This window comes from Dendrobates tinctorius, unplaced genomic scaffold (assembly GCF_039654945.1).
Source record: "Dendrobates tinctorius isolate UK_male_01 unplaced genomic scaffold, ASM3965494v1 ptg000129l, whole genome shotgun sequence".
Taxonomy (NCBI): domain Eukaryota; kingdom Metazoa; phylum Chordata; class Amphibia; order Anura; family Dendrobatidae; genus Dendrobates; species Dendrobates tinctorius.
Window position 1 is genome coordinate 50,718,897 of NW_027361797.1, and position 117,899 is coordinate 50,836,795.

Below are 117,899 nucleotides of genomic sequence, written 5' to 3' on the forward strand. Positions count from 1 at the left end.
ATTGATCACCACAAAGGTCCTAACTATGACATCATAAGACGATGACAGCCATTCCACTAAAAATAATGAATATTTCCCTATTTCAAAGCTGTAGCTTTAGGTTACAGAAGAGTTTGCATTTTGCATAAAATATATTTTCATATAACAATTTTTATACTAACTACATGGACAGGCGAGGTCATGATGTCATCAATGACGTCATGACATATATGTACATTTCTAGAAATTATAGAATTAATACACATTGCATTTTAAGACCTACTTCATCACTGAATAAGCGTGTCAGGTCAATAGTCAGTATTTTCATCATCAGACACTGCTTCCTCACTCATATTGTCACAATGCCCTTCTTGACATGGTCCGCATACCCGTGAACAGGTAAGTCCGTGTCTTTTGCAAGTGCACCGAAGTGTACTACAACCACGAGAACAATTGCAGTGAATTATTTTCAGAAGTGTTTCTGGCACGGGTGAAGTATCCATCATCACTGGAGCTAGACTGTTGTTCTGCAATTCCCATCCCCATTCAGTAGTGTCCATGGCCTCACCATTGTCCATCCAAAGCATTACTTGGAGGTAACTCCAAAGGGCATGATACTTCGTTGCAGAGGAGGTCGGTGGCAGTCGTTCAGGTGTAACAAAGATTTTGGCTGAACCAACTTTTTTGCAGAGAGTAGAATACCTCATTGCAGACAGATTGTCTCCAGGTTTGCCCCCAACAATGCCGCCATCGCTTTACACCCAGCGTCTTCAATCTCAGCTCTGTTTTTGTTAGGTGTGGAAAAGATTTTAGTACAGCTATTTAAGACCGAGTCTCCCTTCAAAACCTTGTGTAGACCGAGTTTTTTTTCCGATTCCAAAAACCGTGGAAGTGGTATCGCAACCCGTGAATGCATGAAGGAACAGAAGACTGCTGCAGACATGGTTTCCAAGAAACTTCTTCATAACCTTAATGTCGCATACTGTTGCAGGGCTCCCTTTATCCGAGTAGAAATAAAGCTTGTTGCCATCGCTGGTTGACACTTGATGAAGTAACAACACCAAAAGATCTGTATCTTCGCCAATGAGATTAGTACTTTTGTTGGATGACATTGACACTGCTGCCTTAACAATCTCCACATCTGCATCCCCCTCTGATTGTACTACGTGGCAATCTCTGTCATTCATGCGCTGTGAAACGAGATTGATAAGAGACTGTTTGTTCTCCACATTCGAAAGGAAGTCCTCCTTTTTCCCGACAAATTTCGCTCCTTCAGCAATGTTCACTTTGTTACTTGTTCGTTTTTTGCGCCATCGCTGATGGGTAATGTCCTTAGTGTTTGGTCCTACAATGTAACCATCAAACATTATTGTAGCCTTACCATAGTGCTTTAGTGTGAAAGATGCATAGTCTTCAGCGATTGAACAATATGTCTTTCCGAGACATACAACTGCTCAAGTTCTTGGAACAGGTCTGCAAAACCAGGATGGTCGCAAAGTACTTTGTCACTTGCTGAGTAAGACACTGATCAAGGAGGATATGGCCACAAACTGCACGCTGAACTGCCTTTCCAGTCATGATGTGTTGCACAGCATTGTCACCGTAAATTGTTCCCAAGATCTCTTTGATTCCACTCCCATCCATCAACGTTCCTATGGCACCCATAAGATTCATCAATGTGTCGAAGCTCCCAAGGATCAGGACAACATCTCGAACAGGGCTGTCTTCAGGCACCTCGTGTTTGATTTTGGACACTTTCCAGTAGAGTGGCTGATCGAATGTAACAACTGCAGCAGATCGGTGTTTATCAGCAAGGTTGCACAGATACTCAAGAGTAGAGAAGATGCATGAATTGTCCCCGGAAAACATGTCAATGATGGGCAGGAAGATTACCGAAGACGACCCCGGATGATCACAGTCTTTATGTAGCATGTGCATCCATTCCTGCTCGGTGCAGGCTGTTTGAAGCGTAAAGACATCTCCCACAATACATCAACACAATGGTCAATGGCGTCGAGAAATGGCAAGGGCTTCATGTGTCCTGCCTGAATTTGGCAGGGCTCTCAGACTACTAGGCTACACCTGTCACTCATCCACCTGTTACTGATCAATATTTAAGCTAGAAGTGCTAGTCCTAGCCCTGTCCCAAACCCTGTTCCATGCTAAAATGTGGCCTGCTGGCTGGACCACACAATTAGCACAAATGATTTATATACTGAAATGTAGTCTGCTCTCTGGAGCATGTTATTAGTACAAAACAATTTATATTCAGAAATGCGGACTCCTGCCTGGAAAAAAGGTAGTAGCACAAAATATTTATATACTGAAATGTGCCCTTGTTTCTGGACTTTGGTGTTAGAACAAAGAAGTTATATTTTTATATTTTCAAATGTGTACTCCTGTCTAGCCCAAAGTATTACCTTACCAGCCCAAAATATTTTTCTGCAGAAATGTGGCCTTGTTTCAGGACCGCGGTATTAGCACAAAGAATTTATATTTTCAAATGTTGACTCCTGCCTAGTCCACAATATTACCAACACCAAATATTTTTCTGCGGAAATATGGTCTTGTTTATGGTACATGTTAGCACAAAGAATTAATATTTTCAAATGTGCACTCCTGTCTGATCCAAAATATATTACCAGCAGAAAATATTTTTCTGTAGAAATGTGGCATGCTTTCTGGAGCACGGTATTAGAACAAACTTTTTAGATTCTCAAATGTGGACTTCTGGATGGAGAAAAAATATCAGCGCAAAATTATTAGGCACTGAAATTACCCTGCTTTTTGGAGCACGGTATTAGAACAAACAATTTAGATTTTCAAATGTGGACTCCTGGTTGGAGCAAAAATATCAGCACAAAATTATTAGATACTGAAATGTCTCCTGTTTTCTGAAGCATGGTATTACAACAAATAATTTAGATTCTCAAATGTGGACTCCTGGCTCAAGCACAATATTAGCTGTACAAAAAATGTATATGCTGAAATGTGCCCTGGTGGTGTCTATGGACCACACAATGAGCAAAAACGGTTGATCTGCTGGAAAGTTGATTTCACAGTCACACAGGATCCTATGTATCTGAACTAGCTGAGTGACAATCAACCGCATAGATAACTTTCTGATTAACCAGTAGCAGCAGGAGTAGCCCCTCTGCAGTGTGGCACTGACAAAATGACGCCAAAGCAACATTTCTGTTCTTTATATGGAGAGGGACATGTGACTTCAGCAACCAATGACACAAGCCTTTGTCTCTGGAAGTTGTGGATGATTTTTCTGCCCTTATTGGCTGTCGGAATCTCCACACGTAAAGTTAAGATGAAAAAAAAACAGCTCGTGGCTCCTCTAACCCCTCCCCTCATCAAATACATCCCCCCACCCTGCTTATCATACAGCACCCTTAGCCTAGCCAAAGTCATAACAAAAGCATTAGTGGCGAATCATGTAACAAACTTTGGCCGAATTTTGTTGATTTTTAGTAAAAAATGTTCCAAACAAGTTCGCTTATGTCTAGTTAGGAAGTGTTAGGGCAATGATCGTATTTTATCCCCTGTCCGACATCGGGCGTCATAGTATGCCGATGTCGGACTCCCTCCCTTTGATGTGGGTTACGGTGCTGAGTCCACATATTTTCCAGCAAATGGCAGCTGTTTTGAACAGATGACATGTGCCTCTAACAGCTGCGGGTGGAATCATTAAAAATGTCAGCTCAGTGAGCAAAAAATAAGCCCTCACCAAACCCGAAATCACGAAAAATGGAAACGCTATGGGTATCGGAAAACAGTGCAAATTTTTTTTTTTTTTTACAAACTTTGGAATTTTTTTCACCACTTAGATAAAAAAAGAACCTAGACATGATTGGTGTCTATGAACTTATAAATGACCTGGCAAATCATAATGGCAGGTCAGTTTTAGCATTTAGTGAACATGGTAAAAAAAAACAACTGTGGCATTGAATTTTTTTTTGCAATTTCAGCTCACTTGGAATTTTTCTTCCCATTTCCCAGTACACGATATGTTAAAACCAATGGTGTTGTTTAAAAGTACAACTCGTCCCACAAAAAACAAGCAAAAAAACGAAAACGTGAAAACGAAAATGCCTCTGAGGGTTAACGGGTTAACATGACATAGTTAAATCACTAATCCTATTTCTATAGGAATAAGAGCTTGTGCTGGGAAAGCTTTGGCAAGATGGAATTTTTTCTTTTTATTAGTGGACTTCTTCAAACGTTTTTTTTATCCGCCTCCATGAGTTTTCAGAGAAGATCTAAATCTCAAGCCTGGCGTTGGAATCATTTTTGTCCCTTTAACATTTCTAGCAAAATTCTACAAATCTATCACTTAGTTTAGGCCACTGTGGTATATTTTGCTCATATTCTGCCTTGTTTAGTTTCAACTAAGTTTAGGTCGCAAACAGTAATAATTCTGCCCCGATAGACAAATCTTTAAAACAATATACATATTGAAATATTCCCCAATGATAATCTAATCTCATTACTGCTGAGCTTCAAGAGATCAGCTGCAATCCGTGATGGAAGGCAGAAAAAGGTTTTCAATTTCTTTACTGTACGATTGCTGGGAATACAATTTTATTCAGATTCAATTGAAAAAAAAAAACATTCACTACTCAAAACATGCATTAACTTGATTGGTCCTCCTGAATGAAAGACAATACAGCTATTACTGTAGGCGAGGAGGAACTATCTACTAATACTGGGCTTATATTTACCTGCAAACATAGGAAAGCGAATGCCAAGTATATAAAAAAGGTTATTTTCTTTATTAAACATGTAATACACTCAAACTAAAATACTGAGGAAAAAACAACCCTCCAGGAAGAAGCTAATGCGAAACGCGCGTCAGGGCTTCACACTGCATAACCAGGTATACTTTACTTCTTTAAAGCCTTCATTATTTCCTTCATGCTATTTCCTTTATATGCACTAACATTGGGAACAAATACATAGTATTGTGCTTATGTCCAGTGTTGTGGGATCACTTTCAGGTATAATCTTTGCTAAATAACTACTCATGGAAATTTTTATTCTGAGCACAGCACTTTATATCTGCCATAACAAATAAGCTATTGAACTGCTTAAGCACAACTTGTGTTTTTTATAAAATATATGCAAGAAGGGTCTGGTTCCTATGTACATTGATTTTCTTGGAAGCAAATTGTAATGAAAGTATTTTCTAGGCTAATTTAGCCATTTTTTATAACCCTTATGTAAATTCCATTATTAAAATAAGCTACTGTTATAAATTATTTTCTAGACATAATTTTTTTCTACTATTTTCACATGGATTTCTTTACGATAAGCACATAGCACTTTTTGTCTGTAGTAATCGCAGGTACGCGGGATGCAGTGACGAGACGGGATGCAATTAAAATGTAACTTTTATATATATATGTGCCTATGGGGGCTATCTCGAGCAACCAAATAAGCTAACAATAGTTTTCCTCGCAGGGAATCAAACAAGAATACACTCGTAACACGAACACGACCAACCCGGCAAAGACCAGTCACTATAGGGCCACGGTATGGCCGACTACGGGTCCCGAGTATTAACTACAACATGTCACTTATCCTCTCTGTCATTCGGTGGAGTGGTGGTCGGCGATGCTTCTGCGCTTCAGCCGCTGGGCCCAGCCGACGAGGATCTGGCGGAGACTTTGGGCATTCCTACGCCCAGGCGAAGTGGGGGCACAGCAGGCCCCTGAAGAGTTCCTCTGCGTTAAGCCTCACGGCGTAGGCGGTACAGCACTGCCCGTAGACTGGAAGGTGTAGGCCACAGCCACAAGCTGGGGATGGGCAGCGGTGGCCGCAGGTGGCGCAGCGAACAAACCACAGTCGCGGCGATGATGGACAAGCCGCAGCTGCGGGTGATGACAGACAAGCCGCGGGTGGCAATGGACAAGCTGCAGCCATGGGTGATGACGGACAAGCCATGGCCGCGGGTGGCTACGGACAAACCGCAGCCACGGGTGATGACGGACAAGCAGCAGCCATGGGCCAGAGTCGGGTTGTGCCGGCTGCGGGCGGCAGTGGGCAGGCCACAGCCGTGGGCAGGAGTCGGGCTGTGGCAGCTGCAGGCGGCAGTGGGCAGACCGCAGCAGCAGGCTGGAGTCGGATGGTGGCGGCCGCGAGGCTTGCGGTTGGTTGGTCGGTGTCTCCCCGCTGGACGGCTCGGTGCTGTCTGTCGCCTGTCTTCGGTAAGTCTCCCTTCCATCCCTCCAGTTGCTGCTCTCTTTGTCTAGCTCTGGCCCCAGCTCCTGCTATGGCTCTCTGGCGCCCTCTAGCTGTCCTGCTCCTTCTCTCCTGCGTGGCAGACTGACTGCTGCTGGCGTCCCCAGCCCCCTTTATCCTGACTCCACTCCCAGTCTTTCTAGAACTCTCAGTGTTCCGCCCCCTAACTCTGTCCCACGGAAACAGTCCCCCTAGGAACCTTGGTGACAGTCCCCTTGCTTCCGGCCCGCGCACACAGCGGGGACCCCTCCTCCTACATGTCTGTGATAATTTATTAATTTATGAACAACTCCAGTGTAATTAGGTTTTCATTAAAAATATATGGAGGGTAGGATATTTCCTTATGCACAATGACTTCTATGAGCATCATTTATTACCTTGTAGGCCTGTTCTAACCATGATTATCACTTTTATATGAATCTCTATATAATATCTATTTGGTTCCTGTATACTCTAAAACCTATTCATTTATCAATCTATGTATAAAAGAACAATATTTTTTGAAGGGCCATGTTGCTTAATTTAGTAGTATTGTTATACATGAACCAATTACGTTGATACCTGTATTTGCAGTTATTTTTGAATTTTGTGTCTCCTCAGTATTTTAATTTGAGTGTATTATATATTTAATAAAGAATATAACCTTTTTCTATATACTATACATTCGCTTCCTTATGTTTATAAGTAAACATATAATTTTGGAAGTGACACTAATCTAGGCCAATACTTTCCTTGTTTCTTCTAATACTGTGCTTATATTGAGGTCATGTCCTGCGCAGCAGAATCTGGCACAATTTTTGCAATAAGGTCCCCTTTCTTCAATGGAGACCACTGTTGGAGTTGCAATTTCTAGGGTCCCATACATATAATTGTCAGACATCTCTAAAACTGGAAAATCTTTTCAATCTTAGGCCCAAAAATTCAGTTTAGCTGATTACATCGGTAATTTATTAAAACCTTTAATACACCAAATCTAATGCAGAAGAGCATAATAGACGTAGAGTTCATCCTGCTATAACTGCAAATAGATTCATTCGTGTCCCCAAACATTAGTATGTGAACTCTACACCATGGCGCTGGTACAGCTGCAGAACAAATAAGATAAAAAATTACAAATCATGCTCCTTTATCCCATTGTACACATCACGTTATAATACACTTGGCCAGCATTCATTTGGATGAAATACATAATGTTATGTATGTAAAAACAAGATTGTGCAATCTAAGCAAAGATTGTCTGACCAAGGTAAATGGCAATGGGCCAATCAGTTTATTATGGGTTATTTGTGCCCTAGTAAAGATTAACACATGTAGGAAAAAAAAGCCCAAGTGTATAAATATAAGGACATCAGCACAATCAGAACAGACTCCTACCAGTACTTCGTTATGGCTTTTATTGCCTACTTTTTGGCTAGAGCCGATGTGTTGCTATACTTTTCAATTTTCATTGCACTATTCATCTATTGGATAAATGGAATTAAGAAGAGCACAGCAAAGATGCCCCCTGGACCTATGCCTCTGCCTGTCATTGGAAATCTCCACATGGTGGACCTGAATAGACCCCACGAATCTCTGATGCAGGTAGGATACTGAACTTACTGTATAGTCAATGGGGGTGTAACATTATTTAGCTGGGAGCAAATAAATTGGGGATGGATTTCTGAATGAGACAGGTATGAATGGATTCATGGTGGGCATTAAATGTTTGGACGTCTTGCGCTTTACCAAATAGTACACAAATCATTGATGTGAATTGTCACTGTGTAACTCTTCATTTCCTCTGTGGTGGCGAGGGAGAGAGATTGAATACTTACTGTCAGATTTCCCTGAAATAATAGCTGATCACTGGAGTTTCCTGCATCTGGACACTTTGTGATCAAATTATTGTCAAAGAACGATCTAATAAAATAGGAACTGTTCAAATCAAGAACCTCTTGAAGAGCCGTAGACCTGTCACGTTGCTGGAGATCCACGCAACCATGTCCTGCTATCATAGTTTTCACTGTGTTGCTTTACTAAGCTAGTGCCTCTTTCCAAGTAATTTAATGTACTAAATGTCCAACTGGGGGTCTGTATGTGGGGGAGACAGGGCAAAAACTGAGAACAAGGATGAATTCTCATCGTCACACAATAAGAGAAAAAAGAATGGATCTACCTGTGGCAAAACATTTTTGTATCCCTGGTCATAGCATGATGGACATTAAATTACTTGTATTAAAAGGTAACTTCAAGTCTCAGAGAGACAGAAGAGTCTCGGAGTACAAATTTATGACAACTTTTGACACATTCAGTGCAGTAATGAATGTGTCGCATGGATTTAAGTCTTTTTACATCAATTAAGGAATTTGCTCTTCAGACCTTCTGGGGTCATCACAACACAGAACCAGACCCCAATCAGAGGACAATAAAACTTTCACGCTCCTTATCTATGAACTGCTCCAATATTAATGTTTATCCCTCTCCCATAAGGACAATTCTGCTTCACGTCACTTGTCTTATCTATTGCGTTATTTCTGTGCTGTCATGTGTGTATATATGTGGTTATTCAGATGTTGTATCAGTCTAGCCTGATGAAGAGACCTGCGTAGTCTCGAAAGCTTGCAATTTGTTGCCATCTTTTCAGTTAGCCATTAAAAGGTATCAACCACTGTGGACTCTCAATTCTAAATATTCCTCCATCTACTGGCTAACACGGAGCAAAGATATATATCTTTCCTGTATCAAAGCCAGAAAAATCACTAAAGATGTTTCTAATAATAGAATCATAGAATCATAGAATCGTAGAGTTGGAAGGGACCTCCTGGGCCATCTTGTCTCATGCCGCTTACACCTAAAGAACATCTCTAGAATCCGCCCTTTTCTCACCATGGAAACAACAAAAACTCTCACTGTCGCCCTGATCCACTCCCGCCTGGACTACTGTAATGCTCTATTAATTGGCCTCCCTCTCACTCGACTCTCCCCTCTCCAGTCTATCCTTAATGCAGCAGCCAGGGTTGTCCATCTGGCTAATCGTTACTCAGACGCGTCCGCTCTTCGCCAGTCGTTACACTGGCTGCCAATTCATTACAGGGTACAATTCAAAGTACTTGTTCTCACCCACAAAGCTCTCCACAGTGCAGCACCCCCTTACATCTCCTCCCTCATTTCTGTCTATCGGCCTAACCGACCGCTGCGCTCTGCAAATGACTTTCGACTAACCTCTGCCCTAATCCGTACCTCCCACTCCCGACTCCAAGACTTCTCCCGTGCTGCGCCAATCCTCTGGAATGCTCTACCCCAAGATATTAGGATCATCCACAATTTGCATAGTTTTAGGCGCTCGCTCAAAACGCATTTGTTCAGAGCGGCCTATCACATTCAGTAATCAAAGTCATGTTATGTTTGTGTGTGTGTAGCCCATTCACTATCTCCATCTAACCCCCACCCCCTGAAGATGGCTGGACCGTCATTGTAAATACATCATTGTAAATACAAACCTATGCTTTGTATCTCCCCCACCTCATTGTAGATTGTAAGCTCCACAAGCAGGGTCGTCTTATTTCGCTTTAATTATTGTATTGTTAACGTTGTTACTTATGACTGTTGTGTTTGAAACTGTTCAACTGTAAAGCGCTGCGGAATATGTTGGCGCTATATAAATAAAGATTATTATTATTATTATTATCTTGTCCAACCCCCTGCTCAAAGCAGGATTCGCTAAATCATCCCAGTCAGATATCTGTCCAGCCTCTGTTTGAAGACATCCATTGAAGGAGAACTCACCACTTCTCGTGGCAGCTTGTTCCACTCATTGATCACTCTGTCAAAAATGTTTTTCTAATATCTAATCTGTGTCTCCTCCCATTCAGTTTCCTTCCATTGCTTCTAGTCTTTCCTTGTGCAAATGAGAATAAAGTTGATCCTTCTACAATGTGACAGCTCTTTAGATATTTGTAGACAGCTAGTAAGTCTCCTCTCAGTCTTCTCTTTTGCAAGCTAAACATTCCCAAATCCTGCAACCTTTCCTCATAAGACAGGGTTTGCAGACCGGTCACCATTCTGGTTGCTCTTTTCTGAACTTGCTCCAGTTTGTTGATGTCTTTTTTAAAATTTGGTGCCCAAAACTGGACACAATATTCCAGATGAGGTCTGACCAAAGAGGAGTAGAGGGAAATAATGACTTCACGTGATCTAGACTGTATGCTTCTGTTAATACATCCTAGAATTGCATTTGCCTTTTTTGCTGCTGCATCACACTGTTGACTCATATTCAGTCTGTGATATGCCCAAGTCTTTTTCACATGTGCTGTTGCTTAGCCCTATTCCTCCCATTCTGTATATGCTTTTTTCATTTTTATTGCCCAGATGTAGTACTTTGCATTTTTCCCTGTTAAAAACCATTCTGTTAGTTGCTGCCCACTGCTCCAGTTTATTTATATCTTTTTGAATCCTCTCTCTCTCTTCTCTAGTATTAGCTATCCCTCCTAGCTTTGTGTCATCAGCAAATTTAATCAGTTTACCCTCAATTCCTTCATCTAAATCGTTGATAAAGATGTTGAACAATACAGGGCCCAGGACAGAGCCCTGTGGTACCCCACTTGAGACATTCTTCCAACTGGATGTGCAGCCATTTACGACCACTAAGCCAGTTATGAATCCACCTAACCGTTGCCTTGTCCATTCAATACTTAGTCATTTTTTCAATAAGGATTGTATGAGATACTTTGTCAAATGCTTTGCTGAAATCAAGATATACTATATCTACAGCATTTCCTTGATCCACCCAATCAGTGATTCCGTCATAGAAGGAAATTAAGTTAGTCTGACATGACTTATTAGTTACAAACCCATGCTGACTCTGTTTAATCACTTCATTCTTATGCAGGTACTGACATACATGTTGTTTAATAATTTGTTCAAAGATCTTTCCTGGTATAGAAGTCAGACTCACTGGCCTATAGTTGCCTGGGTCCACCTTCTTCCCCTTTTTGAAGATAGGAACAACATTTGCTCTTCTCCAGTCTTCTGGGACTTCTCCTGTTCTCCAAGAATTTTCAAAGATTATGGAGAGGGGTTCAAAAATTTCTTCTGCTATCTCCTACAGTACTCTGGGGTGTAATTCATCTGGACCTGGAGACTTGAATTCATTTAGGTTAGCTAAGTGTTTCCTCACTATCTTTCTGTTTATAGATATCCTGGATTCTTCTATTCCCTTCATAGGACAGTGAAGAACAGTTGATGTTACATTTCATTTCTGAGAGAAAACAGATGCAAAATAGGAATTTAAAAGTTCGGCCTTCTCAACATCCTGTCTTACCATTTCATCATTTACATCCTGTAAAAATCCTATAGCATCTTTGACTTTTCTTTTACTTTTGACATATCCCCAAAATCCTTTATTATTGCTTTTGACATCTCTTGCAAGCCTCAATTCATTGTCAGCTTTAGTAATCTGATTTGTGCCCTGCAGGTTCTGCAGACATCATTATATTCTTCTTTAGTTATACCTCCCTCTTTCCATTTTATAAACATTTCTTTCTTCCTTTTTAGCATGTGCTTAAGTTCTGTGTTCATCCATCCTGGTTTCCTAAAATGCTTCCTATTCTTCCCTCTTTTCGGAATTGTTAACAATTGTGTTTTGAGAATTTCATTTTTCAAGATTTCCCATCCTTCCTGGACATTTTTGTCTTTAAGGATATCCAGCCATTGGATCCCTCCAATTCTCTTTCTGAATCCCTTAAAATCTATAGCAATATATTCTCTAAGTTAGCAGAAACTATTGACTGTAATTTTTTTGGTGATAATAATACCCAGGTATAAGACTTCTTTCTCCTCCCATATAAAATTTGCTACATTTTTTAATGTATTAATGGTGTGATCACTCAGATTAAAATGTGAATTGAAAGGAAAAATACAGGGCGCATCCACTGTGTAAAATCCGTATCAAAAAACACATTAACAGAGAAAAAAGGAAGGTGCTCACCTATTGGGGTTGTGAAGAAGTCACAACACCCATAAACGCATGAGAAGCAGCAGCAAGTCTGCACAGGGTCCTAGGACAAATTTGCAAAAAGCGGCGTGAAAGTGGAATGAGGACTGCGCTTGCTTCTGGTGGAGTACAAAGTTATTTATTTAGCCAACGCGTTTCCTGAGCCTACTGGCTCACTTCATCAGGGCAGATTACATTGAAAGATAGTGAAACATTCTTGTAGAGGAAAGAAAAAAAAAAAAAAAAAGGAAAAAAATTGGCGCCAAAACAAGGTTAAATGACATCAACAAAGGTCAAAGAAAAGAAAAAAAAAAAAAAAAAACTCAAAAACAATGAAATTTTATTACAAACATAAAAACACTACAATAAAAGTGTATTAAAATGAGAAAAAATATATAAAATTATGCAAAAATAAAAATAGAACAGAGTGCTATGGATCACGGGGTAAAAAGTGGCTAAGGTTAATGAAAAAAAGGGGGGGGAGGGGTGAGACCTCAAAGAGTATTAGAACCTGGCTCATGAAGTGCAGATGTATGCTGTAAAGTGCAAGTACCAGGTATTAGTCCACTAAACCATTGGATTTAGCTGAAGTGGTTTAAGAAAAATTTTTAGAAATTATTTGTTTTATAGAAATCGAAATTCAGCAAAATAACTTGAAGTGGTATTAGAACCTGACTAATAAAGTGCAAGTGCAGATTGTAAAGTGCGAGGTATTAGTCCATTGAACCATTTAGAATAAACAGAAGTGGTTTGAAGAATATTAAAGGAATTGTTTGTCAATTTATTATATAGGAATCAAAATTAAAAAAAAAAAAAAAAAAAATAACTTCAAATGGTATTAGAACCTGGCTTATAGCAGGCTATAAGGTGCAATTACAAGGTATTAGTCCACTCAACTATAAGACTGTAATGATGTTTTTTGTATGTATTAGTCCATTATACCATTAGACTTTAATGATGTTTTTTTGTAAGAAAAAAGAAAAAAAAAAAAAGAAAGAAAAGGAGGGGCATAAAATTGGGTAAAATGTAATAAAAATGTATGAAAATCACAATAAAGAAAAAATCAAATAAAAGCATCATTGATAATATTGAGGCCATAGGAGCCAATTGTCTTCAATTTATATATCCAATAGACCTCTTTTCTGTTTAATGCTTGGGTTCTATTGGAAACGTGTTCAGGGATGTGTTCTATAGGAAAAATGATGGCTTTAGAGAAATCTCTTTGGTGAAATGAATCAAAGTGTCGTGACAGACCATGTTGTTGATATCCAATTTTAGTGTTGTGTCTATGTGAGTTCATTCTACAATGAAGGGGTTGTGTGGTTCTCCCAACATACAATTTAGGACAAGGACACAGGATAACATAGATAACAAAGGCAGACACACAGGACAGGTGATTAGTGATGGTGAATTTTTATGAAGTGAATGGATGTGAAAAGATGAAGGTATTATGGGCAATATTACTGCAAAGGCTACACCTGGGCCTCTGGCATCTAAAAATGCCTGGTGTCAAGCCGGTATGATTGTCGGGAGTATATTGGCTCAATCTGCTAGGAGCCAGATGATTTTTTAGTGATCTGGCCTTCCTAAATGTAACCGTAGGTTTGTCAGGAAGAACTTTATTAAGTACAGGATCTTTTTGGATAATGTACCATAGGTCCCCTAGTATATTTTTAATCTCCTTATGTTGGGAGTTGTAGGTAGTGATAAAATTGGCCTGATAGCATGTGTATCTTTTTCTTTAGATCTCCCACTTAAAAGAATTTGCTGGTTAAAATTATTTGAAACATTATTAAAAGTAGAATGAACCAATTGGGAAGGGTATTTTTGAGCCAGGAATCTTCCCTTGAGGACCTCAGCCTGATTATTAAAATCCTCATCTTCTGTACAGTTCTTTCGGATTCTCTGAAATTGATTATGAGGAATGTTAAAAAGCCATTTAGAATAATGGCTGCTCTTAAAATGGACATAACTATTGGAGTCTACCTTCTTAAAAAAGGTTTTGGTATAGATTTTGGAGTTTTTTATATAAAAGGTGATATCAAGGAAGTCCATCTGGGTATTACTAATGTGGGGGGTGAACTCCAAACCCCATATGTTGTTCTGTATGGAAGAAGTAAAGACATCAACTGGAATAAAACTGGTGTCAAAGATTAAGAATAAATCATCAATGTATCTTTTATATAAAACCACACCCTCTAAAAATGAATCAATGGTAATAAAAGTATTCTCAAAGACCCCCATAAAAAGATTAGCATAAGTTGGCGCGACCCGTGATCCCATAGCGGTGCCTCTGATCTGATGATAAAAATCCCCCAGAAAAGTAAAAAAGTTATTATGTAAAATAAAATCCATCCCATTAAAAATAAAATCCTTTTGAGGATCAAACAATCGACTGTCAGTAAGTAGAAATTTTTTAAAACAGCTCAAACCCAGTTGGTGATCAATATTGGAATACAAAGCAGATACATCAAATGAAATAAAAACATATGAATCTTTCCAAGGTATATTGTTAGTTAGGTTGATCAATTGTGTAGAATCCTTTAAAAAACTGGGGAGCTGTAGGACATGAGGCTGCATGATTCTATCTATATAAAATGATAAATTGCTGGTGAGAGAGTCAATACCAGAAATAATAGGTCTTCCTGGTGGATTAATGGTACTCTTGTGTATTTTGGGTAAATGGTACAGGAAGGGAGTAGAGGGGTTCTTAACTGTTAAAAACTTCCTTTCATGGTCATTAAGAACCCCAGAATCATGCGCCTTTTTGATGAAATCATTGTAAAAAACAGTAGCCTAGGGGGATGGGCAGATAAAATTTTTTGTCAGATAAAATTCTAAAAGCCTCATTCACATAATCAGTGTTATCTTGAATCACTATCCCTCCACCTTTATCTGCAGATTTAATAACTAAATTCGTGTTTTTCTCCAATCTTTCCAATGCCACACGTTCTATTGAGGACAAATTCCGTTTTACTGGTATATTTTGTGTAGGTAGTGTATTAAGACGATCCAATAGAAGATCAGAGAATGTTTCTACATGATGTCCTCTACTTTCTAGTGGGTAGAATGAGGATTTCCCTCTGACATCAAGGTGGAAGGAAGAGACCACTGTGGTGTTAGAAGTGTCAGGGTTAGAATGAACTTTTTTGAGTTCAAAATGTCTCAGTAGGGTAAGTTTCCTAATGAATTTTTGGGCATCAAGAAATAATTCAAACCACTGCTTTTATTGGTGGGGCAGAAGGAGAGTCCCCTACTTAATAACCCTTCCTCATCCGGGGACAGGGGGTAAGATGATAAATTAAAAACATTTGATTTTATGGATTGTCGCTTTTCCCTTTTTTTCTTTGCTCCTTGGCCTCTGGCTCCTCTATAGGATTTTTTCTTTTTAGTGTGACCTTCTGAAAAAAAGAAGGGATATCTCTTTTTGCTTGGGGAATGGGATTGCATGCAGCTGGTAAAAAGGACACTGCTGCTGATGAACCAGCAGCTGAGTTGTCAATAATGACCTGGTCATTAATGATCAACCTCTTTTCAGTAGAAACAGCAGGGAGTTTGTCTATACAGGAGGTAGTAGGGTTGTCAATATTAAGAACAATGAGATCAGTGGTGACCGGAGGATCAAAATCAAAGACCTCAGTAGTGTCTAATTTTGCAGGGGTGAGCGGGGGGTCAAAGAAAGGTAGGGGGAAGGAGGAAGACCTCCTTCTATCAATAATTAGTGCTGCCATGTCATTGGCAGAATTAGGAGTGACATTAACAGTGGGTATAGAAGTAGGGCTTTCCCCACTTGACTTGAAGGAATTGATGTTGGAGTCCATCAATTCAGAAAGGGTTCGTGTGGGCATAGTAATGGTGGAAGGAGTAGGTGTAATAGGTACAGCTGGCCCAGGGGAATCCCTCGGTTTGCTTCTAGGTTGCTGGTTTTTCCCTCTATTGCTATTAATAAAGACTCCCTGGGTTGGTATTCATGGAGGATTGAGTCTGAGTGTTAGGAAAAAAAAGGGGGTGTTTTTTAATGTGAGAAAAATTTTTAAGGTGAGAAGAATTATTAGGAACTACAGAGCTTTCTTCTAGAATGGGTGAGTCAGGGGTAGGGGAGAAAGGGGACTCTGTCCCTGCTCAATTTCTTTGACTTTTTTACAATTGTATCATGCTCCAAATTAAGAGCTGCAATAGAAATACTAGAATTGATTTTTCTAAACAGAGGGTGATCAGAGAAATTGGATAACATTGCATTAGTTTCCAGTACCTTTTCTGCTGCAGTCTGAGCAAGAGTAGTCCTTTTCTTATGTAGGCAATGTAAAAGCCTCTGCATACAGTCATACTGAATATCCTCCCATTCATCTGAGAATGCAAGATCTTGCGGAAAAGGTGTCTGTAAAGAAATCCTGAGTCCTTTAGGACAGATGTGTTCGTCCATATATATAGCTAGAAATCTAGCGTGTAGGCTGTTGGAGATTTCTTCTTTGATGGAATCTTCCAAGGTGTGGAAAAGGGTCCTCATGGTCCTGGTGTCGTCCTCCAAAAAGGCTACTTGTGGGGTCTCCTCCTGGTTAACCGGGTGGATTTTGCCAACCACCTGTAATATGAGGCGTTCTCTGGAGAGAAGGCGATGATTGAAATAGTCCATAACGGATCCTGGACAGTGGAGCAGCTCCTGAGAAAATCACCGACCGCTGAGCCCCCGCCAAGGGACACGAGTGAACTGTGAATTGAAAGGAAAAATACAGGACGCATCCACTGTGTAAAATCCGTATCAAAAAACACATTAACAGAGAAAAAAGGAAGGTGCTCACCTATTGGGGTTGTGAAGAAGTCACAACACCCATAAACGCATGAGAAGCAGCAGCAAGTCTGCACAGGGTCCTAGGACAAATTTGCAAAAAGCGGCGTGAAAGTGCAATGAGGACTGCGCTTGCTTCTGGTGGAGTACAAAGTTATTTATTTAGCCAACGCGTTTCCTGAGCCTACTGGCTCACTTCATCAGGGCAGATTACATGGAAAGATAGTGAAACATTCTTATAGAGGAAAGAAAAAAAAAAAAAAAAAGGAAAAAAATTTGCGCCAAAACAAGGTTAACCCCTTCACTACCAAGGGTGGTTTGCACGTTAACTACCGGGCCAATTTTTACAATTCTGACCACTGTACCTTTATGAGGTCATAACTCTGGAACGCTTCTATGGATCCCGGTGATTCTGACATTGTTTTCTCGTGACATATTGTACTTCATGTTAGTGGTAAAATTGCATTCAAATAACTTGCGTTTATTTGTGAAAAAAACAGAAATTTGGCGAAAATTTTGAAAATTTCGCAATTTTCCAACTTTGAATTTTTATGCCCTTAAATCACAGCGATACGGCACACAAAAAACTTAATACATAACATTTCCCACATGTTTACTTTACATCAGCACAGTTTTGGAACCAAAATTTTTTTTTGTTAGGAAGTTATAAGGGTTAAAAATTGACCAGCGATTTCTCATTTTTGCAACACCATTTTATTTTTAGGGACCACTTCACATTTGAGCCCACTTTGAGGGGTCTATATGATAGAAAATACCCAAAAGTGACACCATTCTAAAAACTGCACCCCTTAAGGTGCTTAAAACCACATTCAAGAAGTTTATTAACCCTTTAGGTGCGTCACAGGAATTTTTTGAATATTAAAAAAAAAATGAACATTTAACTTTTTTTCACAAAAAAAATACCTCAGGTCCAATTTTCTTTATTTTACCAAGGGTAACAGGAGAAATTGGACTGCAAGACTTATTGTGCAATTTGTCCTGAGTACGCTGATACCTGATATGTGGGGGGGAACCACTGTTTCGGCGCATGGCAGAGCTCAGAATGGAAGGAGCGCCGTTTGACTTTTTCAATGCAAAATTGGCTGGAATTCAGATCGGACGCCATGTCACGTTTGGCGAGCCCCTGATGTACCTAAACAGTGGAAACCCCCCCAAGTGACCCCATTTTGGAAACTAGACCCCCCAAGGAACTTATCTAGATATGTGGTGAGAACTTTGAACCCACAAGGGCTTCACAGAAGTTTATAACGTACAGCGGTACAATTAAAAAATCATATTTTTTCCACAAAAATGACCTTTTCACCCCCAATTTTTATTTTTCCAAGGGTAACAGGACCCTAAAAGTGATTGTGCAATTTGTCCTGAGTATGCTGATACCCCATATGTGGGTGTAAATGACTATTTGGGCGCATAGCAGAGCTCGGAAGGGAAGCAGCGCCATTTGACGTTTTTGGCTAGAATTGAGATCGGACACCATGTCGCGATTGGAAAACCCCTGATGTACCAAAACAGTGGAAACCCCCCACAAATGACACCATTTTGGAATCTAGACCCCCCAAGGAACTTATCTAGATGTGTGGTGAGAACTTTGAACCCCCAAGGGCTTCACAGAAGTTTATAACATACAGCAGTACAATTAAAAAATCATATTTTTTCCACAAAAATGATCTTTTCACCCTCAATTCTTATTTTTCCAAAAGTAACAGGACCCTAAAAGATATTGTGCAATTTATCCTGAGTACGCTGATACCCCACATGTGGGGGTAAACCACTATTTGGGCGTATGGCAGAGCTCGGAAGGGAAGCAGCGCCATTTGACGTTTTTGGCTGGAATTGAGATCGGACACCATGTCGCGTTAGGAAAGCCCCTGATGTACCAAAACAGTAGAAACCCCCCACAAATGACACCATTTTGGAAACTAGACCCCCCAAGGAACTTATCTAGATGTGTGGTGAGCACTTTGAACCCCCCAGTGCTTCACTGAAGTTTATAACGTCCGGGCGTGAAAATAAAAAAATCATATTTTTTCCACAAACATGATCTTTTAGTCCCCATTTTTTTATTTTCCCAAGGGTAACAGGAGAAATTGGACCCCAAAAGTTGTTGTCCAATTTGTCCTGAGTACGCTGATACCTCATATGTGGGAGAAAACTACTGTATGGGCACACGTCGGGGCTCGGAAGGGAAGTAGTGACGTTTTGGAATGCAGACTTTGATGGATTGGTATGCGGGTGTCATATGCGTTTGGAGAGCCCCTAATGTACCTAAACTATTGAAACTCCCCACAAGTGACCCCATTTTGGAAATTAGACCCCCTAATGAACTTATCTAGATGTGTGGTGAGCACTTTGAACCCCCCAGTGCTTCACAGAAGTTTATAACGACCGGGCGTGAAAATAAAAATATCGTATTTTTTCAACAAACATCATCTTTTAGTCCCCATTTTTTTTATTTTCCCAAGGGTAACAGGAGAAATTGGACCCCAAAAGTTGTTGTCCAATTTGTCCTGAGTACGCTGATACCTCATATGTGGGAGAAAACTACTGTATGGGCACACGTCGGGGCTCGGAAGGGAAGTAGTGACGTTTTGGAATGCAGACTTTGATGGATTGGTATGCGGGTGTCATATGCGTTTGGAGAGCCCCTAATGTACCTAAACTATTGAAACTCCCCACAAGTGACCCCATTTTGGAAACTAGACCCCCCACCGAGCTTATCTAGATGTGTGGAGAGCACTTTGAACCCCCAAGTGCTTCACAGAAGTTTATAACGCCTGGGCGTGAAAATAAAAAAAACATTTTTTTCCGCAAAATTATATTTTTGCCCCCAATTTTTTATTTTCCTAAGGGTAACAGGAGAAATTGGACCCCAAAAGTTGTTTTGTAATTTGTCCTGAGTAGGCTGATACCCTACATGTGGGGGTAAAACACTGTTTGGGCACATGGCAGAGCTTGGAAGGGAAGGAGCACCATTTGACTTTTTCAACGCAGAATTGGCTGGAATTGAGATCAGACGCCATGTTGCCTTTGGAGAGCACCTGATGTGCCCAAACAGTGGAAACCCCCAATTATAACTCCAACCCGAACCTCAACACACCCCTAACCCTAATCTGAGCCCTAGCCCTAACCCTAGCCCTAACCCTAGCCCTAACCCTAACCCTAACCCTAACCCTAGCCCTAACCCTAGCCCTAACCCTAACCCTAGCCCTAACCCTACCCTAACCCTAACCCTAGCGGGAAAATGGAAATAAATACATTTTCTTTTAGTTTTATTATTTTTCCCTAACTAAGGGGGTGATAACGGGGGGTTTGATTTACGATTTATGGCGGTTTTTATGTTTGGCGGCTGTCGCACGCTAAAAGACGCTTTTTATTGTAAAAATAGTTTTTGCATCACCACATATTGTGAGCTATAATTTTTCCGTATTTTGACCCACCGAGTCATGTGAGGTCTTATTTTTTGCGGGACGAGTTGACGTTTTTATTGGTACCATTTTCGGGCACGTGACATTTTTTGATCGCTTTTTATTCCGATTTTTGGGACGCAGAATGAACAAAAACCAGCGTTTCATGAATTTCTTTTGGGGGGGTGCGTTTACACCGTTCCGCGTGCAGTAAAATTGATAAAGCGGTTTTATTCTTTGGGTCAGTACGGTTACAGCGATACCTCATTTAGGTCTTTTTTTATGTTTTGTCGGTTTTTTGCAATGAAAACTATTTTATATAAAAAATAATTATTTTTGTATCGCTTTATTCTGTGAGCTATAACTTTTTTATTTTTTTGCGGATGATGCTGTATTGTGGATCGTTTTTTGCGGGACAAGATGACGTTTTCAGCGGTACCATGCATATTTATATGCGTCTTTTTGATCGCGCGTTATTGCACTTTTTGTTCGGTGGTATGATAATAAATCATTATTTTTTGCTTCGTTTTTTATTTTTATTTTTTAAGGGGTTCGCTAAAGGGGTTAACTAATGGGACAGTTTTATAGGGCAGGTCATTACGGACGCGGCGATACCAAATATGTGTACTTTTATTGTTTTTGTTTTTTTTTATTTTGAAAAAATGGATTTATTGGGGAATATTTTTTTTTTTTTTACTGATTTATTTAGCGATTTTTTTTTAATTATTTTTAACACTTTTTTTTTTTTTTTTTTACTTTATTACCTTGTCCCAGGTGGGACATCACTGTCCTGTGACAGATCGCTGATCTGTCACATCACAGATCACTGTGACAGATCAGCGATCTGTCACAGGCACTGCTGCAGACTTCCTCATGCCTGCGCTTTGCAGGCAGTGAGGAAGTCAGCTCCCTGCAGGCCCCCGTCGCCATCTTGGATCCGGGGGCCTGTAGGGAAAGAGCCCCCCGCAGCAGCGCTGCACATTGCGCTGCCGTGGGGGGCTCAGGGAAGCACGGAGGGAGCCCCCTCCCTGCCGATGCTTCCCTTTAACCCCCGGTACACCGCGATCGCGTTTGATCGCGGTGTGCAAGGGGTTAACGTGTCGGGGGCGGTCCGTGACCGCCCCTGACACATTGTGCCGGGTGTCAGCTATGATAATTAGCTGACACTCGGCCGCGATCAGCGGCGCTCACCACGTGGGCGCCGCTGATCGCGATGACGTAATATTCCGTCCATGGTAATTAGGTCCATGGTCACATGGACGGAATATTACGTCAATTGTAGGTAAGGGGTTAAATGACATCAACAAAGGTCAAAGAAAAGAAAGAAAAAAAAACCAACTCAAAAACAATGAAATTTTATTATAAACATAAAAACACTACAATAAAAGTGTATTAAAATGAGAAAAAATATATAAAATTATGCAAAAATAAAAATAGAACAGAGTGCTATGGATCACGGGGTAAAAAGTGGCTAAGGTTAATGAAAAAAAGGGGGGGGAGGGGTGAGATCTCAAGGAGTATTAGAACCTGGTTCATGAAGTGCAGATGTATGCTGTAAAGTGCAAGTACCAGGTATTAGTCCACTAAACCATTGGATTTAGATGAAGTGGTTTGAGAAAAAATTTTAGAAATTATTTGTTTTATAGAAATCGAAATTCAGCAAAATATCTTGAAGTGGTATTAGAACCTGACTAATAAAGTGCAAGTGCAGATTGTAAAGTGTGAGGTATTAGTCCACTGAACCATTTAGAATAAACAGCAGTGGTTTGAAGAATATTAAAGGAATTGTTTGTCAATTTATTACATAGGAATCAAAATTCAAAAAAGAAAAAAAAAAAAAAAAAAAACACAACTTCAAATGGTATTAGAACCTGGCTTATAGCAGGCTATAAGGTGCAATTACAAGGTATTAGTCCACTCAACTATAAGACTGTAATGATGTTTTTTGTATGTATTAGTCCATTATACCATTAGACTTTAATGATGTTTTTTTGTAAGAAAAAAAAAAAAAAAAAAAAGAAAGAAAAGGAGGGGCATAAAATTGGGTAAAATGTAATAAAAATGTATGAAAATCACAATAAAGAAAAAATCAAATAAAAGCATCATTGATAATATTGAGGCCATAGGAGCCAATTGTCTTCAATTTATAGATCCAATAGACCTCTTTTCTGTTTAATGCTTGGGTTCTATTGGAAACGTGTTCAGGGATGTGTTCTATAGGAAAAATGATGGCTTTAGAGAAATCTCTTTGGTGAAATGAATCAAAGTGTCGTGACAGACCATGTTGTTGATATCCAATTTTAGTGTTGTGTCTATGTGAGTTCATTCTACAATGAAGGGGTTGTGTGGTTCTCCCAACATACAATTTAGGACAAGGACACAGGATAACATAGATAACAAAGGCAGACACACTGGACAGGTGATTAGTGATGGTGAATTTTTCTGAAGTGAATGGATGTGAAAAGATGAAAGTATTATGGGCAATATTACAGCAAAGGCTACACCTGGGCCTCTGGCATCTAAAAATGCCAGGTGTCAAGCCGGTATGATTGTCGGGAGTATATTGGCTCAATCTGCTAGGGGCCAGATGATTTTTTTGTGATCTGGCCTTCCTAAATGTAACCGTAGGTTTGTCAGGAAGAACTTTATTAAGTACAGGATCTTTTTGGATAATGTACCATAGGTCCCCTAGTATATTTTTAATCTCCTTATGTTGGGAGTTGTAGGTAGTGATAAAATTGGCCTGATAGTTAGCATGTGTATCTTTTTCTTTAGATCTCCCACTTAAAAGAATTTGCTGGTTAAAATTTTTTGAAACATTATTAAAAGTAGAATGAACCCATTGGGAAGGGTTAAATTTCTAAAATTTTTTCTTAAACTACTTCAGCTAAATCCAATGGTTTAGTGGACTAATACCTGGTACTTGCACTTTACAGCATACATCTGCACTTCATGAGCCAGGTTCTAATACTCCTTGAGGTCATTAACCTTAGCCACTTTTTACCCCGTGATCCATAGCACTCTGTTCTATTTTTATTTTTGCATAATTTTATATATTTTTTCTCATTTTAATGCACTTTTATTGTAGTGTTTTTATGTTTGTAATAAAATGTCATTGTTTTTGATTTTTTTTTTTTTTTTTTTGACCTTTGTTGATGTCATTTAACCTTCTTTTGGCGCCAATTTTTTTCCTTTTTTTTTTTTTTTCTTTCCTCTATAAGAATGTTTCACTATCTTTCAATGTAATCTGCCCTGATGAAGTGAGCCAGTAGGCTCAGGAAACGCGTTGGCTAAATAAATAACTTTGTACTCCACCAGAAGCAAGCGCAGTCCTCATTGCACTTTCACGCCGCTTTTTGCAGATTAAAATGTAGCATTTTCGATTTTTGACAGTCAATTTTAAAATAGGAGACCGTTGAAGTTGAATTTAAAATCGTTAACAATGCTCTGATAGAATTTGGAGGATCTATCAAAACAAGTCATCCGCAAATAAACTAATTTTAAAATGTTGCAATGAATTCTGAAAGACCATACTACAGGCGTCATTCCTAACTTTCACTGCAAGAGGTTCCATTACTAAAACGAATAAAAGGGGTATAGAGGACATCCTTGCCTAGTGCCTTTAGTAATAGGAAATGACATAGACAAATAATTATTTACATAGATTTTTGCACATGGGTTTGAATAAAGGGCAAAAATAGATGATTGAATTTTATTATTAAAACCAAATTTAGAAAGGGCCATCCTCAAATATTCCCAATTAAGTCTGTCAAAAGCTTTCTCAGCATCCAATGTTAGGAAGGCTGAAGGAATATTTGAAGAATTGATCATAATAATATTAATAGTGTATATACTCGATTATAAGCCGAGATTTTCAGCCCTTTTTTAAGGCTGAAAGTGCCCCCTCTCGGCTCATACTCGAGAAATTGTCCCAGGGGGTTGGCGGGGGAGGGGGAGCGTGGCTGTCAGATCATACTCACCCCCTCCTGGTGCGGTATCTGCAGTCCCTGCTTCTCAGATCATCTCCGGAGCCGCAGCTCTTCCTGTGTTCAGCGGTCACGTGGTACTGCTCATTAAAGTAATGAATATGTGCTTATTCATTACTTTAATGAGCAGTACCACATGACCGCTGAACACTGGAAGGAGCTGCCGGAGACCATCGGAGAAGCAGGGACTGCAGTGACCATGCCAGGAAGGGGTGAGTATGATGGGGAGGATGGAGTAGCCATGCGATATTCCCCTGTGTCCATTCCACCACTGCACGCCACTCTGTCTTCTGCATCCTCTGGCTGTGACGTTCAGGTCAGAGGGCGCGAAGATGTGGTTGGTGCACGTCCTCTGCCTGAACAGTCTCTGCAGAGACCTGGAAGACAGAGCGGCGCACGGCGATGGAATGGGGACAGGTGAATATCGCAGGTGCCGGGGCCCTGATCCAGCGGTGACACTGGCACCTGGCCCCCATAGCTCGCCAATGTCCCCGCCTGCTCAAGACACCGGCACCTGGCCCCGAACGACAAGAGGTGAGTTTTGCTTTTTTTTAATCGCAGCAGCATATGGGGTATATATAGCTATGGAGCATCTTATGGGGCCATCAACCTTTATGGAGCAGCATATGGGGCATATTCTATGGAGCATCTTATGGGGCCATCAACCTTTATGCAGCATTATATGGGGCATATATATCTATAGGTCATCTTATGGGGCCATCAAACTTTATGGGGCAGCATATGGGGCATATATATCTATGGAGCATCTTATGGGGCAATCAAACTTTATGGAGCAGCATATGGGGTATATTATTCTATGCAGCATCTTATGGGGCCATTATTAACCTTTGTGCAGCATTATATTGGGCATATTTTTTGCATGGAGCAACTTATGGGGCCAATCATGAACTTAATGGAGCATTATATGGGGCTCCTGATTCAATATGGATATTCAAAAACATTTAACCTACTGAATTTTCAATTAATATTACTTTTATTGGTATCTATTTTTATTTTTGAAAGTTACCAGTAGCTGCTGCATTTTCCACCCTTGGCTTATACTCGAGTCAATAAGTTTTCCCAGTTTTTTATGGTAAAATTAGGGGCCTCGTCTTATACTCAGGTCAGCTTATACTGACAACTGCTATTGCACAGGTGCTGGCGGCGCCATCTTGCTGGAGAAGAAAAAAAAGATTTCCTCCTCCAAGATGGCGCCGCCCGTGCCTGCGCAATAGCAGCTCTCTGAGATCGCCGATAGCTGCTATTGTGCAGGTATGGGTGGTGCCATCTTGGAGGAGAAAGTCTTTTTTTTTCTTCTCCATCAAGATGGCATCACCGGCACCTGCGCAATAACAGCTATCGGATCTCTATAAACACCCATGGCTGCTATTGCACAGGCGTGACTTTTTGACTTTTTTTTCCCTTGCTCAATTAAATAAGCAAAAAGGATTAAGTGCACAGTAAACATGTAGTTATGCTGCAGCGCAGGGGCCACGGTTGGCACCTGCCTGCAGAAGCGTTTTTTTTTCTTCAGCATGTGCTGGTATTTATTATGCACTAGGGGGCAGTCAGTAAGGGATCAGTGACCTGTTAGCAGTCTGCATTATGAATATCTAATCAGAGCAGCACATACACCGACCCAGGAGAGAATCTCATTAACACAAAGTTGAAAATAAAGATTAAGAAACAACCATAAGACGGATTTCATCAACCAAGGTATCATTTTATTCAATATAACAGCGCCGGCCTAAGGCTATGTGCCCATGTTGCAGAAGTGCTGCGGAATTGTCTGCAGCATTTCTGCAACTCACCGCCGCGGGTAAAACACATGGGGAATTCGCATGCGTTTTCCCACAAAACACAAGCATTTTGCAAGCATTTTTAGCTTGCAGAATGCTAGCGCTTTTCCAAGTGATTTGAAGCATCGCTTGCAAAAAGTGGCCAACTTTTTACCAATAATGCTGCCTATGCAGCATCAATAGTAAAAGATTAAATGTTAAAAATAATTTTAAAAAATTAAAAATAGGGCTATACTTACCCTCTGTCGGCCCCCCGGAGTCCTCACGGCCCTCAGCAGCGCTCCCAGCAAGTTCCATTCCCAGTGATGCATTGCACGAATGACCTCTGATGACGTAGCGGTCACACGGCAACGACGTCATCAGAGGTCATTCGCGCAATGCATCCCTGGGACCGGAACTTGCAAGCAGCACCGCTGAGGGCCAGGAGGACTCCGGGGGCCGACAGAGGGTAAGTATAGCCCTATTTTTTAATTTTGATTCTATTTTTTTTCAGGAATATGGTACCCAGGGCATGGAGGAGAGTCTCCTCTCCTCCAGATCCTGGGTACCATACGCACATGAAACGCTCACTTTTTGCAAGGTGGGCATGGCCACATGTGTAAAGTGAGCGTTTCAATGCAATCCTATAGCGGCAGAATTCCGCCGCTATTCCACAAAATTAATGGACATGCTGCGGATTTTACCGCGATGCGATTCCGCAGCAGAAAAATCCGCAGCTTCGGCACAGCAATTGTGGAATCCCATAGGATTGCATGGGATGCAATTTGTTAGCGCTTTTTAAGCGTTTCCGCTGCGGAAACGCTTAAAAAACGCAACGTGGGCACACAGTCTAACAGTGTGTGTAGGTTTCTGTGCACAATCCTGCTGACAGATTCCCTTTAAGTCTATTGTTGAGGGTGTCTTATTGTGGGGCTTAGAAAGAAGATTTTTTTGAGAAAGACCCTCTTTCGTGGTGTTAGTGTATGAAATAAAAACAATTGTTTGTTAGGCTTAGAAAATGACTCTTCTCTTTTTAAATGGGATCTAGATTTTTTGGGACTTATTCGACTAGGAAAGTTCTCAGATGATTTTGATTGAGAATGATATAATGAGTGTCTGTCTCTCTGATTTAATTTCACTCCCCTTCTTTCCATCTTAGTATATTGAGATGAGGTAATAAACAAGATAAAAAAATGTAGAAAAGTAATTAAACCAAAAAGAAAAACACCCAAATATCTATCTTAAAAAAAATTTAAAAAAGCAGTTCTATATAAACTTATACTTATCGTCAAATCACAGAATTCTGTATGTATATATTTATATTATAAAATGCTACAGAGCAAAGTAGCCTGCAATCTTCTCTTACTCACAATAAACAATGACCTTAGCTTTATATCTCCTTTTAATTCGAAATGACAAAAGACAATAAATCATTAGGTAGCTAGAATGCTGGCACCGCTGAGACTACGACGATACCTCTGCTTCTCCTGAGGACGGCGAGGGGTTAATAGTATCAGCAAAGGGAAAGTTAGATAAATGGTGTCAATGAGAGGGAGAAATCCACTCACAAATCCTTGGTTATTAATTCCCAGAAATGCTTCTTATGTCCTCTATTATTTTAAATCCTAATGCTCAGCTCTGCTATATCCCGGTTTTCGGTAATTTCTGGTCGATATTTAGCAACAGTGGCTTTTGTCTCTGGGAACCATATGGCTGATACTATATTGTCTTGTCCTCGGCTTCTTCTGGTCTCGGTAGGTAAATTTCTTGTCGCAGCAACACAAAAGGACAAGCACATCAACAGCAGACACAAGGGGGGAAGGCAGCATTGCCCAAACAAAGCCTGAGTCGGCAATGTCCGACACCCCTCTCAGCAGTCCCACCACAGCAGTACCAATATAAGAATAATAATTATGTCTCTCTTTACCAATGTCACAATAATGTAGTTCTGAACCAGCTATTAGCCACTCCAGAAGCTGTGCTCCTTGTTATTCAGGTCAGGGCCTTGCTGGCCGCAGCAGCGCTTCAAACCCCGCCTACTTCTCTGAGGTAAAGCTTTTGTGTACCAGGTCCAAACATCCCGATCTGGGTCTCCAAATGATCACAATAAGGGCAGCTGTGGCGCCCCCAGGAGTATGGTCACCACAGTGGCATTGCCTTCCTCCAGGGAGGATGATGTCAGGCTTGGGAGCAATGAAGGGTCTCTCTAGCAGTTAACCATGTCATGCAACACAGTTCTCACTCCAGGCCAGCAGAGGGAGCTCTGAACCAGAATTGGGGGAGGAGTGCTCTCTGAGGGCCAGGAAGGGGAGTGAGCAGTTAGTGTGAGGAGGCCAAAGTGTGTAGACATGTGGAGAGAAGCTGGAGGTTGAGCCGAGGATAGAGAGCTCCCTCCCGATGATAGCGCATGATCTGGAGCCTGGGCTCCATGGTTGTATGGATACTGAAGGTCCTGCAACAGAAACCAGAGGAGTAGGAAGCTGTAAATGCTCTATTCCCACCTAAGACTCGGAGGCACAACAGCAACGGGTGAGCCAAGAGAGATAGAGGGCTACAGCTGTCTGCCATACGAGGTAGTTCTAAGAGAAGATAAGAAGGAGGAACTTAAGTGTTACACAGTACTGCATGTACCTCAATTAAGCGCTAGGAAGGAGACTACACAACCTGTCTGCATAGAGAGATTCCTGAGTTGCTTCCAGGCTAGCCTGCTCCTGTGCCATCTGTAATCGGGACCCTGGACTGCATTTGCCAAGTAAAGGTAAAGAAACTGCACCCCGTTGTGTCCTTGCCTTCTTTCTACAAACTCTCCGGCACTGCTACATCCTTGTGCAGACACTGCACCCTCGTCCCCAACACCTATCTACACTGCCCTGGGACCAACAGCCCTGCCTGTGGAGGGCTATAACATCACTGCTGCACCCCACCATCTGTCCCAGAGGATCTGTCCGCAGCGTCGGCTTAACATCTTCATTGCCGAACACCACAGGTGGAGTCACGAATCATCAATAGACTTTATTCCCCGTTACATGGGCGCCCAGGGCCACGGACCGGGTCACCGCTGCTGTGACATTCCCCTCTGAAAGACCAGCCCGGTACCGAGTACCCCACAGCCCTGGGAGGGCGACCCACAGCAATAAGGCCATGCAGATAAAGTCAGTGAAAATCCTCTTTACTCGCTTGAAAGTAGCTTCAGAAGGGTAGTTTGCAGGGATCCAGGCTCGGACTGGCCCACAGGGTAACTGGGGATTCCCCCGGTGGGCCCCTGGGCTGATTTGGGCCACCAATCCCACTATATAGGCATAATTCACTTGCTTCACTCTGTAGAGAAAAAAGCAGCATCTCATCATTCATTAACCAAACTACCCAGTTTATTTTTATATAGAAATATAGGTAAATTTATGAACGAGGGTAGTGTAATATTTATATGCAGATGAAAAGTGGGCCCCCCCAAAGTCAACGTTATTGGTGGGCCCTTGGCAACCCAGTCCGACATTGCAGGGATCTCTAGACTCCTGCGTCCTAACATTGCAAGAGTCCAAGCCACGCCCTGCACATGACATTAGTAGAGTTGGGCATTGCTGTTGGACTTTCCTTGGGATTAACAGTTGATCACCATGGCTCAGAAAAGACAAATCTGCTCTGGTTAATTGATCACTGCAACAGATTATTTTGGGTGAGCATCCTCTTTAATAATGATCATTGTTGGGATCAGGGTTTTGTTGGATGCTTTCTCACGACACTTTTTTGTCAGTTCCTAGTAGCTTTGGGAAATATAATTTCTTGTATAGATGGTGGAGGTCTTCATTGGTGTCAGGAATATGCCTTCTGCACAGGTAGTAAGCCTTCGGCTTATGGCAGGGCATTAACGTTCAGCTTTCTGAACGTTTCTATGTTGTTAGAGGCATTTTAGTGGTTTACATCTGAGAAAGGACAAAATACGTGTACATATGAAAATATCGAAAAAGAACGAAACTTTTATGCATTTTTTAATATTTTGCAGGTGTAGGGTTCAGCAGGTTCGCAGGATGCAGTGACAAGACACGAGACTGAGTGTGGTTTGTGGAAATAACTTTTATAAACTGTAGCCGCTGGGGCTATATTGAGGAAACAAAAAGTATTAACAACAACCAGTCCACGCAGGGACTCAAACCTAACAACACTTTCTTATGGTAAATGCGACTGACCCGGTTGGCCCGGTTGCTATAGGCCACGTACGACCAAACTTGGGGTCCTTATCTCCTATAGTAAACTTATCATTCCAGGGGTCTGTCAGGATCACAGGAGTGGCCGCATAGAAGTCGCTGATGCGGCTGCCTTGACGCCTTGATACTCCGGGATGAAACTGGGATCGACAGGCCCTTGAAGAAACGATGCTGGTGGGGCGCAACAGGCCCTGAAGAAACGATGCCGGTGGGGCGCAACAGGCCCTGAAGAAACGATGCCGGTGGGGCGCAACAGGCCCTGAAGAAACAATAACGGTGGGACGCAACAGGCCCTGAAGAAATGATAACGGTGGGGCGCAACAGGCCCTGAAGAAACGATAACGGTGGGGCGCAACAGGCCCTGAAGGAACGATAACGGTGGGGCGCAACAGGCCCTGAAGAAACGATAACGGTGGGACGCAACAGGCCCTCCTTGCGGTTCTCGTCTCACTGTGGAGTTATGACGCAGTCTCTAAATATAACCGTTCACCAACCTCTGCTCAGGGACGCTTAACCAACCGGACGGGGGTCTCTACGGCCACCTGTAGCGAGGTGGCGTCCCCAGGGGCCGGTGATGACAGGGCCACAACTGGGGGAGAAGGCAGGGGGGCAGTGTCCTGACCGCTGTAATGGAATGGTCTGTAGTCGCAGCGGTCACTGGGGGTCGCAGAATTGTCACAGCAGGGAGGGAAACAGCGGGAGCGGCTATTTGCGACCGTATGAGGGGAGCGGCCGCCGGTGAAAGTCTCTCGCGTGTCACTTGTCGTTGAGTGTGCAGCTTTCCTTTCATAGACCCCTGTCGGTCTCTCCAGAACACACCGCCCGCTCCCTCGGTCCTCTCTGTCTCACCCGGCTTCCTGCCTGTTGTCCAGCTCTCGGACAACTGACACCAGAGCGCGCCCCCTGCTCCTTTTATCCTAGCCCCGTCCCCTGTTGCCCTGACACCCTTAGTCGTGTCTCTCCCTTTGTCATCCCCCTGGTGTGATTCCTTCAGGAACCCTGATGGCGGTCCCCTTGGTTCTGGCCCAATCATTATATGGGGGTCCTCCTCCCCACATTCCTCATCCCTGTAAGCTCGCCAGTCCTCGGGCGAGGGCCTTAGTCTATTGAAATGGGTCTGCAGAGGTATCAATGTTTGTTGCCATACAAACTGGTCTTGTTCATATCGTTCAAGGGGTTTACCGGTTGTTGACCACTCGGAGCGTCTAAGTTCAACTGGGGTAGAGTCGTCTGGGGTGGTGGACATCGGGCTGGCTTGTGCGGGCAGGCTAATTGTGTCAGATGATTCATTACTGAGTGGAGGGCCTCTGTGTCCTGGGAGACAATCTTCGTCGTCGTCCGGATCCCAACATACGGAAGACGGTACGGATGTCGACGCGGTAGGCTCCTGTTGCTTCGGGTCGGAGGAAGTACATGGGCGTAACATATTACGATGCACAATACGAGTGGGCAGTGTTTCATCCTCTTCAGGTCGTATTTCGTACACCGGTCCGTCTGGATGGATACGGCGTAAGACCCTATAAGGACTTTCTTCCCAACGCTGCTCCAGTTTGTTCTGGGGGCGTTGATCTAGTACAAGCACCTGGTCCCCGTTTTGGAGGTGAGGAGGTGGGGTTGCATTCTTCCCTGGGTGCCCCCAGTCTCGGAGCTTGGTGTGTACAATTCGGTGAAGAGTTTGCAGCCGGTGACGATGATTTCGGACCCAAGACGACACTCCAGCCCAAGGCTGAGGCTCTTCGGGGTCTAACTCCACCTCCGTGATCCCTTTACCTTCTCGTCCGAACAGCAGGGAATAGGGGGTATAGCCAGTCACTCGATGTACCCTATTGTTATAGACCCAAACTAATTCAGAAACATATTCGGGCCAATGGGCCTTCTTGTCACTCTCCAGAGTGCACAACATCTGAATCAATGTCCGATTAAATCGTTCACAAGCCCCATTCCCTTGCGGGTGATACGGTGTGGGCCGGGATTTGTCAATTCCATAGAGGTGATGTAGTTCTTCCATGACTTTTCCCAAAAAACATGCTCCCTAATCAGAATGTATTCGTTGAGGACAGCTGTATACTTGTATAAAGTTTCTACAGATTGTGGAGGCAGCTGACTCTGCGGTCTGATCCCGAGTGGGGGTGACCACAGCGAACTTGGTGAAATGATCTACCAGAACGAGACAGTGTGCATATCCCTGAAATGCGGGCCCAATGGTCAGATAATTCACCGTCAGGAGCTCGAGGGGCGCTGAGGTCACAATAGTCTGTGTGGTGGCTCGCTGAGCGGGTGGTTTGGCTAATTCACACAAGCGGCAGGTCCGGCAAATTTCGTCCATAATAGCCAGCAAGCGCAGGTGGTAAGCTTTCTGTTGCAGCCATTGCAAAGTTTTTTTTGTTCCGAAATGGGCCCCTTTTTCGTGAGCCTCCCGAGCCAGTACGTGAAGTTGGGCTCCTGGCGTAACCACCTGCCAAACCGTCATGGAGGTTGTTCGTGATGTTATTTTACGATACAATAATCCCTTTCGGATAACCAACCTCTCCCATTGTCGCAGCATAAGCAACAGGTCTTGAGTCAAGTTTTGCCGTTGAGAGTCAGTGGGTAATAGCCCAGCAGCGACCCATGTCCTGAGAAGGCCAAACTCTTTGTCTTCTTGTTGCTGTTGTATCCACTTATCCCGGGATTGTTCCAATATGCCCCTTGGGGTCTCAGAGGAAGATATTTTTTTATTGTCAGTTGTGAGCACGGCAGCAGTGAGAGCGAACGGTATTTCCTCTCCTTCTAATTCTTCATCTCGATTCTGTCCTGGAGTTGTATGTATGTCGAATCCTGGAGAGGGCGTCTGCATGGACATTCTCGGCCCCTCTTTTGTAGATAATCTTATAATTATACTTCGCCATCCGAGCCACCCATCGCTGTTCCAGAGCTTCAAATTTGGCATTTTCCAAATGAGCCAGCGGGTTGTTGTCAGCTCGCACTACCACCTCGGAGCCCGCTAGATACTCTGCGAATCTCTCCGTCATAGCCCACACCACTGTGAGGAGCTCAAGCTTAAAGGAGCTGTAATTGTCAGGGTTACGCTCGGAGTCATGGAGTGAGTGACTTCCATATGTGATCACCCTCTCCCGGCCATCCTGAACCTGTGACAACACAGCCCCCAGCCCGTGAAGACTACCGTCAGTGTGCAAGATGAACGGTTGAGAGAAATCCGCATAAGCCAACACTGGGGCATCCGAGAGCGCAGCCTTGAGGTCTCGGAAGGCCTCTTCCTGAGGGTGTTGCCACTGGATTTTTCGCCCATTGGCCCCAGCGGGAGCCCCCTTCAGCAGGTCGTGCAGGGCTCGAGCTCGACATGCAAAATTTGTTACGAAGCGACAGTAATATCCAGCTAACCCCAGAAAAGCCCGCACATCTTTCACCATCTCGGGGGTAGGCCATTCCTGGATAGCAGCAATCTTCTCCCTCGATGGCCTCACACCATCTGCCGAAACGACATGACCCAGATACTCAATCTGAGAGCGAAATAGGTGGCATTTCTGAGGCTTCACCTTCAACCCATACTTTTGCAACCGGCTGAGTACCTGTCCCAACCGCTTCAAGTGGTCCTCAAAGGTGGCGGCATAGATGATGATGTCGTCCAGATAGATCAACGTAGCCTCAAAATTGAGATCTCCCAGACACCGCTCCATCAATCGCTGAAAGGTCCCGGGGGCGTTGGCCAGCCCAAACGGCATCCGATTAATTTCAAACAGTCCCATGGGCAATATGAACGCCGTCTTGGCTCTATCTTCTTCTGATATGGGCACCTGCCAGTACCCACTGGCCAAGTCCAGGGTTGAAAAATATGTTGCTTTTCCCAAGGCGAACAGGGATTCTTCTATGCGGGGCAGTGGATATGAGCCTTTAATAGTGCAAGCATTCAGTTTACGATAATCCACACAGAATCGTAGTGTACCATCTTTCTTCCAGACCAACACAATTGGGGCCGCCCAGGGGCATTGACTTTCCCGTATCACCCCCTTTTGCAGCATTTGGGCCAGCAAAGTTTAGATAGAGTTGTGGCGGAATCTGTCGATATCGTTACCGGATAGGGGCCACTCCTGCTGTGGGGATTTCATGAGTGATGGCGGTAGTACACCCAAAATCGTCCTCATGACTAGCAAATACTTCATGGTACTGTCCAAGCAATGTTTTTATCTGTGAGAGTTGGGCTGCAGTTAATCCAGAAAGCTCGGCCCGTATTTGCTCCAAAATATTTCGGCCCTTCTCTTGTGCCGAGACTTCGTGGACCTGTAAGGTTCGTATTGTTACTTCCCAAGGATCCTCGGGGTGTACTCGTAATTGAAGCGCAGGAGCTGGCAGCACTTCTTCTAAAGGCCTTACTAGTTTGGCCAGTACAGTCTGTGCTTTCAGAACGGTGTCTCGGTCTTCAAGGTTAACGCACCGTACCAGTACGGTTCCTTTTTGCACCGTAGCGAGGGAACGGGCCACCAGTATGCCAGGAGGTAAGCGCTCTGAGTGACACGGCTCCACCTGCACCTCCACGCCCTCCAAATGTATCGGGGCTCGAATTGGCAGGGCCAACACTGTCTGTCCAGGAGGTAACACAAGCAGGGGAGTCGCTGGCGTGATGACCTTACCTAGAGCCTCGCCTTCCTGACGGTCCTGATGTACCCGTGCTCCCCGCACCAGCTGCTGGAACACCTCTCCCTGGGCTGTGTGAGAACCCCACTGCTTCAGAATCCTCTGTGTAGGGTCATTGAGCAGTAGGTTGCCGAACTATCGTAGAACATTCATGCCTAGGGTGACGGGGTGTTGTTTATCAGCTTCTCCTTGAGTCAGTACCACCCCTCTGCGACCAAGGGATTTACCGCACAGCGTCACCTGCACCCACACCACCCTGGCAACTGGTACCGGCAGTTGGTTGGCAGCTACTAGTCTGATCACGGGCCCCCAATGAGGCCTTGCTGCTTCCGGGAAGTTCTGTTGAAAGTACGTTGCGGGCATAGTGGTTACTTGTGACCCCGTGTCCACCAGGCACCGGACGGCCCGGCCCTCCACTTCTGCCCAAACCACCGGACATTTTGCTACCAAATCTTTGGGACTTCCACCACCCCTAGTTGTGGTTTTCGGCTCCGAGCGGCGTTTCCCCAGCCCGGAGCCCTTTAGTTTAATGGCCGCCTGGGTGGGTATCTCTCACGCTGCTGGCACTCTCGGGCAAAGTGGCCTGGTTCTCCACACTCGAAACACCGGGCCTGTGTAGGCTGACCACCCCACGGGGAGCATGATCCCCAGGAGCTGGGGTTAAAGCTAGGGCGTCCAGTCCCGGTTCTTCTCTTTACTTCGGCCAACTCACCCTTAATACTTTTCAGCTCTTGCTTCACCTCTTCCACCCACTGAGGCTCCTTGACTACATTCACGGAGGCCTCCACTCCTCGGACTTTCCCCACGGGGACCGCAATCCCCTGCTCCTGCTCTTGAGCACAAGCCTGACTTCCCACCTCTGAAAAATCTATTCGGGGATTCATTCTTATCTGTTCCCGCATTGCTTGTTTGACTAATGGATCTCGCAAACCAGTCACCAGTAGGTCACGTAGGGTAATGTCAACAGGTCCTGCCCCTACCCCGTCCTTTCTTTCTATAGCCGTATGCAATTCTTGGAGGACATTCATATACTCTGTGATCGTCTCCCCCTCTACTTGCATCCGACCAAACAAACGGGTTCTTAACTCTCCCACATTAGTAGGGTCCCCATGGGTCTGTTCTACTATCTGTAACACTTTTTCAAAAGTGTTGCGGTGCCCCGGAGGTTTCAACATCACTGACCTCCACGCCTCCCCATCCAGTGCCATGAGTGCCACCTCCAGATCAGGGGTCATTGGGTGCATCCGAAAAAGCCCCCGCATCCGCTCTGTCCAGCTCCATAACATAGTATTGGAGTCGGAAAATCTAGGCAGGTTGTTCAGCATGGCCCCCAATGATATGCTGGTATGGGGACCCTCATCATTTGTAGAGTTTACAGCTCTACCCTGATCTGGGGCACCACTGTCTGTGCTCGGAGACTGCATCTTGCCGACTACGCCAAGTGTAGGGTTCAGCAGGTTCACAGGATGCAGTGACGAGACACGAGACTGAATGTGGTTTGTGGAAATAACTTTTATAAACTGTAGCCGCTGGGGCTATATTGAGGAAACAAAAAGTATTAACAACCAGTCCACGCAGGGATTCAACAAACCTAACAACACTTTCTTATGGTAAATGCGACTAACCCGGTTGGCTCGATTGCTATAGGCCACGTACGACCAAACTGGGGGTCCTTATCTCCTATAGTAAACTTATCCTTCCAGGGGTCTGTCAGGATCACAGGCGTGGCTGCATAGAGGTCACTGATGTGGCTGCCTTGACGCCTCAGATTTCGGAATAAATTCTTGGACTTTTGTGCGCTACCAGATAAAATCACTAATCCAGTGTTTAGGAGAAAGATTAATCCATTTATTTCCCAACGCGTTTCGAAATGTATACCATTTCTTCTTCAGGGGATGACATGTGGGAAATAAATGGATTAATCTTTCTCCTAAACACTGGATTAGTGATTTTATCTGGTAGCGCACAAAAGTCCAAGAATTTATTCCGAAATCTGATGTTTGAAGCGGTCGCAGAGTTGACCTTTGGACGTGCAGCAAGCAGATTACTTATCCCACATGCTTTAATCTCTCCTAAAAAGGGTGAGTAAATTCTAATCTATTTTTCCAGCAATAACCCGGATAAGACCCTATTGCGCTTTTTTGTTCCTTTAGTTTTATTACATTGCTTTGACGCCTCGATACTCCGGGATGAAACTGGGCTCGACAGGCCCTTGAAGAAACGATGCCGGTGGGGTGCAACAGGCCCTGAAGAAACGATGCCGGTGGGGCGCAACAGGCCCTGAAGAAACGATCACAGTGGGGTGCAACAGGCCCTGAAGAAACTATGCCGGTGGGGCGCAACAGGCCCTGAAGAAACGATGCCGGTTGGGCGCAACAGGCCCTGAAGAAATGATAACGGTGGGGCACAACAGGCCCTGAAGAAACGATAATGGTGGGGCGCAACAGGCCCTCCTTGCTGCTCTCATCTCACCGTGGAGTTATAACGCAGTCTCTAAATAAAACCATTCACCAACCTCTGCTCAGGGACCCTTAACCAACCGGACGGGGGTCTCTACGGCTGCCTGTAGCAAGGTGGCGTCCCCAGGGGCCGGTGATGACAGGGCCACAACTGAGGGAGAAGGCAGGGGGGCAGTGTTCTGACCGCTGTAACGGAATGGTCTGTAGTCGCAGCGGTCACGGGGGTCGCAGAATTGTCACAGCAGGGAGGGAAACAGCGGGAGCGGCTGTTTGTGACTGTATGAGGGGAGCGGCCGCTGGTGAAAGTCTCTCACGTGTCACTTGTCGTTGAGTGCACAGCTTTCCTTTCATAGACCCCCGTCGGTCTCTCCAGAACACACCGTCCGCTCCCTCGGTCCTCTCTGTCTCACCCGGCTTCCTGCCTGTTGTCCGGCTCTCTAACAACTGACACCAGAGCGCGCCCCCTGCTCCTTTTATCCTAGCCCTGCCCCCTGTTGCCCTGACACCCTTAGTCGTGTCTCTCCCTTTGTCATCCCCCTGGTGTGATTCCTTCAGGAACCCTGATGGTGGTCCCCTTGGTTCTGGCCCAATCACTACATGGGGTCCTCCTCCCCACACAGGCACTTTTCATGCCTGTAGATTGGTGGGTGGTTACGAAATCACTATAAAGTTGGCAGAGAAGTGTACAGAGAGGGAGGCAGGAACGCAAAGCTACTGCCTGAGTGAGCACAAAGAACGGCGTACGAATACATTAGAATGTAATAGGCTTTCTATTAAATCTGTACTCCATTTTGTGTACTCTGTTGAGCAAGAGTCGTGCACTCCTGCCTCCTGCACACTTCTCTGCCATTTTTGACCGATCGGTGATGGTCTCAGGATCCGACCTCCCACCGTAAAGTGTCTACAAAATATAAAGAGATGCATAAAAGTCATGATATTCTTTAAATAATTGATTATCAGGATCTCTGATTATCGATATGACCCCCAACTGAAATCCAAAGAAATTGGTCTAAACTCAATACTACATAAATGTGCTGATTCGTCACAAGATGCTAAACTGAGTTTCATCAGATACAATTTTGAAGTCTCCTCAATGAAGTGTGGTTTGGACAGTATCAATGAACTAGATGTGTATTTCCTGAAGGAAGTACAGATAGTGCTTTGAAATGGTGCCCAGGCTGCCCCTTTAAGAGACACTTGCCTGCTGCCACTGCAAGACTTTCAACTCAGGATCCGTTTTAACTGTGGGTGCCTCTCAGGGGCCACTTTGGCCTCAGTGTCTGATTTGGTGGGTGGGGCCTCTCAGGATCCAATTCGGTGGCTTGGGCTCCTCAGGGCTTGAATTGGTAGCCGGGATCCCTCAGGGTCCGATTTTGTGGGTGTGGCCCCTCAGGGTCCGATTTTATGGGTGTGGCTCGTCAGGGTCCGATTTTGTGGCCGGGGCCCCTCAGGGTCTGATTTTGTGGCCGGGGCCCCTCAGGGTCCAATTTTGTGGATGGGGCCCCTCAGGGTCCGATTTTGTGAGTGGGGCCCCTCAGGGTCCGATGTTGTGGCCGGGTCCCCTCAGGGTCTGATTTTGTGGCCGGATCCCCTCAGGGTCCGATTTTGTGGGTGGGGCCCCTCAGGGTCCGATTTTGTGGCCGGGGCCCCTCAGGGTCCGATTTTGTGGGTGGGGCCCCTTAGGGTCCGATTTTGTGGGTGGGGCCCCTCAGGGTCCAATTTGGTGGGTGGGGCCACTCTGGGTCTGATTTGGTGGGCGGGGCCACTCTGGGTCCAATTTGGATGCCAGGGTGGCTCAGCCTCCTTTTTGTAGGCCGGGTCTATCAGCCTCCGATTTGGAGCCTGGGGTCACTCAGCTTTCGATTTGGCACGCCGGCCCTTTAAGACTCATTTTGGTGCGCCAGCTCTTTAAGAATCACTTTGGCGCGTCACCCCTTTAAGAGCCAGGGTGGCTCAATGGGCTTCTAAATCCACTTTGGCGCACATTCTCTCTCAGGGGCATGCATCATGTGATGAAGCTAGATTTGCATTTGTGCTGTGGGTTTTGCTTTAAGAGCTGATATTATGTGGCAGAGGCTCTGTCTTGGAGAGGTCATGTGACGTTCGTAGGCGTTGGCATAGTAACTGGGTCTGCCTGCGCATATCAATGAGCTTAACTGCCATTTCAATCGCCTCAGGGCATGTTTTGTCTATAGCAAAATTTCCCCATTCAAATGCATTGGAGACAGTTCATTCCAATGACGGGAAAAAAAATTTTCAAACGCAAATTGCGCAAAAACTACAAATCCGATCGACACGAAAAATACTTAGCACACCTCTCATGGATGCTGGCTTCGAAACGACACCTCAACGGCGTCTGTGCGTGTAGCGGTTCGGGCCGCATTAATTGCGGAAATCAACTGGAAAATAATAAGAAGAAGAACTAGATGTGTATTTCCTGAAGGAAGTACAGATAGTGGTTTGAAATGGTGCCCGGTCTGCCCCTTTAAGAGAGACTTGCCTGCTGCCCCTGCAAGACTTTCAACTCAGGATCCGTTTTAAATGTGGGTGCCTCTCAGGGGCCACTTTGGCCTCAGGGTCTGATTTGGTGGGTGGGGCCCCTCAGGATCCGATTCGGTGGCCTGGGCTCCTCAGGATTTGAATTAGTTGCCGGGATTCCTCAGGGTCCAATTTTGTGGGTGTGGCCCCTCAGGGTCGGATTTTGTGGGTGTTTGCCCCTCAGGGTCCGATTTTGTGGGTGGGTCCCCTCAGGGTCCGATTTTATGGGTGGGGACCCTCAGGGTCCGATTTTGTGGGTGGGGCCCCTCATGGTCTGATTTTGTGGGTGGGGCCCCTCAGGGTATGATTTTTTGTCCGGGGCCCCTCAGGGTCCGATTTTATGGCCGGGGCCCCTCAGGGTCTGATTTTATGGCCGGGGCCCCTCAGGGTCTGATTTTGCGGGTGGGGCCTCTCAGGGTCCGATTTTGTGGGTGGGGCCCCTCAGGGTCCGATTTTGTGGCTGGGGCCCCTCAGGGTCCGATTTTGTTGATTGGGCCCCTCAGGGTCCGATTTTGAGGGTGGGGCCCCTCAGGGCTTGAATTGTTGGCCGGGATCTCTCAGGCTCATATTTTGTGGGTGTGGCCTCTCTGGGTCTGATTTGGTGGGTGGGGCCACTCTGGGTAAGGTTTGGAGGCTGGGGTCGCTCAGCCTCCAATTTGGAGGCCGGGGTCGTTGAGCTTCCAATTTGGAGGCCGAGGTCAAAGAGCCTCCGATTTGGAGGCCGGGGTCGATGAGCTTCCGATTTGGAGGCCGGGGTCGATGAGCCTCCGATTTGGAGGCCGGGGTGGCTCAGCCTCCGATTTGGAGGCCGGGGTGGCTCAGCCTCCGATTTGGAGGCCGGGGTGGCTCAGCCTCCGATTTGGAGGCCGGGGTGGCTCAGCCTCTGATTTGGAGGCCAGGGTGGCTCAGCCTCCGATTTGGAGGCCGGGGTCGCTCAGCCTCCGATTTGGAGGCCGGGGTGGCTCAGCCTCCGATTTGGAGGCCGGGGTCGATCAGCCTCCGATTTGGAGGCCGGGGTGGCTCAGCCTCCGATTTGGAGGCCGGGGTGGCTCAGCCTCCTATTTGGAGGCCGGGGTGGCTCAGCCTCCTATTTGGAGGCCGGGGTGGCTCAGCCTCCTATTTGGAGGCCGGGGTGGATCAGCCTCCGATTTGGAGGCCGGGGTGGCTCAGCCTCCGATTTGGAGGCCGGGGTGGCTCAGCCTCTGATTTGGAGGCCTGGGTCGATCAGCCTCCGATTTGGAGGCCGGGGTGGATCAGCCTCCGATTTGGAGGCCGGGGTGGATCAGCCTCCGATTTGGAGGGCGGGGTGGATCAGCCTCCGATTTGGAGGCCGGGGTGGATCAGCCTCCGATTTGGAGGCCGGGGTGGCTCAGCGTCCGATTTGGAGGCCGGGGTGGCTCAGCCTCCGATTTGGAGGCCGGGGTGGCTCAGCCTCCGATTTGGAGGCCGGGGTGGCTCAGTCTCCGATTTGGTGTGTCGGCCCTTTAAGACTCATTTGAGTGCGCTGGCCCTTTAACAATCACTTTGGCGCATTGGCCCTTTAAGAGCTAGTTTGGCTCACTGGGCTTCTTTTAAATCCACTTTGGCGCACACATTCTCTCTCAGGGGCATGTGTCATGTGATGAAGCTAGATTTGCATTTGTGCTGTGGGTTTCGCTTTAAGAGCTGATATTATGTGGCAGAGGCTCAGTGCTGGGGTTCAAGTGAAGTTCGTAGGCGTTGGCATAGTAACTGGGTCTGCCTGCGCATATCAATGAGCTCAACTGCCATTTCAATCGCCTCAGGGCACATTTTGCCATTTCCTATTGAAAAGCATTGGAGACAGTGCATTCCAATGACGGGAAAAAAAATTTTCAAACGCAAATTGCGCAAAAACTACAAATCCGATCGACACGAAAAATACTTAGCACACCTCTCATGGACGCTGGCTTCGAAACGACACCTCAACGGAGTCTGTGAATGTAGCGGTTCGGGCCGCATTAATTGCGGAAATCAACTTAATAATAATAAGAAGATCTAGATGTGTATTTCCTGAAGGAAGTACAGATAGTGGTTTGAAATGGTGCCCGGGCTGCCCCTTTAAGAGAGACTTGCCTGCTGCCCCTGCAAGACTTTCAACTCAGGATCCGTTTTAACTGTGAGTGCCTCTCAGGGGACACTTTGGCCTTAGGGTCTGATTTGGTGGGTGGGGCGCCTCAGGATCTGATTCTTTGGCCTGGGCTCCTCAGGGCTTGAATTGTTGGTGGGGATCCCTCAGGCTCCGATTTTGTGGGTGTGGCCCCTCAGGGTCCGATTTTGTGGGTGTGGCCCCTCAGGGTCCGATTTTGTGGGTGGGGCCCCTCAGGTTCCGATTTTGTGGGTGGGGCCCCTCAGGGTCCGATTTTGTGGGTGGGGCCCCTCAGGGTCCGATTTGGTGGGCGGGACCACTCTGGGTCCGATTTGGTGGGTGGGACCACTCTGGGTCCGATTTGGTGGGTGGGGCCCCTCAGGGTCTGGTTTGGTGGGCAGGGCCTCTCTGGGTAAGATTTGAAGGCTAGGGTCGCTCAGTCTCTGATTTGGAGGCAGGGGTCGATGAGCTTCCGATTTGGAGGCCGAGGTCAAAGAGCCTCCGATTTGGAGGCCGGAGTCGATGAGCTTCCAATTTGGAGGCCGGGGTCATTGAGCCTCCGATTTGGAGGCCGAGGTCAAAGAGCCTCCGATTTGGAGGCCGGGGTCGATGAGCTTCCGATTTGGAGACCGGGGTCGTTGAGCCTCCGATTTGGAGGCCGGGGTCGTTGAGCCTCCGATTTGGAGGCCGGGGTGGCTCAGCCCCCGATTTGGACCCCAGGGTCGATCAGCTTCCGATTTGGAGGACGGTTTGGCTCAGCCTCCGATTTGGAGGCCGGGGTGGCTCAGCCTCTGATTTGGAGGCCGGGGTGGCTCAGCCTCCGATTTGGAGGCCGGGAATTATCAGCCTCCGATTTGGAGGCCGCGGTGGCTCAGCCTCCGATTTGGAGGCCGTGGTGGCTCAGCCTTCGATTTGGAGGCCGGGGTGGCTCAGCCTCCGATTTGGAGGCCGGGGTCGATCAGCCTCCGATTTGGAGGCCGGGAACGATCAGCCTCCGATTTGGAGGCCGCGGTGGCTCAGCCTCCGATTTGGAGGCCGCGGTGGCTCAGCCTCCGATTTGGAGGCCGGGGTCGATCAGCCTCCGATTTGGAGGCCGGGGTCAATCAGCCTCCGATTTGGAGGCCGGGGTCGATCAGCCTCCGATTTGGAGGCCGGGGTCGATCAGCCTCCGATTTGGAGGCCGGGGTCGATCAGCCTCCGATTTGGAGGCCGGGGTCGATCAGCCTCCGATTTGTAGCCTGGGGTGGCTCAGCCTCCGATTTGGAGCCTGGGGTCACTCAGCTTTCGATTTGGCGTGTCGGCCCTTTAAGACTCATTTCGGTGCGCCGGCCCTTTAACAATCACTTTGGCGTGTTGGCCCTTTAAGAGCTAGTTTGGCTCACTGGGCTTCTTCTAAATCAACTTTGGCGGACATTCTCTCTCAGGGGCATGTGTCATGTGATGAAGCTAGATTTGCATTTGTGCTGTGGGTTTCACTTTAAGAGCTGATATTATGTGGCAGAAGCTCTGTCCTTGGGATGTCATGTGACGTTCGTAGGCGTTGGCATAGTAACTGGGTCTGCCTGCGCATATCAATGAGCTCAACTGCCATTTCAATCGCCTCAGGGCACGTTTTGCCATTACCCATTGAAAAGCATTGGAGACAGTGCATTCCAATGACGGGAAAAAAAAATTTCAAACGCAAATTGCACAAAAACTACAAATCCGATCGACACGAAAAATACTTAGCACACCTCTCGTGGACGCTGGCTTCAAAACAACACCTCAACGGCGTCTGTGCGTGTAGCGGTTCGGGCTGTATTAATTGCGGAAATCAACTTAATAATAATAAGAAGAAGAATAAGTTAGCAGCGTTCGGATTACAATATAGTGGTTTTTTCAAACCACTATAATTAGATGTGTATTTCCTGAAGGAAGTACAGATAGTGGTTTGAAATGGTGCCCAGGCTGCCCCTTTAAGAGAGACTTGCCTGCTGCACCTGCAAGACTTTCAACTCAGGATCCGTTTTAACTGTGGGTGCCTCTCAGGGGCCACTTTGGCCTGTGGGGCCCCTCAGGGTCCGATTTGGCGGCCAGGGTGGCACAGCCTTCGATTTGTAGGCCAGGGTCGATCAGCCTCCGATTTGGAGGCCGGGGTGGCTCAGCCTCCGATTTGGAGGCTGGGGTCAATCAGCCTCCGATTTGGAGCCTGGGGTCAATCAGCCTCCGATTTGGAGCCTGGGGTCACTAAGCTTTCGATTTGGCGTGCCGGCCCTTTAAGACTCATTTTGGTGCGCTGTCTCTTTAAGAATCACTTTGGCGCATCGGCCATTAAAGAGCCAGTTTGGCGCACTGGACTTCTAAATCCACTTTGGCGCACATTCTCTCTCAGGGGCATGCGTCATGTGATGAAGCTAGATTTGCATTTGTGCTTTGGGTTTCGCTTTAAGAGCTGATATTATCTGGCAGAAACTGTGTCCTGGCGGGGTCATGTAAAGTTCGTAGGCATTGGCATAGTAACTGGGTGAGCCTGCGCATATCAATGAGCTTAACTGCCACCTCACGACTGTCCCATGTTTACCCTATGGAAACATTTTCCCATTGAAATGCATTGAGGAAAATGTTTTTTCAAACGCAAATTGCGCAAAAACTACAAATCCGATCGACACGAAAAATACTTAGCACACCACTCGTGGACGCTGGCTTCGAAACGTCGCCTCAACGGAGTCTGTGCGTGTAGCGGTTCGGGCCGCATTAATTGCGGAAATCAACTGAATAGTAATAATAATACTAGATGTGTATTTCCTGAAGGAAGTACAGATAGTGGTTTGAAATGGTGCCCGGGCTGCCACTTTAAGAGAGACTTGCCTGCTGCCCCTGCAAGACTTTCAACTCAGGATCCGTTTTAACTGTGAGTGCCTCTCAGGGGCCACTTTGGCCTTAGGGTCTGATTTGGTGGGTGGGGCGCCTCTAGGATCTGATTCTTTGGCCTGGGCTCCTCAGGGCTTGAATTGTTGGTGGGGATCCCTCAGGGTCCGATTTTGTGGGTGTGGCCCCTCAGGGTCCGATTTTGTGGGTGGGGCCCCTCAGGTTCCGATTTTGTGGGTGGGGCCCCTCAGGGTCCGATTTTGTGGGTGGGGCCCCTCAGGGTCCAATTTGGTGGGCGGGACCACTCTGGGTCTGATTTGGTGGATGGGACCACTCTGGGTCCGATTTGGTGGGCGGGACCACTCTGGGTCCGATTTGGTGGGTGGGGCCACTCTGTGTCCGATTTAGTGGGCGGGGCCCCACAGGGTCCGATTTGGTGGGCGGGCCCCCTCAGGGTCCGGTTTGGTGGGCAGGGCCTCTCTGGGTAAGATTTCGAGGCTAGGGTCGCTCAGTCTCCGATTTGGAGGCAGGGGTCGATGAGCTTCCGATTTGGAGGCCGAGGTCAAAGAGCCTCCGATTTGGAGGCCGGGGTCGATGAGCTTCCGATTTGGAGGCCGGGGTCGTTGAGCCTCTGATTTGGAGGCCGGGGTCATTGAGCCTCCGATTTGGAGGCCGGGGTGGCTCAGCCCCCGATTTGGACCCCAGGGTCGATCAGCTTCTGATTTGGAGGACGGTTTGGCTCAGCCTCCGATTTGGAGGCCGGGGTGGCTCAGCCTCCGATTTGGAGGCCGGGGTTGCTCAGCCTCCGATTTGGAGGCCGGGGTGGCACAGCCTCCGAATTGGAGGCCGGGGTGGCTCAGCCTCCGAATTGGAGGCCGGGGTCGATCAGCCTCCGATTTGGAGGCCGGGGTCGATCAGCCTCTGATTTGAAGGCCGCGGTGGCTCAGCCTCCGATTTGGAGGCCGCGGTGGCTCAGCCTCCGATTTGGAGGCCGGGGTCGATCAGCCTCCGATTTGGAGGCTGGGGTCAATCAGCCTCCGATTTGGAGGCCGGGGTCGATCAGCCTCCGACTTGGAGGCCGGGGTCGATCAGCCTCCGATTTGGAGGGCGGGGTCGATCAGCCTCCGATTTGGAGGCCAGAGTGGCTCAGCCTCTGATTTGTAGCCTGGGGTGGTTCAGCCTCCGATTTGGAGCCTGGGGTCACTCAGCTTTCGATTTGGCGTGTCGGCCCTTTAAGACTCATTTCGGTGCGCCGGCCCTTTAACAATCACTTTGGCGCGTTGGCCCTTTAAGAGCTAGTTTGGCTCACTGGGCTTCTTCTAAATCAACTTTGTCGGACATTCTCTCTCAGGGGCATGTGTCATGTGATGAAGCTAGATTTGCATTTGTGCTGTGGGTTTCACTTTAAGAGCTGATATTATGTGGCAGAAACTCTGTCCTTGGGATGTCATGTGACGTTCGTAGGCGTTGGCATAGTAACTGGGTCTGCCTGCGCATATCAATGAGCTCAACTGCCATTTCAATCGCCTCAGGGCACGTTTTGCCATTACCCATTGAAAAGCATTGGAGACAGTGCATTCCAATGACGGGAAAAAAAAATTTCAAACGCAAATTGCGCAAAAACTACAAATCCGATCGACACGAAAAATACTTAGCACACCTCTCGTTGATGCTGGCTTCAAAACAACACCTCAACGGCGTCTGTGCGTGTAGCGGTTCGGGCTGTATTAATTGAGGAAATCAACTTAATAATAATAAGAAGAAGAAGAATAAGTTAGCAGCGTTCGGATTACAATATAGTGGTTTTTTCAAACCACTATAATAAGTTAGCAGCGTTCGGATTACAATATAGTCGTTTTTTCAAACCACTATAATAAGTTAGCAGCGTCCGGGTTACAATATAGTGGTTTTTTCAAACCACTATAATTAGATGTGTATTTCCTGAAGGAAGTACAGATAGTGGTTTGAAATGGTGCCCGGGCTGCCCCTTTAAGAGAGACTTGCCTGCTGCACCTGCAAGACTTTCAACTCAGGATCCGTTTTAACTGTGGGTGCCTCTCAGGGGCCACTTTGGCCTGTGGGGCCCCTCAGGGTCTGATTTGGTGGGCGGGGCCACTCTGGGTCCGATTTGGCGGCCAGGGTGGCACAGCCTTCGATTTGTAGGCCAGGGTCGATCAGCCTCCGATTTGGAGGCCGGGGTGGCTCAGCCTCCGATTTGGAGGCTGGGGTCAATCAGCCTCCGATTTGGAGCCTGGGGTCAATCAGCCTCCGATTTGGAGCCTGGGGTCACTAAGCTTTCGATTTGGCGTGCCGGCCCTTTAAGACTCATTTTGGTGCGCTGTCTCTTTAAGAATCACTTTGGCGCATCGGCCATTAAAGAGCCAGTTTGGCGCACTGGACTTCTAAATCCACTTTGGCGCACATTCTCTCTCAGGGGCATGCGTCATGTGATGAAGCTAGATTTGCATTTGTGCTTTGGGTTTCGCTTTAAGAGCTGATATTATCTGGCAGAAACTGTGTCCTGGCGGGGTCATGTAAAGTTCGTAGGCGTTGGCATAGTAACTGGGTGAGCCTGCGCATATCAATGAGCTTAACTGCCACCTCATGACTGTCCCATGTTTACCCTATGGAAACATTTTCCCATTGAAATGCATTGAGGAAAATGTTTTTTCAAACGCAAATTGAGCAAAAACTACAAATCCGATCGACACAAAAAATACTTAGCACACCACTCGTGGACGCTGGCTTCGAAACGTCGCCTCAACGGAGTCTGTGCGTGTAGCGGTTCGGGCCGCATTAATTGCGGAAATCAACTGAATAGTAATAATAATACTAGATGTGTATTTCCTGAAGGAAGTACAGATAGTGGTTTGAAATGGTGCCCGGGCTGCCCCTTTAAGAGAGACTTGCCTGCTGCCCCTGCAAGACTTTCAACTCAGGATACGATTTAACTGTGGGTGCCTCTCAGGGGCCACTTTGGCCTCATGGTCTGATTTTGTGGGTGGGGCCCCTCAGGGCCTGATTTTGTGGGTGGGGCCCCTCAGGGTCCGATTTTGTGGTTGGGTCCCCTCAGGGTCCGATTTTGTGGTTGGGTCCCCTCAGGGTCCGATTTTGTGGCCGCGGCCCCTCAGGGTCCGATTTTGTGGCCGGGGCCCCTTAGGGTCCGATTTTGTGGGTGGGGCCCCTCTGGGTCCAATTTGGTGGGCGGGACCACTCTGGGTCCAATTTGGTGGGCGGGGCCTCTCAGGGTCCGATTTTGTGACTAAGGCCCATCAGGGTCCGATTTTGTGGCCGCGGCCCCTCAGGGTCTGATTTTGTGGCAGGGGCCCCTCTGGGTCTGATTTTGGGGGCGGAGCCCCTCTGGGTCCAATTTGGTGGGCGGGACCACTCTGGGTCCAATTTGGTGGGCGGGACCACTCTGGGTCCGATTTGGTGGGCGGGGCCTCTCAGGGTCCGATTTGGTGGGCGGGGCCCCACAGGGTCCGATTTGGTGGGCGGGGTGGCTCAGCCTCCTATTTGGAGGCCGGGGTGGCTCAGCCTCCGATTTGGAGGCCGGGGTGGCTCAGTCTCCGATTTGGTGTGTCGGCCCTTTAAGACTCATTTGGGTGCGCTGGCCCTTTAACAATCACTTTGGCGCGTTGGCCCTTTAAGAGCTAGTTTGGCTCACTGGGCTTCTTTTAAATCCACTTTGGCGCACACATTCTCTCTCAGGGGCATGTGTCATGTGATGAAGCTAGATTTGCATTTGTGCTGTGGGTTTCGCTTTAAGAGCTGATATTATGTGGCAGAGGCTCTGTGCTGGGGTTCAAGTGAAGTTCGTAGGCGTTGGCATAGTAACTGGGTCTGCCTGCGCATATCAATGAGCTCAACTGTCATTTCAATCGCCTCAGGGCACGTTTTGCCATTTCCTATTGAAAAGCATTGGAGACAGTGCATACCAATGACGTTAAAAAAAATTTTCAAACGCAAATTGCGCAAAAACTACAAATCTGATCGACACGAAAAATACTTAGCACACCTCTCATGGACGCTGGCTTCGAAACGACACCTCAACGGAGTCTGTGCGTGTAGCGGTTCGGGCCGCATTAATTGCGGAAATCAACTTAATAATAAGAAGAAGAATAAGTTAGCAGCGCTCGGATTACAATATAGTGGTTTTTTCAAACCACTATAAATATGCAAGTGGATCATCAGTTGTGGGTGTCTTTGTCCTTAAACATGACTCCCAGGATGGTGTAATTATGGACATTGCAGGGTAAACTTACAACTTACTCAGTGTGAGGCCGGCCAGTGAAGCACTTACAGTCTCTGAGAGCACAGGCTGAATGGATACGGCACAATATCTAGTTACAACTTGTAACTACATGTCATAGCTGAGACGCTAATCTCGGTGGTTACACTATTTGAAATTGAGGTAGAAAGTTTGGTGGTTGCAGAATAATAACACAGGGCTCCCTAGAGCCAGACGACAGGGAGCGGGGGTGCCAAAATTGCATGGTGTAACTTTTTCTGTCAACCACATTGCGAAGATAGGGCTATTGAGAGGGCATTGTTTGACCTATGCAGTCCTGTAGTTTGCTTGATACAATATTGGATATTCAAACCACTTGGATCATTAAATATGTAGATAATTTGGGAACTTTAATGGTATTTTTTACTTTTAATTCTGAAAAATAAATCTTATCTTTTAAAATTATTTTGATTAGTCAGACCTTGCAGAGTAATGGCTATATTTTTTTCTCAAATATCAGTGCACTAGCAATCACAGCCCAACTACTCAGGTTGTTCCAAGCATCTCTTAGGGCATGTCTTACACTGTCTTACCTATGTAGGGTGCAACTTCTTCTAGTGACACACATTGACCCTTTGCTCAGTTCTCCCGATGCAAGCCACAATTTCTCACGACTACACTGTCGCAAGTCATAGAGACTCCTAGTTCAGACTACAACACACTTCCTGCCACAGCTCACCTCCATCCACGGTTCCTCAAACTGTCTTTAACTATAGTAAAACTTAGTGTCAAGGTCATGACGCCTCCTTTACTGTATCAGGAACCTTAGCCATTTCAAGGCAGGCAGACTCATGCAGTCGATCTCCCAAGGTCACCACTGAGCTTCTAGGTCCAGGTTCCATCTTTAGATCAGGGCATCACTCCAGTTAGCTTAGATCCTTCATACATTAGCTATTTCCAACTCTCTCCTGTCATGCTTAATTTTCCAGCAGTTCCTATCAGGTCTTTAGGCCTCTTGTTCTCTGACTTTGGTGTTAAGGTAACATACCTTCAGTGTGTCAAGATTTTTGCATATTTCTCCAGCTTCATGGTCTCAACTGCAACTGTGGCTTGTTGGAAGTTTATCTTTATTAGCCCTGTTTAAGTGACATTGTGGTTTGAAGATACAATTTTTGTCTTTAGAGAAGTACAACTCAAATTATTGTTTTAAATAACTAAAAAATATTATATTTTACAGCTTTCTGAGAAGTATGGAGAAATATTTACCATAAATTTTGGACCCAAGAAAATGGTGGTACTTGCTGGATATAAGATAATAAAGGAAGCACTAGTTATGCAAGCTGATGATTTTGGAGAACGGGCGATTGATCCAATCTTCAAAGATGCCTTCAATGGACATGGTATTTATAGAACTATAATACTCTGCTTTCTATAAATCATTAAATTTACAATAGTGACCTGTTAGAGGAGCAGAATACTATGAAGTCCAGTGACAAAAGCTGATTCTGCTAATTGTAGATTCACTAAAACATCAATAAATGTCATTTATGAGTAGAGATGAGCGAACGTGTTTGGAAAATGCTTGACAATCTCAAATTCGGCATGATTCGGATTCGTGTTTCCTTTCATGAGCATTTTTACTCAAAGTCGGCAAAAGTCGGTCACAGTTCGGTAAATTATAACATTTCCACTAATGCTTTTGTTATTACTTTGGCTAGGATAGTGGTGCTGTATGAAGAGCGGGGAGGATGGGGGGGATGTGTTTGATAAGGGGAGGGTGTGCGTCAGAGTAGCTGCGGAGTGTAATTTTTTTTTTCTTTCATAACTTAATGTGAGTACATTCCGGCAGCCACTCAGGCCGCAGAAAACATCCACAATGTCATGACATAAGGTCTTTTGTGACTGGCTGTTGAAGTCACATGATAGTGATGCTGTATGATGAGCTATTTGGTGGGGACAAGTTTGATGAGGGAAGGGGGTATGTCTAGGTTAGAGGAGCATGTGGAGAGGTTAAAGCAGCGGCACGTGCTTTTTATTCTTTTTTCATCCCTTAACTTTATGTGTGATGATTCTGGAAACCAATCAGGGTGCAAAAATCCTCCTCAACGTCATGAAACAGGGTCTTCTGTGATTGGTTGCTGTGGTCACATGTCCCTGGCCATATAAAAAGCGGATATCTTGTTTTGCTGGCGCCATTTGTTCAGTGTCACTGTGCAGAGAGGTTGCTTCCGCACTAGTGCTGCTGCTGAAAGTGAACTTATCCTGTGTGAAATTGATCTTCCAGCATCAGGCTATGTGCACACGTTGCGGATTTTGCTGCGGATCCACAGCGTTCCTGGCCCTGCGGGTCCGCAGCAGAATCTACTCTATGTAAAATGGAAACCGCTGTGCTCATGCTGCGGAATTTTCCACGCGGTTTTGCTGCGGTTTCAAATCCGCAGAAAGAAATGACATGTCACTTCTTTTCTGCGGATTCCACTGCGGTTTACCATCTCCTCCATTGTAGAGGTGATAAACCGCAGGGCAAAACCGCAGCCTAATCCGCAGGTAAACCACAGGTCTTTTGACCTGAAATTTACCTGCAGATTTTACAAAATCCACGGGGAGAAATCCGCAGCACCTAAAAACTATGTGTGCACATACCCTCAAAGTTGATTGTGCAAAAACTGTGTGGCAGTCTCCGGAAGACCCATTAGCTACTCCAAACTACTACAACTAACTTTGTGCTAACACTGTGTTTCAGTGGCAAATCAGAAGACCAGATTTCCACTTAAAAATCGTTCCTCCTAATATAATTTTGCAGCTTGGAGGGCGAATTTGCAACTCCTAATCATTTGTGCTAAAATCGTGTGCTCAATGGCAAATCAGAAGGCCAAACTTCCGCTTAAAAATTGTTCCGCATAAAATAGTGTTGCAATCACTAGATGCAATTAGCTACTACAAATCGTTTGTGCCAAAACTGTATTTAAGATTCAAATCAGAAGGTTATATTTCCACTTAAAATCATTAGGCATAACAGTGTTATTCAGGCACAATATCGAAGAAAATAAATAGTGATTGTTCATTTAGTGACAGGTGACTGACAGCTGTGGGCTTAAGGTTGTGAAATAGCAGGTTACAAGAGGGGAAGGCTACTTACAATATGAGTTGGAAAAAGTGAGGTTCTAGTGGAAGGGGGAATAGGCTTGGTGCTTGACATGTACGTGGGTTAGGTGTTAATGTGAATGAATGCTGAACTGAACAAACACAGTCTCATTCTATCCAAAGACCATTGACAACATCTGTTACTGGTGGGCCTATCCGAATCCCTTTCTTTGGCAGTCACAAAGCAGTACGTCTTGTAGATGATGCTCAGAAAGAGCACGTGTGTAAGGAGGTCGGGCCCCTAGCCCTGTAAATATTGTTAACACTGTTTGCCTTTTATGATTGACATGTTTATATGTACTTATCTGTGCATTATATGTAAGCTGTGTACATGTGTTTACTGCCATATGGTATTATATAGATATAATTTGTAGAGGCAGTGTAGTTAGTGTAAATGGACACAAGATGGGGGCACTGAGCACATCCATATGGGAGCACATTAGGAGGACACTAGAGGTTAACTAGGGGGAAACTAGAGAGTTAACTAAGGGGAGTGTTTAACCGGGAATTAGATGAGAGACATTTCCTGATCTGAGTGAGTTCAGTGGAGGGGGGTTGAGCCTCTGGTACTAGTCTGAAGGCAGATGTCCTGACAAGCCTAGCTGACTCACACAAGGTGTGAAGCAGAGTCCCTCAGCCATCCTTAGTAGAAAAGAAGATTGTGGTGTGTGGCGCCCCCAGGAGTAAGGTCGCCACACTGGCTTTGCCTTCCTCCAGGGGAGGGTAATGCCAGGCTTGGAGGCAGTGAAGGGTCTCTCTCTCGCAGTTTACCTAAGCATGCAACACAGTTCCACTCGAGGCCAGCAGGAGGAACTCTGAACCGAAATTAAGGGGAGGAGTGCTCCCTGAGGGTCGAGAGGAAGGAGTGGGTAGTTAGTCTGCAGAGGGTGAAGTGTGCAGACGTGTAGAGAGAAGCTGGAGGTTGAGCTGTGGAAAGAGAGCTCCCTCACAGTGAAAGCGCATGATCTGGAGCCTGGTCTCCACGGCTGTATGGACACTGATGGTCCTACAGCAGATACCAGAGGAGTAGGAGGCTGTAAATGCCCTACCCCATCTAAGACTCGGAGACACAACAGCACGCAGTGAGCCAGAAGAGGAATAGCGGCTACAGCTGTCTGCCATACGAGGAGTGAGAGTAGAAGAGAATTGAGAGGAACTTCAGTGTAACTCAGTACTAGGAGTACTTCATTCAAACAAGCGCTAGGAAGGAGTCTGCACAGCCCTTCTGCTGAGAGAGAATCCTGAGCTGCTTCCAGGCTAGCCTGCTCTGTTACCATCTGTAATCAGGACCCTGGACTGCATTTACCAAGTAAAGGTACAGAAATTGCACCCCGCCGTGTCTTATCTGCTTCCTACCCTTCCGGCACTGCTACATCCCCGTGCTAACCACATCTACACTGCCCTGGGACTACAGCTTCACCTGTGGGGAGCTTTTACATCTCTGCTGCGCCCTACCATCAGTCCCAGCGGATCTGCATGCAGCGTCGGCTTAACACCTCCCTTGCCGAGCACCACAGGTGTCGTCACGAACTATTCATCTAACTACATTCCACCAGTACATTCCCCCATTGCTTGGGCGCCCAGGGCCACGGACTGGGTCACCGCTGCTGTGACACATCCCGCTGACACCGGCCCGGTACCGAGTACCCCACAGCCCTGGGAGGGCAACCCAGGTGCCTACAGCAGCAACCAGTGGGAGAGCCAGTGGAAAGACGTCAGCTTGAGACTGGGATCTGATGAGATGGTGAAGCCAGTGGATGAATCACTGTGGAAGAAGTCAGCCTGAATCTGGGAGCTCAAACTGGCCAGACCTGTATTAAATATATCCATCCAATTTCTGAGAGATGCACACCATCGTTCCTAAACAAGCCTACCACAAAACCATCAAACTCCCTATGGCTGTATGAGACTACTCCAAGCGAAAGCAAGAACTTTGCCATACTTCGCTTAATCCGTTTGCAAATTTTATCCATAAAACGCAACTCCTTGCTGGACCAAATGAGGTGAGGTACTATCTCCGTAAAGCACAAAATGCAACGGGGAAATAAACTGATAAAAATCAAAAAAGACCTCTACATGGATCCCAGCAAAGGTACTCTGGCAACATCATTGCCACCCAAATGTAGAATCAAAACACTTGGAGCCTCACCACCTAGCATCTGACCTGGAGCACTTCCCCTAAACAAAACCATCATAAACCTCTTACCCTGCACAAATACAATTTATATAAATCTGAATACAGATCAAGATAAACACCCTAACACCAACCCGCTGCTTGTCCATGGGCCCAAAAATAAAGCCCCCGTTACACACTGCGATATCGCTAGCAATATCGCTGTAAAGTCACCGATTTTGTGACGTTGCAGCGATATTACTAGCGATATCGCTGCATGTGATACTTACCTCCGACCGGCTCCCCCACTGGTTATCGCTGATCGCGCGAGAAGCTGCTGGATCATTCCTCGTCGGTCACTTCCTGCGGCGCTTCCTGTGGCGCCGACGAGCGACGCGTGGAGCCGGGCGGGAGGATGCAGGATCGCCGCGTCTGACAGGTAAGTAGCGATCCCCGTCCCCAGCGATGTCGCTAGTGAGATCTGCCTGTGTGGCAGCTCACTAGCGACCACCTAGCGATGCACCAGCGATCCTGACCGCGTCATATCGCTGGTCGGGATCGCTGGTGCATCGCTAGGTGTAACGGTACCCTTAATGAATGGCCAATAATCCAGACCACCAATCTCTTGGAACCTGAAAAACAAACAATTAAAAAGACAAGTTAGGTCGTACATAAGAAAGATAGCAATTAGAACCCCATCATCGCCCAATGCCCTTAATTATGTTTTCACTCAAGACAAAATTGGATGCCTCCATCGTAGCCCCATCCTGAAGGAATGCAAAGTGATTTAAACTGATCCAAACCTAACATTAACAAACAATCCCTCAAAATCTTATTGAATTGATATATAGTCAGGGGTGAACTGTACGAATGAAGAAAGAATGAACCACAAGAAACCGGTCTGATAACCAGATACTGCTTAATACAACAAACCAGACAACACATAGAATCAACCACACAGAGCAAACGGACCACAGCACCTTTGCCTAACTGATCAGACTTAGAACATCTAACCCAAAACAGTACCACAGAATCCTCCACTTGCACATCATGGAACAAAAAAAAATTGGACAGTAGTCATTTACTATGAGAAACCAACACACCAATCGTAAATGCTCCGAAAAAGGCAATGATATACAGAGTACCAAAAATTTGAATCTCATAAGGAGACAAACATACTGACTTACATGCCTGCACTAACCGTTGAACCAAAGAAAAAAATATGGGGCGACGGTTGTCCACAACACATTTACCCCTCCGGGACCCTTTTATCATCGGCTTGACCTGGAATAAACAATTGAAATTAACACAATTATGCCATTTCTGAAAAAATGAAATGCCCATTAAAACCTTAACTATATGGCTATATGACAACTCTTGCCTAAATACATCATCTACCAAATTCTATGGCAATCTCAACATCATAATCACTCACGCAGACCTTATTGCCACAACAGAAACTACACCAATACATCAAAGCAGTCAAATAAGACTTCCAAGTCCTTGCAGCCACAGACTACTTCCAAAAAACCTTCAGCTAGACCCAGACCAAATTCCATAGGTGAGCCCGAAATTTTAGCCCTTTCCCGTTGGCTGCAGGAACCAACGAACGGAATCTGTCCATCTGCCGGCAGGAAAAAAATCAGCAATCTGATTACACTTAACATGAACATGCTCCACTTAATCAAGATGTTAAAACGTAAACAAACTAAGACTAAGAGCCCCGTCACACATAGAGATCTCGCTAGCGAGATCGCTGCTGAGTCACAAGTTTTGTGACACAACAGCGATCTCACCAGCGAGATCACTGTGTGTGACAGCGATCAGCGACTGGCCCCCCTGCCAGTATCGCTGATCGCTCTTGGAAAGCCCTGGACATTTCTTTGATCGCTGGTCTCCCGCTGGCCAGCACGCATCGCTGCGTGTGACAGGCGGGAGACCAGCGATCAGCTGGTAACTAACATACACATCGGGTATCTAAGGGAAGTGTGTCACTTAGAAACCCGATGTGTACCTTAGTTACCAGCGTGCTGATGCAGGGAGCTGGTAACAAAGGTACACATCGGGTTTCTAAGTGACACACATCCCTTAGAAACCCGATGTGTACCTTAGTTACCAGCTCCCTGCATCAGCACGCTGGTAACTAAAGTACACAGCGACGCCACGTGCTCGGTGTCGCTGGTGCTGATCTCTGGTGAAGCTGTCTGTTTGGCAGCTCACCAGCGATCATGTAGCGACTCACCAGCGATCCTGACACGTTGCTATCGTTGTCGGGATCGCTGGTGAGTCGCTATGTGTGACGGGGCCCTAAATGTCGCAAAAGTTTAAGTACCACCTTGACTTAGAGGTCAAACAATTAAATAGAAAAGACAACACCCACGTTATCAGAGTAGATAACAATTCTATAGATTACTTTTACTGGGGCTTGAAATCAAGTTTTCTATTCCATAAGCCAGGAGCTTAACCACTAAGCCATCAGCTCAACTGGCCTTGTTTATGAAAAACTGTCCCCATAACAGCAAAGCTACTACCACCGGAAATAATTCCAAAGGGTTATCTTGCTAGTTAAACCACTATCCACAAACATTTATTCCACTGCTCAAGCACCAATAAAAAATCACAAAAACAAAAATTAATATATAATTTATACCCCAGAAGCATTCCTAAATAATCCAAGGGAGTCAGCATACACAAACTGCTCCAGAAGCAGTGAATGACTATTGAACTGCAGCCAAAAATTACAGCCAAATACATAAATCTTCCTTCAGAGGTTTTGACAAACAAATATGTGACCTGGGTGACCTCCACCCCTTCATAGCTATATACAATCTCTTGGAAAATATTACTCACTGGCACAAACCGTAGTGCAAAAACCAACAAACCTAGTGATGATTGCAAATTCCTCAACCTGTCTTAATTTAGTGACAACAATCTAATATAGCCGTGATCATTTTAGACCACTTATCCTAATGCAAACAAATCCAAAAACTCACAGTATATACAAAAATACCCAGGAACACCAGAGATGGTGACAGGTAAGTTAATGCTTTCTATTGTTTGCTTACAGCAAACCAACTTTGTGGTTTCTTGAGCCTTTGGCTCAGCTTCCACTTTGCAATATACTGCAATTTTTTTAATGACATTTATAAGTCCATCCAGATTCATAGAATGTGGGGCTTTATACTGGTGCCAAAGCATTAATTCTTACACAGAGACAGATGTTTACAACATTAACAGTATAGTTTAAGACGTGCATGTTATACATATTTTTTTATGCATATTTGTCTGCTGGGCTAACTCCTTGCCATGGGTGTTTATTTCAAGACAGATTTTAAATGTTTTTTTTTTATTTTTTTTTGCTTTTTGAGTACTTCAATAAATATAGTTATTTACATGGTGGTCCCTGACTTTTGAGAACAGGCCAGCCAGCTAACTCCCAGCACGGATCATGGTGAGTTGCCACTGAACTTATGAGAATAAAGAGAAAAAACCCAGCTCGAAGAGAAGCAGCTAAAATAGAACAATTTTTATTGGACAACTACAAAAAAGAATGAAAAATTCCTTTAACATTTTTAATACAGCTGATACCTATGCACACCAGAGAAGGTCAATGCATTTCAACTTTAGAAAGTCTTAATCATGATTAAGACTTTCTAAAGTTGAAACGCATTGATCTTCTCCTCTGGTGTGCATAGGTAGCTGCTGTATTAAGAATTTTAAAGGAATTTTTCATTCTTTTTTGTAGTAGTCCAATAAAAATTGTTCTATTTTAGCTGCTTCGATTCGCGCTGGGTTTTTTCTCTTTGTTCTCATAAGTTCAGTGGCAACTCACCATGATGCGTGCTGGGCGTTAGCTGGCCTGGGGAATAAGCAGACCAGTAAGGTGACTATTTTTTTTCTATTTCCCTGACTTTTGGCCTGTTTTTTTCTTTTTTTTCTCCACTCATCTATTTGACATGCCTCAGGTTTATCCCATCAACTTGTTGATGGTGCTCTCCTGTTTGTATGTATGCAAAGGTTATTTTCTATTCAATCAGTATGAATAATTAACTCTTGCCAAAGTTTTTCATGTTTAAATATATTTTAGGTGTAGTATTTTCCAATGGAGAGCAATGGAAATCTATGAGGAGGTTTATGCTAGCAACACTTCGAGACTTTGGAATGGGGAAGAAAAGCCAGGAAGCCAGAATTCAAGATGAATTAATTTACCTTATAGAAAGTTTTAGATCTCATAATGGTAAGATACATCATTCACATTCACATTTATCTCATAGCTTTCATATACTCTAACTTCTTGTCTGTCGCTTTCTACAACCCGGTCTACAGAATCCACATCGTCAATTTGCAACACACTTAAACTACAATGTTATTTAGGGGTTTTTTTCCAAATCCGCTTTTACATATTGTAGAGGGTATGTCACAAAGTCTGAAGTTTTTGCTCTACATTTGCATCACATTTTGCTGCACATGGGAAACATCTGCAACATCTAAACATATCATTAGGATTTCAATTGTTATTCAGGCTGTGGGTTTGCTCCAATTATGACTTGGTTAATTCAGTGATCTGCTGAAGGTAGATTTAACCTGGGGTTACAAATAACCTTTTAGATTGGGTAATTTTTTTTATATTTTTTAGTTCTTTTTATTCATAATTCACAATTCACAGAATTATTTATTCTGTTGTTTATAAATCTTTTTTTTTATTATTGTAGGCAAACTATTCGATACTCACATGCTGATAAACAGTGCGGTTTCCAATGTAATCTGCTCTATTATCTTTGGGAAAAGGTTTGAGTATGATGACCCAACGTTTCAAAAATTAATCAAAATGTTAGATGAAAATGTCAAACTTTTCGGTACACCCAAAGTGATGGTAAGAAAACCTTCAGATCTTATATCTAACCTTTTTAGTGAATTCTCAGATGAGTATTTTCAGGTTCACTTTTAGGACTAATTGCAGTGCAATCATGAGCTCAGACAAATGGACCCAAACTCATCTCTTGGTTCTCACCCTATCCAGTTGCTTAATTTATAAAATAAAAGTGCCCTGTATAATAGATGGTGATGTAAAAACATTTTCCCTAAATGGTTCCGTCACGGGGCAGTAAGGGGAAAATAGGGCATGGGGAACCAGGGCCCCTGAACTGCCCCTAAGACTAAGGGGGGGTCCTGACTCTCCTTAACTTGGGGGTACACTTAATGGTAGTGAGGCCCAAGTCTCCGACCTGTCCCTATCTCCTGTTTAGCCCTGAGCTAAACACCCAACCTCCTCCCCAGGAGGTGAGAAAGGGACTAAAGTAAACTGCACCAAAAACCAGGGAATGGGAAATACAGACACCTCGGGGTTAAATAAACTGAAAGACAAGACTTAGCTTGCTCTGCCGCAATGCTTCAGGACGGCAGAGTTAGCCACTAGAAAACAGCAGACAACTGAAGATCCACAGAACTCTGTCAGCTCCTGAACTCCAGCTTGGTTGGTCTCCAAAGAGAAACAATATCACCAACAGTTAGTTGGTGCACCTGGTGAGCTTATGTAGGGAGGTGGGAGTGATTTTCCACCTGAATAGATAATTAATCACAATGCAGTAACACCAGCGGCCACCGGTGGGAAAAACTCACCAGAAGACCAACTAAACATGCAGTCACACCAGCGGCAAAAACTAATATTAACCCCCGATGGCCTGAAAGGGAAAAAGTATTAATATGAGAGCCCAGATCTGCCACAGATCCAAAACTGGATGGTGACAGGTTCTTTACAATTCATGTGCAATATCCGATTAGAATTGTGTTTCCCCTCTCTCAAATTTAACGGTATACTGTACTGTAGCAGAACAGTCCTTCTCAGACATTCATCAGATATATATAATAAGGAGTTTAGGGGAACTGACTGCTTTGCCCTACGGGGTCCAGATAATACTGATTGTGGTCTTCTAAAGATCTATTATGCACTACTCACAAAAATTTAGGGATATTTGGCTTTCTGGTGAAATTTCAGGATGATCATAAAATAAACTCTAAGTTGCTAACCTTTTCAGAAGAACTTAATGTGACCAACTCTAAACTTTTTAATGCACTTGTCCAACTGTTCAATGCCTCAGTACTTTTTGAACAATGTGCTGTTCTCTCACAGGGAGCTTAATGGCAAAATTCACAACAGGTGTTTGATTCATGAATCACCCAACAAGTTTTGGGGTTCAATCAGAATTGATATTTAAAAAGTCCCCCTCATCATGCTGTTCACATTTTGACATCATGTGAACAAGACGACACATAGCAATTGATCAACAGTACCTCATCATTGCGAGGCTTTATGGAGGATGTTCTCAGACGGAAGTGGCCACGGAGTTGAGTGTCTTCAAAAGGTTGAAAAAGAGACACAGAGAGACTGGAATAGTCACAGAAATGCAGAAAAGTGGATGTCCTTTGACCACATCCAACTCTGATGACCGCTTCTTTGTGAACAATGCCTTTTGGAACTGGATGATAAATGCCACAAAACTCCAGGCACATTTAAAGGAGGTGAGAGGCACCCAAGAGACATGTCAGACTATTGAAAGCTGTTTACATCAGCGTTGTCCGCGTGCTTGATGACCTGCAAGGGTACCCAACCACACCACTAAACCCAGGTGTTATCGTATTGCATAAGCCATAGAGCATCTGCGCTGGATGAGGGACCAGTGGGCTTTAGTTCTGTTCACTGATAATAGTTGATTCATGCTGAGCGGAAATGATGGCCACCAACAATGTTGGAGACATCAAGGAGAATGCTATGCATTAGCCACTGTTGTCACCAGATGAGCCTTTGGTGGTGGTGGTGTTAAAATGTGAGTGTGTCTAATCAATACAGAAATGCAGACAAAAAGGCAGCAACAATTACCTACCCAGATCTTGGAACAAATGCACTACAGGGTGCAGCCAGCCATAATGCAAGATGTTAGCAACACAGGTGCAAAATAACAGATCAACAGCCACTCTCCACCTACCCATTTCTGGAGGGGGTGTCTGCCCAGTATACAAATGCACAATAAAGGCCCGCATAGGGGATTGTTCACACAAGGGTACTGCATAGTGCATTTGTATGCTGGGCAGTCACCCCCAGGCCTTTTTCTTTTCCACACAATTTTATTAACATTTTATAACAGAGCATACATAAATGCAATATCATGAGGCATTCATGACACATGAAAGAAGAAATAAAAAAACACAACCAGACTATAAATAATAATAAGAACTCATGGAAACATTTCCAGTCAGCGAGACCATTTCTTTATAAAGGAAGGAAGACAGCCATTCAGCAACGCCAATTTTTGCTCATATTACTTATGTAAAGTCAGCTTTGCAATAATATCGAGTGAAGAGGGCACTCGAGTGGATTTCCAATAAAACGCAATTTCATTTTTAGAAACCAAAAGTAAATGAATGACCAATTTCCTAACAGAAGGATTCAAACGACTTGCATCCAACGAGAGCAGGGCGAACTGAGGAGTCAGTGAAAAATCTGATTGATTTAAAATATGAGAAATAAGAGAGGAGATGTCGTCCCAAAAATGCCGAAGATGTGGACAAAACCAAAATAAATGGGAAAGGCTACCATGATGCCCGCAATCCCTCCAACAGAGAGGGGAGGTGGAATGGTTGAGAAAAGCTAGACGAGATGGCGAATAGTACCATCTTGATATGATTTTAAAGTAGGACTCATGGCGAGCCATAGACATGTTAGCAGAATAGGTTAGAGACATGGTCAGTTCCCAAACATCTGGGGTAACAGAAAAATTCAAAACCGATTCCCATTTTTTCATATATGGGGATTTTATAAATGCAGAATCGTTGTTGAACCACTGGTAGATATAACGAGTGGACCAAAAAATATTATGGCCTGAGTTGCATAAAATATTGATCGCTGTCTCCGATAGCGGAGGGCAGCGAGTCACCAGTGGAGTCAAAAATTCTTTCTACATAGTAAAGTGTAGAAAAGCAGAGGAGGGAACCCCAAACCTATTTTTAAGATGAGAAAAAGATACAAATTTATGACCATCAAAGATGTCATTTAATTTAGAAATACCCCAGTCAACCCAAGTAGAATGCAAATCGAATGAATAAACAGAGGCCAGAAAAGAGAGAGGAAGCCCCAACAGGAGTTGAATCCTAGAAAAACCACTCTTAAATTTAAAAAACTTCCTCCAAGCCACAATAGCAGCCATAAAAATTGGATGATTAGACTGAGATAAATGCTTAGATGTCAATAGATTCAAAATAAGAGAACAAGGAGGGGAATTTTTATTAAAATAAAATTCCAAGTCCGCCCATGAAGGTATATGGCCAGCTGACCACCAACATAGACTTTACTTAATAAGAGTAGAGTAATAATAAGCTGAGATGTTAGGCAGTCCCATACCTCCACGTAACTTATGATGACAGGAGGACATCATCAGCTTATAGACTGATCTTAAACTCCTGACGATCTGTTTGAACACCCTCTATGGAGGAATGATCTCTGATTAATTGGGCTAGCGGTTCTATTGCAAGGGCAAAAAGCAATGGGGAGAGAGGACAACCCTGCCGGGTACCATTAGAAATTGGAAATAGGGAGGAAAAGTGATTATTAATGTAAATTTTTGCTTGAGGGTCAGAATATAAGGCCACAATTTTGGTGATAAAATCTAAATTAAATCCAAATTTTAGTAGGGAGCATTGGAGAAAGGTCCAATTCAAGCGATCAAACGCTTTTTCTGCATCTAATGAAATTAGAGCAGAAGGAAGTTTTTGGGAATTGATTAACTTTATAATATTTATCAGCCGTCTGGTCCCTTCAATCGATTGCCGATGTTTGATAAAGCCAATTTGGTCCGTTGAAATTAATTTAGGCAGTATAATATTAAGACGATTAGCTAAAACTTTAGAATAAATTTTGAGGTCAGTATTTATTAATGAAATGGGACGATAATTAAGAATTTGATCAGGATTAGTATTGGGTTTGGGAATTAGTACGATTGTAGCATCTAAATTTTCTCTAGGGAAGGAACCAACGGACGCAGCAGCATTAAATAGTTTAGTTAAATGGGGTTAAAGAATGTCGCGGAAAGATTTATAATAATTGTTACTATAACCATCGGGACCAGGGGCTTTATATGACTTTAATTGACTAATGGTATCACCAATCTCTTCAGCAGTAAAAGGAGCAGATAAAAAATCTGCGTCCACAGAGTTGAGATTTGGAAGGTTAACCGAAGATAAAAAATTATTAATAGAGTCCGCATCTGGAGCGGGAAGAGAGGGATCAGACCTCAAATTATACAGTTGATTGAAATATTTCTTAAATTCATTTGCAATGTCTTGTGGGTGGGTGAGGGATAATCCCTTAGGAGAAATAATTTTTGTCAATGTGGTTGCGTACTCTAAGCTTCTTTATTCGATTAAACATAAAACGGGTGGGTTTATTAAGGGACATGTAATGATGAAATTTTGATTGCTTTACTGCTGAATCATAGAACGAAAAAATTGTTTCCCTTAATTCATTTTGAAGACGGGATAAATCAGCTAGAGATGTGGAGCTAGAGGGAGGATTCTTAAATAAGGACAATTCCAACTCTTTCTCCTTAATCAAAGCCTGCAAATTTTTAATTTTTAATATGGGAGGAAATACGAATAAGAGTGCCTCGTATAACCGCCTTGTGAGCATTCCACTGGAGGAATGGTTTGGAAGGATCAAATATATTTTCTGAAAAATAAAAATTGAGAGATTTAGATATTTCCTCATGGTAAGTAGGATTTTTAAAAATGGAAGCATTACACTTCCACAACTTCTGATTATTAACAGAGTGCCCCTCAACCAATTTGGCAATAACAGGAGCATGATCTGAAATAGATTTATTTCCAATTGAAACTGAGGAAAATCTAGAGAGAGAAAATATGTCTGACAAAATGAGGTCAATACGAGAGGCAGATAAATGAGAGTCAGAAAAAAATGTATATTCCTTTGAGGTGGAATTTAGACAACGAAAAACGTCAAAAAATTCATTAGTGAAAAGCCAATTATTTAAAGAAGGGAAATTAAGTCTACTGGAAGAAGAGGCATCAAGCGTATTATCGGGTACCAAGTTAAAATCACCTAAGAGTAAAAGAATGCCTCTCTTTAGCGGTACAAGTTTTTTTAGTAATTTGTTCAAAAACCTAATTTGAACTTTAGTAGGAGCGTAGATATTGACAATGGTATAAATTTGGGAGTCTATAGAACAGACAAGGACATGAAAATGACCGTTCACATCAACCAATTGCTCCAGCAGTTCGAACGACAAGGAGTCCCTGACTAGGGTCATGACACCTGCCTTTTTAGAGGGACCCGAGGCCTCAAAAACATGAGGGTAATTTTTTAGGGAAAACGTGGGATGATTATTAATTTTAAATTTAGTCTCCTGGAGGCACACGACATCTGCTGCAGATTTATTAATTTCTCTCTGAAAGCAAAAACACCTATTTGGACTATTAAGCCCCTTAACGTTATAAGTAACTAATGTAAGTACCATAAAAAAAGAGAAAAATTGGCGTTAAAAAACAATCACCAGCTGGAAAGTGTCAAAAAAAGAAAACACTACAAAACTAAATAGCCAAAGAATAAGTACAAACTTAAAATTGTACAGTGTTAGAACCCTAAGAGGGAAACCACAGAAAATGGCTCTCCCAACTTGTGCCGGGGGAAAAGTCCGTGCAGCGCAAGGCTAAGGAAACCCTCATTAACACCTATATCCAATAGACAAATATACAAGCTAAGCACAATATTAAATCATATAATATCAGATAACCCATAGACACACATCACAATAGGCTCAGGTGACATGTCCTGGACCAGCAGAAGAAACTGTAGGAACAGAGGACAAGACACCCTGAGATTTCAGAAATTGGAACCCCTCTTCAGGTGAAAGAAAAGTTGCATTCTTCCCTTTGTAATTAAAAAAGAGGTGTAGAGGAAAGCCCCACTTATAAGGAAGGCCTCGCTCTCGCAACACGGAGGTCAGTGATCGAAAGTGTTTCCGACCTTCTATAGTTGCTTTAGATAGATCAGAAAACAACTTTAGATGGTGATATGGTTCCGGGAAGCCTCCCTTAATTCTGACCAAATTCTGAATTTTCTCTTTTATGTGGTAGAAATGAATTTTCATAATTACATCCCTGGGTAGGTCTTTAGGGATGGAAGGAGGCTTAGGAAGACGATGGATACGATCAATGATAAGATCCGTATCCGAAAGATTGGGAGTCATCCTCCTAAAAACTCCCTTAACATAGTCAGAAAGCTTGATGGGTGAAATATCTTCCGATATACCCCTGATTTTAATATTGCTGCGGCGGGAGCGGTCCTCCAGATCCGCCAATTTAAGTTGCAACTGGTGTATCTCAGACTTGGACTCCGAATGGTGTTTTAGAGATACTGTTTGTGATTTTTCCAACTCCCCCAATCTAGACTCATGGTTATCCAACCGAGCAGTAAAGTGTTCAAGAGTGTCTTGAAAAAGCTTTGTTTGGTTAGCCATGTCGATACACATCCTGACACTAAGTTTTTCAACTAATGTGTTCATATATGCCTCAAGGGTTGTAGCACCAGGGAAGTCCCCAGACAACTCCTCAGGTATCGGCCTGGATTTTTTTGGAGTAGAGTTGGGGGAAGAAGAACTACAATCCTCCCCCGAGGAATTGGCACTGGAAGACCGCGTACTCCCCCCACAAGAGGGAGCCTTCCTCTTTGAAGAGGAAGAAAGATCCATTATCTCAGTATGAGAATTTGAGGAAGGAAGATCTCCACTTAACGTTGTCAAACAAGCACCATGTGTGGACAACGAGAGAGACACATTGTCGGTAGAAAGCTGCGAACAGTCTCTGTCGATGGGAGAACGGGACTTAAGCGGACTCAATAGATTAACCGTGTCCCTGGAAGAACCACGAGGAGACCTGGGCTCTTTATTTTGCTTTTGTCCTCTAGAGACACTTGTAGTTTTAACCATAGGTAATTTTGAGTTGAAATTACTCATTTTGCCAAGTGATATAACCAAGAACTGAGAAAGAGTAGAATAGTAACTTTATATTAAATAAATTAACCTGGGAGATAATGTCACAGAAGTGTTTAGGGTTGTGTTATTTTGAGGTGACCGGCTAGGGACCACTGCTACCCAACGTCAATTTTTACTAAAATTTTTTATTTATTTATTTGTTTTAATTATTTTTTTGTTTTTTTTGTATTTTATTATGTTTTATTTATTATTTCTAATATTATTGTTTCTTCTGTTTCCTCTCTCCCCTCTCCCTCCAATTTATATATTAAATATTATAATTATACTTTATAAACTTATTTAGTTTTAAATAATTAATAATAATTATATAGTATATTTGTTATTTATATATTAAATGAGCAACAATCCCCTATACCAATCAGTATGATGAAGTATGTGTATACACTTTTCAATGCAAGAACAGCAAATAAAGCAACATCAAATATTGAGTTCAAACCCACCAAGAAAATGGCAGCCCCCAGCAGCTGCGACACTAGACCCACCAATAAAATGGCCGCTACCATAGGCGGCGACTGCAGTCCCCCACAGCTTCCAAACAAGCTGCAATCAACGGCGATGTCACAGGCAGAGGTAAGGAAGCCTGTGGAGCAGGAGTGTACAGCGATCCGTGCCTGTCACAGCCAGACACATCAGGACAATGCAGCTGGGGATCTCCACTTCATTCAGAAGAAGGCCCTGGTCCAGCGATGATGTCACAGGAGGAGGAGCAGCCGGAGTATAGAGGAACAGGGCGAGCTGACAAAGGAACTTCTTGGGCAATATGCCCTGGTAAAACAAATTCAAGAAAGATCCAAAGCCCCCCAGTCCATCAGGGGCAACCCCATAAATGGGGATAAATTTTTATTCAATTTTGAGCCCAGAAAAAAACCGCATATAGCGGTGTCATCACTGGGAGGGAGGGAGGCGGCACCTGCAGCAGTCCCAATCCAAATCTTCACCTGCGATGTGCCCAGGCAAAATAAAGTTAAAAGGGGGTGCAAACCCCCCGGTTACACAGGGGCAGACCTATAGAAGGTCACAGGGGGGTTCCAATGTATTTTGTGATGCCACCCGAATAGCAGTGACGTCAATGGCAGAGGAGGAGGATCCGCAGCGCAGCAGAGCCCAGCGGTCTGTGGGGGGAACTTCCACAGCAGTGTGTCCAATGAAAACACACACAAAAGAGATCTCTGACCCCCCAGTCCACAAGGGGCAGCCCCAAAATAAGAGTTAAAGCCAGTCTAGTTAAAATTTGATCACAGGAAAAAAAACGCTTATAGCGGTGATGTCACTGAGAGGGAGGGAGATGGCGCCTGCAGCGGTCTCAGTCCAAGTCTTCACCTGCGATGTGCCCAGGCTAAACAAAATTTAAAGGGGGCGAAAACCCCTGTTGGGTAGGGGCACACACACAGAAGGTCCCAGAAGGTGTTTTGATATGTTTTATGATACCCACCGATTAGCGGTGACGTCACTGGAAGGCAGAAGATGGCGCCCAGAGAAATTTCTGACAGGATCTTCATCCCCGCTGTGCCAGGGCATAACACAGTCAAAGGGGGGCTAAAACTGCCTGGTTGAACAGGGGTACATCCAGAGAGGGTCCAAGAGGAAATCTTCCAATAAATTGGCACAATATCAAAATAACGAAAATGTCACTGAAAATTGATAAAAGCTCCAAAAGTCAAAAAAATTGTGGGAAAATGAATATAAATCCACACCAATGTGATGAAAGGTGAAAAATAAAATATTTCTAAAGAAAAAAGAGGCAGCCTTTGAGTCTTTTTTACCTCAGACAGGATCTCTCACAGTGACACGGCATCAACCGAAGCCATTTTAGCAGGCCGCAGTCTTCGCCACAGGATAAAATGTCCTAGGTATATCCGATATTGACAGAAAACATCTTAAAACGTGCCAAACAACTTGCTGAATAAAAGTAAGTATGAATGAGAGCGAAAATTTAGAAATATAGTTGCGTAGTCAGTAGCTGTAGAGGGTTACCTCAGGAGCACGCACGCAGTGCGACTTACATCACCTGCGCCTAGGCCACGCCCCTTATAAGGCCTTTTTCACATACACAAAGCCCTGTACGATTTTGATCCATTTTGCGGATTAAGCTCATTAGTTTCAGTGAATTTCTGCTGTGTCTGTTTTTCACTGACTGATGCTAGTAGAAGCTTAGGAAACCCCAATCTGTTTTTTTCCTCATTTGAGACAAACAGATGACACACATGAATGGTAAAAAAAAAAATCCACACTAATAAAAAATGGATAAAAATTGGAACCACTCAACTGATAAAAGTAGGGTGGAGCGCTAAGCACTGACTGGCCGAGCTGCTCCCGTTATTGTACTGATCTGTACTTTTTGCTGCAAAAAAATCTAAAGAGGAATTGTTGATTTCCACAGCTGTATAATTTTTATCCCTTCCTCGGATCACTCCTTGGACTACACAAAAAAGTAATGCAAAACACAGAAGAGCTGAGGGGTTTTATTTCCCAATTTTTGATGAATCGACGATTGGAGTTCGATGCAAATGACATCACAGGATATATCGACGCCTATCTTCTGAAGCAGGAACAGGTGCGATAATGGTGAATATGTTACCTTAATTTTCATTTATGAGATCAAAACGGTGTAATATCAATTATTCTGGGAACATCTGAGAATTTCATTATCTAGTTGGTTGGTTTTAGAGTTGTTCAGGATGAAGAGCACAATACTAAACTACAGCAATTTTTGGACTTTGAGATACACCACAGGTTTAGGCAACATATGTTCTACCAATCAAAACTGTCCTGACAGAATATAAAAGAGTGTGCTAGGTCAATGTCACAATTGTTAATGAGCTACAAGGCATAATAGGGAGCCAATAGATACATTGTTAGTGTTTCTCTGCAGTGTGTGTTATAAATCCAATCCAAAACCATTGTTTTCTCCTATTGGACTTGTTCATTTTTCTCATATTTTTCACCTGGCCCAGACCACTATGAAGACTTCTTCCAACCACAATTCGTGTATGCAGAGTTATCTTCACTGCCATTTTGCATCCTTGATCTCTATCCATGCCCTTAGGTCCAAAAGTCTGCTACCCTGTGTAACTATTAGACAACTTTGAAGAAGGAATTGCCCAGTACCCCCCTCCTCATGCCAGCCCTGCAGTTAGTAATTGTACTCAGATCACTGTCTTCACCTGTCATTTCATGAGTGTATTTGGCCCGTGACGCTGGTCGGATTCCACGCCTGATGCTGCACTTTCAATTATATCTGCATCCTAGATGCCGATACAGTTAAAACCAATGAGAGAAGGGAGTGTCAGTTAACACTCGCTCTCCCATGATTCCAACTCTGCGTCTGACATCTCAGCAGTGGCGTAGCAACTGTTTGTGGCGCCCGGGGCGGTCGAAAAATTTGCCGCCCCTTTGGTCGTTGATAATTCGGAAGCATCCGAAGAGCCCACACTACACTCAAAGATCTAATTTTTAGTCTGCTACTAACTCTGCTATTATTTCTAAATTTCTAGACTTTCAACTTCTTGCAGTTCTCTATATAAATGTATGTATTAGCTTGATGATGCTGGATGAAGACCTAATGGCTTTTTTTAATAATAATTTTTAATAATGTGACAGGAAAAAAAACAGAAAGTACAAATTATTTTGGCGGACAGGGGGCGGACACTGACAGCTTGGGGTCCCTGTGCAAGAAATGTGTCCGGGCCCCCCTCCTTTTATGGCGTCAAAGCTACGTGTGTGTGTATACACTCACTGGCCACTTTATTAGGTACACCTGTCCAACTGTGTGTTAAGACTTAATTTCTAATCAGCCAATCACATGGCGGCAACTCAGTGCATTTAGGCATGTAGACATGGTCAAGACAATCTCCTGCAGTTCAAACCGAGCATCAGTATGGGGAAGAAAGGTGATTTGAGTGCCTTTGAACGTGGCATGATTGTTGGTGCCAGAAGGGCTGGTCTGAGAATTTCAGAAACTGCTGATCTACTGGGATTTTCACGCACAACCATCTCTAGGGTTTACAGAGAATGGTCCGAAAAAGAAAAAAAATCCAGTGAGCGGCAGTTCTGTGGCCGGAAATGCCATGTTGATGCCAGAGGTCAGAGGAGAATGGGCAGACTGGTTCGAGCTGATAGAAAGGCAACAGTGACTCAAATTGCCACCCGTTACAACCAAGGTAGGCAGAAGAGCATCTCTGAATGCACAGTGCGTCGAACTTTGAGGCAGATGGGCTACAGCAGCAGAAGACCACACTGGGTACCACTCCTCTCAGCTAAGAACAGGAAACTGAGGCTACAATTTGCACAAGCTCATCGAAATTGGACAGTAGAAGATTGGAAAAACGTTGCCTGGTCTGATGAGTCTCGATTTCTGCTGCGACATTCGGATGGTAGGGTCAGAATTTGGCGTAAACAACATGAAAGCATGGATCCATCCTGCCTTGTATCAACGGTTCAGGCTGGTGGTGGTGGTGTCATGGTGTGGGGAATTTTTTCTGGGCACTCTTTGGGCCCCTTGGTACCAATTGAGCGTCGTTGCAACGCCACAGCCTACCTGAGTATTGTTGCTGACCATGTCCATCCCTTTATGACCACAATGTACCCAACATCTGATGGCTACTTTCAGCAGGATAATGCGCCATGTCATAAAGCTCGAATCATCTCAGATTGGTTTCTTGAACATGACAATGAGTTTACTGTACTCAATGGCCTCCTCAGTCACCAGATCTCAATCCAATAGAGCATCTTTGGGATGTGGTGGAACGGGAGATTCGCATCAGGGATGTGCAGCCGACAAATCTGCGCCAACTGTGTGATGCCATCATGTCAATATGGTCCAAAATCTCTGAGGAATGCTTCCAGCACCTTGTTGAATCTCTGCCATGAAGAATTGAGGCAGTTCTGAAGGCAAAAGGGGGTCCAACCCCTTACTAGCATGGTGTACCTAATAAAGTGGCCAGTGAGTGTATATATATATAGATAGATAGATTATTGATATTATATAGCCACACACACACATACAGGTATATATTACATAGTCTCCTTTATTATGTATATTGCTGTCCCATACACAGTGCCTTCTCTTGTTATGTACAGTTCCGTCCCTTACATATTGGATTATATAGAGCCCTGTTTTTTATTACATACCGTCCTGTCTTGTTAGCTGTATAATGCAATGATGGCTGATGGAGCATGGGAAAGCTTCCTTTCTAATGGAGGAGCTGATGGACTGGTCGTCTGGTCACCGGCTCCTCGATCAGCAGTCATTTTATATCTAACAAGAGAGGGGACCATGTAATAAAAGAGGGCGCTGTGAATAACAAAAATAACAAAAATACACTATGTAAGAGACAGCACTATACATAACAGCAGAGGAAGCTATATAATAAGGGACGGCACCATATATAACTAGAGAGGATGGTAGGTAATAAGGGGCGGTGTTATACATAATAAAAGAGGAAACTATGTAACTAAGGATGGTGTTATACAGAATTAGTGAGTACACTATATACTAAGGGACTGTGTTAGACATAATAAACGATAATGTCTTCCTCCACCTCCCCCTGTTCCTAAGGCCATTATAAGTCCCCCTTCCTCCCATCCCAATCCCCCACACCCCTCATTGTCCTCCTCCCCTCGCATCCCATTATTGTCCTCTCCCCCACCTCCATCATTTTCTTCTCCACCACTATCTTTGCTTTCTCCCCCACCACTCCCATCATTGCCCATTCCACCACCTCCATCATTTCCTCCTCCTCCACCACCCCCATTTATTGCCCTTTCCACCACCACCATCATTGCATTCTCACCCACCACCCCATCATTGCCCTCTCGACCATCACCCCATCATTGTCTTCTCCCCATCACTGCCTTCTCCATCACCCCATCACTGTGCCTTCTCCCCATCACTCCCATCATTGCCTGCTCCATCACCCCATCACTCCCATCATTGTCTGCTCCATCACCCCATCATTGCCTGCTCCATCACCCCAATCATTGCCTGCTCCATCACCCCATCACTGCCTTCTCCATCACCCCATCACTGCCTGCTCCATCACCCCATCACTCCCATCATTGTCTGCTCCATCACCCCATCACTGCCTGCTCCATCACTCCCATAATTGTCTGCTCCATCACCCCCATCATTGCCTGCTCCATCACCCCCATCACTCCCCTCATTGCCTGCTCCATCACCCCATCATTGCCTGCTCCATCACCCCCATCATTGCCTGCTCCATCACCCCCATCACTCCCCTCATTGCCTGCTTCATCACCCCATCATTGCCTGCTCCATCACCCTATCACTGCCTTCTCCATCACCCCATCACTGCCTGCTCCATCACCCCCATCACTCCCCTCATTGCCTGCTCCATCAACCCATCACTGCCTGTTCCATCACCCCCATCATTGTCTGCTCCATCACCCCATAATTGCCTGCTCCATCACCCCATCATTGTCTGCTCCATCACTTCCCTCATTGCCTGCTCCATCACCCCATCATTGCCTGCTCCATCACCCCATCATTGCCTGCTCCATCACCCCCATCATTGCCTGCTCCATCACCCCATCATTGCCTGCTCCATCACCCCATCATTGCCTGCTCCATCACCCATCATTGTCTGCTCCATCACCCCATCATTGCCTTCTAGACCATCACTCCCATCATTGCCTGCTCCATCATACACACAGACACACACACACACACAGACATACATACATACATACACACAAGACACCACCTCTCTCCTCTCACCTGTCCGCAGCATCGCCCGCGCTTCCTCCCTCACAGAGCAGCGGCCGCTGAATGATGACGTCATTCAGCGGCGCTCCTCTGTGTGAAACAGGAAGCGCGGCCTCCGGGCAGGAAGCAGGACGGACCCTTGCCGCTCCGCTCCTGCTATTCACTCTTGCAGGCAGCGGAGCTGCCGTGATCGCATCGCTCCCTGCCCGCCGCTGCACTGCACTGCAGGGTGGAATTGCTGCTGCCGCGCCGCCCCCACACACATGCCGCCTGGGGCGGACCGCCCCCCCCGCCCCCCCCACGCTACGCCAGTGCATCTCAGTGCAGCAGGCATGGTGACGTCATTGCAATGCGCCCTCTGTTTCGAGATGTACAGAGAATCTGGAGACACCATGAAGAGACCAGAGCAATGGAGGAATGAGCAAAGGTGAGTATTTTTATTATTTTTTCTATGCGGGGCCTATTATACTTTATGGAGCATTATGTGAGGACATTATACTGTATGGAATCATAGAATCCATCTGGTCCAACCCCCTGCTCAAAGCAGGATTCGCTAAATCATCCCAGATAGATGTCTGTCCAGCCTCTGTTTGAAGACTTCTACTGAAGGAGAACTCACCACCTCTCCTGGCAGCCTGTTCCACTCATTGATCACTCTAACTGTCAAAAAGTTTTTTCTAATATCTAATCTGTGTCTCCTCCCACTCAGTTTCATCCCATTGCTTCTAGTCTTTCCTTGTGCAAATGAGAATAAAGATGATCCTTCTACAATGTGACAGCCCTTGAGATATTTGTAGACAGCTATTAAGTCTCCTCTCAGTCTTCTCTTCTGCAAGCTAAACATTCCCAAATCCTGCAACCTTTCCTCATAAGACAGGGTTTGCAGACCGGTCACCATTCTGGTCGCTCTTTTCTGAACTTGCTCCAGTTTGTTGGTGTCTTTTTTAAAATGTGGGGCCCAAATGGAGCTGTATATTGGGCCATTATACTGTATAGAGCACTATGTGGGGCAGTTATACTGTATGGAGCACTATGTGGAGCTCATTACACTACATGGTGCATATGTTGGGTGCATTATACTGTATGGAGATATATGTTGAGCACATTATACTGTACAGAGCACTATGTGGGGCCATTATACTATATGGAGCAAAATGTGGGGCCATTATACTGTATGGGGCACTATGTGGAGCTATTATACTGTATGCAGCACTATGTAGGGCCATTATACTCCGTGGTCACTATGTTCAGCCATTATACTCTATGGAGCACAATGTTGGGCCATTATACTGTATGGAAGGCAATTCAGGGACTCATACTGTATGGAGGGCTGTGAGGGGATTACAGTTCGAGAATAATATTATGATGGGATCCCCATTCTTTGTTGGCAGGGACAATAGGGTCATATCACATCATGGATGTAGAGGGTACTGAGGAGGAATTCACTGTGGTGGCATCATACTCTGTTTGGGGGCACTTTTGTTTGCATCATACTTTATTGCATTATTCAAGATTTTTTATTCTTTGTTATTGCATATTTAAATTATGCTATTGGGTCATATGCTTTTTATTGCTCTAACATAACATATTATATTATTCCAATGTTTTATTCTTAGATTTTTTAATTAAAATGTACTTTGTTCATAGGACAACTCCTTTAAGTTTATTTCCATATGAAAATGTTCAAGGGAAAATTTCTCAATTATAGACTTTTTTTTTAATAAATATCAAGTTTGGCCTGCAATTTTTTCCAAGCTTTTAATTTTGGTCTACTGAGTACTTGAGTTTGACATCCCTGCCCTAATTTAACACTATGGTTAAACAAGTAAAATATTCTTTTGGTCTTTTTCATAATTTTTCTTAATTAATGGGTACATGTCAGTAAGAATATAGTTAAGAAGCCTGAGGTACTGCAAAATAGGGCAGGGAAACAAATTTTCAGGGACACCATTTCTGTAATTATCTGGTGCTCAGTTGCAATAAAATTCATGTTTTATTCATATGCAAATAAGGCTTACAATTCAGTGGTAGGAGTATCAGTGCACTTGCAGTCCTTGTCTCTTCTTTGCTTCTCTTCACCGCCATTGCCCCTTCTTCTTGATTGATTAACAGTAAAGACAGGCTTTGCTGCCCGATGTCACTTCTGCTCTCTACTCGAGGGTGGTGTTGGCAGAAAGAATCAAAGAGGAATGGAGGACTGCAAGTGCACTGATACGCCCCCTGGTGCACTTGTGAGTCTAATTTGCATATAAACAAAACGTGAATTATGGCAAAACAGGGCACCAGATAATAACAGAATAAGTAAAGTTGGAAATGTGTTTTCCTGCCCGGTCCTCAAATGTTTCAGGTATTAAATCAAATTCTTAGTGAAAGGTTCGCATTAATTTTATAAATGACTGGATACCAGTTGTTAGAAAATATACAATACTAGAAATATCCAGAGAACAGTTATCCTGGATGTTAAGTTGTATGTTTAAAAATTATGTGTAAATCAGTAACTTCAGTTACTCAGTATGTGATGTTTATGTCTTATTTGCTGTTTTGTTTTTTTTTAGTTCTGATTAGAGATTAGCGAATACTTCAATGTTTGGCACGGATTACGATCACCGATTTTGCAATATTCGTAGATTTTGCAATATTCGCCGATTTATTTGTTGAATATTCGCTGAACATATCCAATTGTCATTGGAGTCAATGGGAGGCAAAAACCAACGCACACACAACACCTTCAAATGGGCCCAAAAGCTACAAAAACACATAAAATTAGTGGCATACACCAGGAAAGCGGCATCAATTCACAGTACAGTACAAATTTTAGAATAGCATGGCAGCAATCAGCCATGCATGAGGTATCGGGGTCTGGGCCAGCATTTACAGCTTTGAATTAAACTTCAAATTAAGACAAGGTGGGTGAGGGATTTGGTGTAGGCCTGCTGGGCTCAGAGCCCTAATACCACATGCAACAGCTCAACATGCTTTCATGCTCAGCCACACTCAGGTGGCACAAATATCAGTTTTTGTAGACTACTATTGTCAGAAAAATCTAGGGATATTAAGATGGATAGTTGACTCAAAGACAGTGGATGCCTGCCAGTGTTGGAGGCCTACTGCTAAAGGCAACACACATGAAGGAGATCCAACCAGGAGTCTGCACATTTTCAAAAAGTAGTGGCAGACACCACTAAAGTGACATCAATTTCAATAGAGTAGAACTAGTATAATGGAGACCGACACCTCTTCCACTATAGCCAACCTAGCAGATGGAGACCCTATCGGGACTCTCCACATTTCCAAAGATTAGTGGCAGACACCACCAAAGTGGCATCAATTTCACCAGAGTAGAAATAACATATTGGGCAGTAACATCTCTTCAACTAGAGCCAACCCAGCAGATATAGACCCAATCAGGAGTCTTCAAAAAAAAAAAAAATTGGGGCCTGACACCACCAAAGTAGCATCAATTTCATTAGAGTACAAATAGTATAATCGGGTCCGACACGTCTTCCGCTACAATCAACCCAGCAGATGGACATCCAATCAGGAGTCTTCAAATTTAAAATAATTAGGGGCAGACACCACCATAGTGACATCAATTTCACCACCATACAAGTCGATAACCTGAGGGGTGCAAATGGAGGAAGTGAGCACACAGCTTCCGTGCTTTCTACAGTAGCTCATCCAGGCCATGATAGTGGCGGAGAAAATGATGTACAGTGGTTACGGAAAGTATTCAGGCCCCTTTAAATTTTTCACTCTTTGTTTCATTGCAGCCATTTGGTAAATTCAAAAAAGTTCATTTTTTCACATTAATGTACACTCTGCACCCCATCTTGACTGAAAAAAACAAAAATGTAGAAATTTTTGCAAATTTAATAAAAAAGGAAAACTGAAATATCACATGGTCATAAGTATTCACACCCTTTACTCAGTATTGAGTAGAAGAACCCTTTTGCGCTAGTACAGCCATGAGTATTCTTGGGAATGATGCAACAAGTTTTTCACCCATGGATTTGGGGATCCTCTGCCATTCTTCCTTGCAGATCCTCTCCAGTTCCATCAGGTTGGATGGTGAATGTTGGTGGACAGCCATTTTCAGGTCTCTCCATAGATGCTCAATTGGGTTTAGGTCAGGGCTCTGGCTGGGCAGTCAAGAATGGTCACAGAGTTGTTCTGAAGCCACTCCTTTGTTATTTTAGCTGTGTGCTTAGGGTCATTGTCTTGTTGGAAGGTGAACCTTCAGTCAAGTCTGAGGTCGAGAGCACTCTGGAAGAGATTTTCATCCAGGAAATCTCTGTACTTGGCCACATTCATGTTTGCTTCAATTGCAACCAGTCGTCCTGTCCCTGTGGCAGAAAATCACCCCCATAGAATGATGCTGCCACCACCATGTTTCACTGTTGGGATTGTATTGGGCAGGTGATGAGCAGTGCCTGGTTTTCTCCATACATACAGCTTAGAATTATCACCAAAAAGTTCTACCTTTGTCTCATCAGACCAGAGAATCTTATTTCTCATAGTCTGGGAGTCCTTCATGTGTTTTTTAGAAAACTCTATGCGGGCTTTCATAAGTCTGGCACTGAGGAGAGGCTTCCGTCGGGCCACTCTGCCATAAAGGTCCTACTAGTGGAGGGCTGCAGTGATAGTTGACTTTGTGGAACTTTCTTCCATCTCCCTACTGCATCTGTGGAGCTCAGCCTCAGTGATCTTGGGGTTCTTCTTTACCTCTCTCACCAAGGCTCTTCTCCCACGATTGCTCAGTTTGGCTGGACGGCCAGGTCTAGGAAGACTTCTGGTGGTCCCAAAATTCTTCTATTTAAGGATTATGGAGGCCACTGTGCTCTTAGGAATCTTGAGTACTGCAGAAATTATTTTGTAACCTTGGCCAGATCTGTGCCTTGCAACAATTCTGTCTCTGAGCTCCTTGGCCAGTTCCTTTGACCTCATGATTCTCATTTGGTCTGACATTCACTGTGAGCTGTGACGTCTTATATAGAAATGTATGTGCCTTTAGAAATCAAGTCCTATCAGTTTAAATAAACACAGCTGGACTCCAATGAAGGAGTAGACCCATCTCAAGGAGGATTACAAGGAAATGGACAGCATGTGACTTAAATATGAGTGTCTGAGCAAAGGGTCTGAATACTTATATTTCAGTTTTGTTTTTTAATAACTTGGCAACAATGTCTACATTTCTGTCTTTTTTTAATTAAAATGGGGTGCATGAGATAAAAAATTAACATTTTGAATTTACCAAATGGCTGCAATGAAACAAAGAGTAAAAAATGTAAAGGGGTCAGAATACTTTCCTTACCCACTGTACATCCAGGTTGAGGATGGTGAGCCATTCAAGGCACGTGTGTGTGCTTCTCACAATGTATGGCTGCCACCAGGTTCGCACTGTTATTGGACACAGCTTTCCTGGATCCAGCTTCAGCGAAGAAAGCATGAGCTGAATAGAGCAATTGGGCAAAATAGTATTCCATTCCACCACAAATTCAGGGTTCTACACTGTTGTAGGTATTTTTTTCAACCTCAATCCTCTGGGGATCATATTTTGTGCAAGGTAATTTTCCAACGTGGTTTGATCCCACCAGACCCTTGCTTCATTAAGGGAAAGTCTCTCCACTTCATGGATGATTTGTAACAAGTCTGGAGGGGTATCAGCACTCTTTCCAGCAGTCTGAAATAATTGTATTGCACGTTCCCTCCTCGATAAATCAATTATGTTTTCCATATTATTATATGGTTAAAAAAATTGTCAAAAAATTGGTCCAAAAATCATATAAAAAGCAGGCACTTTTTCCTTAATAAGAACAATATTTAGCATGTATAGAGTCGTGAAAAAAAATCCATATTGATGTGAACAATAATAGAGGGAGCACGAAAAAGGAGCAGAAGTAGATATAGTAAACAAGGAAGTTTTTTTCAGCTCACCCCTTCCAAGGAAAAAAACTTCAATTCCATGGACCTTGAGCAAGGATTCATTAGAGTAGAAATAGTATAATTGGGTCCGACACATCTTCCACTACAATCAGCCCATCAGTTGGACAGCCAATCAGGAGTCTTCAAATTTAAAATAATTAGGGGCAGACACTACCATAGTGGCATCAATTTCACCACCATACACGTTGATGACCTGAGGGGGGCAATTGCAGGAAGTGAGCACACAGCTTCCGTGCTTTCTACAGCAGCTCATCCAGGCCATGATAGTGGCGGAGAAAATGATGTACAGTGGAAACATCCACCTGATGAAGACGGATCCTCTGTCGAAACGCGTTGTGGTTTAACCCCATCTCTCGTCTAAGACTCTTTCCTGCGCTCCTAAGACCGTTTTCCATTTTCTCATTGTTTCTATCCTCCATCGGAGATTCTCAACTGGAGCTGTTGTGGAGACACGACATTCCGTCAATCCCTGGGTTGTTTCCTAAGCGCTCCTTTATGACCGCTTATCACTGACTCTTATTTTTGTTGAGTAAGGCACAAGATGTGAAAGATGTAATCAGAACAGATGTTCACTGAATATAAAGCAATTTGCATAATGGTTACAGCCTCCCAATAAGGATACAATCTTGGTAGTTACACACAGAATTGAGGCACAGAGCTTGATGGTTGCATATTCCCTGTCCAATGCTTATGCTGGAGAAAGTTGATGTCCCCTCCATACTGATGCACTCTATATGATCTGCTTCAATGACATCATGTTTCCTGTTATGTTTTGTCACGTCTCAAGGCCAAGCCTTGAGGTGGGATAGTCAAGGAGTCTGAGGTCTAAAGCCAGGAGGGTACATCATAAACAGAAGGAAGAGACAGAGGCGTAGTCAGGTAACATTCCAAGGGAAAAATACCAGGAGAGTAGTGAATCAGAGCAGAAGGGATAGTCCGAACTAGGTTCAAAGTCAGCCAACAAAAGATCTGCAAACAGAACACAATGCACAGAGATACAAAGCACACTTAGCTGAATACACTTTGCAGAGGTCTGGAAGTAGCAGGCCAGTTAAGTAGCCTGGCAATAACCTGGGACAATAATAACCTGGAGACAGCCAGCGCTTCTGAGTCTCAGAGTGGATGGTCAAGCTGTCAATCAACACACTGAAATCTCAGCATGCCCCTGCCCAGCCTGGAAGACTGAGCTGTCAATTAAACTACTGACAGCTTTAGCATGCCCCTGTACCAGATTGAACGGCTGAGCTGTCAATAACTGCATTCCAGACACACTGATGGGTGGAACCATGACATTTCCTTAATACTTCAAATTCAGGTAGCTATAGTCATAAAAACATTACTGTGAGAAACTTAGTGTTTCAGGTAAAAAAAAAAAGTTAAGCAAAAGGAGAGGATGCCTACCTTATAACAAACAGCAGATGGTTATAATTCACTTGGAGCCAGATGATTATGGTAATATAGGGAATATTTGTGTTATGTATTTTTAGGAATCAACGAAAGCTCAGACACATTTTAATGAAGAAAATCTAATTTCTTCCGCCCTGGATCTCTTCATTGCTGGAACTGAAACTACATCTACAACAATCCGCTGGGGAATTTTATTGATGATGAAGTATCCAGAGATTCAAAGTAATTCTTGTTATATTTTTAAAAGTTATATAAGACTGTAGGTGAACAGCAAAGGTCTCTAAAGACGACCAAATCACCTCTTTCTGAAGGCTACCACTTTACCCAGATTTTCTGTTATTTATTCACTTTTGCATCATATTCCATATACCAGTACAATAGACATCTTTTTGATGACCACTCCTGTAGAAGTCAATTTTTAAATGCAATTTTACTATAATTGTAAATAAAAATTATCAATTTAGTTGAAGTAATTCTAGCATATATTTTTTGCATTTATTGTATGCTTTATATTTTCTAATTTTCTAGAATAATGCTGCCCCCCACCCGACAGGAACATGTGATTTTTGGCAGAGTGTGACATTTAGATTTCACCTAAAATACCTTTTTTGTTAGGCAATAAAAATCCAAGTTTTAGTCTCTTCAAGCTTTAGATCTTTGTTATATTAAGGAGTATACCGGGAATTCTTGATGTAATCTCCAGCCGTCCAATAGAGAATGAATGCAGCGGCAGTGCCCATGCTTGGCCTCAGCTTCATTTAAAAATAACATGTAATGTTCCAAATGCTATTAACCTGCAGATATGGGGTAAATCTGCAGGTTAATAACATTCCAAAGCTGCCCGGCCGCTGCACTAATCTTTATTCCTTTCGTCAGCCTCTGGCTCTCAGTCATAGTCGCACAGGAGGTGCGGCATCAGTCACCGGACAGTTCATAGTGAGCGGCAACTGTAACTATGCCCGAGCACTGACTGCAGCCTGTAAAAGTCATCTCAAAAGTGTATAATCTATTAACTAACCCCTTCACACCGCAGTCTATTTTTATTTTTGCGTTTCTGTTTTTTTGCTCCCCTTCTTACCAGAGGAATAACTTTTATATCTTTCCATCAATATGGACATGTCATGGCTTAATTTTGTGGAACGAGTTGTACTTTTGAACTACACCATTTATTTTACCATATAGTGTACAGGAAAACGATAAAAAAAAGTCCAAGTGTGGTGAAATGGCAAAAGAAGGGGGTGCTCATAGCAATCCGGCAATGACAACTACAGGGGTCTGCTGCAGACCCCAGGTTGTCATACCAACCCATCGGCGACCAGCGGTCATGTGCCACAGGTGATTGGTTGGGATTAGTGACGCCCTTCCGGCTCGATCATGTTAAATGGCGCTGTCAGAGATTGACAATGGCATTTAACAGGTTAACAGATGTGGGTGGATCAAAAGGGAGAGCAGACATGCGCCGTACATGTATGGCACATGTTGTGAAGGGGTTAAATGCATTGGTATTGTTGTGTTAGTACAAAATATAACAAAATATGTTTTCTTTCGCTTTTTAGAGAAGGTACAGGAGGAAATTAAAACACATATTAAACCTGGACAGCTGCCGACAGTTGAAGATCGGAAGAAAATGCCTTATACTGATGCAGTAATACATGAAATACAAAGGTTTGGAAATATTCTCCCATTGAATGGGCCACGCTCCACTCCAACTGATGTGTATTTACGGGGTTACCTGATCCCAAAAGTGAGTTTATAAAAAAAAGTCTTTGTGCTCAATCATTGTATGCATTTACCTAATAGTAAAAAGGACTGCTATGGGGTCCACAGTCATCCAAATTATCTCACATTTTTTAAATGTATATATTAAAAAAATATATTTGGTGATTTATTATTCACAGGACATAGAGGTTATTCCATTACTAACATCAGTTCTCTACGACAAAACTCAATGGAAAACTCCCAATGATTTCAATCCTAATCACTTCTTGGATGAAAATGGAAAATTTGTCCGACATGATGCATTTATGCCATTCTCAGTAGGTAAGTAATGAGAAGCATTAAGATGAAAAATCATTTTACATGTCACTCATGTGAAGAAACACTCAATAACAGAATTATTACATTTTACCAGGACTAAAATATATTATGTAAATCTCATAAAAAGTTTCAAAAATGTTCTATGCTCTTATTAAGATGAAAACTTTTTTTTTGCAATATAACTTAGAGTAATAATAATAATTGTATTTATATAGTGCCAACATATTCTGCAGCACTTTATAATTAAGCGAGGACATGTACAATCAATAAAAACAAGCTCACAAGCTTAAAATATAAGGAAATAAGGGGGACACAATAGGTAGAAAGTGCTTGTTATGTATGGTCCAGCCATCATTATAATAAATAAGGGTTTTAAATAAAGCTGCATTATCCGGTGGTCAGCCCGGATCTGTATAAGTGCAGTTACGGTGTGCTATTGAGTGCATGGAGGATGTGGAGACTGATGAATAGGAGGGAGCAAATTATGATTAACATTTAGAAGGAGGGAAAAGGGGAGCGATAGCTTAGTGAGTTGAGGTATAGGGCTTTTTAAAAAGATGCATTTTTAAAGCACACTTAAAAACACAGAGGCTAGAAATTAGTCAGATCACCTGCAGTAATGCACTCCAGACCCCTGGCGCAGCACGAGAGAAGTCTAGCAGACTGAAGTGTGAGGTCCGGATTATGCAGAATGTTAGTCTTAGATCAGTTGCAGAATGGAGGGCATAGATAGGGTGACAGAAATGAGGGATGATGATATATATGGTGGTGCAGAACTGTGGAGAGCTTTATGGGTGAGAGAGATAAGTTTGTATAGTATTCTGTAGCAAATGGGCAACCAGTGCAATGAGTGGCACAAGGTGAAGGCATCAGTGAAGCAGCTGGACAGACATAGAATCCTGGATGCCGCATTCAGTATGGATTGGGAAAAAGAAAGTTTGGTAAGAGGGAGACCTATCAGTAGAGAGTTGCAGCAGTCCAGACGAGAAGGAATAAGAGCGACAGTAGGTGTTTTTGTAGTTTCAAAGATGAGAAAAGGTCAAAATATGGAGATGATTTTAAGGATAAGGTGACATGAGCTAGTGAGTAATTAGATATAGAAAATAAAGGAAAGATCTGTGTCAAATCTGACTTCAAGACAGCGACTACATTTCCCAAAGTTTTCACCGTGTTTTCCTTCACCTGGGGCAAGAATTTAATTTGCTGCTCTGGCCCTTTGACAAAATACCCTATGCAAGGCAGAGTTATTTGAATGAGATCCCCCAAGCATGTGTGGATTTAAGCAGTAGTTAAAAATGTAATTATATGCTGGTTGGTCATGCTCTCAGGTACTTAGGCTTATGAAAATCAGCATTAATTTCTGAATAGCATAGGCATATCTGGAGCAATGAAAGTGAGCAAAGTCGAACTTTTCATCCCTATTCTAGGACTGTCCCTCCATTGGCCTCCTTGTGGAGGATGGAGTATTATTGTAATATTCTTTGTAAGCTGGGGCTTGGTCTGGATACGAAACATCCTGGAGCAATGAACAAGAAACATTAATAATATTAATAATCTTTATTTATATAGCGCCAATGTTAGGCGTCAATTTCTGCGTTTACTCCTCAGGAATCCAGACCCTCACATTCTGCAGTCTCCTGCTGTTTATCTACTGCAGAGGAGATTGCAGAGGAGATTGCCTTGCAGCAAATCTCTCCTGAGGCTAAGTCCTTCTGTCCTCCTACTGAATATGCTCATGGCACGATCTCCCATTGGAGATCGGTAGTCATGTGCTCAGGTCCCGATCCAGATCTTATTGGTCCATCTCAGAGATCTGGAAGCTTGTGGAAGGTCCCGGCTGCTATAAAAGGCGCGCACGGCTGTTCCGCCATGCGCTAGTATAGACTTACTTGCTGCTGTGTGTATGAGGACGGATGTATGATTCTGGTGAATGACTCATTAAAAACCCCTTCCCTCTGATATTATGTATGTGGTTAGGGACTGAGTTAGAATCAGCGCCAGCGCTCCTCTGCTGCAACATCCACAGCTGCAAGCATCCGACATTGCGCTTGCGCCTTAGCCTTGTCGTTTAGCGGCAGTGTCCACACCGCGCTGCAGTAGCAGCCCCTTTCCATCCACAGTTGCGACGCTCCGCACATGGTAGGTCTAGACGGACGTAGTGCCGCCGTCTTGGGCTACTCCTGTGACCGGATACCGTGTGTGCCTTTTTACTGAGTACTGTGACCTCAACAGGCTCAGTCTTTTGTTTTTGTACTTATTTGGCATCTCTGTGAATTAACTGAGATTGCTCTGCGCACCTGGGTGAAGTTTTACCCTGTGCGCATTTCCGCCATATTGCTCCTGCCACCACTTAGCAGCGGTTATATCACCTACTGCACGGTGGACCCCGAACGGCGAACGCACTTTATTATTATCTTTATTTAGTGGTTTCCGCCATTCCTAACAGCCAACATATTCCGCAGCGCTTTACAGTTTAACAGTTTCAAAACATAAGTCATATGTAACAACTTTAACAATACAATAATTAAAGCAAAATAAGACGACCCTGCTCGTGAGAGCTTACAATCTACAATGAGGTGGGGGAGATACAAAGTACAGGTGTGTATTTACAATGATGTATTTACAATGATGGTCCAGCCATCTTGAGGGAGTGAGGGATGGATGGAGATAGTGAATGGGATACACATGCACACTTACACATAGAATGACTTTGATTAGGGAACGCGATAAGTCGCTCTGAACAAATGTGTTTTGAGGGAGTGCCTAAAACTATGCAAATTGTGGATAGTGCTAATTTCTTTGGGTAGAGCATTCCAGAGGATTGGTGCAGCGCGGGAGAAGTCTTGGAGTCAGGTGTGGGAGGTACTGATTAGTGCAGAGGTTAGTCGAAAGTCATTTGCAGAGTGCAGCAGTTGGTTAGGCCGATAGACAGAAATGAGGGTATTAGATGTAGGGGGGTGCTGCACTGTGGAGAGCTTTGTGGGTGAGAACAAGTACTTTGAATTGTATCCTATAATGAATGGGCAGCCAGTGTAATGATTGCCGAAGAGCGGACGCGTCCGAGTACCGATTAGCCAGATAGATGACCCTGGCTGCTGCATTAAGTATGGACTGGAGAGGGGATAGTCGAGTAACGGGGAGGCCAGTTAATAGAGCATTGCAGTAATCCAAGCGGGAGTGGATCAGTGCTACAGTGAGGCTTTTTGTTGTTTCCATGGTGAGAAAAGGGTGGATTCTAGAGATGTTCTTTAGGTGTATGCGGCAAGAGCGGGCAAGAGATTGTATATGGGATGTGAAGGAGAGATTGGTGTCAAATATAACACCCAGACAGTGCGCCTGCTGCCGGGGTGTTATTATAGTGCCACCCACGGAGAGGGAAATGTCAGATTTAGGGAGGTTAGTAGATGGCGGGAGCAGAAGAAGTTCAGTTTTGGAGAGGTTGAGTTTCAGATAGAGAGCGGACATGATGTTGAAGACTGCGGACAGTCACTGGCGTTCTGTAGTACAGCGGGGGTAAGGTTGGGGAAAGACGTGTATAGTTGTGTGTCATCAGCATAAAGATGGTACTGAAAGACAAATCTGCTGATGGTCTGTCCAATTGTGGCCGTGTAGAGAGAGAAGAGAAGGGGGCCAAGGACTGAGCCCTGAGGTACCCTGACAGCGAGAGGAAGAGGAGATGATGTGAAGCCAGAGACCAAAACACTGAAGGAGCGGTCAGAAAGATAGTAAGAGAACCAGGAGAGAGCAGTGTCCTTAATGCCTAGTGACTGAAGCCTAGAGAGTAGGAGATGGTGGTCAACAGTGTCGAAAGCTGCAGATAGGTCAAGAAGAATGAGCAGAGAGTGGTCACCATTACGTTTTACTGTCAGAAGGTCATTGGTCACTTTGATAAGTGCAGTTTCAGTCGAATGTAGGGGGTTCTAGGAAACTTGTGACTTTCTGGAGGTCTCATATTTTTCCAGGAGACTCACAGTCATTCAGAGAGAGTTGGAAATTATGCATTATTTCCAATTTACTTAATTACTACAAGTGTTAGGGTCAAAATCTACTTTCGAAATTACATTTTTAACTCACTTATCCTATTTCTGCAGGAAGAAGAGCTTGTGCTGGGGAAAGTTTGGCCAAGATGGAACTTTTCCTGTTTTTCACTGGACTTCTTCAAGCATTTACTTTCTATCCTCCTCCAGGAGTTTCCAAAGAAGACCTCAATCTCAAGCCTCGTGTTGGATTCACATTAGCGCCCACACTATACATGACTTACGCGAAGCCAAACTATTAGTTTGGAATGAAAAACAGAGACAACACAGAGACTGATGCTTTTCGTTTGATTATAATTTAATATATTTCATTTGGTACTTTTTTTTTTTAAATCTCAGTATCAAATCTCTTTACTTGAAAGCTGTAGAGTAAATCATGCAATGATCTCCAATTGTCTTAATCGATCTTTAAATAATTTTTTTTACTTTTAGCAAATGTTGTTAGGGTATGTCCACATGTTGAGTAAAATTTACGCACCATTTCTGCATCTCTTGTAAGGAAAAACGCAGCAGCAAAACCACACGTTTTTGCCACTTTTAAATCTGTTTTTGGTGCATTTTTGCCTGCGCTAGTGCCCTGCTTTTTTGATTGATTTGAGTGAAGTCAGTGGTGAAAAAGGTGGGACAAAAACGTACAGAGAATTGACATGCTGCTGATTATTTCTGGCATCAAATCTATAAGTCAAAAATTCTCAATGTCTGCATGAAACTTCAGGTTTCTCATTCAGTTTGCTGGCATCAGATGGTTTTGCTTTAGGTTTTGTCACAAATTCTTACAGTAAAAATGCAACGTGTGTACACAGCCAGATTCCTTTGATTAGGGGTATTTTCTGGCACAAATGAAAACTTTTATGTCCTGTTACTGTGCATAGTTTATATTTTGTCATATATTTTGTCATATATTTCTTTGTTTTCTCCTGACTAGTGATGAGCGAGCACTAAAATGTTTGTTTGCTCTTTGATCGAACCGAGCAATTCCTAATACTCGCATGCTCGTTTCAAACAAGTATAATGGGAGTTAATGGGAAAGCCAATATTTTTTTCTGGCAGACCCAAAAAAGAGGTCTGCGAGGCAGTGAAAATGTTCAAATGGATGGAAAAAAGTGCTGAATGGAAAGAAAACCGCATTGGGACGACCCCTGGAAGCATCTCTGACTCCCAGATTGCTGCTGAGAACAATGGGGTCACACTTTTATTCCACTTTAAGAACTGACAATAAAACATTCCAAACCAAGGAAAAATTGCATTTTACAGGAAAAAAAAATTAAGAAACATTATTTCCTGTATAATGACTTGTAAATAAGTCAAAATGTAAAAAGGATGTAAAAAATATCATTTAAGTAAAGCAATTTTTTTTAAAATTAAAAATAGGAGATTTCAGTTGAATTTATGACGGAAGCAAGATCTGCCAAAAATAAGGGACTCAGATACACCCTATGTTAGATATAAAATAGGGCTTCTTACACATTATGTTCAAACTGTCATGTATTGATGCTCCTAGACGCATAAAGGCTATGCACTTTTGAAAGTTATATACCAAGGAAATGTGCTCCAGACCGCGGAATAGTCTTTGATGAACATTATATTAACGATAAATTTTTTAACAAGTTTTTTGAGGCTTTTATAACACTGAAATGTACCCAAGAAGATGTAATACCCTTTTGGGGAGCAATATGATATCAATAAATTTTGAACAATTTTTTTGAGGGTTATATACAAGCGAAATGTACTCCAGACCACAGAATAGTCTATGGGTGAGCATCATAATATCGATACATTTTTGAACAAGTTTTTGGAGGCTTTTACAGCAACAAAATGTGCCCAAGAAGATGTAATACCCTATGGGCGAGCAATAGGGATGAACGAATTTTTTCAGTGATACTCGGTTTTCACTTGAGTATCACAGTGCTCAGATGTGCTCGTTACTCGGTGAGCAATGGGCTTTACTCGAGTTCAAACTCGAATCCCCACCCCACATCTTTGGCGCCTTTTCACAGCCAGTAAGCATGCTGGGATTGCCTGTGAGTCGTTGTAATGCTGTAGCCATCTTGGTTGTGATTTTCTGCCTGTCTGACATCATCACGGATTATAAAAGGACAGGCGCCTCTCGACTCGGCACACTGACGCCATTGCACAACCCTGTGACACTTCATTTTGGAGGGAGAGAATGCTTTTCTAAGCCTCTGTGCACATTATAATGACTCAGAGACCTGTAGTGTTGATATTGGTTCTGAAGCTGAGCCATAATACTAATAGCTCTTCTAAGGGCTAATCATTTGCAGCTCATACAATCTGCATTTAGCTTAGGGCGAGAAAAAGAGTCGCAAGAGCAGGATGAGTGATAGAATACATTTTGTAGACAGGGATTAGGCCTGCGCAGTTTGTTGGCAAATATATAGCTGAATTTTTTGTGTGGGCTCAAAATATAGAATCTTTTTCATCCATTAAATATTACGTTCATTGATGTCCTTTTTTGTGTTATATAACACACCCAAAAATCATTGAAACATTTTCTTGGGCAACATTTCTCAGCCATACATTACTATGTAGTGTGGAGTAAATTTATGTGATCTCTAAACTGCTAAAAATGTTGTAGTCCTCTATTTTTCAGACATACAGTGTTATGTGATCTGTGAACCTTGCTGTGATCTCTGAAACTGAGAAAAAACAATGAAACATTTTCTGGATTTAATTTCATTGACATTCATACACTATTGTGATCTGTTGCATTATGGTGGAGTAAGCTCATTTTTTTCTTTTATTAATACTTGGCTACAAGAGACCTAGCAATTACAATATCCGTAAGGTGTGCATTAAGGGATGGGTAAGTGGAAGTGCGGATGATGGTTCACGCAGATGCCAAGGATGTGGAGCAGATACGACTCTGCCTGTTGCTGGAGCACAAGAAACACGCCCATCCACGACACATAGGTTCCTGTCCCACTTTGCACAGAGACACAGTACACCACTTCTGAAGCCAGAGCAGTGCAAACAGGTGGTCAGTTGGATAGCAGATAATGCTTCCAGCAGGCGGCATTAACTTGGCTGGTTGTCAAAAATGGGGGAGACACAATGATTTTTTTTTATTTGTTTACTTAAATAATTAAAAAATATGATGTGGGGACCCCTTTATTCTTGAAAACCAGCCTTGCTGAAGCTGACAGCTGAGGGGTGCAGTCCGCAGCTGTCAGTTTTGCCTAGCTGGTTATCATAAATAGAGGGGAACCCCACATCATTTTTTTATTATCATTTATTTATTGCACAGCCAGCAGCTGATAAATACTTCCATCAGCCGCTGCTTGCTCTCGCTTAACAGTTGAATACAACTCTCAACATTGTCTCCTGCTGGTGCTGATTGCAGTGTGAGCAGGGGACCGTGGTGTGAGCTGTCTTCACTTCAGCAACCGTCGCCGGGGAACATCCGTGTCATCAGTGTGCACATGTGAGGGACATTTTGCAGCCCGTGCTGCTACCAGAAACACTGATGTCTGAAAGAACCCTTAGTGAAATTGGTCATTTATCAAACTTTGGCCAACTTTTGATGATCTTTAGGAAACATGCTCAGGAATCCTAACACGCATCCAAATAAGCTACGTTCTTAACGAATTTGAGATTCTAGTCAGGAGGACCAGGATGCCGTGGTGGAAGATGATGTGGCGGATGATGAAGTCACTGACCCAACCTGGGAAGCTGGCATGAAGGACAAGACAGGAAGAGGCAGTGAGGTGGCCAGAGGGACAAGGCTAGAAACTTTTACTCATATCACAGACCCTAGTGTATTCCTTTGTCAAAGACTTAGGTGTTCTCCAGTTTGGGACATTTCTAAAGAGAGGTCCAAGAGTAACAAAATGGCCATTTGCAACCTGTGCCTTGCGAAGATCAGCAGCGGCATGACCACTAAGAACCTAATCACCACCAGCATGATCAGGCACATGTCATCTAAGCACCCGACTTGGTGAGCCGAATGCCTGGGTCCACTATTGGTGCCTTGGTGCCATCAGGTGATACCGCTGCCTCTTCCCCTGTGCTAGGTGCTTCTCAATTCCCTGTCCAAAACACTGGTGCAGATGCCGCTCGACATGCACCCGTTCTTGCACATTCTGACTTACCATCATCAGGCACTTCCAAATCCACCGTTCAACTGTCCCTACAGAAGGCCTTGGAGCAAAAAAGAAACTTCTAAGCCACCCTCCCACTGGCCCAAATGTTAAACAGGCACATTTTCAGACTGCTTGCCATGGAAATGTTGCTGTTTAGGCTGGTAGACATGGAAGATGTCCACCAAATCATGGCGTCAGCCATCCCTCGGCACTTGGTCCATAGACACCACTTTTTCTCTTGGTGTGGTGTCCCTGCATTGTACTAGCATGTATCCAGGAACATCACCTATGCCCTTACTAACGCACTTACTTAGCGCTTGTGGTCAGGACGCTTTTCTGACTGCACGCTGGGTGAAAATTGTGGAGGCTAGGGCCAAGTCACACCCTGGCTTGAGAAAATGAGGATGAGTGACCTCATGGAGATCAACATCCAACACTGCGGAGACACCATCACATGTTTCTCAACGCAGTGATTCTAGAGCAATGCCCCCATCCCTTATGGGAAATATGCAAAAACATGCAAAACACAAGCCACGGAGACACCATCACGTGTTTCTCAACGCAAGCAATGACTAGCCAGGTCTTTCCCCGGGAAGGAACAACCACGGGAAGGGCAGTCTCCAATGAAGGAAACCACCTATGCCAAAACATGGTATCCATCCACAGACAGCTGTTTCGGGGTATTGCCCCTCATCAGCGTGGAGTAGGAAACTGGCTAGTAGGAGCAATATTTCAACACTGTGTCCAATTATAAAAAATGGCACTTCAACAAATCAGAAAACACACTATGATGGCCACAAAGTGAGCTCACCACAAAGAAGCGAACCACAAAATTATAAAAATAATTATTTTTATTAACAAAATCATGTACATTAAAAGGGCCACATACCCATAATTACAAAGATAACCCAAAGGGGGACTGCAACATTATTTTACTAGTAAAATGCATAGGTAAAAAAATGCATTGACATTCTGAGGGTACGGCCCATATCAATCCATTGCACAACATCATATATCCATATGTAACATAAATCCACTAGTGATAAAAAATAGCTTCTATTATGAATGATATTATCCTTATTTAGACAATGGACCACCCTCAGAAAATCAACATACATAATTCCACATGTAATCTCTCATAACGTCAGATTAAATCCATGATGGCAGAAAAGGAGGCATAGTTAATCAATGCCAGATAAATCCACAGCATTAGCCCCCATACTCCACTATACAATGTACAAGTGGAGCAACCAATATAATAATAACGACCACCAATAAGAAGTTTTTAAATAGATGGAGATATAATATAGATACCTTATAATGTGCTATATGTAATCCAGCCGCTGTCCCCTGCGCCCCGACGCGCGTTTCGCCCTGCTGCTTCTTCCGGGGGCGTGGTTTGATATCTTACTAATATTCGTGGGTAATGCACCGGTATGTATTTTTACATTATTTTTCTGTTCAATATTATTATTCTTCTCACGGCGCATTTTAGAAGGTTTGAATTTATAATGGAATATTTTTTCATTTTGACAGGCAGTGCGCATGCGTGTTCCTATCTATGCCCCTGGTACTTCCTGCCACGCCATAGATGGTGACAGCGCATTATCTATGACGCTGTTTACCGAGGCGCAGGGAGGGAAGTACTTTTTCATTCAGGAAGTGTATGATGGGCGCATGTGCCGTTAGTGTCCTGCCTTTAATGAAGACGCTGTAGTTTTCTTCTGTGTAGCGTGTAACCATGGTAATGGTATGTTGGTAGTGTGACGTGAGACACTCCCCTCCGGGTCACATGATGGGGAAGGGGCTTTTTAATTGGATTTCAATACACATTTAAACCCTTCACTGACGCCCGCAAACTACGCCCCCGGAAGAAGCAGCAGGGCAAAACGCGCGTCGGGGCGCAGGGGACAGCGACTGGATTACATATAGCACATTATAAGGTATCTATATTATATCTCCATCTATTTAAAAACTTCTTATTGGTGGTCGTTATTATTATATTGGTTGCTCCACTTGTACATTGTATAGTGGAGTATGGGGGCTAATGCTGTGGATTTATCTGGCATTGATTAACTATGCCTCCTTTTCTGCCATCATGGATTTAATCTGACGTTATGAGAGATTATATGTGGAATTATGTATGTTGATTTTCTGAGGGTGGTCCATTGTCTAAATAAGGATAATATCATTCATAATAGAAGCTATTTTTTATCACTAGTGGATTTATGTTACATATGGATATATGATGTTGTGCAATGGATTGATATGGGCCGTACCCTCAGAATGTCAATGCATTTTTTTACCTATGCATTTTACTAGTAAAATAATGTTGCAGTCCCCCCTTTGGGTTATCTTTGTAATTATGGGTATGTGGCCCTTTTAATGTACATGATTTTGTTAATAAAAATAATTCTTTTTATAATTTTGTGGTTCGCTTCTTTGTGGTGAGCTCACTTTGTGGCCATCATAGTGTGTTTTCTAGTAGGAGCAATGCCTAGTAAAAGACCCTGGCTTGAGGCATGTGCTCCCAACGCAAGCATTGCTGGCACTACTTCTATCAGAGTTTCCTCCACCTCTTACAGCAGTTCCTGCCCCACCTCCTGCTCCTCCTCATCCCCCATCTCCGATGCGGTATCTCAGAGCACGTTGTCCACATTAGCTGGAAGCTGAAAGCCCTGCAGCACTGACTCCGTGAAGCAGCAACAGGCTCTGCTAATGCTAATTTGTCTAATTTGTGTTTTTTGCCACTGACTTTCCAACCAGGCAAAGTAATGTTTGATAATGGACACAACATTGTGGTGGCTGTGAAGCTTGGCAAGCTCACACATGTACTGTTGTGAGTTCATTTTCCCCTTCGTCACTGAGGTCTGGTGAACTCCCTATTCTGGTAAAGGAAGGTAATGAGCCTGATTATCAGGCACCTGAGCCTAATGAGGATGACTGGCTGAGTGGAGTCACGGACTGGATATAAGGCTGCCGACGCCCTTCTGCCCTGTGGGTGATTTCTCTGTGGACTTCTAGGACACCAGTCTGATTCCTGCTCCTCTAAAGCTAAGTTTTCTGCTTTGCCTGTTAGCTTTTGTGTTTTGTTTTTGTTTTCCTTGCTTTTCTGGATTCTGCCATTCCCTGCTGGGGTGAGCTGAATCTCCTTTTGCCTGTAGCTCTGTCTTCAGAATATTCCTGAGTACTGACATAGCTTTTTTGAAGCCTAGCGTCTTCAGGGCCTTTTTCACTGTCAGTCTGTTGGCTCTTATTTTCATAGGGTTTTTCATGGATTGCAGACAGCAGCCTTCCTGTCCTTTTCTATCTAGTTAGCTTGGGCCCCATCTTTGCTCAGTCTATCTTTCTGCCTGTGTTAGTGTTTTCATCTTGCTTCACCGTCATTATATGTTGGGGGCTGCCTATTGCTTTGGGGTCTGCTCTGGGGCAGTTTAGATTTCCCCTTTCTTTCTTTAGGCCTATTTAATTCTCCGGCTGTGATCGAGGGGTCTAGGGCATCGTAGGAACCCCCCACGGCTACTGCTAGTTGTGTTGATAGGTTCAGGGGTCTGCAATCCGATAGCTGCCAACTTCTCTGGTTTTCTGGACTTAGCTAGCATTTCTGTTTTTGCCTCCTACGGTGACTCAATCATAACAGAATCACCCGCCATACCGCAGATCCTAGGGTACTCAATAGCAGGAAAGAATTGTGTTTAAAAAAAAAAAAAAAGGTGTGTGTATATTCTTTCCTCTATATCTCTGAGGCCGTAGGGGGAATTTTTTTTTCTCTCAATGGAGATAAAGCAATTGTCTGATCGTGTGGAGCAGCTCGCTGCGGAAGTGCGGGGAATTTCCGCCTACCTTGCTCGTTCGCATGCTGTTGAACCAAAGATCCCTACACCTGATGTATTTTTTGGGGATCGATCTAAATTTTTGAGTTTCAAAAATAATTGTAAATTATTTTTTGTCTTGAAGCCTAACTCGTCAGGGAGCTCCGCGCAGCAGGTTAAAATTGTCATCTCTTTGCTGCGTGGCGATCCCCAGGATTGGGAGTTTTCTTTGAAACCAGATGATCCTATTCTGACTAATGTGAACGCATTCTTTCAAGCTTTGGCATTGTTGTATGATGAACCTAATGCTATTGATCAGGCTGAAAAGACCCTGCTGGCATTAAACCAGGGTCGAGATTCTGCAGAGTTGTACTGTCAAAAGTTCCGAAAGTGGGCGGTCCTTACTACCTGGAATGATAATGCCTTGGCTGCTCTCTTCGGAAGGGTTTGTCAGAAGCCGTAAAAGATACTATGGTGGGATTTCCTGTTCCCTCTGGTCTGGACGATTCTGTCATTAGCCATTCAGGTTGATCGGCGTTTACGTGAACGCAGGATTGCACGAGAGGTGTTGCCACCGGTTGAACAGACGTCTGAACCTATGCAATGTGATAGAGTTTTGTCTAAGGCGCAACGTCAGGAGTTCAGAAGGCGTAATAAGCTGTTTTTTCTGTGGAGATGCCTCGCATATTATTTCTGTTTGTCCTAAACGAGAGAAACGCTTTGCACACACGATTTCTGTTGGTGGTGTTCAACCTAAGTTTCTTCTGGCAATTACTCTGATCTGCTCCCTGTCCACATTTTCCACCAAGGCTTTTGTGGATTCGGGAGCAGCGCTAAACCTAATGGACTTGGATTTTGCTAAACGTTATGGATTTCCGATGACACCTCTGCAGATGCTTATCCCTTTGAGGGGGATTGATGCTACTCCTTTGGCTAAAAATAAACCTCAGTTTTGGACCCAGGTGGTCATGCGAGTCGCCCCAGACCATCAAGAAAATTGCAGATTTTTGGTGTTGCATGGTCTGCATGATGCCGTTGTTCTGGGGTTTCCCTGGTTGCAAATTCATAATCCAGTTTTGGATTGGAAATCTGTGTCTGTGGTGAGTTGGGGTTGTCGGTGTGCCTTTAGTGAGGCTCCGGTTTTTTCCACCTCTCCTCAGTCGCATGATGTTCCTGACTATTTGGCGGACTTTTATGATGTATTTAGTGAGAATGAGTCTGCGTCCTTGCCTCCTCATAGGAGTTATGACTGTGCAATTGAACTAAGCCCGGGGTGTAAATTTCCCAAGGGTCAGCTCTTCAATTTATCTGTACCCGAGCACGAGGCTATGCGGTCCTATATTAAGGAGGCGTTGGAGAAGGGTCATATTAGACCATCCTCTTCACCCTTAGGTGCCGGGTTTTTTTTGTGGCCAAAAAGGATGGTTCTTTAAGGCCTTGTATTGATTATCGTGCCCTCAATAAAATTACTATTAAATATCAGTATCCGTTACCCCTGATTTCGGATCTATTCTCTAGAGTTAGAGGTGCTTGCTGGTTTACCAAGCTTGACCTCAGGGGGGCATATAATCTTATCCGCATTAAGCAGGGGGATGAATGGAAGACGGCGTTTAATACTCTGGAGGGACATTTTGAGTACCTGGTGATGCCTTTTGGGCTCACTAATGCCCCTTCTGTCTTCCAGTGCTTCATGAACGATATTTTCCGAGACTTTGTCGATAAATTTTTGATTATCTATCTGGATGATATTTTGATCTTCTCCAAGGATTGGGATTCTCATGTGGAACATCTTTGGACTGTGTTCTGGATCTTGAGGGAGAATTCCCTGTATGTCAAAGGATTGAAATGCCTTTTTGGAGTACAGAGGATTTCATTTTTGGGATTTATTTTGTCTCCGTCAACTATTGAAATGGACCCGGCCAAGGTACAGGCCATTTATGATTGGGTTCAGCCCACTTCTTTGAAGGCCCTCCAGAAGTTTTTGGGTTTTGCTAATTTTTATTGGAAATTTATAGCAAAATTTTCTAGTATTGCCAAGCCATTGACTGATCTGACTAAGAAGGGTGCTGATGTGTTGAATAGGTCTCCGGAGGCTGTTGCTTCCTTTCAGGAGCTGAAGCGAAGATTTACCTCTGCCCCGGTTTTGCGGCAACCTGATGTCTCACTCCCGTTCCAGGTAGAGGTGGATGCTTCTGAGATTGGTGCAGGAGCTGTTTTGTCCCAAAAGGATCCTGTAACATCTAAAATGAATCCCTGTGCTTTCTTTTCCCGAAAGTTCTCTACATCTGAACGTAACTATGATGTGGGGAATCGGGAACTGTTGGCCATGAAATGGGCATTTGAGGAGTGGAGACATTGGTTGGAGGGAGCTAAACATCAAGTTGTGGTCCTCACTGACCACAAGAATTTGATTTACCTAGAGTCGGCTAAACGCTTGAACCCTAGACAGGCTAGGTGAGCCTTGTTTTTTACACGTTTTGATTTTGTGGTCTCTTTTCTTCCTGGAACTAAGAATGTCAAGGCAGATGCCCTCTCTAGGAGTTTCTTTGCTGATTCTCCTGTGACCAAGCCTGCTACCATCGCAGGTGAAGGGGTAGTTCTTTCTGCCATCTCGCCCGATTTGAGACTTGCTCTGCAAGAGTTCCAGGAGGACAAACCTGAGCGTTGTCCCAGTGGAAAGTTGTATGTTCCTGACCAGTGGAAGAAGAGAGTGATGTCTGAAGTTCATTGCTCTGCATTGGCTGGTCCTCCAGGTATTTTTGGTACTAGAGATCTGGTGAGTCGCTCTTTTTGGTTGCCCAACTTGTCTCATGATGTCAGGAATTTTGTGCAGTCCTGTGGGACTTGCTCCCGGTCTAAATCTTGTTCTCGCTCTAGTGGGTTGTTGATGCCTTTGCCGGTCCCCAGGAGGCCATGGACCCATATTTCAATGGATTTCATCTCTGATATGCTGGTCTCTCAAAGAATGACTGTTATTTGGGTGATTTGTGATAGGTTCTCTAAGATGGTTCATCTTGTACCACTCCCTAAGTTGCCATCTTCCTCTGAGTTGGTGCCCCTGTTTTTGCAACAGGTGGTTCGCTTACACGGGCTTCTTGAGAACATTGTATCTGACAGAGGAGTTCAGTTTGTGTCTAGATTTTGGAGGACTTTCTGTTCCAAGCTGGGAATTCAGTTGTCCTTCTCCTCTGCTTTTCACCCTCAGACCAATGGGCAGACAGAGAGAACAAACCAGACCTTGGAGTCATATTTGAGATGTTTTATTTCCGCTGATCAGGATGATTGGGTTTCATTTTTGCCCTTGGCCGAATTTGCTTTAAATAATAGAGCTAGTTCTGCCACTTTGATGTCACCTTTTTTTTGTAACTTTGGGTTTCATCCTCGATTTTCTTCAGGGCAGGTGGAGCCTTCTGCCTGCCCAGGTGTTGACACTGTGGTGGAGAGAATGCACCAGATCTGGGACAAAGTGGTGGATAAGTTATCTCTCTCCCAGGAAAAGGCCCAGCGGTTTTCCAATCGACATAGGACCATTGGTCCCCAGTTTAAGATTGGTGATATGGTGTGGTTATCATCAAAAAATATTGCTATGAAGGTGGCTTCTCCTAAGTTTAAGCCTAGATTTATTGGACCTTACAAGATTTTGGAGATTATTAATCCGGTCTCTTTTCGTTTGGCTCTTCCTGTCACATTTAAAATCCATAATGTGTTCCATAAGTCCTTGTTGAAGAGGTTTGTTGAACCAGTTGTTCCTGGGGTGGCACCTCCAGACCCTGTATTGGTTAAAGGTAACATGGAATATGAGGTAGAGAAAATACTGGATTCCCGTCTGGCTAGACGGAGACTCCAGTATTTGGTTAAGTGGAAGGGTTATGGTCAGGAGGATAATTCCTGGGTCTCTGCCTCTGATATTCATGCCAAAAGATTGGTGCGTGCCTTTCATCGGGCTCACCCTGATCGCCCTGGTGGCGTGGTTGAGGGTTCGGTGACCCCTCCTCAAGGGTGAGGTACTGTTGTGAGTTCATGTTCCCCTTCGTCACTGAGGTCTGGTGAACTCCCTATTCTGGTAAAGGAAGGTAATGAGCCTGATTATCAGGCACCTGAGCCTAATGAGGATGACTGGCTGAGTGGAGTCACGGACTGGATATAAGGCTGCCGACGCCCTTCTGCCCTGCGGGTGATTTCTCTGTGGACTTCTAGGACACCAGTCTGATTCCTGCTCCTCTAAAGCTAAGTTTTCTGCTTTGCCTGTTAGTTTTTGTGTTTTGTTTTTGTTTTCCTTGCTTTTCTGGATTCTGCCATTCCCTGCTGTGGTGAGCTGAATCTCCTTTTGCCTGTAGCTCTGTCTTCAGAATATTCCTGAGTACTGACATAGCTTTTTTGAAGCCTAGCGTCTTCCGGGCCTTTTTCACTGTCAGTCTGTTGGCTCTTATTTTCATAGGGTTTTTCGCGGATTGCAAACAGCAGCCTTACTGTCCTTTTCTATCTAGTTAGCTTGGGCCGTGTCTTTGCTCAGTCTATCTTTCTGCCTGTGTTAGTGTTTTCATCTTGCTTCACCGTCATTATATGTTGGGGGCTGCCTATTGCTTTGGGGTCTGCTCTGGGGCAGTTTAGATTTCCCCTTTCTTTCTTTAGGCCTATTTAATTCTCCGGCTGTGATCGAGGGGTCTAGGGCATCGTAGGAACCCCCCACGGCTACTGCTAGTTGTGTTGATAGGTTCAGGGGTCTGCAATCCGATAGCTGCCAACTTCTCTGGTTTTCTGGACTTAGCTAGCATTTCTGTTTTTGCCTCCTACGGTGACTCAATCATAACAATGTACCATGCTTGGCACATGTGCTCAAGTTGGTAGTTCAGCAGTTTTTGAAAGTATACCCAGATTTCCCAGAGTTTTTGGTCAAGGTATGCCGCGTCAGTACCCATTTCCGCCAGTCAGCTACAGGTGCCGAAACTCTGGTAGTGCTGCTGCAGCAGCACATGCAAGTGCCAGCTTAGTGACTGGTGTGCAACGTCACCTCGTGCTGGAACTCCATACTGCATATTCTGGCAAGGCTTTGTGAGCAGAAGATGCCAGTGGTGGAGTATCAGCGCGAACATGCTAGTCCATATTCTAGTCAGCCTCCGCACATAACAACTAAAGAATGGGCATGAATGTCTGACATTTGTTTGATTCTCTTAGACTTTGAGGACTACACAAAGATGGTGAGCGGCAATGATGCCATAGTCAATGCAACTATCCCACTTCTGTGCCACTTAAACAGTCATTGCTCACAATTAAACATGAAGCTTTGCATGTGGACCAGGTGGGGATTGAGGAACACATAGCACACAAAGATTGTAGCCAGCCCAGCCTCATTTCATCTTCTTAGTGCGGATTTGGTAACAATGAGGGGTGGACGCTGTGGAGGAAGAAGAGGAAGCAGGAGCTAGTGGCTAGCGCAACAGATACTGGTACCCACACATCATTCATCATGTCTCTCCTAACTGGATGGGTGGAGGAAAATGAGGAGGAAGAGAGGGAGGAGGAAGAGATGGAGAGTCGCAATTATGGTGGAGACAGGGAAGTGTTGGCTGTATGGAGCTTGGCACATATAGCCGAATTTATGTACCACTGCCTGAATTACTATCATCTTGGACAAAAAATAGTACTGGTTGTTCACCCTGCTAGACCCACGCTACAAGGAGAACTTTGCATCTCTTCTTCCTGAGGTGGAAAAGTCTTCTATAATGGTGCTATACCAGAAGGCCGTTGTGGAAAATATGTTGAAAAATATGTTGAAAAAATTTCCAGCAGACAATGCTAGCAGCAGGGGGCAAGCTTTCTTTCCCAACCAAGGAGGAGAGGCCAGTGATAAACAAAGCAGAGACAGGGGTACACTGTCAAAGGTGTGGGACAAATTAATGACACCAGCCCAGCGACCAGGGTCTGATGACTGGGTATTTTTGACAAGGAGGAAAAAGTTTTTAAAGATGGTCACGCAAGACCTGTTCGACCAAACTAGCATACTTCCTAATTCTGCTGCAATTTTCAATTTTCTGTCTCAAAGCTGGACACCTGTCATGAGCTGTCCCTCTATGCCTTGGAGGTGTTGTGCTGCCCTGCAGATAGTGTCTTGTCAGAGTGAGTTTTTAGTGCCGATGGGGGGTAACATAACAGACAGACACTAAAGGCATAACAGACAGTCAGAAAGGCTTGCTTTTATAAAAATGAACAAAGCCTTGATTAGCCCACACTTTTCCACACCACCAGATGACAGCAGAACATAAGGTGTTTGTAATATTCAATATTTTATTGACAGACGTCAGTTGTTGCCTTTCAAAGGTCTATGGATGCCGCTACGCTAATCATATTTTCTGTCTGGTTTTGCACTTTCTGTAAAATCTTTAAGACTGTATAAGTACATCAACTACACTTTCAAAATATTTTCGTTCAAAATGTTGTTATGGATTCCTTGACTCATCCATTCACTTTAACACGGTTATTGTTGCATTACAGTGGCATGTGAAACGTAGAAAAAGCATAAAGAAATAGTCAGGATTAGATTACTCATCCATATAGTATTACGTGCTTTCTGTCACATTTTGGTGGTATATACAGTAACAGTAGAAAAAAAGCATTTGAAAATTTTGCTAATAATTTAGATTAGGAAATCTTTCCTCCTGCCTGCACCAAAATATTAGCACAAACGAGCTAGATTAGGAAATGTGGCCTCCCGCCTGCACCACAATTTTAGCATAAACTATTTAGATTAGGAAATGTAGCCTCCTTCCGGCACAACAATATTAGCACAAACGATTTAGATTAGGACACATCATGTTTCATTTATGAAGGAGGGACTCTGAAAGTCACAAAGCCTATTTTTATAGGGGCATCAGGTGGCATTAATATTCTTACATTCTTAACATTCATTAATATTCTTGAATATTCATGTTAAACCAATCTAATCAGTTTTTATGAAGGGGTAAGCTATGGACCAAGGTGAGTCATTGGTCGTGGTATATCTTGATTTTTCCAAAGCATTTGATACTGTGCCACACAAGAGGTTGGTACGCAAAATGAGAATGCTGGGTCTGGGGGAAAATATGTGTAGATGGGTAAGTAACTTGCTTAGTGATAAAAGCAGAGGGTGCTTATAAATGGTATATTCTTTAACTAGGTCGCTGTGAACAGTGGGGTACCGCAGGGGTCGGTGTTGGGACCTATTCTCTTCAACATATTTATTAACGATCTGGTAGAAGGTTTACACAGTAAAATATTGATATTTGCAGATGATGCAAAACTATGTAAAGCAGTCAATACAAGAGAAGATATTCTGCTAAAGATGGATCTGGATACGTTGGAAACTTGGGATGAAAGGTGGCAGATGTGGTTTAACAATGATAAATGTAAGGTTATACACATGGGAAGAAGGAATCAATATCACCATTACACACTGAACAGGAAACCACTGGGTATATCTGACATGGAGAAGGACTTGGGGATCCTAGTTAATGGTAAACTTACCAGGAGCAACCATTTCCAGGCAGCGGCTGCCAAGGCAAACAGGATCATGGGGTGAATTAAAAGAGGACTGGATACACATGATGAGAGCATTATACTGCCTCAGTACAAATCCCTGGTTAGACCGCACATGGAGTACTATGTCCAGTTTTGGGCACCGGTGCTCAGGAAGGATGTAATGGAACCAGAGCGAGTGCAAAGGAGGGCAGCAAAATTAATAAAGGGGATAGGGGAGCTACAATACCCAGAGAGATTAGCAAAATTAGGACTCTTTAGTCTAGAAAAAAGACGATTGAGGGGCAGTCTAATAACCATGTATAAGTACATATTATCCTAAGTCATGTAACAAGGCTCGTTAAAGGGTCAACATTGACTTTTAGGTTTGTTACTTCCAATAGGTGGCACTAGAGTTCTAGTCCTCTTCCTCTCTGAAGAGACAATTTGCATAACTAAGTACATAAGGGGACAATACAACTACCTCTGAGGATCTGTTTATACCAAGGATTGTGACAGTCACAAGGGGGCATTCTCTGCGTCTGGAGGAGAGAAGGTTTTTCCACCAACATAGAAGAGGATTCTTTACTGTTAGGGCAGTTTGAATCTGGAATTCCTTGCCTGAGGAGGTGGTGATGGCGAACTCAGTCGAGGAGTCCAATGAGGCTTGGATGTCTTCCTGGAGCTTAATAATATTGTTGTCATGATCCAGTCCAGGTTTTGAGCCCTGTCTGCCCTTTTCTCGGGCTGATCATGTCCATTGTTAACTTTACCTGGCCTTATTTTGGATTCAGGTTCGCTATTTGTTCCTGATGTGCCCTGCAGGCCATGTCAGTTATAGTTTCTGCCTACGGCGTGAGTATCTGACTCTGGTAGTACCCCCATTTGTCCTCCTATTGTTTCTGACTTTGCGCGGCTAGCTCAGGGACCTAAGTTGCTGGTGGGAGACAAGGTCTGGTTGTCTACTAAGAACATACGTCTGAAGGTTCCTTCCATTAAGCTGGGTCCTAAGTTTATTAGTCCTTACAAGATCATTGAGGTTGTCAACCCAGTTGCCTTCTGTTTACGCTTACCTCCGTCGCTTTGGATCCCCAATGTATTCCATAAGTCCCTTCTTAAGCCATGTGTAGCTTCCTCTGCTGGGTCTTCTCCTCCTCCGCCTCCTGTCTTGGTGGAAGCTCAGACTGAGTATGAAGTTGAACGGATTGTCGATTCTCAGAGGGTTCGCAGTTCGCTTCAGTACTTGGTCCATCGGAAGGGTTACGGTCCTGAGGAGCGATCTTGGGTTCCGGCTTGTTCCATCCATGCTGATCGTCTGGGTCATTTGTTTCATGCATGTTATCCTGGAAAACCTGGGGGCCAGTCGCCCCATTTGAGAGGAGGGTACTGTTATAGTCCAGTCTGGGTTTTGAGTCCTGTCTGCCCTTTTACCGGGCTGATCATGTCAAGCGTTAACTTTGCCTGGCCTCATTTTGAGTTCAGGTTTGCTATTTCTTCCTGCTGCGCTCTGTAGGCCATGTCAGTTATAGTTTATGCCTACAGCATAGTATCTGACTCTGGTAGTACTCTGATTTGTCCTCCTGCTGTTACTGACTTTGCCCGTGTCTGTTTGTTCTCCACTCCCCGTCTCAACTCAGTGTTTCGCTTTCATGATTAGGACTCCCTGGTGTTATGAACGGGCAGCTGAGGAGGAAATAAAAAAAAAATACAAGCTAAGTCTCAGAAAACCAAAGAGGTTGGTAACTATGCAGACTGCAGACCCCTGATCCTAACACGCAACTAGCAGCAGTCATGGAGCGTTCCTACGGTGGTCCTAGATGCCTCGTCACAACCGGAGAACTAAATAAGCCTAAAGCAGGGAAAGAGGAAAAACTAACTGCCCCAGAGCAGACCCCAAAGGAGAGACAGCCCCACACATGTATTGACGGTGAAAAAAGAGGAAAACACAAACAAAAGCAGGAAAATAGGCTGAGCAAACGATGGGGCCAAACTAACTTGAAAGGACAGGAAAGGAAAGACACTGTCTGCAGTCTGCCAAAAACCCCTACAAAATGTCCAACACAACTGATAGCAAAATTAACCCTGAAGTCACTAGACTTCTCCCACTATATCAGCACTCTGAAATATTCTGAGACAGAGCAAAAAGAGGCCAATCTAATAAGGGACATAAGAAAGGCAATTTGGCAAATAAGAGTGGAAATTCAGCACAGCCCAGCCGGGCTGGCTGACCACACAAAAAATTGAAAAGACCAACAAGAATGGAACAGAGCTGAGTCCTAGACCTGAGAAACAGACTGAATCACCAGCACTAGGATAGGGCGTCGGCTGTCTTATATCCAGTCTGACCCTCCAGAGATCCAATCACTATCTTCCTCACCAGGTGGCAGATTACTACCACTTAAACCAACCTCACTACCTCCTGTCACCACCAGAGGGAGAACGGAAGGGGAAATCTCAACTGGTGGAGCAGAAAATGAGCTCATAACAGTACCCCCCCTTGAGGAGGGGTCACCGAACCCTCATCCATGCCACCAGGCCGATCAGGATGGGCCCGGTGAAAAGCACAAACCAATTTATTGGCATGAATATCAGAGGCAGAGACCCAAGAATTATCATCCTGGCCATAACCCTTCTATTTGACCAAATACTGGAGTCTCCGTCTAACTAGAGTTGAGCGACTTTTGGTTTTTTAGGGTCGAGTTTCGTTTCGTGAAACCCGACTTTTCCAAAAGTCGGGTCGAGCAAGATCGTCCGATTATAGGGAAAAGTCGGGGTCGTCCCGAAACACGAAACCCAATGTAAGTCAATGAGGAATAAAAGTCGGCAGTGAGAGGAGGACAGGAAACACACCTACAGTGCCCATTTGAATGCTAAAAGCATCAATTCTTCTTACTTAAGCTTGTCAACCTTAATTAACTTCATAATACAAGTTACGCACTGAAAAATGGGGGTTATTTGGCTAAAGTTGTGGGGGGGGAGGGCTGGCTCCAGGTTTTCATGTGCCCTGGGCGAAAGAGCGCCCCTTTAACACATACCACAACTCATCATGCTCCGATACGGCAGAGAAATAGCGGTATAGTACAATGAAAAATACTTCACTTTTTACATCTCATGACGAGGCCCATCTATTTCTCCATACAGAATCATTGGTCCCATATAATGTTTGAAACAGTATATAATGAGCTCCACATAATGCTACAGTATATGTTGGTCCCCATGGATCAAGCTCCACTGTCTTATGGGCCCAAATAATGCTCCAAACATAATGGGTCCCATTTCTAATGCTCTAGTGTATAATGGGCCCTGTAAATGCTGCTCCAGTGTCTGATGTCCACCTTTGGAATGTTCCAGTGTATGGTGGGCCCCATCTATCATTCTCCAGAGTATAGTGCTCCCCAAAAATTGCCGTCCCAAGATTGAAAACAATCAAATAAGTCTCCTCGCTAGGGAATCCCTGTACTAGTCTGGACTCCTCGTCGTCCCCATCTTCCATCTCACTGCACAGTATTTCAACCTTGCAAGTGCTGTGATCCTGAGCAAGCAGGGGGGCCCACTTGTTGGCGACGGCACTGGCACAGGGCCCCTGATAGTACGGTGGTGTGTCTGATGGCGGGTGGGCCGAACCTGCACTTTCATCTGAAGCTTCCTCTTTGTCACCGTGTAAGATGGAACTGTATATGGGAAGGGTAACCTGAGTTTCATCAGGGTCAGATTCAGGCCGTGTAGCGTGCGAGGGGAATGTAGTGGTCTGGGTCAATGTGCCAGCAGATTCATCGAGCAGTGGCTGGGCATCAGTGCACTTGTGTCGCCCCCAGGAGTACGGTCGCCACAGTGGCATTACCTTCCTCCTAGGGAGTGTGATGTCATGCTTGGGAGCAACGAAGGATCTCTCTAGCAGGTTAACTGATTGGGCGGCGTTATTCCCACGAGTCATGACCCTCCAAACAGCGTTCATGAAGGCAAAGTGTTTGTTTTACGTGGGCAGTATGGTTGCAAAGCTGAACCTTAAAGGAATGTCCAGAAGGGCACCACCAGGAGTGGAGCCTACGGTTAAATTCGACTCCACCTGGGAAACCTCAACCATGCCAGCTACAGAACAGATGCACACATTGCAAGCTTAATTCCGTTAACGAACGAGACTCCGTCATGCCCCACGGTCCGAGTCCGGCTTACTAGAGGGACACGTGAGGCTCTGGCACATGAGATTGGCCAATAACTGGTGTGTCATGCCCTTACATGTCCGTGGCTGCATGTGCGCTACACTGAAAAGGCCAGCGTTTGTCGCTTACAGGTGCAGATAACCCGCTGAACAACGTTAGTGATGGGGATCACTGATTACAATTATTACCCACGAACGATGATTTCCCAGTAAGTGCAGGTCAACCGCAGTTCCGGAATTAGGCCTAACCGTCATTCCTGAAAAAATGAAAAACTTACGTGTGCAAACCACAGGTGCTGTAGCTTGCTTAACAGCTCGCCAGCCGTTCTCACGCCCAGTATGGATTACACGTGATTGCACAAAGGTGAGAAAGGGTACCGTATCCCCAGATAACATGTATGGATAGCGTACACATTCAAAATATATGTCTATACATCAGGAGGCAGGCTCAGACGGTGTTAGGCCCAGTATGGATTGCACGTGATTGCACAAAGGTTAGAAAGGGTACCGTATCCCCAGATAACATGTATGGATAGCGTACACATTCAAAATATATGTCTATACATCAGGAGGCAGGCTCAGACGGTGTCAGGCACAGTATGGATTTGACGGCCCAGATTACTCAGCGGAGGAGCAGGGAGAGGTAAAGATTGCAAATGCTGGGGCCCTGCCCAAGCAAGGGGGGCCCACTCGTGGGGGTCGGTACTGGCACTGGGCCCCTCATAGTACAGCGGTGTGTCTGACGGCGGGTGTGCACCACCACCGTCAGAGACACTTGATTGCACTATGAGGGACCCTGTGCCAGTGCCCGCGCCCAAGAGTCGGCCTACCCACCTGTCCAGGGCAATGGCACTCGCACGGTGTCGTGCGCTAGGTGGTGACCCCGGCCATGGGGGGGAGGCAGCACAGTTAGGGAGTTTTAGAAAGTGGCATATGTTGATGTTGGACTTTCAGCTGATGCAAAAGGCGAAATAGGTGAAGTCCCAGGAAGAGGTGGACCAAAGCAAGCCATTTTTCTGTCACCCTATGTGTCATCAGGGGAAGGTGGGACAAAATCCTTGGAAACCCATGCATGGTTCATTTTAATGAAGGTTAGATCATCCACATTTTGGGTTGACAGACGGGTCCTTTTTTCTGTCAGGATTGATCCAGCTGCACTGAAGACTCTTTCCGATAGCACACTTGCAGCTGGGCAAGCGAGCTCCTGTAAGGCATATTGGGCCAATTCAGGCCAGGTGTCCAGTTTAGCAGCCCAATAGTCAAAGGGGAATGACCTGTGTGGGAGAACATCGAAATGGGAGGAAAAGTAGTTTGTAACCATAGTTGACAACTGCTGTCTCCTGTCACTTTCCATCGATGCAGTATTACCAGTTGTGTGAGCGGTATTTGAAAAATCAGTCCACAACATTGTCATGAAACCCCTGTCTCCAACGCCACTTCTGCTGTGTGCACCACGAACACCTCTGCCAAGCTGCCCCGGCCCGTACGGCTCGTGTGAGAACCATCACCGCTGCTGTGTGCTGGGAATGCCTCAAGCAACCGATTTACCAGAGTTGCTTGTTTATTAGCCAATATTAGGTCAAGGTTCTCCTGTGGCATGATGTTTTGTAATTTGCCTTTATAGCGTGGATCCAGGATGCTGCCCAACCAGTAGTCGTCATCGTTCATCATTTTGGCAATGCGGGGGTCCCTTTTTAGGATCTGCAAGGCATAATCTGACATGTGGGCCAATGTTCCCGGTGTCAATGATGCACTGCGAGTGCTGGTTGGCGGAGCACTTTCTGGCAAATCCACATCCCTCCAGTCACGCACAAACCCTGTACCAGACCTTGCCACGCCAACATTTTCACTTGCCCCACGAGATGCATCCTCCTCCCCTAAGTAATCATCCCCATCATCATCCTCCTTCTCCTCTTCTTCCTCCACCTCGTCCAGGAGAGGTCCCTGAGCAGACAATGGCTGAATGTCATCAAGGATTCCCTCCTCCTCTTCCTCCTCATCAACATTGGCTGCAGACGCCTGCTCCTTAAGGTGCGTCAAAGTTTGCATGAGCAGACGCATAAGTGGGATGCTCATGCTTAGGATGGCGTCGTCTGCGCATACCAGCCATGTGCATTCCTCAAAACACTGAAGGACTTTACAGAGGTCTTTCAGCTTCGACCACTGCACACCTGTCAACTCCATGTCTGCTCTCAAAGTGCCTGGCCGTGTATCCTCCCACAAATGCATTATGGCCTGCCTCTGCTCGCACAGCCGCTCCACCATGTGCAGGGTGGAGTTCCACCTTGTTGCAATGTCAATAATGAGGCGGTGGTTGGGAAGGTGGAGCAATCGCTGCAGCTTCTGCATACGAACGGAGTGCACAGGCGACCGGCGGATGTGCGCGCACAGTCTTCGCACCTTCTGGAGAAGGGCTGTTAACTCCGGATAATTTTTGAGGAAGCACTGCACCACCAGGTTCAAGGTGTGAGCCAAGCAAGGTATATGGCTGAGTTTTGAAAGGGCTATGGCTGCCACAAAATTACGGCCGTTATCACTAACTACCTTGCCTGCCTCAAGATGTACACTGCCCAGCCATGACTCAGTTTGTCGCTTCAAGTACTCGGCCAGTACCTCGGCGGTGTGTCTGTTGCCCAAACACATCATCTGCAACACAGCCTGCTGATGCTTTCCACTAGCTGCTCGATAGGGGGACACATCGTGTGCAACAGTGGCAGCTGCAGATGGAGTGCTCGTACGACTGCGCTCTGTGGACGAGCTTTCGCTTCTGGAGGAGGAGGAGGAGGGTCGAACGCCTACAGCCAACTGTTTCCTATACCGTGGGCTAGGCAGCACTGTCCCACCACCGCTGTCCCCTGTGGACCCTGCATCCACCACATTAACCCAGTGCGCAGTGATGGACACGTAACGGCCCTGGCCATGCCGACTGGACCATGCATCAGTTGTGAGGTGCACCTTTCCGCTCACTGACTGCTTGAGTGCATGGACAATGCGGTCTTTCACATGATGGTGGAGGGCTGGGATGGCTTTGCGAGAGAAGAAGTGGCGACTGGGTAGGTCATAGCGTGGTACTGCATAGGCCATGAGTTCGCCGAAAGCTGCGCTTTCCACCAACCGAAATGGCATCATCTCAAACGAGATTAGTTTGGCAATGTGGGCGTTCAAACCCAGTGTACGCGGATGAGAGACTGAGTACTTTCTTGACCTACTCATAGTGTCTGGGAGGGTGAGCTGGACTTGAGAGCTGCATATGGTGGAAGTAGCGGTGGACAGGGCGGACTGAGAGAGGGTTGATGATGGTGATGGAGTTGTTGTTCTTTCTGATGGCCTAGAATCAGTCTTTCGTTGATATAACAGTGGGATTCCCTGACTGCTGTGACATTGCAACGACACCTCAACATTTGCTGCTGTGCTAACCGGTGGGCTTACAGTGGGGGAAACAATGTAGCGTTGCTGACTACCTTCGTTGTGATCAGTTGCACATGTGGCACTTGAGGTTTGGTGTTGTGTCCACGCTTGCAAGTGCATGCTGGTTAAATGTCTAAGCATGCAACTGGTATTCAAATTTTTCAGATTTTTCCCTCGGCTAAAGGTCTTTGCGCACTTCTTACAGATAACGTTGGCCTGATCATGAGGATTTTGGTCAAAAAAGTGCCACACTGCACTCTTCCTACTTTGGCAGACATTTTGCGGCCTAGCACGCTGTGATCTTTTGACCCTCTGGACAAGCTGTCCAGCAACTCTTTTGATGTTTGGAACCTGTCTTTGGAGTGCTCCGGGCCTGCCAGATAACAGCTGTTGCGATGTTGATGTCTGCTGTGGATGCTCCTCATCTGAGCTATTGGAAGCAGCACCCTCTTCCCCAATGGATGCCAATCTGGGTCAACAACTGGGTCATCCATCACCTCCTCTTCTATGTCATGTGCACCTTCCTCTGTGTCACCGTGTATGGTGGTATAGTGTGCGGGAAGGGGCACCTGAGTCTCATCAGGGTCAGAATCTGGCTCTGTACACTGCAAGGACAATGTAGTGCTCTGAGTGAATGTACCAGCAGAATCATCCATCAGCGGCTGTGCATCAGTGCACTCCATGTCAGATTCATCTTGGCCTGGGTAATTCACCATTTCACTTGATAATCCAGGCATGGTATGTGAAAACAGCTCCATGGAGTAATCAGTAGTATGGCCTGCATCATCCTTCAATCTTGGTTGGGGTGAAGGACACAAGGAAAGGTGTGGTTCATGAACATGAGCCTCCAATGACGACTCAGTGCTTTTACTTTTTACAACTGAAGAAGAGGAGGCGATAGAGCTGGAGGCTGAGTCAGCAATGTAAGACAAAACTTTTTCCTGATGCTCTGGCTTTAAAAGCGGTTTGCCAACTCCTAGAAAACTAAGCATTCGAGGCCTTATGTAGCCAGACGATGATGCAGGCTCAACACCTCCTGCATTCGGTCCTATTTTGCTCTTGCCACTACCATCAGATCCACCACCAACACCATCATTACCAGCTGCCAACCCCCGCCCAATTCCACGGCCTCTTCCACCAGCCTTCCTCATTTTTGGTAGAAATGTAGACAAAATCCAACAAACTATATAGTAATGTAAAACAAGGTACAAGGTGTCTATAGGACAGGGGAGATTTTGAATTTCTGCAGACACTTGTGGACACTGGACACTTATGGATTGTGTGAGGCCCACTGAGTATCTGAGCGCTCTGTCACAGGCTCAATGGCAGAACTGTGACCAAAGTGAATAGAGGATAAGGGAGATTTTGAATTTCTGGACACACTTGTGAACACTGGACTCTTATGGATTGTGTGAGGCCCACTGAGTATCTGAGCGCTCTGTCACAGGCTCGATGGCAGAGCTGTGACCAAAGTGACTAGAGGATAAGGGAGATTTTGAATTTCTGCAGACACTTGTGGACACTGGACACTTATGGATTGTGTGAGACCCACTGAGTATCTGAGCGCTCTGTCACAGGCTCGATGGCAGAGCTGTGACCAAAGTGACTAGAGGATAAGGGAGATTTTGAATTTCTGCACACACTTGTGGACACTGGACACTTATGGATTGTGTGAGGCCCACTGAGTATCTGAGCGCTCTGTCACAGGCTCGATGGCAGAGCTGTGACCAAAGTGACTAGAGGATAAGGGAGATTTTGAATTTCTGCACACACTTGTGGACACTGGACACTTATGGATTGTGTGAGGCCCACTGAGTATCTGAGCGCTCTGTCACAGGCTCGATGGCAGAGCTGTGACCAAAGTGACTAGAGGATAAGGGAGATTTTGAATTTCTGCACACACTTGTGGACACTGGACACTTATGGATTGTGTGAGGCCCACTGAGTATCTGAGCGCTCTGTCACAGGCTCGATGGCAGAGCTGTGACCAAAGTGACTAGAGGATAAGGGAGATTTTGAATTTCTGCACACACTTGTGGACACTGGACACTTATGGATTGTGTGGGGCCCAGTGAGTATCTGAGCGCTCTGTCACAGGCTCGATGGCAGAGCTGTGACCAAAGTGACTAGAGGATAAGGGAGATTTTGAATTTCTGCACACACTTGTGGACACTGGACACTTATGGATTGTGTGAGGCCCACTGTGTATCTGAGCGCTCTGTCACAGGCTCGATGGCAGAGCTGTGACCAAAGTGACTAGAGGATAAGGGAGATTTTGAATTTCTGCACACACTTGTGGACACTGGACACTTATGGATTGTGTGAGGCCCAGTGAGTATCTGAGCACTCTGTCACAGGCTCGATGGCAGAGCTGTGACCAAAGTGACTAGAGGATAAGGGAGATTTTGAATTTCTGCAGACACTTGTGGACACTGGACACTTATGGATTGTGTGAGGCCCACTGAGTATCTGAGCGCTCTGTCACAGGCTTGATGGCAGAGCTGTGACCAAAGTGACTGGAGGATAAGGGAGATTTTGAATTTCTGCACACACTTGTGGACACTGGACACTTATGGATTGTGTGAGGCCCACTGAGTATCTGAGCGCTCTGTCACAGGCTCGATGGCAGAGCTGTGACCAAAGTGACTAGAGGATAAGGGAGATTTTGAATTTCTGCAGACACTTGTGGACACTGGACACTTATGGATTGTGTGAGGCCCACTGAGTATCTGAGCGCTCTGTCACAGGCTCGATGGCAGAGCTGTGACCAAAGTGACTAGAGGATAAGGGAGATTTTGAATTTCTGCAGACACTTGTGGACACTGGACACTTATGGATTGCGTGAGGCCCAGTGAGTATCTGAGCGCTCTGTCACAGGCTCGATGGCAGAGCTGTGACCAAAGTGACTAGAGGATAAGGGAGATTTTGAATTTCTGCAGACACTTGTGGACACTGGACACTTATTGATTGTGTGAGGCCCACTGAGTATCTGAGCGCTCTGTCACAGGCTTGATGGCAGAGCTGTGACCAAAGTGACTAGAGGATAAGGGAGATTTTGAATTTCTGCACACACTTGTGGACAATGGACACTTATGAATTGTGTGAGGCCCACTGAGTATCTGAGCGCTCTGTCACAGGCTCGATGGCAGAGCTGTGACCAAAGTGACTAGAGGATAAGGGAGATTTTGAATTTCTGCAGACACTTGTGGACACTGGACACTTATGGATTGTGTGAGGCCCACTGAGTATCTGAGCGCTCTGTCACAGGCTCGATGGCAGAGCTGTGACCAAAGTGACTAGAGGATAAGGGAGATTTTGAATTTCTGCACACACTTGTGGACACTGGACACTTATGGATTGTGTGAGGCCCACTGAGTATCTGAGCATTCTGTCACAGGCTCGATGGCAGAGCTGTGACCAAAGTGACTAGAGGATAAGGGAGATTTTGAATTTCTGCAGACACTTGTGGACACTGGACACTTATGGATTGTGTGAGGCCCAGTGAGTATCTGAGCGCTCTGTCACAGGCTCGATGGCAGAGCTGTGACCAAAGTGACTAGAGGATAAGGGAGATTTTGAATTTCTGGACACACTTGTGGACACTGGACACTTATGGATTGTGTGAGGCCCACTGAGTATCTGAGCATTCTGTCACAGGCTCGATGGCAGAGCTGTGACCAAAGTGACTAGAGGATAAGGGAGATTTTGAATTTCTGCAGACACTTGTGGACACTGGACACTTATGGATTGTGTGAGGCCCAGTGAGTATCTGAGCGCTCTGTCACAGGCTCGATGGCAGAGCTGTGACCAAAGTGACTAGAGGATAAGGGAGATTTTGAATTTCTGCAGACACTTGTGGACACTGGACACTTATGGATTGTGTGAGGCCCAGTGAGTATCTGAGCGCTCTGTCACAGGCTCGATGGCAGAGCTGTGACCAAAGTGACTAGAGGATAAGGGAGATTTTGAATTTCTGGACACACTTGTGGACACTGGACACTTATGGATTGTGTGAGGCCCACTGAGTATCTGAGCATTCTGTCACAGGCTCGATGGCAGAGCTGTGACCAAAGTGACTAGAGGATAAGGGAGATTTTGAATTTCTGCAGACACTTGTGGACACTGGACACTTATGGATTGTGTGAGGCCCAGTGAGTATCTGAGCGCTCTGTCACAGGCTCGATGGCAGAGCTGTGACCAAAGTGACTAGAGGATAAGGGAGATTTTGAATTTCTGCACACACTTGTGGACACTGGACACTTATGGATTGTGTGAGGCCCACTGAGTATCTGAGCGCTCTGTCACAGGCTCGATGGCAGAGCTGTGACCAAAGTGACTAGAGGATAAGGGAGATTTTGAATTTCTGCAGACACTTGTGGACAGTGGACACTTATGGATTGTGTGAGGCCCACTGAGTATCTGAGCGCTCTGTCACAGGCTCGATGGCAGAGCTGTGACCAAAGTGACTAGAGGATAAGGGAGATTTTGAATTTCTGCACACACTTGTGGACACTGGACACTTATGGATTGTGTGAGGCCCTCTGAGTATCTGAGCGCTCTGTCACAGGCTTGATGGCAGAGCTGTGACCAAAGTGACTAGAGGATAAGGGAGATTTTGAATTTCTGCACACACTTGTGGACACTGGACACTTATGGATTGTGTGAGGCCCAGTGAGTATCTGAGCGCTCTGTCACAGGCTCGATGGCAGAGCTGTGACCAAAGTGACTAGAGGATAAGGGAGATTTTGAATTTCTGCACACACTTGTGGACACTGGACACTTATGGATTGTGTGAGGCCCACTGAGTATCTGAGCGCTCTGTCACAGGCAGAAATTGGCTAGTGTATCACAAACTACAAGGTGTATGTAGAATTGGGCAGAATTGGAATCTACCTATAGTGCAGGTCTGTAAGAACGGAACATGTCCTCGACTTATTCTCACAGAGTGACTCACTGATAGCTTCACTGTGGCTGTGATAACAGCCGTTACACGGTACTGTGTGAGGAGCGTACACCGCTGTATGGTGTGAAAAAATGCACGCTCAGTACCTCAGCAGGACAAAAAAAAAAAATTGTGATTGCTTTTAAAAAAGCAGTTTGCGGAGCAGTGGGTAAACAGCAATGCAGGAATGTCAGGAAGCCTTAGAAGGCAGCCCAACAACCAACACCACTGATACACCACTATATAGCCTCCCCTTGCACTGCACAGTGACTGGTGTGTTGTACAGGCAAAATCGCTAGCAGCAGAAGCAGTTTTTTTTTCTTCTTCTCAGCAGGACAAAAAAAAAATTGTGATTGCTTTTAAAAAAGCAGTTTGCGGAGCAGTGGGTAAACAGCAATGCAGGAATGTCAGGAAGCCTTAGAAGGCAGCCCAACAACCAACACCACTGATACACCACTATATAGCCTCCCCTTGCACTGCACAGTGACTGGTGTGTTGTACAGGCAAAATCGCTAGCAGCAGAAGCAGTTTTTGGTGTCTTCTTCCCTGCCTAACCCTCTCCCTACAAAATCAGCAGCAGCAGCAGCTCTCCCTATTCTGAGATCAGCATGAGTAACATGGCGGTCGGCGTGCACGCCCTTTTATACCCCCTGTGACGCCCCCCAAAGCAAGCCAATCACTTGCATGCCCTTCTGAAAGATGGTGGTGACCCGTGCCTATGTCATCACGTTGCCCACAGTGTCCGTGGATCCTGATTGGCTGAAAAAGAGCACAAAACAAACTTTTGAAACGCGACTTTGGCGCGTAAGTCGCCGACCTCGTGGCCGACCTCATCCTAGGGTCGGGTTTCGTTTCATGAAACCCGACTTTGCCAAAAGTCGGCGACTTTTGAATTTTTTCGACCCGTTTCGCTCAACTCTACGTCTAACCAAACGAGAATCCAATATTTTCTCTACCTCATATTCCATATTGCCTTTAACCAACACAGGATCAGGAGGTGCCGCCACAGGAACTACTGGCTCAACAAACCTCTTCAACAGTGACTTGTGAAATACATTATGGATTTTGAACGTAACTGGAAGAGCCAATCAAAAAGAAACAGGATAAAGAATCTTCAAAATCCTATAAGGTCCAATAAATCTTGGCTTAAATTTTGGAGATGCAACCTTCATAGGAATATTCTTAGACGACAACCAAACCATATCACCCACTTTAAATCGGGGACCAATGGTCCTATGCCGGTTGGAAAAACGCTGGGCCTTTTCCTGAGAGAGAGACAATTTATCCACCACTTGGTCCCATATCTGCTGCATTCTCACAACCACAGTGTCCACACCTGGGCAGGACGAAGATTCTACTTGCCCTGAATAGAATCGAGGATGAAACCCAAAATTACAGAAAAAGGGTGACATCAAGGTGGCAGAACTAGCTCTATTGTTCAGCGCAAATTCGGCCAAGGGCAAAAATGAGACCCAATCATCTTGATCAGCAGATATAAAACATCTTAAATAAGACTCCAAGGTCTGGTTAGTTCTCTCAGTCTGCCCATTGGTCTGGGGATGAAACGTGGAGGAGAAGGATAACTGAATTCCCAGATTGGAACAAAAAGCTTTCCAAAATCTGGAAACAAACTGGACCCCTCTATCGGACACAATGTTCTCAGGAATCCCGTGTAACCGAACCACCTGTTGTAAAAATAAGGGTACCAACTCAGCGGAAGATGGCAACTTTGGGAGTGGTACAAGATGGACCATCTTCGAAAATCTATCACAAATTACCCAGATAACAGTCATTCTCTGAGAGACAGGAATATCAGAAATAAAATCCATTGAGATATGGATCCATTGCCTCTTGGGCACCGGCAGGGGCATCAGCAACCCACTAGAACGAGAACAGGGTTTAGACTGAGGACAAGTCCCACAGGACTGTACAAAATTCCTGACATCACGAGATAAGGCAGGCCACAAAAACGACCGACTCACCAAATCTCTGGTACCAAAAATACCTGGATGACCAGCCAATGCGGAGCAATGGACTTCAGACATCACTCTCTTTCTCCACTGGTCAGGAACATACAATCTTCCCATAGGGCAACGCTCAGGTTTATCCTCCTGAAATTTCTCCATGGCGCATCTCAAATCGGGTGAAATGGCAGAAAGAACTACCCCCTCACCTAGGATGGTAGTAGTCTCGGTCACATTAAGAGAATCAGCAAGGAAACTCCTAGAAAGGGCGTCTGCCTTAACATTCTTAGTGCCCGGAAGAAAAGAGACCACAAAATTAAAACACGTGAAAAACAAGGCCCATCTAGCCTGTCTAGGATTCAAGCGTTTAGCCGACTCCAGATAAGTCAGATTCTTGTGATCGGTGAGGACCACAAATTGATGTCTAGCTCCCGCCAACCAATGTCTCCACTCCTCAAATGCCCATTTCATGACCAACAATTCCTGATTCCCTACGTCATAGTTGCGTTCAGATGGGGAGAACTTTCGAGAAAAGAAGGCACAGGGATTCATCTTAGAAGTCACAGGGTCTTTTTGGGACAAAACAGCTCCTGCACCAATCTCAGAAGCGTCTACCTCCACTTGAAATGGAAGTGAGACATCAGGTTGCCATAAAACTGGAGCTGAAGTAAACCTCCGCTTAAGCTCCTGAAATGCTGAGACAGCCTCAGGAGACCAATTCAGCACATCAGCTCCCTTCTTGGTCAGATCAGTCAGTGGTTTGACAATACTAGAAAAATTACCTATAAATTTACGATAGAAATTAGCAAAACCCAAAAACTTCTGAAGAGCCTTCAAAGAAGTAGGCTGAACCCAATCATAAATGGCCTGTACCTTGGCCGGGTCCATTTCAATAGTCGATGTAGATAAGATAAATCCCAAAAATGAAATCCACTGTACACCAAAGAGACATTTCGATCCCTTAACAAACAGGGAATTCTCCCTCAAAATCCGAAACACAGTCCGGACATGTTCCACATGGGAATCCCAATCATTGGAAAAGATCAAAATATCATCCAGATAGATGATCAAAAACTTATCCACAAAGTGTCGGAAAATATCATTCATAAAGGACTGGAAGACAGAAGGGGCATTGGAGAGCCCAAAAGGCATCACCAGGTACTCAAAATGTCCCTCCGGAGTATTAAACGCCATCTTCCATTCATCCCCGTGCTTGATGCGAATAAGCTTATACGCCCCCCTGAGGTCAAGCTTAGTAAACCAGCAGGCACTCCTAACTCTGGAGAATAAATCAGACATCAGAGGTAGCGGGTATTGATATTTAACCGTCATCTTGTTAAGGGAACAATAATCAATACACAATCTTAAT

The 117,899-nt window shown here is 44.6% G+C and overlaps 1 protein-coding gene across 2 annotated transcripts; it reads left to right on the forward strand.

Moving 5' to 3' along the window:
* Nucleotides 1-7,575: 7,575 nt before the first annotated feature.
* LOC141047815 (cytochrome P450 2K1-like) lies at nucleotides 7,576-89,334 on the forward strand. Of its 2 annotated transcripts, XM_073543135.1 has the most exons (9): nucleotides 7,577-7,809; nucleotides 50,428-50,590; nucleotides 58,535-58,684; nucleotides 59,160-59,320; nucleotides 68,887-69,060; nucleotides 80,661-80,802; nucleotides 82,137-82,324; nucleotides 82,479-82,620; nucleotides 86,709-89,334. In XM_073543135.1, exons 1-9 carry the CDS (start codon nucleotides 7,615-7,617, stop codon nucleotides 86,894-86,896), a joined length of 1,503 nt encoding a protein of 500 aa, XP_073399236.1. In that variant the 5' UTR covers nucleotides 7,577-7,614; the 3' UTR covers nucleotides 86,897-89,334. The 2 variants fall into 2 exon arrangements, with proteins under 2 accessions (XP_073399237.1, XP_073399236.1); XM_073543136.1 differs by lacking the exon at nucleotides 68,887-69,060 and having other exon boundaries at nucleotides 7,576-7,809.
* The last annotated feature ends 28,565 nt before the right edge of the window (nucleotides 89,335-117,899 follow it).

Bases quoted from the DNA above. Each gene is read 5' to 3' on its own strand.
- LOC141047815 (XM_073543135.1), top strand. From the start codon at position 7,615: ATGGCTTTTATTGCCTACTTTTTGGCTAGAGCCGATGTGTTGCTATAC. The intron at 7,810-50,427 runs GTAGGATACTGA...TATATTTTACAG, and splicing joins CCCACGAATCTCTGATGCAG to CTTTCTGAGAAGTATGGAGA. The intron at 59,321-68,886 runs GTAAGAAAACCT...TGATTTCCACAG, and splicing joins TCGGTACACCCAAAGTGATG to CTGTATAATTTTTATCCCTT.